General features: G+C 39.7%; 3 protein-coding genes across 5 annotated transcripts; 1 reads left to right on the top strand and 2 right to left on the bottom strand.

The window, feature by feature from the left end:
• Positions 1–12,152: 12,152 nt before the first annotated feature.
• On the bottom strand, positions 12,153–38,655 carry LOC308661015 (acyl-CoA (8-3)-desaturase-like). Its single transcript, XM_081315699.1, has 12 exons — positions 38,408–38,655; positions 34,075–34,185; positions 32,279–32,476; positions 31,452–31,553; positions 26,517–26,645; positions 22,545–22,605; positions 17,647–17,720; positions 16,445–16,542; positions 14,831–14,927; positions 13,943–14,022; positions 13,693–13,818; positions 12,153–12,562 (listed from the first exon to the last, which is right to left on the bottom strand). The coding sequence occupies exons 1-12, from the start codon at positions 38,648–38,650 to the stop codon at positions 12,451–12,453; spliced, it is 1,431 nt and encodes a 476-aa protein (XP_081171825.1). The 5' UTR covers positions 38,651–38,655; the 3' UTR covers positions 12,153–12,450.
• A 20,733-nt stretch (positions 38,656–59,388) lies between these two features.
• Positions 59,389–83,511, bottom strand: LOC308661027 (acyl-CoA (8-3)-desaturase-like). 3 transcript variants are annotated; one of them, XM_081315726.1, is made up of 12 exons: positions 83,111–83,511; positions 75,565–75,675; positions 74,141–74,338; positions 73,500–73,601; positions 73,228–73,356; positions 69,778–69,838; positions 68,568–68,644; positions 68,307–68,404; positions 67,621–67,717; positions 66,572–66,651; positions 64,534–64,659; positions 59,394–60,439 (listed from the first exon to the last, which is right to left on the bottom strand). In XM_081315726.1, the coding sequence occupies exons 1-12, from the start codon at positions 83,300–83,302 to the stop codon at positions 60,388–60,390; spliced, it is 1,323 nt and encodes a 440-aa protein (XP_081171852.1). In that variant the 5' UTR covers positions 83,303–83,511; the 3' UTR covers positions 59,394–60,387. The 3 variants fall into 3 exon arrangements, with proteins under 3 accessions (XP_081171854.1, XP_081171853.1, XP_081171852.1); XM_081315727.1 differs by lacking the exon at positions 74,141–74,338 and having other exon boundaries at positions 59,390–60,439; XM_081315728.1 differs by lacking the exons at positions 73,228–73,356; positions 73,500–73,601; positions 74,141–74,338 and having other exon boundaries at positions 59,389–60,439.
• A 7,389-nt stretch (positions 83,512–90,900) lies between these two features.
• Positions 90,901–124,416, top strand: LOC308665217 (acyl-CoA 6-desaturase-like). Its single transcript, XM_081322964.1, has 12 exons — positions 90,901–91,292; positions 100,645–100,755; positions 104,862–105,059; positions 106,644–106,745; positions 114,015–114,140; positions 118,892–118,952; positions 120,045–120,121; positions 120,316–120,413; positions 122,299–122,395; positions 123,002–123,081; positions 123,902–124,027; positions 124,330–124,416. The coding sequence occupies exons 1-12, from the start codon at positions 91,071–91,073 to the stop codon at positions 124,379–124,381; spliced, it is 1,350 nt and encodes a 449-aa protein (XP_081179090.1). The 5' UTR covers positions 90,901–91,070; the 3' UTR covers positions 124,382–124,416.
• Positions 124,417–144,179: the final 19,763 nt, after the last annotated feature.

Here is a 144,179-nt window from a genome sequence, read left to right as displayed (position 1 = left end):
AGATAGCTGATCTGTTTACCAAGCCTGTTCCCATTGACCGGCACAACCTTCTGTGTAAGCGTTTGTGTTTGGCCTTCTGAATGTTTTTATGCATGTCTATGACACCTGCTCACCCCTCACATACATTCACTGGTCCCTGTCATTGGCTGGCAAGAAGGGGAATTGTTAGATGATTAGTGCCAGCCATGGCAGTTCCCCAAAAAGGTCATCAGATGGGAGCAAAGAGGCTTCTTTGCTTCCACTGATGAGCCAAGGGTCTCGGACCCGACAGCCCCATTGGCGAGAGAGTTTTATGGTCAGGGAGGGACCAAGACCCCCCATAAATACCTCTGCACGAGGGGCTGCTCTTTGTTCTCCATTTCTAGTCTCCAGTTCTCATTCTAGTTCTACTTCTACTCCTAGCCTCTAGTTCTTCTGTTTTAGTCATGTAATGCTAGCTTGTTTTCTTTTATTTTATTTCTCTCTCACATGCAGGCATGAATGCTTTCATGCCAAGTATTTCTTTCTCTTTGATCTATCATTGAATAAAGCTAATATGATTGCATCTCTGCGTGATGCCTTTACTTGGAAGCACCTTTAACGATTCATCGTGAGATCACCTTACAGGATGTCAATCTATTAAGATGTAGTCTTGAAGAACATGATTAACTAAACAGTTCTATTTCTGTACAGATTTAGGATCAGTGGTAGGATTCAGCCGGTTTGCACCACTTTGGCAGAACCGGTAGCTAATTTTTTGTTGCCCGGGCCCAGAATGGACTTCTGAAAGCAGCATCTACACAGAGAACCAATTGTGCACATACTGTGCTTGAATCCCACCGCTGTTTAGGATGATATATTCAGAACAGACAAATATGAGCAAACAATATGATGGAAAACTAAAAAGAAAAATTTTGGCCTGCACTAAACTGAAGTATTGTGTTATATCATAAAGTAATGATTTCAAAGTACCATATTTCAGTTATAGGCCTCTTCCCTTGGTGAATGTAATTGCTAAGATTTTAACTGTGATTTGAGCCCATGGTTTACAGCTTGTTTTTTCAAAATTGTGCATCCAACTCAGGCTGGATTCATATAGTGCCATCAAAATGGCACAAGAGGATTCTCAATTAAGCATTCATTATAATTCAAAATAAACAGAATCCAGCTGTCATTATTTATTTCAACGCTGAGAAAAGTTTTAATATGGTTATGTATAGATATCTGAAGTAGACTGTGATTCTTTTGAATTTCCCAAAAGGTTGTACATTCCTATTTCCAGGTCATGAATGTTTATGCATGTGAACTGTCTCTTTGTCATGGGAAATGCAAAACCATAAGATTCTTCTTTCCATTCATAAGTCCTTTTATTCATATGTTCAATTCATGTTTACAAATGTGTAATAATTACTAATCATAAATGAATCACTATGTGACATTTGAAAAAACACGGACACCTGCTTATTTTCCATTGTACACATCTATCTGGAACATATATTAGAACAGGATTACTAGATAAGGTGTAACATACTTTTTTATTGAAAAGTTTTACAGTACATTTTAAACATATACTCCTTCCCTCCCCCTCCCCCCCACACCCCCTCCCTCCCCCCCTCCCCCCCCCCTGACTTCCCAGAGCTGAATACAGGGTATTGCCTCTAACAAACGTAAGCTAAAATATGCTAACCAACTATAAATACGCTTTAAATCCTATCGCACTTTAACTTCCCTTAAATATAAGTAAATAATAATACATCTTATAATTCTAATATTCATTCATATGCTAGGTGAAATTTTTTAGTCCCATATTTATTCTGAATATAATCAATCCATCTTCTCCATTCCGAGATATATCTCTGTTGTGATTGTTCTTTCAAATATGCCGAAATTTTTACCATTTCTGCCAAGTTTGAAACTTTTAGAGTCCACTCTTCTATAGTAGGCAGTTCCTCCTTCTTCCAATATTGCGAAACCAAAGGTCTTGCTGCCATTATTAAATTCAACATCAATTTAGTTTCTATAACAGTACAATCAATAATAATACCCAGTAGAAATAGCTGTAGAGTAAACCTTATCTTTTTCTTAAATATCTTCTGCATATTCCACCAAATTTTAATCCAGAAAGCTTTAACTTTTTTACAAGTCCACCACATATGGTAATACGTTGTGTCCTCACAACCACACCTCCAACATTTAGGCTGATAATTTGGATACATACATGCTATTTTTTTAGGATCTAAGTGCCATCTATAAAACATTTTATAAAAATTCTTTCTTAAGTTTTGTGCCTGGGTAAATTTTACGTTTATGACCCAATTTTTTTCCCAAACATCCATTGTTATTGGCTCTTGAATATTCTGGGCCCATTTTATCATACAATCTTTAACAAGTTCCGTTTCTGAATCTATTTCTATCAATGCATTATATATCCTTCTTATATGTGCTTGACTTTGATCTCTAATTTGTTTTACCAGATTTTCATCTGTTGTTGAAATGCCAATTTTCTGATCTTCTTTCCATCTAGCTTTTTTTTTATTGAAAAGTTTTACAGTACATTTTATTTTTAACAAAACAAAACAAAACCCCTCCCACCCCCCTCCCCTCTTCCATCTAGCTTGTATCTGGCCATACTGAAACCAAGTTTGTACTATTTTCCCTTCTTTTAAAGTATTAAATGGGTTTAATTGCCATACATTCCTTTCCAGTCTGAGAATATCTTTATATGTAGTCACATCATGTTAAAATTCCAGACTTATATTTTCTATCGCATGTTTAGGTATTGCCCAAATTGGTATTTTATAAATTAACTTGTATCGGTATTTTTTCCAAACTCGCAACAGAGCATACCTTAATATATGTGTCTTAAAGATATTATCCACCTTTTTATCATACAATAAATATGCATGCCAACCATATAATAAATCACATCCCTCAATATTCAATAATCTTCCTTCTGTTAAATTAAACCATACTAATTGACGATAAAGCCGCAGCCTCATAATATAATTTAAAATTGGGCATTTTAAAACCACCTCTTTCACGTATATCTTGTATTATCTTAAGTTTTACTCTCGGTCTTTTCCCTGCCCAAATGAATTTATTAATACCTTTCTGCCATTCCTCCAAATTTGAATCTTTTTTAAGTATAGGTATCATTTGAAACAAAAAAAAATTTGGTAAAACATTCATTTTAACTGCTGCAATTCTTCCCAATAAAGACAGTTGTAATTTTTTCCAAGTATCTAATTCTTTTTGTATTTTTAACCATAACAATTCATAATTATTTTTGTATAATTTCACATTTGAAGCTGAAAGGTATACTCCCAAATATTTAATCTTTTTAACTATTTTAAATCCCGTTAATTTTTCTAGAGCTACCTTTTGTTTTGTAGTCATATTTTTAGACAAAATTTTAGTTTTTTGCCTATTAACCTTAAATCCAGAAACTTGTCCATATTGCAAAATTATTTCCATTAAATCTATAACCGACTGAGTCGGTTGACCCAATGTAATAACCAAGTCATCTGCAAACGCTCTCAATCTATAATCTTGATCTTTAATTTTAATTCCCTTTATTTTATTTGAGTCACGTATCTTAATCAATAATATTTCCAATGTTAAAACAAACAGCAATGGTGACAACGGACATCCCTGTCTTGTACCCTTTTCAATTTTGCAAGCTTCTGTTAAACTACCATTAATTATTATTTGGGCTGTTTGTTTCTGATATATTGCCCTAATAGGTTGTAAAAACCTATCACCAAACTCCATCTTCTCTAAAAGTTTAAATAAAAATTGCCAATTCAATTGATCAAACACCTTTTCAGCATCCAAAAAAATCAATGCTGCAGGGACTTGATTATTTCTTTCCAAATATTCTAATCAGTTTACAATATGTCTCACATTAATTTTCATTTGTCTACCACTTATAAATCCTGTTTGATCACTATAAATCATTTGCTGCATAACCTTCATTAATCTATTTGCTAAGATCTTTGCAAATATCTTATAATCCGTATTTAGAAGCGATATAGGTCTGTAATTTTTTGATTGGGTAAGATCTTGATCTTCCTTTGGAATCAACGTTATAAATGCTGTTCTCCATGATGGAGGCACTTCCCTCCAGACAGAATTGTCCTAAATAATTCTTTCAAAGGTTCCACCAACTCTAATTGTAAATTTTTATAATAAGTAGCTGTCAAACCATCTGTTCCAGGTGTCTTACCCACTTTTAGTTGTTTAATTGCTAAAATAATTTCTTCAGCAGTTATCGGTTGATTCATCCCTTCCTTCTGTTCTTGTGTAAGTGTAGGGATATTCACTTCTTGTAAATACCTATCTATAACCTTGAGTTATATCCCTTGCATATAATTTAGAATAAAATTCAACAAAAGCCTTTTTAATAAGATTTTGTTGATACACCTCTTTACCCTTATATTCTATCTTGTCTATATTACGTGACTTTTGTTTTTTCCTTAACAAATAAGCTAACCATCTACCTGGCTTATTAGCATTGTAAAAAGCATTATGTTTGACATATCGTAAGTTAGTTGCCACTTGATATGCCATCAACATATCAAACTGCCCTCTTAACAAATTAATTGCTTCTTTCAACCTCTTATTCGAGTTCAAGATAAAAGCCCTCTCTTTCATCTTTATTTCCTCCTCTAATTCTTTATGCTTATATTCCAATCTATGTCTATATTTATTATTCAAATACTGTATATTAAAACTCCTCTCATATAAGCTTTACTTGCATCCCAAACCATTTCAATTGGAGTACCTTATGCATGTTTATAGTAAAAAATTCTTTCATTTGTTTTTTACATTCTTCCACATTTTCTTCATATCTAAACAGATTTTCATTTAATCTCCAAGATCTCCTATCTCCCAAGGGCTCGCAACTTGGGAGTCCTCCTAGATTCACAGCTTACTCTGGAAGACCACATAACAACTGTGACTAGGGGGGCCTTCACCCAGGTTCGCCTGGTGCGCCAGTTGCGGCCCTATCTTGACCGGGATGCCCTGCGTACGGTCACTCATGCACTTGTGACCTCTCGTTTAGACTACTGCAACGCTCTCTACATGGGGCTGCCCTTGAGGACCACTCGGAGGCTCCAACTGGTACAGAATGCAGCCGCGAGAGTTGTGCTGGGAGTCTCCCGATACTCCCATGTTACACCTCTGCTCTGTGAGCTGCATTGGCTCCCAGTTGTCTTCCGAGTGAGATTCAAGGTTTTGGTAATGGTTTGCAAGGCCCTACATGGCATGGGTCCGGAGTACCTCAGGGATCACCTGCTGCCGGCATCAACTTCCCTCTGCCCTGTGCGTTCCCACAGAGAGGGCCTCCTCAGGGTGTCACCGGTCAGAGAATGCCGTCCGGTGGCCACCAGGGGGAGGTCCTTCTCTGTGGGTGCCCCGGATTTATGGAATCGGTTGCCGGTTGAGCTCTGGATGGCGCCCGACCTTCGCTCCTTCCGGCACGATCTGAAGACTCATTTGTTCGAACAAGCCGGCCTGGCCTGATGGGGGATGGGTTGGGATTTTATTGTTGTTGTAAATATTTTTACCTATTGTTTTAGCTTGGGCAGTTGTTTAATTCTCTTTTAACTTTTGTATCTTTGTATTTTTATATGTTTGCCCTGTTCACCGCCCTGAGTCCTTTGGGAGAAGGGCGGTATACAAATAAAATAATTATTATTATTATTATTATTATTATTATTATTATTATTATTATTATTATTATTATTATTATTATTATTATTATTATTATTATTATTATTATTATTCCCCTTGTCCAATTCCATCCATACTGGACTGTGGTCTGATAAGATTCTTGGACATATCTTGATCTTCTTAACCCTAGAAAAAAATCATTAGTAGTTAATACAAAGTCAATCCTGGAAAAAGATTGATGTCTGTCAGAAAAAAAAAGTAAAATCCCTTTCTTCCATGTTTCGTTCTCTCCAAACATCTCTCAGTTCCAGATCATCTTTCATGTCAAAAAAAGATTTAGGCAATCTAGCATGATTTGGAGTGCTTTTAAAAGGTCCTTTTTTATCTTTTTGTGTGTCCAATACTCCATTCCAGTCTCCCATTAAAATACACGATTTATAATCCCATTGAATTATTTTATTATGTAGAAGTTTATAAAATTCTCCTTGCTGTTGATTAGGTGCATATAATCCAATTAAAAGTATTTTCTTCCCTTCTATTAAAAGTTCAATTATGATATATCTTCCTTGTTTATCTGCTTCAATTAAGTCAGCTGTTAAATTCTTCTTCACATAAATGACTACACCATTTTTCTTTTCTGCAGCAGATGCAATAAACTGCATACCCAATCTAGAGTTTATCAAATATTTTTGATCAGATACACAGATATGTGTTTCCTGCAAGCATATGACATCATTTTTAAATTGTTTCAAGTACTGAAATATTTTCTTTCTCTTTTGCAGTGAATTTAAACCATTAACATTCCATGTTAGAAACTTTGTCACCATTTTTTGCAACTTGAAGCTTTCGGAGCGTATCTTGCAGATCCACAAGCATCTGCTTCTTTGGTCTCACTCCTCCCACTGCTTCAGTATAAGTAGATTCTTGAGTTGTAATTGTAGTATATTGTTTCTGTTGTTGTTGTTGTTGTTGTTGTTCCTTTCGTCTGGTTGCAGCCCGTGTCACTCTTTGAGCCCTTGATTCTTCTAATGGAGCCAAGGGCTGCGCAATTTCCAAAGTTTGCTGTGCTTCTTTTGAAATCAGCGAGATAATTTCTTCATCTCACTGTGTATCTTCCAATTGTGTCTGTCGCGCTTCTTTTTCCTTTCTTCTTTTAATTTCTGTGGATGTCGGTGAGTCTGCCTTCAGTATATTACAATAAAAATCTCGTGCCTTCAGAACTGTATTAAGACGATATCTTGTACCAACATAATTCACCACTATCCCAGTTGGTATCTCTCATCTAAACTGAATCTGTGGGGTTTTTTAATTCATGGTTTGGAAGCCATTTTAACACCCAATTAACTTTCGTTTCTCACTTTCACTTTTCCGCCCAAATTACAACTTTGTTGCTTCACTGTTAAATATCCAAGTCTTTTAAATCACTTTTGAGCCAACTTCAAATGTTTTTAACAGAGTCTTTTACAACTTTAAAAATCCACTTTATATCTTCCTCCTTCTTTTATTCTATTTTCCTTATTCTTTGTTCTTCCCACTTTCTCTAAAGATTTATTCCGGCGCCATCCTCCTCCCCTTCCTTTAAGTTAAACCGGAGTTAAAGATCATATACTTGCTGTTTCAATATTCTCCTGCTCAGCTCTGCCTGCATCCAAGTAATCCAAAATACAATATTGGGAGCAGGGATGGTTGCAGCGTCCTGTTCTGTTTCAAAGCCTTGAAACAGAGGAGTCCCCGAATCCGGAGCTAATTCAGGCTCCGAGGGAGCTCTCACCCTTCGACCCCCAGAGTGATAATTCTGGGGGTCTAGGTGAGCTCTACCTCTACCTGAATGCTCACCCCCCCTCTTCTCCCAAGGAGGGGATTCCCAAACCGTGAAACAGCTGATTGTCACTGTTTTTGCGATTTAAATGCAGCAACGGGGCTGACGGTCAAAAATGACTGCCTTCGACGGAGCCTTGTCACCCGGAAGTGTCGATAAGGTGTAACATACTTATGAATTCAGGCCTCTGTTCCCTCTAAGATGAAAGGCTGAGATACTAATCAATGATGTTGAAGGTACTATTTTGTGTTTTGTATTCTAATACAAAGGTATTATACTTATCTGTGTTCTCTGCATGTGTATTTGAATACTTCTCTGACATTTAATCAAATGGCCTTAGGAACAAAAGCCACATACAGATCTGCAATGAGAAAAACATTTCTTAATCAGCTTCATGCAGAGAAAGTTAAGGATGACAAAAGGGAGGATTGATTGCAGAATCAGAAAATGAGGCCACTGTTCAATCAGCAAGGTTACAATCTGGGTGGCTTTAAAAAGGCTGCAATGTGTTCATCTGTTCCTGTCAGAATCCATTTATATCACATTCATAAATGTATGTTTAAAACATTATCCCCTCCCTGGATTCTGCCATCTCCCGAGGAAGGAGGAGCGGATATGGATTCAGCCTGCCTTAGGTTATTTCAAAGACCAAGGGAAACCTTTTGAACTGGGGTAACAAAGGGGAGGGTTAGGGAAGAAGGCATCTGGCCTGTGTCTCCATTTGAATCTGTAAAGGAAGAAGGCAATAACCGTAAAAGATCCAAAGTTCCCTTTTTCCCACGAAAGGGATGACACGAAGTAATGATGGGGGGGCTGACCAAATGGGGTTGAGGGAAGGGGGGTTGAACCGGGAACTCTTTATAAAGTCTCAATCTGTAAAACGATACTAGGTCCAGAAATGCCACATGCTCCTGTTCACAGATAGGAGGAGACAAACACTCCTTGGTCGAGGATTCACATCGACTTTGCTGGGTCTTTCAGGGACAACAATTTTTGATAGTGGTCGACAGCCACTCTAAATGGCTGGAAGTTATTCCAATTGCAAGTATGACTACTGCTAGGACCATCCAGGTGCTTAGAAAGCTTTTTGCAACACACGGGCTGCCGGACGTCATAGTATCCGACAATGGGGCCCAGTTCACAGTGGCAGAGTTTCAAGCCTTCTTGAGGACTAACTTCATAAGGCATGCTACATCGGCTCCCTTTCACCCTTCAAGTAACAGGCAGGCCAAACGGATGGTGCACAGTACAAAGGAGTCACTCAAGCGCATAGTGACTGGGGATTGGCACCACAGGCTGGCTGATTTTTTGCTTTGCCAGCACACCACGCCTTGCACAGCAATAGGCAAGAGCCCAGCAGAGTTTTGCTGAGGAAGAAGGCTCATCACTAAACTGGACAGGCTATACCCAGACCAGGTGGCAGCAGACGCCTCTCGCCCAAAGCCTCTGAGGGGGTTGAAAGTGGGTGATGGGGTGTGGGCCCGGAACTATGGGCATGGGAACTTGTGAGTACCAGGTAAAATTGCTAAAGTCTTGGGCCCCCTCTCATATGAGGTGGCTCTGAATGGCGGGCAAGTCGTTCGCCACCATATTGATCAGCTGCGGAAGCGGTTCCCAGAACGGCCACAAAGCAAGGACCTCACGACAGGTCCGTTCCCAGAGCCAGAAACCAGCAGCCAAGCGGGGCAATTCACATGCCCTGAGGACTCTAGCAGTCAGAACAATGGGGAGGTGGCCGTAGATGGGCAAAACCCAGGAGTGCAACATGTGTCCCCCAACGGGGAAAGTCAAACCGACCAAGACAGCCACTGTGCTAACTCTGCTCCAACAATGGACTTTGGCTTGGGCCAAACAGGAATGGCCAGCCAGAGGGACTCGAGTCAGTCTGACTCTCGTGGACTCATGGGTCCCGGTCTACCCAGCCTGGCGGGCAAGCTGGTAGACTGGGAGTTGCCTGGATCCCCCAGGCAATCTACAAGGTCATGTAAGCCTCCAACTTATTTTCAGGATTTTGTCCTCAAGTAATTGTACTATCGTAAGTGCTTATGTAACTACTGTACTTGCCTCCTGTTCAGGAAAAGTATCTGTACTATTGAAAGCGTTTGTACACTGCTGTACTTATTTCCTACTATTGCTTTGTACTATTGCAAACATTGTAAACTGCTGTATTTTATTTTCTACTATTGTTTATTATAATGTGTGTACATTCTAGGGGGAGTAATGTATTGGGCCTAGTTTAACTTGAGCTGTACCACATGGGTTCTGAATGCTTAAGGAGGGAGTTGGTAACGGTCGCTGGCTCCTCAGACAGACAATCTCCAGGACCACCATTGGTTGGCTCTAGGGCGGCAATAGGTTCCTTTAAACCTGAACACTGGGCACTATCTAACAAAATGAAATTCAATTGTGAAAAAAGTAAGGTTCTACATTTAGGCAGGAAAAATCAAATGCACAGATATAGTATAGGTGGTACCTTGCTCAATAGTAGTAACTGTGAGAGATCTCAGAGTCCTAGTGGACAATCACTTAAATATGAGCCAGCAGTGTGCTGCAGCTGCCAAAATAGCCAACACAGTGCTAGGCTGCATTAACAGTTGCCCACCTGGCCAAGCAATGCTTGCAACTGCAGGGATGCTGCAACTTCCCCCACCCACCTATCTCCCCTGTTCTATGTGCTTTTGGCCACCCTGCCCAGTGACAGTCAGTGGTGGCAGCATTATGACAGTATAATGGGTTAAGATGTCAAACCCTTTGGAAATTACATCAGTAAAAAACCTGTCTTAATTTTCTTCCTTGTCCTAAATGTTTCTAAAATCTGATACTGTATGCATTAAACTTAATAGCAGTTCTCTATACTTTGCTGACTTCTTGTCTTCAATATAAGGATTTGTTGAGAACAAAGAGCTAAACTGCTACTACAATTCAAATACTAGATCTCATCTTTTAAAACTCTTAAAAAGTCACGTAGTTTTAAAAGTATAGATTGGATTTCAAAAATATAAATGTCAGATGGTTGCCAAGCACCTGAAATGAAACCGTGTGACCACAAGAGGGTAGTGTAACATTTTATGATGATTAGAGGTTCTGTACAGGTAGGAGCTTTAAACAGTCATTAAGCAATTAGTCAAAAGTCAAGGACTATCTGTATATAAAACACTCTCCAAACTCTTATTCAGAACTAAACCCCATCAAGTTCCACTGTTATTATTATTTATCATTTTCTGTAGTACTGTGTTCATCAGATGTTTGGGATTTTAACTCCCACAATCAGCACACAGGAGGATAAAAAAATGAGATTAGGGGAGCAGGAATTCAGTATTTCTGAAAACTGAGAAAGTTTATCCTAAGAAATATATTTAGAACTGCAAACCTCATTGAATGCAATGAAGTTGCATTCTACTTTTTGCATAAAAGTAGTTTTATGCAAAACTACTTTTCCATAAATGTATAGGAATGTACATTTAACTATTTCCAATTGTTCGTTTTAATAACTGTTATTTAATTTCATTTATGTTTTAATTTCATTTTTGTGTTCCAGATGGATTCACAAAATGCAAATTTTCTGTCTCTTTTTGGTCTCTTACTTTAGTGATTTACTCTTAATCCAAAGTGAATTATTCACCCTACCATTACTTTTCAGTTTCAGTTGATTTCATGTTTTTCTTGTTTTCTTTTCTTGCTTCTAATGTACCATTTTTTCTAGTTTTGGCTGGCCATGTAAAAACAACCATAATCCTGTGTTTGTTATAAACCTTTCTGCAAAGTCGCGTGGTCGCACAGAGAGACGGACATTTGAGCTGGATAGTACTTCTTTATTTGGATCAGGAATGAAGCTGGAGCAAAGGGGTTTACCTGGCGTCTCTTATACCTGCCCAGGTGAATGGTGACCAATAGATTTGAACCTGGGCTTCCCGCCAGTGCAGGTAGCCAATGGATTTAAACCCTGGCTTCCCGCCAGAGCTGACCATGCCCTGGGGCTGTCAATGACTCGCTCTATTCAGGCTTTCCCGCCAAAGCGGTTATAGCCTGGAGCTGTCCAGCCCCCTGCTGTGCTGACATTTTCGTGTGTGTGCTTAGCAGCATACACTACACTTTCAATACCAAGATTATATTTTGCATCTGCTGTTGGACATATCCCTGGCCACATCATGATACCAGCTGTGAAGCAATATTGACATGTCAGCATTTCAACATGTCAGCATGTTGCAAACACTGACACTGACAGTGCACTTCCTTTGCACTGTCCTAAAACCAGCTTCTTTTTCTGTTTCATTTCAGCATCGACATGGACACATACTTCTCCTATGTGCTGGGTTTCCATCAACAAAACTGCCTGCCATGCCCCCATTTCTCAGCTTGCATTTCTCAGCTTGGACCCTGCCAGTCCAAGAAGAAGCCCCCAAAATGAAGAAAAGCACAGAAATATAGACGTGCATGGTCATCTTGGTGATAGTATTTGTTTAGTAGTGCAAGATAGTTTCTCATTTCTCTTTTTATTAATGAATTTGGATGAATTACTAGATTTCTACCAGTATTGGAAGCTCTGGGTGAGAGAAACATCAGGTAAATAATATGGAATCAACAAATGCTAAAAAAAAAAGTAGAAGAAATAGGGATTGGTATCTTAGCTGCACTTTGTATCTGCTGATCCAGTTTAATCTCATATCATAATCCAGAATCCACTACAACAGCTGTTACATTTATTTTCATGACCGTAGCAAAACTGAGATCAAGTGTAAAAGTAGCAACAAAGCAATTCAATGAAAATTTTTGAGAAACTTTCCTACATCTTTATTTATGATGCATCCAAGATCCAGAAGCAGAAAAGGAAAAAAAAGTGTCACTTGGGGTGCTTATATTCATTAAGAAACATATTAAAGGTTAAGCTGAGGCCAAAAGTCTCTCCAAGCATTCTGTTTCCTCCACAAATTACTTTAGGTTTTCTGTGCCCAAACACTGTCAGGTCCATCTCACATCTATTGTGTCTCTTCACCCTTCTTCCCTTCTTGAAGGCAGACTTTAGGATTTTGTGTTTTCTGTTCAAGATGATACGTTTTGAACCAGATTTCACCTGCAGCCTTCAAGGAACTGTAAAAAACAGAAAGTAAGTCCTGCTTTATTGCTATGAGAATTAAGACCTATTCAGAAAAATCATGCTTCTGATTCAAGCAGAGGATTGAATTCAGAACGAGTACAATACATTGAGGACAGATTGAGAAGCACAAAAATCTCTCCGTGATTCCTACATCTTCTTTTAGGTATTTGATGTGACTTCACAGTTATGTCTAGTTTGCATTGATGCTTTATGCACTTATATATCATTATCATAAAGTAGTACTTTATCCAAGCACCCAAACTGAAAGGTCATGGTGATAGGGAGAAGGCAGACTCTGCCCATCTTCAAGAGACCAGCTGGGCATGTAATTTTCATGCTAGCCATATGGAAATAGTTTGCCATTGCCTGTTTCTAGAAGGTGGTTTTTGTTTTTTTTTTTGTTATTTTGCAACTTTACAGTCTAGCTCAGCTGCCCCTAACCTTTTGGGCACCAGGGATTGGTTCCATGGTGAAAAGTTTTTTCTGTGGATGGGTGTGGTTTCACATTCTACTGCATCTCGTGGATGGAGCTTTGCTTGTTTGTGCAGCCTGGTTGCTGGCATGCTCCAACCAAGTGCAGTCCATAGAAAGGGAGTTAGGGACCCCTGGTCTAGCTTACACCTTTTTCTTGATGGCTTCTATCAAAATACTACCAACTTAGATGCTGCTTATCTTTTTTCAAGATCACCCAAGTATTGTTGAGAGCTACCACATATGAAAGGCTCTTTGATGTTAACTGATAACTAATTTTTAATTATAACTAATTTTATGAAAGAAGCATTTGATAGAGCACATGCTTAATGATTAGCATTTCTCTCTTTCTGACATTAGACTTGTTTTTTCTTAAAGGATCTACATCTTTATTCTCATTAACAGTTTAATGCTTTGCACAGCAGATCACTTTTGAAGCCTCTACCCAATGGACTTAGTGTTCAGTTGACATCTTCACACTTATGTATATGCCTGTATCATTGCAAGTTCGCCTTTCTCATGTCCTTAAGAGCAAAACCATGCAGATTCTTCATTTAATTTGCTGTTTGGCTAACCTTTATATGTATACTGAATGTTTCCTAGATGCCCAAATATTCTTCTGAGCTGATAGTCTTTGCAGTCTGATACTTACTGCACAATGTCAGCAAAGCCACTGAAGAGGGATTTTGATTGATATTCAATACCATGTTTGGCACACATGGATTTCACCAAAGGAGTCACCTTCCAAAAGTTGTGCCGAGGCATCGTAGGGAAGAGACTATAGGCAGAAAGGAAGGCAGAGAATTATGATCCCTTTACTATCTTTTTGTTTTATATGAACTATGAAGCAGTTTCTCACGGATACCTTAAAATCTTTCTCATTGCCCTAAATCTGTACTCACTGGTGCTCAATTTGAAAATTCAGGTGCCCCGTAAACCAGTCATTGAAAAACGATTGATTCACATTGCATGTTGCCTGAAGCTGGGAGAAGAGAGAAAGAGAGGTTTTAGTCCAGACATACTGTGAATGAAGGAAGAACAATTTTCAGGCAAATGTCCATGATTCATATTCATGTATGTTTGTATGTATATATCGGTATATAATTTGTATTTCTAGATAAATATATTGAATTTTGGAAAGCTTAAATTATATTAGTTTAAATACTCATTTGATATCAAATCTGATAGGCCCCACTGTACAGTTTTGAAAACATGGAGAATTAAAGTGTAATTCTACTAATATGTTTATTTTTCATTTTGTGAAACATTTCTTTTCAACAGTTACTTTTAAATCTTCTCTTTACTTATTCCAGACTGAACCAGGTTGTCTGGTAAGATTCGAACTCAAAAGCCTCCTTTTTTAAAAAGAATGTCCTGATCTTGATGAAAACCTGATGCTGGGAATGGAAAAGAGTGAAATGATTTCTGCACTGGCCGGTTTCTCTTTGGTGCTATTATCTTAAAATGACCCCAAAAAAGTTATTTATTCTGCTCATCTCATTTCCATGTTTATAAAGTCCGAACAAAAGTGAGGGCAATCATAACCTGTAAGAAAAGACATGGTATTTTTAAACACACTTCAAATTTTTCTATGATAGGAAAATAAGTAAAAATAACTTCCAAAAAGGAATTCAGTTTTCACCTATGCAGATTATAGTTGATGCTGTGGTAATTGGATTATTATGGATCTGTGAATTATTGTCATATGATAAAATTACAGACAAGTGTAACTTTAAGATTAAAGTTTAATCATGTGCAGCCATCAATTTTATCTTTGAGATCTCTCTTACCTGTGTAGAGAACCAATCCATGTTTTTATCGTGATCAATGTGCATAGGAATATGACTCATCTGCGATATCCATGTAAATAGGATACTCTCAAGAACACTGAGAGACAGAGACAGGCAAAGTCAGGAAGTGAAACTATATCTACACAAATTAACCATTAAATAGAACAGTGGGACAATTTATTGGTTTGTTCGTTAGGTTTAGAATGCAAGTCATTTGCTAAACCTACTTATGCCTTTCTGTGGAAGTCAATACCTGTCCAACTGAAACACACACACACACATACTCCAACAACATATTCAAACCAAAGATCAGGAGCCTCAATCTTTCTGAGTCAGTGGACATATTTGGAAGGTTGATCAAATACCATGGAAACTGATCCAGAATGGTCACTATAGAATGGCTTGGATAGATCCCAGATAGATATATAATGGCAAATGGACAACATATGATCCTCTGAGAGGAAGGCAAATTGGTGAGGTTGTTGTTGCTATTCCCTCCAGCCCCTCACAATGTTCTTTGTCATTTCTAAATGACAATATAAACTCAAATAATAAAAGGGAATGGAGAGGAGTAAAAGTGAAAGGAAAAAAGAAAGAAAAGTAAGCATATAATCAAGAGAAAAGAAGCATATAAAAGCTTCCAAACTTCATCACAATAAGTATATAAAAAATAGTAACTCTTCACCCTCTGTAAAGTTCTAAACATTTATCTGTTCATCCCATATCTTATCTCTAAACAAATCCATAAAACATCCTTTTCCATCTTGTGTCAGCAGAGAATCCAAAAAAGATAGTAAGAAATAGTAACTTATCTTATCAAGAATGATCAAATGAGCCAACTTTATACTCCTTTCTTTTACTTAATCTTTAGCTCATTCATATATTGCCATAAGATTTTATCTCTCTTCATTTCTTTTTTGTATCAGTTCTTCAAGGCTTTAACAAGACTTTTATTAAATTCCAGTTGGTTTGTCATTTGCATTTCATTTTTAAATTGTAAAACCTCAACACGTTTCTTTTGAAGATCCAGAGAAACATCCTTTTCTAACTAATTCTTTTGGTCTACCACTTGTAAATCCAGTTTCAATACCATCTCCATCTTGTCAAAATTTGTTCTAAAAGTGACATTTCTTCAATAACATCCGTTGGACGTAGTTTATCCATTACAGCATCACCATTATGACACTATTGAAATTATGGCTACTATTTTCTAAATCACTTCTTCTCCTTCAGTGTTTTTATTTTCATAACATTTTGTACTATTTTGCAGGCCTGTATATCTTTCCTCTACTTAAAATCTTCAGTATGCTCTTGTGCCCAGTTTTTCAAATCATGAAATTATTTCCATGTGCACCAATCTTCAACAGGAAGAAAATGAGTTTGGGTGTCCTAAAAAAGAGGGGGACTTTTTGGAGTAAGTTCAGATTAGCCTTCCACAGCCTGGGTATCAACTCCCAGAATTGCCTGGCCAACAAAGCCATTATTGCCAATGGTAGAACTGAAACCCACACATATGGAAGTGGGCAAGGCTGGGGAAGGATAATCTAGTGAATAGTCAGGGTCTGTGAAGGAATGGTGAAACACAAAGAAAATAGTACATATGATGAACAGTACTTCAAAAGAAAGAGGTATCCCAAAGCACCCTTGAATCCCAATATGGGGTTGAAGGCAATAAAGAATCGGATAAAATAGGTCACAGTCCATGCCATTTCCTGCAGAAGAGAAGAAAAGGAACAGACATTAGAATAGCATCTTCCCTTGCTCCAAGTAGGCACCCTACATGGAATCGTAATGAGTTTCAGATGTTTATCTTCTGGGAACTCTGCTCTGTTTACTGCCTCTTAGACAGATCCATTTTCTACCCTGGCTGCTTTTTTAATGGATTGACAGATTTAATGGGTTGAAAAGACTCACAGAAAAATTCACTAGACAAGATTGAGTATGCTTGTTTTTAAAAAAAAGTACAATATTTTGAGCTCACATCATTCCAGAAAGTGATGGAGGAGAGAAGTTTCTTTGCATGTTGTTATAAGAGTTTTTTTAAATTAATCAGGGAAGACAAGCTTTCTATATAGTGATTATCAATACAAGAGACCATGTGTGATTGTAAACACCAATGTTGGTGTGTATGTGGATCTGTTTGAGCTCAGTTATTTTCAGTAACTGATCTGTTTATGTGATATCAGATGTGAATGTAGAGATTTTGTTAGCTTTGATTATCCCACAAAACTTCAGCCATTTTTATTTAGAGTGCTTGACAATAGTGCACGGCAGATCCCTATGTTAGATAAAGCTGCAAAAGTCTCTTCTGCCATCTTTTCAATTAGAAAAAGATAAGTCCAACCCCATTTCCAATCCCTTTAAATCTTTTTAAAGAGAAAGATGAACCATAACTTCATTTGTTTGTGTTCAACCTACTATAAACAATTCCTGAATCAAAGCCCTTAAAATCACTACTTGAGAAAACTGGATTGTAATTCTTGTACATTCTTAGTTCAACTGATGTCATTGTACAACTCTATGCCTCCAACTTTCCCCATTATACCTTCTACATGTTTGTTTCCTTAGAAAAAACTCTAATGCCTTCTTCATAAAAAGCCTTTTGAAAGCTAGCAATAGTTCATCTGGAAATGCTTTAGAATTGGGTGGCATTGACTTTCCTATTAACAATATTCCTATGCCAATTTTTATATGCTCTTAAAAATAGTCTTAATATCCTCTTAAGGAAATAAAATTCTAAACCTAGAAATGTACCATGACCTGGGGAGGGGTGTCTCAGTATTTTAATATTTAGTAGGGATTATTTGTGTACTCACCCTCCAGAGTTTGCGCTGGAGTATAAAGTACAATGAGTAAACTTGGAAAGTTGGCACAACAATCAGTGGCAGTGCTGTAGAAGGAAACAAAATGCATATAGCCATTTACATGTCTTTTCTAAACATAAAGGAAGCATCAACCACACTCCTCAAATGTTTTGTATTTAACATTTGGGAAATATTATAATTGTACTTGAGATTTTCATCATCAAAAATAAATCAAACCCCAAAAAGCATTTGACAACGTAAACTGGCAATTTATGTTTCAGCAGCTTACAGAAATAGACTTTGGAAAAAACTTTATAAATACAATCCAAACAATTTATTGCAAACAGACTGCCAAAATAATTGTAAATGGAGACTATACAGAAAACTTCAATATTAAAAAAGGCACAAGACAGGGATGTCCATTATCTCCATTACTATTTATATTAATGCTGGAAGTATTGAATGGAAACATTAGACAAGATACAGAAATTAAAGGACTGGAGATAAAAGATGAAAAATACAAATTACAAGCATTCGCAGATGACTTGGTTTTTATACTGGAAGTTCCATTGGAAACAAGCACTAAACGTCTAGACAAAATAGAATAATTTGGAGAAGTGGCAGGCCTGACAATAAATAGAGAAAAGACTAAAGTGCTGAGAAAAAAATTAACAGAAAAACAAAAAAAAACAACTAACAAAAGAACAAATCTTCAAATAGTTAAAAAAAGTTAAGTACTTGGGAATTTATCTAACAGCAAGATGTGTAACAGTAAAAGAAGATAACTACATAAGACTGCTAAAACAAAATTGGATTTGGAAAAGTGGAAAAACCTTCAACTGTCAATGTTGGGGAGAATAGCAACAGTGGAAATGAAGACCCTACCAAAAATACTTTTTTTATTTCAAACGATTCCTGTAAGGCTGGGAAAAGCCTTTTTTGATGAACTGAACATAATAATACTGAAATTTATCTGGCAAGGGGAAAAAGTGAGAATTAAAGTGAAAATGCTACAAGAAGTAAAAGACAGTGGAGAATTTGGACTCCCAGACTGGAGGTCATACTACCAAGCAACTATTTTAACATGGCTTAAAGAATGGATAATGCTTAGAAATAAAAAAACTATTGTGCCTAGAGGGGCATGACCTACAAATTGGTTGGCATGCCTTTCTGTGGTACGGAAAGAACAAAATACACATATACTTTCAAAACCATTTTATGAGGAATGCACTTCTTTTAGAATGGGAAAAAATAAAAGAAAAAAATTATATTAAGATACCTGAATGGCTTTCAACAATGGAAGCTTTTGCTTATCCAGACTTAATTAACTATGACAAAGTTGTGACATATAAAGACATTTTGGATAATGAAGGAAAATTGAAAGATAGACAAGACATAAGAACAAATTCAAAAGAGATATGAAAAAGATGTAAAAACAACAGGATTTTATAAAGAACAGACAGAATTTGAACAGATACAGTTAAAAACAGATGAAAAGTTGATCAAGAAACTATAGATTTCTGTTAAAGATGGAGGAAGAACAAGTAAAAGAAACGATGATAATATGGGGAAAGAATTTCGGATATAATATAGAATTAGAGGAGTGGCAAAAATTATGGGAAAGAAATATTAAATTAACTAAAGCAGTGCCATATAAAGAAAACTTATACAAAATGTTTTACAGATGGGATATGACACCAGTGAGATTAGCGAAAATGTTTTAAAATACTTCTAACAATTGTTGGAAATGCAAACAAAGGCCAGGTACTTATTACCACATCTGGTGGACATGCCTTAAAGCAAAAAGGGTTTGGGCTAAAATACATCTATTGTTGGAGAAGATGACTAAAAATCAAACAGACTTCAAACCAGAATTGCTTTTGTTAGGAATAATAGGAGCCAAGTACAAGAAAGATTGTAGATATTTAATACTGTATTAACAGCAGCAATATTGCCCAATATTGGAAAAATGAAAACTTACCAACTGAAGAAGTACTAATTAAGAAAATTCTATAGTGCACAGAAATGGATAGATTGACTTTAGAGATTAAAGAGAAAGAAGACTTAGTATACTTTAGAACATGGGATAATTTTTACCAATGGCTAGAAAAATGAGTCAGCGAGAAAGGAATGTGATATGCAATCCTGAATATATATTACTAAGAATTAGCCTACTGAGTGATTAATCAATATTGTTTATGATAGTTAACCATATCTATTACTGTTAGTTAAATACATGTACCCAGACAATATACTGTTTGCTAAATGTTGAAAATGTTCCTTGGGGAAACCCTAACCCAGTGGTGGCGAACCTGTGGCATGCATGCCAGAGATGGCACTCAGAGCCCTCTCTGTTGGCACACACGCCACTGCCAGCAGCAGCAGGTCCATCAGGCCGCCACCACTGCCCAGAACAGGAGCCCCGCCCAGCACAAAGGAGGCGAAGCAGCTGACTAGCAAGCTTCAGTAGAGGTGGTAGAGCAGAGGTAACCAACCACTGTCAATTGGTGGAGTGGAAGAAAAGGGAGGAGGAAGCATTTTGCATACGTGCGTGCACGAGGCCACGAGCATGCACTCACTGCAAATGGGGCTGGGCTAGTGCCTACATGATACTCACTAGCCCTGCCCTGTTCTTGCATGGTGCAGCGCTTTGTATCAGCGCCTTGCAGCACAGTGGCCCATTTTTGCACCCCTGATTTTTGCGTGCCAGAGACGGCACTCAGAGGGACCTCCCTGCCCCCCCCCGAGGGCACCCTAATGCTGATGCACCCCTGGCACTTTGCAATAAATAAGTGGGTTTTGGGTTGCAGTTTGGGCACTCGGGCTCTAAAAGGTTCACCATCACTTCCCTAACCCCAACCCCAACACTAATCCCAACCCTAACCCAAACCTCAATCCCAATCCTGACCCCATTTTATCCCTAACCCTATAAAAACCAATAAAATTTATAATAAATAAATAAATAAAACCCCAAAACTTGTACATGGCAGACACTGCCTGAATTTTGCCACTCAAACTATTTGTGTTGGCTCTATTAGAACCAATTGACTAAAATACACTTGAATGAACTAAATGAAGCTCTGTTATTCCTGGTGATAAGTGGACAATACTATCTTAATCTCTTCAGGTTTATTTAGAAGAAAGCCCTGGTAAATCCAGTGAGACCTGCTTTCAAGTGTTTATGTATTCAATTTATAACAGACATCTTGTAAAACTGCCCATCTTGTAAAACACAACTCTGGGTGACTTACAATATAAAACCTAAAACAAGCCACTAGTATATATAAAGAGAGCAAACCCCATTACCTTCTAGCACTGATGATGTTACCTAGCTGGGTAATGAAATGTCTGCAAGGAAACTACCGACCTTGGAGATCACCATAGTTCCACCCTGAGCTACAAATATTCTCTTCTATTGGAGCTAGCTGAATAAAAGTTCATTTTCCTTCAAAGGTGGGGAGGGGTTAATAGTCCAGAGGAAAAGAAGCATAGAGGCACAATAAGAAAAGTTGCAAGTGCTCTAGTTGCTGGCCAATAGCAGAGAAGAAAAAAAGGAGAAGAAATTCCAGAGAGAGGAATTAAGGGAGAACAATGTTTGTAAGAAGAAAACATTGTTATATAATATTACTATCGAGTCTAGTAATAGAGTATGATATTTGCAATCATTATAACTGTAATTAATGTAACAATATAGAAACAGCAATAGAATTAAATATAAAGTAGAGGCAATAGAAACACACAGATAAACTTGTAAGTTTCACATTTCACTTTTATATCTTGGGTTTATTTCAAAATAAAATATCTCCCTAACCCTTATAGGGATTTATTTATTTTTTTCAAAAAAAAAACCACTGTTCAGAGTCCAGGGCTTTTGTGGTTCTTGAGACTCAGACTGAAGAGTCAATTTAATTGGAGACAGGTAAAAAAAAATCGTATGACAGAGGTCTCCTCTGAACTTCTGTAAGCAGTTATTGGTGGTGGCCACTAGCTTGGTTGGCTTCAAAAAACGGGTTGGACCAATTCATGGAAGTCATGCGAATCAATGGCTATTAGCCTGGATGGCAGTCTGCCTGTCTGAAGGGAGACCAGTGGGTTTCCTTGGTAGGTCATTGTGAGAATGGCCTCCTGAACTTGTTGGGCCAGAGGTGGGATCCAGCAGGCACCATTGATGCTCTTATGAATAAAGTAGTTTCAAAAAGAAAAGCAACTGCTGGTTAAGCATTATTTGCATTATTTTCCAGTCTCTCTTCCATGGCAATTTTCTTCCACTCTAATTTGATTATGGATGGTCCTGTTAGAGCACCAAATAATTGAGCAGTTGCAAGAGAAAGTGCAGTAGCCTCTCCGGCTCTCTTTGCACTGTTTAGGCGTAGCCTGCTTTTGAAGACGTGGACTTGGAATCAGGACGCCTCCATCCACCTTAAATGTACAGGGGTGTCTGTTTGCTCTGAGAAAGAAAAGAATTCCTCCTCATCCTCTGCAATGTTCTGCAGTTGCTGCCACTGCTCTTGTTCTCCCCCTCCTCCTCCTCCTCCTTCTCCTTCTCTTTATCTTATTACTAATAAGACTGCAAAGGATATAAATTCTTCCATTCTCCACCATTCAGTCAGAATGGAAAAAGCTTCTTGGGTGAGAAGCGAAATGTCTTCAGGGAAAAACAAAGTCCAGTTGCCTCTTGTAAAAGCACCAAAAAGCTGAATGGCTGAGAATTGCCATAGACACTTATTACTAATACGTAATAAGAGTTGTTATTAATCTGCACTGGGCTGGGCATTATAATCTGTCCAGGAGCTCATGGTGGAAAAGATAGAGTCCAAAGATGATACACAGCTTTTTTGTGAAAGTTGTTTTTTTACACAAAAAACTTCATTTACACTTAGCTAGAGGTAGGGGGAAAATCAGATACTCACTGAAGAAAAAATATTTGTGCTGATAGTTATAAGGCATGTATTTCTTTTTCTGCAAACCCAACTGTAAAAGAAAGAAAGTCATGAAAAAACAAATATCCTTCACTAGATAATTACACTTTAAGGCTCCATTTTTATAACATCTTTTTCAGCTGCTCTGTAAAATAAATACTCAGGCAAGAAAAAGGGAAGAAAAGTGAGATGCACACAACTGTCACAATAATAGACTGTAATTGTGGTAGTTAGAGTAGATTGCAGTCTTAATGTCATGGTTCTGACAGATGAAACTCTTCAAAAGAACTTCAAGGCATTGTTTACCTTAAAGAATCTTTTATTCGAGAAACAAAGTATCAGCACTACATAGTTGAAACCAAAAACTAAATTCCCCTCCCCTTGATACAAAGTAACAAAGTACAATTCTTTCCTCCAATAAACAGTCATAACTCACATTCCCCAATTAGCTTGAAGTGCGGGCTTTCTCCCCAGCTCTCCAGCCCGCCAAAACACTATCAGCTCTGGGCCCAATGTCCTTGGGTTCCCATGGCTGTTATTATTGTTATGACTACTGGACTCTCATCCCTATTCCCCTTCCCAGCATTGACTAATTCTAAAAGCAATAGAGAAAATGGCTGCATTTCCATCTGTTGCCAAAGCAAGAACATCCGATGTTAGCAGCATTGACACTTTATTTTCAAAGTTTCCAGATGCAGAAACTCATGGCAGAGTGAGGTAGCTTTTGAACTAAGTCCTACAATATAAATACGGAAAACAGCATTCTTAACCTTAGATATTTTTTTTAGCCAGGAGAGGAAGAGATCCCTTTTGGTAGCAGAAACACTAGATAAATTTTACTAATCTTTCCATTAGTAAAAGGCCCCAAAGGAAAGCAATACTGATGACCCTGGATCTTCTGAGTTCAAAGTGCTCCATTGTCCCAATATCAGCTCTTCACCCACACCATCCTATCGCTGGCACAATGAATGTGCTGACCGGTGTCAGTAGAGGTGAATTATTTTTTTATTTAGAAAACATGTACTGTATTGTCGCCTACTCGCATATGGTGACTCAAAGCAGCTTACATAAATAGAAAAACACCCTATAAAAATAAAATAACAGGCGGAAAAATAATAAAATAATATAATAACCCCCCACCCCAGCGACAACATACATTAAACTACCGGTAGCCATTTGCTAGGCTCTATCCCGCTCTGGGTTCCCCAGGCCCACTGACAGAACCAGGTCTTCAGCACCTTCCAAAAAAGTGTTGGAGTGGGGGTGCATGGATGGTTAAGGATAAATCACACAGCTGATGTTGCTCGGATAAAAGCAAAGAAAATTGCAAGTGAGGATGTCAATCAAAAAACAATATGAAAATATCTTAAATAACATTTTTATTGTTTTTGTCAGGTATTATTTAATATTTTTCATTAATATTTTAAAATGCTTTCTTATAACATAATCTAGTTTTCTGTACCTCTTTTTTGTTCTTATTTAAGTATTAACTGCATGAAGTAATAAACTACCTTTCAGCACTGTATATCATTTTCTTATACTTAAAATGGTCATTAGGGGAGAGAACCGATTGTTAAATTATTTGAATCTCACCACTGAGGAGGGGTGTCATATGTGTACACCGAGGTCTGAACAAAACCATGTGGGCTGCTGCATTTTGTATCAATTGGAGTTTCCGGATGCTCTTCAGGGACAGCCCCACATAGAGCACGTTACAATAGCCAAGATGGGAGGTGACTAATGGATGAGTGATCATGAGTAGGGATTGTTGGTCCAGGAAAGGGCATAACTGGTGCACAATCCACAGTTGTGCAAAGGCCCTCCTGGCCATGGCTGCCACCTGCTCTTCAAGCAGGAGCCGCGAGTCCAGGAGTACTCTCAGATTATGCACAGGGTCTGTTTGGGGCAGTGCCACCCCATCCAAGATCAAAGATAGCAATTCTCCATGGGCCCCAAACCCAGAGCCACTCGATCTTGCCAGGGTTCAGTTTCAACCCGCTGCTCCCCATCCAGCCCCTAACAGCCTTCAGGCACTGCGAGACGGAGGTCATGGCATCACTTAACCCACCACAGGCTGAGACAGTAGCGTAGCGTGGGGGGTGCAGGGGGGGCCGGCCGCACCGGGCGCAACATCTGGGGGGGGCGCGCTCGCACTGAGCTGCTCAGGGAGCCCCAAGGGCTGCACAGAGTTGGCTTGGCTCCGCTCTCGAGCTGCTCTTTCTTGCAAAGCGAAATGAGTCCGGCAGGTGAGATGGGCGGCCACATAAACTGAATAAAATAAATAGAAGTGGCCAACTCTCCGCCCAGGCTCAGGCCAACCGCAAGCGCCCCGCAGGCGCCCTGGCAGGTTTGGCCGAGCGAAGACGGACCCGCTGGCCGGCCGGCCTAGCTTCGTGCGCATGCGTGGCTTTATTTAGCGGGGCTCACGTGCGAGCTTGAATGCAGCGGCTCTTGCAGGTCGGAGCCCCGCCCAGCCGCCCTCGAGAGGGACCCGGAAGCATCCCGCATGCGCGCGACTCTTCTTGGAAAGTCTACGCCGCTGCGGGGCGCGTCTTTTCAGCAGTGCCGTGATGTCACCGCCCGCCCGCCCCTCTATTTCCGCTTCCGGTTGCCTTGCCCCGCCCCGGGTGCTGACAACCCACGCTACGCCACTGGGCTGAGATATACAGCTGAGTATCATCAGCATACTGATGATATCTCAGTCCATGGTGATGGATGATCTCACCCAATGGCTTCATGTAAATGTTAAATAGGAGCAGAGAGAGTATTGAGCCCTGCAGAACCCCGCAAGGCCTGGATCTCTCACCTCCTATCAACACCAACTGAGAGCAGCCACGGAGGAAGAAAGTGAACCAGTACTGTATAGCACAAGCACCCCTCCCTCCCAACCCCTGAAGCAGCTCCAGAAGAATACCATGGTCAACGGTATCAAGAGGTCAAAAATTAACAACAAAAAGGGAACCCAGAATCTCATCTAAAGAGACAGCTTCTTCATTTTGAGATTTTTACTGACTGCCACATCCCCAACCTTCAGAGATAAAACTTTTTCTATTTCTGCTTGTGAGGCATAAGTAATTCTATATTTTCTGTTTTAAGAAAGAACCAAGGCAAAATACAGTATGCTTATCAAATCTGAAATAATCCATTGACATAATTCACACATAATTAGTCAGCCCAATTCATAACATTAACCAAAGAAGGAGGAAACATGAATAAACATAGATGTTTAGCCTCCATATCACCCACAATGTTCTATCTATCCTACCTGAGCTGCCAGGGGTTTGGGCAAGCAGACAATCTGCTACTTTGCTTCCCTAACACACCTTCTTAGGATTGCACTCATGGCTATAAAAGCTTGCTGCTTTCCTCAGAATACACACTTATAAAGTCAATCCAGAGAGACAATTCACCCAGTAGTCCAATTCATAAAATTTACCTATAGCTATGAATTACAACAAGAGAACCAGTTTGGTGTAGCAGTTAAGGCATCAGGCTAGAAATTGCAAGATTTTAAGTTCTGGTCTCTCCTTAGACCAGGGGTGTTAAACTGCCAGCCCGCGGGCTGATTTCATCATACTGAAGCCGCACCTACCCCATTTCTGGCAATGCAAAAAGAGTCGGGATATGTCACAACACATCACATGACATGGTGAGTTTGACACCCATGCCTTGGACAAAGCCAACTGGGTGACCTTGATCAGTCACTTTCTTTCAGCCTTAGAAAAGAGGGGGCCATATATGGAAATACACTTTTGTTGTGGCCACCTTGGGCAATCATTTTGTCCAGCCCTACTAATCTATTTTCTCTATGAGATCTGTTTTATCAGACAGTGCCAATAAATATAAATAATACATCCACAATACATATACTGTGTTCAACTCTAAACATTGACAATGGAGTAGCTAAACAGTTTCTGTTCTGATCTGAAAGGCCAGAGTTCAGTAAAATCTGTTGCTTCTTACCTCCAAAGAAAGAGGTTCCCCTAATGACAGAATAACAGGATGAAATGAAATGTCTGGGTCCTTCTGGAAACAGTTGGGTTTAGCATGATGCTGGGAATGGTGCAAAGACCACCAATTAGCTGAAAGTCCCTGTAGAGGAAGAGTGAAAGAAAGCATTCAGGCACTTTTAAAAGATTACTTGACTATTTACTACAGCAGTATTCTGCTTTGTATAGGCAATATATTATAGAGGAGAGTCCATTGAACCTTTGAATCAGATTTTCAAATAAATTTGAGAGGTTGAATCAGCTGACTCTGAGTTATCTTGGAGAGGTTCAAAACAGTTTGAAGATTAAATGCACTTTCCAGCTTTGAAGAATCTCAAGCATTCATTGCATGTATGGACAAACCCGGGGGAATTTGAGTACTGTACTGACCTCTCTGATATTAACTTTAAGTAGGTGGCAGAGGAGTTTTATCACCTTTTCAAACCCTGTCTATCAAAGCACTGGAAGATGTGCTGCTCTGCTGTTTGTGTATTTAGAGAGATTTGTCTGGGGGGGAAAACAGAATACAAAATTGAGGACTAACTTTATTCCGCTCTGTCTTGCTTTTAATGAATCTTGCTCTTCCTTGCCTCCATGCCATTTTATCATTCTTCTTTGACTCAACTGTAGATTTGTGTCCCTGTTAGATTTGTGTCCTGTATTTTTCTTCCTTATTTATCACTGGCATTTAATCAAGCTTATTGATCAGGGAATTTTATCACTGGGATTTAATCAGGCTTATCTTACAGTTGTAGCAAAAGCAGGTGAAGATAACACCTGGTATGCTAATTCTCATCTGATTTCATTGCTAATGTTGATACAAAGATTTTAATAGCAGTGTTGGCAAATAGATTACAAATTGTTATTAAAAATGATCAAGCAAGATTAATAAAAACTAGGCATGCAGCAGATAATATAGGATTAGTTATAGATATAATAGACTTAAAACAAAAATCAACTTGCAATCTCACTGTTAAATGCTCAAAAGCTTTTGATAAACTACACAAACAATACATATTTATTGTATTAAATAGATTTGAAAATCCCTTGGAATTCATAAAATGCATTAAGATATTATATCTACATCTAAAGTAAGATTTAATGACATATTTTCTCCCACTTCTCCATTATTTAGAGAAACTAAACACTTTCACCCTTGCTTTTTAATATCTACATTAATATTTCAATTAATATTTAATAATCAATTTATTAATATTTAATAACTTTTTGCATCTGCTATTAGACAACATAGAATTATCTATGGAGTACTATATTTATTTTATTTTTATTTTAATTCCATTTATATCCCGCCCTTCTCCGAAGACTCAGGGCGGCTTACAAGCTTAGCAGTAGCCTTCATTCTATGTATATGCCTGCTTATTAGGGCTTTCACACACACCCCAAGCGGCATTATTACAAAGTCAGCTTAATTGCCCCCAACAATCTGGGTCCTCATTTTACCTACCTCGGAAGGATGGAAGGCTGAGTCAACCTTGAGCCTGGTGGGATGCGAACCTGCACTAATTGCAGGCAGCTGGTGTTACTTAAGGAGGCATTAGCCCACTGCGCCACCAAGGCTCTTATATAACTCAGTTGAATACAAATGCCCACATTCTTTTGTTTATTTCCAAACCTCATACTGTTGTTTTAGTATTGAGGCAAAATAGCAGAATATTCTATTAACTTGTCCAAATCAGAACTGATTCCAATAGATGAAAATTGGGTTACCCATCAGCTAAATATCAATTCCATATTCCAAATCAATTAAATATATATACCAAGGGATACAAATATGGTTTGAAGCTTAACACCTCAAAAACCAAGATCATGGTCGTCAGCAAACAATCCAATAAATTTGGAAGGAATACAATTAGAAAAAGTTGAGAGGATCACGCACCTCGGTTCTAATTTACATGAAAGCTGGGACATGACCATTGAAGTAAAGACAAGGATAAAGAAAGCTCGAACAACATTCTTCAAAATGAAAAAGGTCTTCTGCAGTCATGACATAAGCCTAAGATTGAAAATCAGGCTTGTCCGATGTTATATTTTTTTTTATCCTGTTCTATGGAGTAGAGAGTTGGTCTCTGACAGAAGGCCACCTGAAGAGACTCAAAGCATTTGAAATGTGCGTTTACAGGCAACTGTTACATATAAGCTGAGTTGACAAGATCAGAAATGAGGAGGTGATAAGCTGCCTGGGAAAGCCAAGGGAAATCATCGAAACAATTAAAAAATGAAAGTTAGAATATTTCGGACATGTGATGTGACAGTCAGAAAAATAATTTAATCCTCCAGGGAAAGATTGAAGGCAAACAAGGTCCAGGCAGAAGAGGAACATCATGGCTTCAAAATCTAAGGGACTGGTTTGGACAAAACTCAGCAGCACTTTTTCGTGCAGCTGCTGATAACAGTAGGATTGCCAACATGATTGCCAAAATTTGATAACGGATATGGCACAAGAAGAAGAAAGGATACAACAAGTAATATAAATAATTGGAATTGGGTATGTCTAGTTTAATGAAGAGAAGGACGAGGGGTGACATGATAACAGTGTTCCAATATCTCAGGGGCTGCCACAAAGAGGAGGGACTCAAGCTATTCTCCAAAGCTCCTGAAGACAGGACAAGAAGCAACGGATGGAAACTAGTCAAGGAGAGAAGCAACCTAGAACTAAGGAGAAACTTCCTGACAGAACAACTAACCAGTGGAACAACCTGCCTCCAGAAGCTGTGAATGTTCCAACTCTGGAAGTTTTTAAGAAGAGACTGGCCAGCCTTTTGACTGAAATGGTATAGGGTTTCCTGCCTGAGCAGGGGGTTGGACTAGATGACCTTCAAGATCCCTTCCAACTAATTATTATTATTATTATTATTATTATTATTATTATTATTATTATTATTATTATTATTATTATTATTATTGGGAGAGGGATATTTCTTCAGATATCAATAGATGGGTGTCATTAAACCTTACCCTTTGGGAGAAAGGTGAATGCTCTCAAAATGTATGTTATTCCAAGATTAATTTGTATTCTAAGACAAGTTCCAGTTTAAAAATCTGGAAAATATTTTCAGAAAATACATTCCTTCTTTAGAAAATTTTGATGGAGTTCTTTGATTCTGAGAATCTCTTTACAGAAAGGCCAATTTCCAATTAATGAGAGAGGATTCAGTTTTTAGAATCTGGAACTATCATGCTTACATATTGTCAAGCATTAAATCCTGAAAGCTAACAATTGGGGTTAATTTTCCAATTTGGGCAACCTTGGAATATACACATAAAGCACCTTTGGTTGGATGGACATTATTAAGATCTAAATATACTCAAGCTCTGATACCTCTGAAAACAATTACATTATTTAGAAAGTTATGGAATGGAATGTCTACTTTAAAAAACTGTCTGTTTTTCCCATGCCAAATTGACCTTATGGGGAAAGCCATCTTTAAAAATGAGGAGAAAGATGATGATATGGAAAAATTGGATGGAAACTGTCACACGCAAAGAATCAGGACTACACATTAAATTCCAGTGAAGCTGCTTTACTGCTCATTCCCATACACAAACTATTCAACTAATGGTCCGGACTAAATTGTCACTGTGTAAGAGTTAGCGGACTTCAAGAAGGGCTGGAGTTGGGCTACTTGTGGGAACATAATGACTCCAGGATTATTCCTCTCTTGACTCTGCTCCCCCAACTCTGACTCTGCTTCTCATACATTCTACTGTCTTTAAAAAAAACATTGTCACCATAGCACATAACCTGCTTTTTCTAGTTTATTAAATTTGACTAGAGTGTTTTCTTTTTTTACTTCAGTATGGCTGCTCTATACACTTTTTGTTTTGGAGAACTAAGAGACTGTGCTGCTCTTTTTCACTCCTATTATTTCAGACTTAAAAGAGTAGAAGAGGAATGTTTCAAAATGCATGTCAAAATTCTATAGAACCCTTTCAATAAAAACATTTTTATTCGAACAAGCCGGCCTGGCCTGATGGGGGATTGGTGGGGTTTTTATTGCTGTACTTTTGGGGTTTTTATAAATGTATTGTATTAATTGTTTTTAATGGGCAACTATTTAATCTTTTTTAATATTTGTAACTTCGCATTTTATTCTTGCCCTGTTCACCGCCCTGAGTCCTTCGGGAGAAGGGCGGTATAGAAATATTAATAAACTAAACTAAACTAAACTACTTATCTCAAACTTTGCAGTGCCAATGTCCTCAAAGGTATCTACTATCTCTGTTATTTTCATTTTATTCTGCACCCCAAATGAAACAACTATAGGCATTTTGATGCTTTCCCATTCAAGTAAAAAAACAAACAACTTTCTTGAATTTATTTGACATGGATTTTGATCTCAGATCTCCTATACTAGAGTTTCCCAACCCATTGGCCAATACCCATGGGCCAATAGGGCCTGTTGGGAACTGGGCTGTGTAAGTGGTGGGCGAGCTCGCAAAGCTTCGTTTGTGCATGCAGGGATTAGTTTGCACATGTGAAACCATCCCCTCCCTCCCCCCCACCTTGGCTACCAATGCCACTCTGTGGAGCCAGGACAGTTGGGAACCACTGTCCTATATGTATCAAGTCTTGCCACCTTCAGATCTTAAATTTGGATTGGCTCTCGGTTAATTTGCACATTCATATTGTTTATTACAAGTGAAATTCCATTCCTTGTCTGCAGTTAGTAATGAGATAGATGAACAAATAGTTTGATTTAATGTTAGAGAGCTTTCTATGTTCTTTGAGTGGGAATGGGAAAATGGGAACCCCATTTGACACATCTGTTATAAATAACACAACACATTTGATACTTACTGATGAAACTTTTTCAGGTGTATTTGCAATATTCCCTATTCCTTCCCTTCAATTCTGTGGAACATTCTAAGAATAATATACCATACTTACCTTTAAATGGCACATCACAAATTCCTGAAAAAGGTGGTTCCATTTTGGATTGCTGAAGACTGAAAGATGTCCCAAATCATGTTGTAGCCAGCCTGCCTGAGACTAAAAGGAAAGCGTGATTCACAACAGGACCACCTTTTGTGTCACTCCTACAGCTTATATGCAATGATATTTGTAATAGCTATGCAAGAATGGCTGGGATAGATAAAATACAGATTCATTCATTCTTGGCTGTTGTTGTTTTTATTCAATCAGAGAAGAAGCCACCCAGAGAAACATTAAAAATAGGAAAGCAATTCTACAATATAGCAACAAATACCTTTGACAAACTTATGTGATTTTTGTGATAGACAGTGAGAAGACATAGCTGCTTTTTAATGCTCTATTCTTGTTTCATTACCTGCTGTCCTTCAGAATGGGAGATTTGAGATATAAGATAACATGGCATCATAGAACATAGAATACAGAGTTGGAAGGGACCTTGCAGGTCTTCTAATCCAAACCCCTGCTCTAGCAAGAGACCCTATGCCATTTCAGATAAATGGCTGTTCAGTCTCTTCTTAAAAGCCTCCAATACCCTTCTTTTCTACAGAGTCATCTGTTGGGCAAAACAAAAGTGGCTTTTTATCTAAATGAATTGCTTAGTCTTCTTCAACCCTTGTTCCTGCAAACAATTTAGTGCAATTTTCTGAAGGCCCATGACAACTGAATATGTGTTATTTTCCTTACAAAGAAATTATTTTAATTTGGCCGAAAGACATTCTGCTGTAGGAAGCCAATCTAATGGAAAATGCAATTTTGCCTAAAAATAAATCCAAGAAAATTACCTGAGAAAAGGTCAGCAACAATGTGGCCAAAAAAAAAGGTACTATAGATATCCCAAAATACCACAACACAAACCAGCCAGCAGCATCCAGCAGTAAAATATGCAGAAGGGTCAGGAAAAAGAAGAATTGGTTTGCCTTGAAGAGTCCCATGTTTTTAACAGTGGACAGCAGCTCCCGAAAATCCTCTACTAATAATTTCTATGGAAACAAAATTCAGCAAATTTGCAGGAGTTTTGACTTTATGGATACAGCATAATTAGCCAGTGGCATCAACAGTTAACATCAAGAATTCTTGGCGGAATTGCCCCCCAAACTATCCTTTTCCTTCCAAACTTTTTACAGGGGAATGAAGAGAAAACCATGCAACCCCAAAATTTGATAAATATTCTTTTAACAATATTAAATGTGGAAGAAAGCAAATGAAATTGTTGCATAAATAAATTATTTTTGTTCTTAGTGACTGCTAGACAACTTACAGCTCATGTTTGGGACACTTGAAATTACTCAACGTCTACCTGGATTTAATAATCTTGGCATAAAGCACATGGAAAAACTAACTCACACACACTTTGGTATAAATAGCTTTATTGAGTGTCCACAAGGTGGCACCAATTTATATATTCCTATAATGCTCACGCAGTCAGAGAGTTGCTAGTTTAAACAAAACCACTGAGTGTTGCATTATTCAATGCTGTTTTTATTTATATATTTATTGTAATATATTTGCACATTAAATTCATTTATATAGTACATTTGTACTGTATTCCAGTTAAACATAGTATTTATTACTGTTATAAAATATATAATTAATAGATCATGAATTAATATTATTATTTCTCATTAATAAATATTTATGGAACTGTTATTGGTATCTATTTACCTACTTTATTAATTTAATCAATTTATATTGCTGCCCATTCAATGACTTTCATCAGGTTACATCAGTAGACGCCCATTGGCCAGGAGTCTCACCACAGGACATCCACAGGCATGACCAGTGCTGTTTCATTGCTGTGCCCAGGCCTGAAACCTGACTGAAAAGGATCCAGGTAAACCATTTTCTCCGGTCTCTCTGAGGCTGCATTGCAACCACCTGCTTAATAATCTTGAGAAAACAGGCTGGGATTGATTAGGTGAAGGCTGAGGAAGGCAACCTGAAAGAACTGGGTTTACTTGCCCAATCTTATTGCCCAGCTGCATTTTAAAAGGTACCTTAGATCTTTTTTGGCAAAATCAGATGGAAGTTCATCTGATGGGACATGAAATGACTTTGCTCTGCATCTGGAACATGAACAGGATAAAACTGTGTACATTGGACACTACCTGGATATGACTTGTTGAGATGACAGAAGCCTTATCTTGTGGGGTTATTTGAGTTCAGGTGGAGCCTAAAGAAGCAAAGATGGTTCTCTCTGTGTTATTTACACCTGTGGAGTCCTACTTGCTTAGTGGAAGCAGACAGGGAGATGAGAGGAAGCTGAGCGTGAGTGGTAGTGAAGATATCCTTCAGATGTATTTGGGGAGGCTCAAGTGGCGCTTCAGGGCAATGTGGTGGAGAGTGGAAGGGAATGAAATGGCAGATACTAAGATCACTTCATAATTAAAAGTCTGCTGAAGGAAATGGACTTTTACTGTTTTTATAAAGGCCAAGAGATTCGGGTGAAGTACAAGGGCAATGCAGAATATCAGATCAGTTTTAACGACAAAAGTGATCTTTGAGACAAGCCTTATAATATTTAAGGCTTTGCATTTTAACACCATAAGCCACTACCTCAATTTTCTGTCTCCAAACTTACATTTTTACTAGGTTCAAAGCTGGGCTGATCAGGTGCCAATTCCCCAATCAAAAGTGATGCCATGTGCTTCCTTACTAGAGTCTTGTCAACATGAAAGGCTGTGAAAGGATCCTAAAGCCAAAGCATAAAGAAAAAAGAGAGAGAAAAGAAAAAAATATTATAATAAAGAACCAGTTTAAAGGCAACCTGGAAGAAACATGTTTAGGCTAAGTGATTATACTTGATTCTTACCTTTCTTCTTTCCAGTTCAAGGCATCACAGACAATAATCCGCAAGAGTTGTTTGACCCAAGATATTGAGACACTTGCACTATTGTTTAAGGAATTGGCTCTGAAGGGTTATGATTAATTCTAAACTATAATTATTCAGAAAATTATTTTGGCTTTAAGTAACATATGGAGTTACAGATGACAAAGAAACTGCAGTGATTGCAGAAAAGATCAAAGACAGCAAAATGTACAAATCACCTATTTTATTTGTTTAATTCTTTCTAGAAAGTAGTATTTATAGATAGTTTTATCAGCAATATACAGTAAACCAGTTTTACTGCTTTACTCTGCATATAGAATTCCTGCTTCTCTCTTTTTAATTTATAGGTGGAAAATGCACAATTTGCTTAGTTCTGCATTAATTTTTGTTATTTAATTTTAAAGTTGAGAAAACTCTGTGCTTCTTTTTGAAGACATTTATAGTAAGTATCTTTTACATTTCATTCATGCATAATTATACACCCACTTTCCATGAAGAAACTTCCTGATATAAAAAGTTAACCTAAAGAACATAAAACTTAAAAATATATAATATGTGGACCAAATAAACAAAAGACATGGAAGAAACTGCTTAAGGCTTTGAAAAATAAAGGGGAAATACAAAAAATAAATCAAAATCATGATCTGGAGTCCAGTGGATCTACAAAAGAGGTCTGCTAAGGACTTGAAGAAGCCTCTGTGATACAACAAGAAAGATAACATCTGAATGAATTAAAGATCAAAATTGTTAGAAGTAAAAGAAAGGAATATAAAGTTGTTCTGTTTGATTAAAATAAGACATGCTTTTTAAAAAAATCTCTGGTAATTCTTTATGGGCTTTTTACTGACACCAGGACTGAAAAGTTGATCATTGATCATTATACATATAGAAAGATAGATTTGGGAAAGGAGAGATATTTATTTATAACTTTATAGCAGGTAATGAGTTATCAATTTTTTTTAATTTGGCATACTGAAGATTGGAAGTCACTTCTTTTATATATTTCTTTTCTTTTTATTTATTCTACTTCTTTCCTTTTTGTTTCTCTATTTTTTCTTTCCATTTTTTAATGTATGTCAATGATGACTCAATCATCTAGGCCAGGGGTGTCAAACTCAATTTCATTGAGGGCCGCATCAGCATTGCAGTTGCCCTCAGGGGGCTGGGTGGGTGGGGCCAGGGTGGGCGGGGCCTACTGGGTGGGCATGGCCTACTGGGTGGGCGTGGCCAGAGTGCATATGGCCTACTGGGTGGGCGTGGCCAGCTCTACATCGTTTGCATCAAGGGTGCCTATGGGGGCCTGGGCAGGAGTGGGACAGATCTGAGGGTCTCTGGGCCAGGGCCAAGGCAGTGGGGGCCGTTCCCTCACTGTTTCCAGGATGGCTTTGCGGGCCACATGAAACCACTTCGCGGGCCGGATCCGGCCCCCGGGCCTTGTGTTTGACATGTCTGATCTAGGCCAAAGGTGTCTAAAGGTTGAATCATGGCAGCTGGACCAAACTTTGTTAATCTGAGACATCCAAGCAACTTCATCAGAGTAAAAATTAGGTAGGCAGACAGTACATTCCATTCATTGGAATGTACCAACTCTTGCCACATCAATTTCAGTTGAATCTTGACTCTCTCTCAGATTAATGTCTCAGATTAACAAAGTTTGGTCCATTTGCCATGATTTAACCTTTAGACACCTTTGGCCTGGATGAGTCTCCATTGACATACATATTGCAACTTATTTTGGGTTGAAACCCCTGAAATTGGTGTGGTAAGAGTTGGTACATTCCAATGACTCTCTGTCTCACTGCCAATCTATTTTTTACTCTGACTGAGGAAATTGATGTTGAAGTTCATGAAGTTGAGCAATGACCATCTGGTCAAAGTTTGGTCTAGTTGCTGTGATTCAACCTTTATACACTTCATTTTTTTCAATTCTTTCTCTTCTTTATTTTTCTGAGTTTAATTTGTATTTGATTTTACTCTTGTACTTGACAGGAGTAGATTATTAATCAGAAATTTCTAATGAATCGAAAGGTCTGTAGGAGAAGCCACCTGAAAGTCATAAACTCAGACAAGTTAACTATATACAAATAAGAAAAGGAAAAATTGCTGGCTAACTGAAAGCGCAAGCAGAGGAAATACAGAAATAACTATAGGAGCCAAGCTTTGTTAATAGAAAATTAGATGGCGATAGATAAGATGTGCACAAAGGGGCTTCCTGGAACATGGGAGGGGATAGTGGTTTTAGACAGTCCGGATTAGTTTATTGGATGATTAGGGAAGGGGCACTGAGTGCAATCGGGGAGGGGGGAATCTGCATCAGGAGTAGGATATAAAAATGTGTCAAACAGCTCTTTAAGGTGTGGCTGGACTCCTGTGTGTGTTTCAGCTCACCAAGCCTTTGCAAATGCTTCTTTTTAAATAAAACTTTGTTGCTGGAATTCCAATTTAGTTTGTTTGTTTTGGGATCTTGAGCCATGTTCCAAACATACTGAAAATCTTTATAAAAATTATTTTTTTAAAAAAAGTACGTAAAAGGTAACAGAAAAAAAATAGGCTAATCTGCTTTCAAAGTAGAAAAGGTTATAGCGACTGGATGCAAACTTATTTTTACAATGATAAAGTGATTTTTTTTCCTTCTTTTCAATCATGTCCAATTCTCAGGGACTGCTGGACAAGTCTCTGCACTTTTCTTTGCAAAGATTTTCAGAGAGAAAGTGACTAGCCTATGATCATGCACAAGGCAGGACTTGAACCCACAGTCTCCCAATTTCTAGCCTGATGCTAGAAATTGGAACCAAACTGGCTCCATATGAATATATAATTTATATCCCCGCAGCACCATTCTCCTCTATCTGTCCATCTTCAGTCTCTTGATATTCTCCTTCTTCAGATCCCTTTGCAGCTTCCAGAAGTGTTAATGGGGTTGCTTTTAAAACATTATTGTAAAAATCACGCGCTTGCATCACAGTAACCAAACGGTACTGTGAGCTCCTGCTTGCAGTCTGCATTAACAGAGGCCAGATACTGGTTTTCCCAACTGACCAAAAAGGTATAGAAATATGTGTATCTTCAAATAATCATGTGATATAGATCCAGTTTCTCTCTTTGCAGAAGGGAAGACAGACAGAATGGTATTGCATGACTGAACTACTGGCTCCTTGTTAAAGTTGTGTATGATTAATTAAAAACTTACAAATTGATTATTTAATTTCCACAATAACAGGTTATGATTTAACTACACTTAAATATAGTTGGAAGGATTTTTTTTTTGTTGTTCTGATCTTCACTTTTGGTTTTGGTGAAACTGTAAAAACAAGGAAATTGCAATGTTTTACCAACAATTCTAAGGAAAGCTAACCTACAGATCATAGATTTACATTGCTTTTTCTTATTTTTTATTTTTTATTTCTTAAAAGCATAGTCTATATCAGGAATAATATGTGTGTGAGAATGTAAAAGAGAAAGAGAGAGTGTGTGTGCTGATTTCACTGCACCATTCTGCAGATAGGATTCCTATTTTATTTCTCCCATTTCTATTTAAATTAACAATGGGATTTGCAAGATTTGTTCAGCTGTTTGGCTCCATCCTTCAGACTTGGGAAACAGAGCAGAATAAATGGAATGCTTTGTAAATAACTGAGAAAGCCAAAGACTAGCAAAAAGAAGTCAATATGTGCTTCATATATTATAAAAAGGCTTTTAAAAAGTGCTCAGAAAAATGGGAACTCCAGAATCTCGTTGTCCTCATGAGAAACTTACATACAAGTCAAGAAACCACAGTACAGTCAGAACATGATAAAACAGATTGGCTCCAGGTTAGCAAAGGGGTACAAAGCTGTGTATTTGACCCTTATATTCAACCTATATGCTGAATATATATTAAGGGGGGCTGGGTTAAAAAATGATGGGCATGGTTTTAACATTGGAGAAAGAAACATTAATAGCCTATATTATGCTGGTAGCCCTACCCTGAAACTGAATATACAGAAAATCTGCAAGTTTTAGTAATAAAAGTCAAGGAGCACAGTGGAAAATGGGATTACAAATAAAAAAGACCAAACTAATTACAACTTGCCACGCGCCTTACCGTGGCGTCCTGCCCTGCGAAGCTTGCGATGGTCCGAGAACCCCCTGGGTGCCTCCTGTAGAACCGGCTGACGTCATAGACTTTCCTGTCAATCACCAGCCAGCGCTCCTGTGGCGGGTCTCCCTGGCCAGTGCGCAGCCCGATCTCGTCCCAGGTAAACCACCGCGAAGGGCCGGAGAGATCGGCCGCGGGATCAGCCTCCCTCCTCTGCCTGACCCCGGTTTCTCCTTGCTGGGAAGCCATCACCCTCCCGACTGAGCCTTTGGGGAACTTGGCACTGTCCTTTTCAGCACCACCGGGAGGGCGGACTGGGCGAGTCGGAGTGGGGGGAGTTTCCCTCCTTCTCCGTCTCCGATTGGCCGACAGAGTTTCACTGGAGCTGCTGTTGTGGAGAAACACCGAAACAGCAACTCGGCCGGGCCTGGGATATTCGGCTTTTCGAGTACAAAGGAGAAGCAGGCTGCCGGTCGGGGTGAGTGATTGTATTTTGAAAGGTTGCCCTCCCCAGCGGGTAGTGATGAAATTGAAATCAGCTGTGCCAGTATTTGTTTATTTTGGAGAACAGACTGGTGTGGGATTCAGAGTCACTGTTGATTCATCTCTGCCTGCCTTCTCTCCATCCCACAGGCTGAGAATTTCCACTCGCTGCACAGAAAGGAGACTGACACAATCTAAAACAGCTTTCATTCGTTTTTAAGCATTATAGTGGCAAAACACAAATCTTACTGGTAGCTTTGGGGAGGGGGAGGCTGACAGGGACGAATCACTAATAAACTACATCCTTATCTTGCAGTTGCTCAAATACTTAAACACAGATCAAATTTGTTTTATCTTGGGAAATCTTTATTTCAGGGATTATGTATACTCTAGGGCCTTACAGTTCTTCTATCTATTTTGTATTTATTCTGATGGAATGATTGCATGGCAACAGGCTCCAAGAAATTACTTTGGAAGCCTAGAAACAAACTTTTCAGAACAACTGATAGAATGTTGTTGGCCACAGCTGGATCTCAGCTAATGATATTGGAAAGAGATGTTTTTCTAAGCTGTAACAGAAAATACTGAAAGACCCATGAAAATGTACTGTAGTCTAAATGCAACTAAATGGCATGGTGACAGAATTTTACATGTTTAAGAGTTTTTCATCAGGTCAACCTAAAATTGTATAAACAGTTTCAGCAATAAGGTAGAGGGAAAGATAAAACAATGAATGAAGTATCTGTTAAATCAGAAACCAATGGATCATCAAACCAACCAACCCTGAGTTCTCCCTAGAGACACAAATGGTCAGGCTAAAATTATTCTATTTTGGACACATTATAGCTCTCTGGAAAAGGCTGTAGTTCTGGGAAAGTTGGAAGGAAAGAGAAGAAAAGTTGGATGGACTCATTTTCATTGGGAATTAATGCACCACTGGAAGACCTGAAAATCTTTTTGAGGGATCATGGAGAAAATCTATCTATGTGTTTCCTAGAAATCAAAAGCAATTTGATGGCACATAATCGATAATCAATGTTTCTAAATCTTGATGCACAATGAACTTTCCCAAAGCTTCCCTCTCTAAAAAACTTTTTGGCACCAGAAGATGGGTGATTCATAGGCAATAAGCCAACAATTGGTTGTTACTGGTAAAGAGTTGAGAGGGTGCACTGCTCTGGCTTGAGAATGAAACTCTGACATCAGGACTTCCACGGTGCCACTATCCCTGAGAATATTGGTTCTCTGTGCTGTAGGAGACATTAAACATTTGATGTATACTGCATTGGCTTCTGGTTGCCCTCCGGGTGTGATTCAAGGTGCTGGTTATAACCTTTAAAGCCCTACATGGGTTAGGCCCGGGGTACCTCCCTGAATTAGAGACATTTACAGGCAATGGTTACTGAGTATCTTACTCCCATTTTCTTACCTGTCTTCCACTAGAAAGTAATGTGGGATGTTTGTAAAGGAAAAGAGAAAAGAAAAGAGGAAAGTCTGGAGACAAGTGAGGTTTGTCAAGAAAGCTTTTCTAATAGGTTAGAAATCAGCCCTTATAGAAAACCCTTAAGAAAATAACCAAGTTTGTCCCAGACAGCTTATTTAAAAACATCAAAAAATATGAGTTTTCCCACCAGGCTCAAGGTTGACTCAGCCTTCCATCCTTCCGAGGTAGGTAAAATGAGGACCCAGATTGTTGGGGGCAATTAAGCTGACTTTGTAATAATGCCGCTTGGGGGTGTGTGTGTGAAAGCCCTAATAAGCAGGCATATACATAGAATGAAGGCTACTGCTAAGCTTGTAAGCCGCCCTGAGTCTTCAAAGAAGGGCGGGATATAAATGGAATTAAAATAAAAATAAATAAATAAAAAAGTGTACTTTCTAATTATTATTGTTTTATTTCACATAACTACTTATTTCTGCATGGAAGCCATATGGTTTCTCTGGATGTCTCATGTGAACCATATCCCTGCTCAAGTGAGAATATTTCCACTTCTGCTTAGAGGCACCATCATTCTTTCACTCAATCCATTAATGTTTTGGAGCACCAAGTCTTTGAATACTGTCTTTGATTGCCACTAATTTGTCTGGTCACACCTTTGGGAAAGAGCAAAACCTTGATTCTTTGCAAGGATTAACTCATGGTCTTACCAGCTAGAAAAAAAAAGTTCATGGCTGAGGGAGGCTCCTTTTGGGCAATGGCTTATCCAGGAGAGGCTGCAGCCAGAAAGAGCACAGAAGAGATTGCATGGAGAAGATGTTCTCACTGCCACCAATCCCTTTCTCCTTTGTCTTTCTGCAGCAGCCTGGAGGAGTCTGGGCAGCACTGGCAGGGGAGAAGGAAAGGGTGAAAGTTTGGCAAATAAAATCAAGAGAATAACTAGGGGCAAAAGTATATAGTTGTAAATGGTTCTCTTATTTACAATTATTAGACAGATTTAAAATAGAAGAATTTATGGTTATGAACATTGTAAGGCTAAATTTAAAACAGAACTCTGTATAAATGATAAGCATGTTGTTGCTAAAATGTATAAAATCTCATTGAAATGTAAAACAGAAAAAGAACAAGTGAAAGAATGCATGCCACTATGGTCTAAAAATGGTTTTAATATACAATGGAAAATATGGGAAAATATGTATTGAAAGTATTGACATTTACACTATGTTATAATCTTAAAGAAATTTTTTACAAAATGATGTACTATTGGTACATTTCACAAGAGAAATTATCTAGAACATATAGAGGCACTTGGAATTTATACTGGAAATTTGAACAAGAAGGGATATTTTGTCATGTTTGGGACTTGTGAAAAAGCTAGAAAATTCTAGATTCAAATGCATGCACTGATTCAGAAGATTTTAAAGATTAATATACAATTGAAACCAGAGGTTTATCTTTTGGGATTGATGGGCAAACAATTGAAAAAAGTTATGGATCTTTATTTTCCTATATGATAATTGTAGTGAGATTATTGCATGCACAAAGATGGAAATATTCAATGCTATCCACAATGGAGAAATGGTTGATAAAGATGATGTGATTTATTTGATTAGAGAAAAGATGGGTTCAGGTCCACTTTGGCAATCATATGGAGGTTACTTGCTGTTGTCTGTTTGGGGTGTGTATGAAGGGACACAGAATTCCAAAGAATAGCTAGAAGAGATAAGAATGCCTTCTTAAATGAACAATGCAAAGAAATAGAAGAAAACAATAAAATAGGGAGGACCAGAGATCTTTTCAAGAAAATTGGAGAGATGAAAGGAACGTTTCATGCAAAAATGGGCATGATAAAGGACCAAAATGGCAGGGACCTAACAGAGGCAGAAGAGATTAAGAAGAGGTGGCAAAATTACACAGAAGAACTATACAAGAATGAGCTTAACGTCCCTGATAATCACAATGAGGTGGTCACTGACCTTGAGCCAGACATCCTAGAATGTGAAGTGAAGTGGGCCTTAGAAAAGCTGAGCAACAACAAAGCTAGTGGAGGTGACAGTATTCCAGCTGAGCTATTCAAAATCTTAAAAGACGATGCAGTAAAAGTGCTACACTCAATTTGCCAGCAAATTTGGAAAACTCAACAGTGGCCACAGGATTGGAAAAGATCAGTTTACATTCCAATTCCAAAGAAAGGCAGTGCCAAAGAATGTTCAAACTATCGCACCATTGCACTCATTTCTCATGCTAGTAAAGTTATGCTTAAAATTCTACAAGCTAGACTCCAGCAGTATGTGGATCGAGAACTACCAGAAGTACAGGCAGGATTTCGAAGAGGCAGAGGAACTAGAGATCAAATTGCTAACATACGCTGGATCATGGAGAAAGCTAGAGAGTTCCAGAAAAACATCTACTTCTGCTTCATTGACTATGCTAAAGCCTTTGATTGTGTGGATCATAACAAACTCTGGCAAGTCCTTAAAGAGATGGGCATACCAGACCATCTTATTTGTCTCTTGAGAAATCTATATGCGGGCCAAGAAGCAACAGTGAGAACTGGACACGGAACCACTGATTGGTTCAAAATTGGGAAAGGAGTCCGGCAAGGCTGTATACTGTCGCCTTGCCTATTTAACTTATATGCAGAGCACATCATGAGAAAGGCAGGGCTAGATGAATCAAAAGTTGGAATTAAGATTGCCGGAAGAAACATCAACAACCTAAGATATGCAGATGATACCACTCTAATGGCAGAAAGTGAAGAAGAACTAAAGAGCCTCTTGTTGCAGGTGAAGAAGGAGAGTGCAAAACTTGGGTTGAAACTAAACATTAAGAAAACCAAGATCATGGCATCTGGCCCTCTCGATTCCTGGCAAATAGATGGGGAAGAAATGGAGGTAGTGACAGATTTTATTTTCCTGGGCTCTAAGATCACTGCAGATGGGGACTGTAGCCAAGAAATTAAAAGACGCTTGCTCCTTGGGAGTAAAGCCATGGCAAATCTAGACAGCACACTAAAAAGCAGAGACATCACCCTGTCAACAAAAGTGCGTATAGTCAAGGCTATGGTCTTCCCAGTTGAAATGTATGGCAGTGAAAGCTGGACCATAAGAAAGGCTGAGCGCCAAAGAATTGAAGCCTTTGAACTCTGGTGCTGGAGAAGACTCCTGCGAGTCCCTTGGACTGCAAGGTGATCAAACCGGTCAGTCCTAGAGGAGATCAACCCTGACTGCTCTTTAGAAGGCCAGATCCTGAAGCTAAAACTCAAATACTTTGGCCACCTAATGAGAAGGAAGGACTCACTGGAGAAGAGCCTAATGCTGGGAAAGATTGAGGGCAATAGAAGAAGGGGACGACAGAGAATGAGGTGGCTGGATGGAGTCACTGAAGCAGTAGATGGACTCCAGAAGATGGTAGAGGACAGGAAGGCCTGGAGGAACATTGTCCATAGGGTCGCGATGGGTCAGACACGACTTCGCAACTAACAACAACAACAACAACAACAATGAAGGGACATCCCAGTCTATAACCCTGGGATTCCCAGGTAATTCCCCTCCAACCACTAATCAGTTCTGACCATGTTTGCCTTGTCAAATCAATCAAGGACAGCTAAATATTGCTACACTCTCTAATAATAAATCAGCACAGAAGAACCCTATTGTGTCTTACTTTTTTTTTCTTCCTATTATTGCCTCCCTCCATTATTGCCATAGTATAGAATTTAGTTTATAAATTCCTCAGGAAGCAACCTGATCTTTGTTTATGAAGATTCTCAGTCATCCATGGGCCATAATTGTCTTAAAGGCACTTTGAAAAGTCCAGTTGCCTCTTGAAAAAGCGCTTTGAGACAACTTGGTCTTTGCTTATACTTTGTGAGCATATGTTATTTCAGTGCCATTGTCTGTGTGCTTGTCTATGGAGATTCTCAATCATCCAGGCCACGGTTGTCTCAAAGGCACACTTTTCTAAAAGGCAACTGAACTTTCTTGGGGGTTTTTTCATTGAAAACATTTCATTTCCAGGGGGTGAAGCTAGCTCAGATGGACAATGGATGCTGAATTTCTGCCTCCTCTGGACCATCACAGAGAATTGATTAAAAATATAACACCCAATGAAGGACTATGAAAATTTAAGAGATTATGAAATGTGAGTTGCTTCCCTTGCTTTCCTCCTGAAGTTTGGATTGTATTTGATTTGGTTTTGGACATTCTCCCAGAGAAGCTTTAATTTGGATGTTTGGCTAAGAGACTTGAGAGGCTTTTGAAGGCTGATGGGGAGAGGAGGGGTCCTATGATTGAAGACTGATAGGAGAAAGAATTTGGAGAGAGTTTAAAGAAGTATAGCTGAAAAGATAATAGCTGGTATATAAGTGTGAAGGCCCGTTACTCCCTCCTATCAGTTGAAGTGTTGAGATCTGGAGAAAGTGAAAGTATTAAACAACTTTAAGACAGAGCCTTGATAAGGCATGTGTAATAAAGATAACTGCTCCCTTTGGATTTATTTGCTCTCATTGTGCTGCTTTCATGGAGATAAGTTGATAAGGACAAGATAAAGGGAAGAAGTGATGTGTATGGACTATAGACTATGTAAAAATTCTTACAAGGTTAAGAGCTCTTCTTGGTGGTTGGATGTCAAAACACAACCAAAGTGGAGAAAGTGTATGGCAAAGACCCAAAGCAGGCCTTAGACCTTCAGATTAACATCTGATTCGAGTGGAAAAAGCCTTAGAAATGGATGTGAGGGGGGAAAATCGCCTGAGAAGTCACTGACTCAACCAGATAAACTTGATATTCTCTTACAAGTTAAGAGAAATGAAGATAAATATAAAAGAAATGAAGACAAATATAAAAGAGGATTTGAAGCAAATAAAAGATAATATGTAATAAATATTACAGAAGTGAAGACTGAGATGGGAGAACTTGATAAGGTGTTAAAAAGCCAGACAACTATGACGCATCAGGTGAAAAAGGATTTGATTGAGATATGTGATCATCAGCGCCGATCAAGTTTATGTATACGTGCATATCCGGAGAAAAGTGAAGCAAAATTGAAGCAAAATGAAGCAAAATTGATTGAAGCAGTACTGGATTAGGCTACCTCGATCCTCCCAGATGTCCCTTTTACAAGATATGATATTGATGCAATACATAGAGTCGGCCCAAAAAGGTTGGCGTTATGTACATAGGGGATGTTACACAGACATAAGCCACTGACACCACCAGGTGGCAGGGTGCCCTGTCCGGATTGGCAGGGTAGTCTTTGGCAGGAAATCCAGATAATGGGATTGGTTCCAAGTATACCTGGCTAGGTATATAAGTGGGGCAGTTGCCCCTTTGTTCGCCCAGTCTGTGCTACATCAATAAAGAGTTGGAATGCTGAACCCTGGTGTCCTGAGTCGTCCATCTTGGCCATGCAGTCCGGAGCCCACTATTTAACACTGGCGACGAAGGTGGGATGCTGCTTCAAACAGAGCTGAAGTCACAAGGAAGGAGGAAAGGCAAATCTTTCCCAAGGAACCTTCCTAACGCTGAAGACACTCAGAAGCAGGAAAGGTAAATTTTCTGAAACCTTCCTAACGAAGCAGCATTCAAGGACCGGCGCAACATGGCTAAGTTCGGAGCGACCAGCGAATTCCATTTCAACATCAACGAACCAGAGTGTTTGGAAGCGCATCTGGGACGGATCGAAGGGTTCCTGATGATCAACAGGATCACAGAAGACAAAATGAAAGCAGCGGCACTTTTCTGCCTAAGCGGTCAGGATGTGTATGATGTGGCCGTGGGACTGTGCTCACTGACACCCATTACAAATGTCTCTTATGCTGACCTCAAAGCGAAGTTGGTTGAGCATTTCATGCTGGCAAGAGCCCCAATGTATTGGCGGTACCAATTCATTCAGCGCAGCCAGCTGCTGGGTGAGCCAACTTCGCAGTTCGTTGCGGCACTGAGACAGGCTGCCCGCCTGTGTAAATTCCCTGATCTTGAAGACAGAATCAGAGACCAGGTGGTGTTCAGACTGAGAGACCAGCAGTGCTGACAAAAGATCCTCGCCAAGCCGCCGATGAATCTGTGAGAGGTCTTAGACGAGGTGATGGCTTACGAAGCAGCCAACGACTCTGGCAAACCCACACACCACCCAAGCAGCAGCTCAGGAGCGACCATTCATCACAAATGTGCTTTGAGTGGTGGAAGCGTTGACACGGATGGAGAGGCAGAGATAGATGCAGTACAGCAAAGACCCGGGAAGCATCCATTGCAGCGGGAGAATGACGGAGGCCACCGGAGACACACATCGGCCAGCAAAAGCACAGCGTGCAGTTGCAACTGCAAGGAACAGAGGGGAGCCAACACATCCAACCAGAAATGTGCCAGCTGTGGGGGAAATCATCCGCGAGTGACCTGCAGGTTCCAATCCGCGAAGTGTCGCTCCTGCGGCAAGACGGGGCACATTGCAGCCGTCTGCCAGAAACGAAGCCAGGACAGCCTGAATGAAGTACAAGCTTTGGCATTGGCACTCGAAGGTACTGTTCTTCCTTGGCACAAACCCCAGCTCAAACCCTCCAACCCTGGAAAGAGCAGGCGGACTGTGTCTCACACGGAGATCCATCAGCTGCTCAAACCAAAAATAACAATACAGGTCCACCTGCAAGGGGTACCTTGCATGATGGAGCTGGACTCCGGTTCCGCAGTCTCAATAATTTCCCAAGAGACATTTAAAGGAATTTGTTATCGGAGCAGGCAGAGGGTCCCCTTAAAGCCCACCAAATTACAGTTGTCAGATTTCCAGCACCCCCCCCCCATTAAAATCAGGGGAAAGGCCACTGTGTTTGTGGGGTTTAAGGAGTTCCAGGATCCCTTGGACATCTTGGTGACCGATGGGCGGAGAACTAGTCTAGTGGGGCTGGATTGGTTTGATACCCTGGGCATTTGGTTGGGGGGAGTGAATAGCATCCAGCCCAAATGTCTTGAATCCATCTGCAATGAATTTGCAGACGTATTCGATGACAGGCTGGGAAAGTACACGGGGGGCCCCATCAAATTTAAACTACACCCGACTGTTCCACCGGTACGCATCAAGCCCCAGAGAGTTCCATTCGCTCTCAAGCATAAGATTGAAGCAAACTGGACAAGCTGGTAGAACAAGGGGTGTTAGAGCCCGTGGACGGGGGAGACTGGGAAACCCCTATTGTGACACTGCTAAAGGCCCATGGGGAAATTAGAATATGTGCAGATTACAAGGCCACGGTTATCCAAGCCTTAAATCCGCACTCTTACCCAGTCCCGATGGTCCGGCAGGTACTCTCCGCTGTCCAAGGTGGTGCTTTCTTTGCAAAGCTCACAGTTACTAAAGAAACAGCTGATGCTCAGACAATAGTGACACATACTGTAGAGGAGCTTTCAGAGTTAACCGGTTACAGTTTGGTAACTCCTGGAATTTTCCAAGAGGTAATGGAAAGGACTCTGAAAGGCATTCCAGGTGTATGTCCTTATTTTGACGATGTCCTTATTGCTGGGGAATCTGAGATCTTGGCTGACAGGCTGCAAGCTGTTTTAAGCAGATTTCGCTCTGCTGGGCTTAAACTAAAAAAAAAGTAAGTGCAGTATTGGTGTGGCATCCACTGAGTTCTTAGGGTTCAGGATTGATGCCAAAGGAATTCACCGCACTGACTCTAAGGCAAAAGCAATTAAGTTGGCTCCAACCCCAACAAATAAGGCTGAATTGCAAGCTTTTTTGAGGTTACTTAACTTCTATCACACGTTTTTACCTCACAAAGCAGCAACTGCAGAACCTTTACACAGACTGCTAGATAAGAAAACCCCATGGAAATAGACTAAGGTCCATGAACAGAGTTTTAGAAATCTCAAACAACTTTTATCCAGTGACTCATTCATCACCCATTTTATAGAAAACAAGCCCATTTGCATAGCGTGTGATGCATCCCCTTATGGGGTGGGCGCTGTATTAAATCACATAGAAGACAATGGGGAGCAAAGGCCCATTGCATACTACTCCCGGAAACTGTCAAAGGCAGAAAGGAATTATGCACAAATTTGACAAGGAAGCCCTGGCAATTGTGTCAGGAGTCAAAAAATTCCATGATTACCTGTATGGCAGGGAGTTCACCATTTTTACTGATCACAAACCCTTGTTGGGGTTATTCACAACTGATAAACAAACACCACAAATTCTATCCCCAAGAATGCTTAGGTGGTCCATTTTTCTATCCGCCTATGCTTGCAAACTGGTCCATAAACCGAGAAGGGACATGGGCCACGCAGATACATTAAGCAGATTGCCATTAATGAGCACTGATCCTGACCCAGCACCAGCAGAGCAGATCCTACTCATCCAAGATCTTCCAGACTGCACCCTCCAGGTGAAAGATATTGCTGCTGGCACCACAGCAGACAAGGTACTGAGCAGGGTCATCACATGGGTAGCGTCTGGGTGGCAGGAAAAGAGCCCGGGACTGGAATTCCAGGCATATTTCATTAGGACGCATGAGTTGTCTTCTCATAAAGGATGCCTGTTGTGGGGTAGTAGGGTTATTATTCCAGAGAAATTGAGGGAAAGGGTCTTGCAGTCACTACACGAGGGTCATCCAGGCATTGTCAGGAAGAAGGCATTGGCTAGGAGCTACTTATGGTGGCCTGGTCTTGACAAAGCCATAGAGGAGCAGGTAGAAGGGTGCTACACTTGTCAGAGATCAAGGCCTGAACAGCCACAGGCTCCCATTCACAAATGGGAAGCAACACACACCCCATGGTCTAGGTTGCATATTGACTACGCAGGCCCTTTTCGGGGACAATTGTTCCTGGTAGTAGTTGACAGTCACTCTAAATGGCTAGAAGTAGTCCCAGTTTCTAGCATGACCACTGCAAAGACAGTTCAAGTGCTCCGGGGACTATTTGCCACTCATGGGTTGCCTGATGTGTTGGTCTCCGATAATGGCCCACAATTCACATCTGCTGATTTCCAGGCATTCACCAGGGCCAACTCGATTAGGCACGTCACATCAGCGCCTTTCTACCCATCGTCTAACGGTATGACAGAACGAATGGTGAGGACAACCAAGGACGCATTGAGGCGCATCATCAGTGGAGACTGGCATCAAAGGTTGGCTCAGTTTCTGTTGGCACAACATACCACACCATGCACGGCGACAGGCAAGAGTCCTGCTGAGTTACGTTGGGGTTGGCGACTCATTACTAAGTTGGACAGACTTCACCCTGACAGAGTGGCAGCACAAGAGGATCACCCCCAAATGGACACCTCCAGAGAACTTCACATAGGTGAAATGGTTTGGGCCCAGAACTATGGTCATGGGCATACCTGGATTCAGGGGGTGGTAGTCGACAAAACAGAGCCTGTATCATACATTGTAGAGGTGGAGGAGGGTTGTGAGGTGAGAAGACACATTGACCAGTTGAGGAAGAGACACCCGGAAAAACCACAAACTGTGATTCCAGAGCAACATCTGGCTGGGAAGCACAATGACATTGGGGTGGATAGGGCTCGGAATCAGGACCCAGTGGGCGACCCAATTGATGACTCCTTTGCAGACCCAGTTGACCAGAACACGGGGCAAACAGTGAAATGGTCAGCAAGAATCCATAGGCCACCAGCGTACCTCAAGGACTATGTAAGGTCTTGAGGCTGGGGTTATCACGTGATAAGCAAGCTTCACACTGCAGGCGTTTTCTTTCATTAGTATGTTTATTCTTTTCCATTGTTGTTTTTCTATGGGGGAAGGGGTGTTATGTACATAGGGGTAGTTACACAGACATAAGCCACTGACACCACCAGGTGGCAGGGTGCCCTGTCTGGATTGGCAGGGTAGTCTTTGGCGGGTAATCCAGATAATGGGATTGGTTCCAAGTATACCTGGCTAGGTATATAAGTGGGGCAGTTGCCCCTTTGTTCGCCCAGTCTGTGCTACATCAATAAAGAGTTGGAATGCTGAACCCTGGTGTCCTGAGTCGTCCATCTTGGCCATGCGATCTGGAGCCCACTATTTAACAGTTGGGGGAAAAATTGCCAAGAAAAATTGTGGTGCGACTCTGGTCGTATGCAAAAGAAGAGCAACTGATGTGAAAATTGCAAAACGTGTCTATAATGTTTGGGGGGCATCAGATACATTTTTTTCCAGATTTATGCAATGAGACTTTACAATGGAGGAGAGAGATGCATCAAGTTTGTTAAATATTGAAAAAAAATGACATTAATTACATATGGGGATATCCAGTTCTTTTGAGATTTTCATATAGTGGAAGATTTTACAGAGTTGAAACAAAGGAGGAGGCAATAGAGAAATTAAGGGAAATGAATGAGATGTCAAAATGAGATGTCAAAAAGAAAGGAGATGGAGAAGAAGGAAGAAGATCTATAGGAGAAAGGGAAGCTGGATGAAGCAACAGGAGTTACAAGTTCGTTGTAGATATATAAGTATTTGTTATGTGTTATATGTTTGGGTGTAAAAATTAAGGGTAAAGATGGTCAAGGGAGGTGGAGTGGGCAACCAAAGTCTGTGCAGGGATAGCTCCTCTTCCTCCCCACAAGAGGCCTGATGCAGTGTAGAGGAGGAAGATCTCCTGAAGAAGGAAACGGGGAAAATATATATGTATATGGGTAGGTAAGAGGTTATTTATGTTTTGGGACAATATGCTTACTTTGTAGTTTTAGTTTTGTAAGATTTATGTTAGAGCACATATGGAGACCAGAGGGAATACTGTATGTAATATAAGGAATAGATGGAGAAATAGTTAAACGTAGCTTCATGGAATGTACATAGCTTGGGGGAATAATACAAATGAGCAAAAATTGGAAAATCAATTAAAGAGAAAATAGATGCTGTAATTTTACAAGAAACACATCAAAAGAAAGAAGCGGTAAATGAACTTATATTGGGCTAATATATATGAAAAGGCATTTGGTAAAGCAAAAGCAAGAGGGGGTAGCAATCATTGTAGCTAAAAGATGTAAATTTAAGATAAAAGCCATAAAAAGGGATTTTGGGGAAGATTTCTTACAACTCAAGGCTTGATTTATGGACAAGAGGTCACTTTAGCAAATTTGTATGCACCTAATACAAATCAAAGAGAGTTTTATAATAGTGTATATAAAGAAATAGAAGAAATAAAAAAGGTTATGTGATAATGGCAGGTGATTATAATATGGATATGGATACAGGAATTGATAAATCTAATCCATCAAAAGCGGAAATAAAGTATAATAATACAGATTTAAGAAAATTTATTAATAGAAATAGATTAAAAGATGTTTAGAGAGAATTACATGGCAATCAAAAGAGTTATACATATTTTTCTAGTAGACAAAAATTTTACAAGACTAGATTTTATATTTGTAACATCAAAAATATCTGAAATAATGAAAGAAGAGATAAAAATCATTAAAATATCAGATCATGCAATGGTAATTATGGAAATGGAAACAGATTCTGATTATAAACAGACAAGTAGATGGAGAATGGATTCAAGGATTTTTAAAAATAAAGAGATTTTAGAAAAAATGGAAAGAGAACTAAAAGAAATATGGACTATAAATGAAGAAGTAGGTAGAAATATAGATGTAATATAGATACAATGAAAGCAGTGGTAAGAGGTTTAGGGATAAAATATTCTTATAATATATAAATATATATAAAGGTTGGAGGAGGAAATTAGAGAACTAGAGAGTAAATACATAGAAAGTAGAGAGAATAGGATTATGTTAGAATTATCAGCTAAAAGAAAAGAGTTGCAAAGTATTGAATTAGAACAGGTTTAAAGAAATTAATTTATTTAAATAGGCAATTTTATGAAAATAGTAATAAAAATTTTAGAATGTTGGCTAGAGCCACACAAATTAAAAAGGCAAAAAGCCTGATTGGAATAATAAAGAATGATAAGGGAGAAAGATGAAACATGATGAGAGAAAAAATGTTGATATTTCAGAAGTTCTTTGAAAAGTTATATAAGGGAAAGGAAATAAATGTGAATGAAAGTCAGGCATATATAGAAAAAAATTTAAACTGTAAAATATGATAAAGAAATAACGGAATCACAAATAGAAGAGGAGGAGATACTGGAAGTTATTAATAAATTGAAAATAGGTAAAGCACCAGGGTTAGATGGACTAGGCGTAAAATATTATAAACAATTTAAAGGACTATTGGTGCCGAAGATGAGGTTAATGTTTAATAAAATAATAGAAGGGGAAATTATTCCAAGTTCCTGGAAGCAATCTCTGATAGTATTGATAGCGAAACCTAATAAAGATCTTACAAACCCAGGATCATATAGACCAATATTTCTTATTAATCAGGATGCTAAGATTTTTTCAGCAATATTGACTAAATAAATTTATAGAGAATTATATTAAAAAATGATTAGTGTGGATTTATAAGAGGTCACCAAATGTCAGATGTAGTAAGAAGGGTATTAAATATAGGTTATTATATAAAGAATCAAAAATTAAAGGCTGGTTTATTAGCATTAGATGTATTTAAGGCCTTTGATTATGTGGAATGGTCTACATTGAAGATATTAATAGAGAAGTTAGGGTTTGCGGAAAAAAATTAGAAAGGTGATAAATCAACTATACTCAAAGAATAAGGTGAGAATAGTTATAAATGATGGTGTTATGGAGACAATAACCTTAAGCTGGGGAATGAGACAGGGTTGCCCCTTATCCCCAGTTCTATTTGTATTATTGATGGAGGTTTTGACAAATGCAATCAGGAAAGATTCATTGATTGAAGGAATTGGTGTACATAAGAAAGCTAAAATAAATTTATTTGCAGATGATACATTACTAACATTTCAAAATCCCATAACTACTATAGAGAGGGTATATTCACATTTGAATGATTTTGGGAAATATAGTGGATTGCAAATAAACTGGGAAAAATCAGAAATGATGTTATATAATCATAGTAAAGAAGAAGTGGATGTATTGAAAGAAAAATATAAATTAAAAACAGTAGGAAGTATCAAATATTTAGGCATTGACATCCCAAAAAAATATTCAGGAATTAAAGAATTAATTAAATTATGAAAAGTTAAAGAAAGATATAAAAGATAAAATAGATAAATATGGAAAAGTAAAATTATCATGGTTTGGAAGAATTACAGCAATAAAAATGAAAGTTTTACCAAAAATTAATTTTTTGTTTTGGATGATCTCAATTAAGTTTCGGATCAAGAATTAAAGGAAATACAAAGGTTGCTGGAGGTGTATTGTAATGGAGGTAAGAGAGCAAGAATAAGTAAAGCATTATGGTATGAACCATTAAAAAAGGGTGGGCTTGGTCTTTCAAATGTTAGAAATTATTGGGCAGCTAATCAATTAAGGGTGGTCCCAGATATTATAGCAGTAAATAGAGATTTATTATGGAGTGATATAGAGTTGAAGGAATTAAGGGAAATAGGTGATCCTATAGAAACATATTGGTTTAAAAAGGATATTAAAAATTGTTAAGAGGATTCAAAATCCCTTTTTAAAAAATTTGATAGAACTATGGAATAAATGGAGATATCAGTTAATGCCAGGAATTTCTCCTTTAACACGGGTGATTGAATTGAAAGAATGGATTAGTAAATTTTAAAAAAACAGATATAAATGGGAAGACTGGAAGAACAAGATAAAGAATATAATACAATTAAAAATGTTTTGTCAGATATTAAATTAAATTGGTTGAATTTAATACAATTAGAGAAATGGAGAAAAATGGAAGAAAAATTCGAGGTAAAAGATAGTTAACAAAATTTGAAATGATTATAAAAGAAAGTGAGGAAAATGAAGAATATATAGGTAAAGGAAGAATTGGGAAAATATACAGAATATTAACTGAACTAGAAGATCAGGCAAAAGATTTAAAATTAATCTAGAAAACAAATTTAGGAGAAATAAATGATATAGATTGGAAAAATATTTGGAATAGAAGAGTATATAAGAATATGTCAGTTAGAGTTAAGGAAAATGGATATAAAGTGATGTGGAGGTGGTACCTGACACCACGTAAATTAAATCAAATAGATGTTAAATGTACAAATATTTGCTGGAGGTAAAAGAAAGAGATTGGAACATAGAAACATATGTGATGGGATTGAGATAGTACACAAAAGATATGGGACATGGTGTTTAGGGAAATTAGAGAACTTTTGAAGGTACGGTCAATTTAGATATGTCACCGAGGATTGTATTACGGTTGCTGGTAGAAAAACAAGACATAAATGAAGCAAAAAAGGAATTGATTGCAAATTTTATAACAGCAGCTAAATTAGTGATGATTAAATATTGGAGATGGAATGGGTTATTCAAAGAAATGAGTGGTATAATGAAATATGGAATATGGCAATAAATGATAAATTAACAACAGAAATTAAATTTAAAAAGGGATGATTAAAGTAAATAATTATAATGAAATATGGCAGGATTTTATAAAAACAGTCTTGGTGGAAGGCAAAGGGAATAAACCTACTCAAGAATATATGCTGTTTTGGAGGGGATAAGGGCACAATTGAAATATATTGTATATTGTTAGTTGTTATATGAGAAGAAATATAGGTAATAAAAATGGCCTCCAGTGGGGTGGGTGCATTGTAATATTTGTATTTTTATACTTTTTTTATTTAGACTTATATGTATTATGTTTGTATTATTTGTATTTGAATAAAATTTTGAAAAAAACCATTTCATTTCCCATCCAAGAAGCTTTTTCAGTTCTGACTGAATGGTGGAGAAGGGAAGGATTTATATTCTTTGCAGTCATCTGGTCATTAGCACTCTGAGAGGTGGAATTCAGGTGATTCCAAAGATGGATGAATATAAATCCTTCCATTTCCCACCATTCACTTAGAACTGAAGAAGCTTCTTGGATGAGAAATGAAAGGGTTTTTAAGGAAAGAACACAGAAAGTCCAATTGCCTTTTAGAGAAGCAGCTTTGGGACATTTCTGTGTGCATGTTAGTTCAGAAAAACCCTAATGTGCAACATTAAAAGAAAAATATACTGAGTTGCCTTTATTGAAGTGCTGATTTTGCTTAATAGAATATATGCCATATCTTTTTTTAAAAAAAAAGTTCAGAAATATTTAAGCTCTATTCTATGTATAGTTCCTGTTAAACAAGTCATACCTGTCAAGTGATAGAATACAATGCTGCATGTGTTCTCTGCTATAATACTGACATAGTGTTATGGCCCTAGTGGATCTGGAGACAAGGAGAGGGGGAGGGGGAGGGGGAGGGGGAGAGCCAGGGACTTTCAGGGATAACAGTCCTGGAGCAGGTGATTTTGGTTACACTGAAGGCAATAACTCCATTCTGGTTGAGGCAGAATCAGCAAGACAGCCAACCTGCATCCATTGACAGCCTCTCAAGGACTTCAGCCTCTGAAGTTCAGCCATCCCCATCCCAAGCAGTGGCATGTCTTAAAAGCATAACAGCACAGGCTAAACATACCTAGTTCCCTTAGCCGTTCATCATACAATTTAGCCTCCAGACCCCTTATATTTGTTGTTCTTCTCTGCACTCTTTCTAGAGCCTCAGCATCTTTTTTGTATTGTGCTGAACAATACTGAATGCTGAACAATACCAATGCTGAATCTGTCAAGATCTGTTGTGATTCAGGGTCAGCCTGTGGGTTCGGCAGTTGGGTCGGATGACTCAGACGAGGGGGAGGAGGGGGGTGTTGAAGAAGAACTTGCTGATGATGGCTTGGAGGCTCCGCAGAGCCCCCAGCCAGGCCCCTCTTACTTGGTGGAGACCCAGCTGTGTGAGCCCGACAGTGTGGATGAAGATGACCCACAGCTGGCCCTGTTCAAGGACGCCCGACGCAGGAGGCAGTCAAGTAGGAGCAAGCAGAGAAAGGCTGTGGGACTTCTCGGAAGGAGGCAAAGAGAGGCCACGCCCTGAACTCTTATAAAGGGAGTGTTTGGGGGAGGGCTGGTTTGCTGAAAGCAACCGCTCCGATAGAGGATCAAAGCTCCGGTATCTTGTTTCATGTTTTGTTTGTTTGTGTAATAAATTTGGCAGACGTATTCCAGCCTCTGCCGTTTGTACAGGGGTTGCCTTTCTGCAAGGCCGGTAGCAGGCTGGTACAGAACAAGATCCTTCTGAATCTTAACACTGTTAGTAATTCCTCCTAGCTTGATTTGATGAGGTACCTTCAATCCTCTCAGATTCATTTCTTTCATAAGCTATGGTGATGCAGTGGTTAGAATGCAGTATTGCAGGTTAACTCTGCCCACAGCCAGGAGTTAAATCCTGACTGGCTCAAGGTTGACTCAGTCTTCCATCCTTCTGAGGTCAGTAAAATGAGGAGTCAGATTGTTGGAGACAATATGCTAACATTTGTAAATTACTCAGAGAATGCTCTAAAGCACTGTGGAATGGAATATAAGGCTAAGTACTATTGCTATTCATTGATTCCAAGGCCACATCTGCAGCTCTTTCAGTACCCTGGGATGTAAACCATGTCTTCCCAGAAATCTCAATTTATTCAAAGTGGATTGGTGTTCTCTTACAAATTCCTTGCCTATCTTTGACCTGCCTTCCCATTCTATCTGGTGCTGGTTTTGATAGGTTGTACTATTTTTCCTTTTGCACAAAGGCAGATAGAGAGAAGGAATTCAGCAGTTCTGTTTTCTTCCTGCTACCTGTCACCTTCTTGCCATCTTCTCCGATTAATAGACTGATTATTTCCCTGACTTTCTTCTTGTTCCCTACATATTGAAAGAAACTTTTATTGTTATTTTTTTTAGCATTCATTGCAAGTCTCAGCTTATTCTAAGCCTTAGCCTTCCTGATTCCATCCTTGCAGATATGGGCTGTTTGCTGGTATTCTGTTCTAGTTAGGAGTCCCTCTTTCCATTTTTTTATACTTGTTCTTTTTATCCCTCAGTTTTTCAGAAAGCTTTTTGTATAACCATGCTGGTTTCATCTGAAATCTCTTGTTTTTCTATCTCTATGGTATTGTTTTTACTTGGGCCTTTATTATCCTATTTTTCAGAGTATTACAAGCATCCTGGACTGTTTTCCCTCTAGGATTTCTATCTGTGGATTCCTCCCTATTCTTTCTCTTAGTTTGTTGAAGTCAGCTCTGTTAAAATTTAAAACACATGTCTAACTTGGTTTGGTCACCTGTGCCTGCATTATGGTTAATTCCAGTATGAAATGATCACTCTTCCCCAAAGTTCTTACAACTTCCATTCCCTCAACCATTTCATCCCTATTAGTAAGAATCAAATCCAGCATAATTGGCCCTTTAGTTCCCTCCTCTATCTTTTGGATGGCAAAATTGTCAGCTAGGCATGTCAGCAGTCTGTTTGATCACTGCAGAGTTTGTTTCACAATTGATGTCAGGGTAGTTAAAGTCCCCCATTGTATAGTGGCATATTTCCTGCACCCTTCAACTAACTGATTAGCAAAAGGTTCATCTATTTCCTTTGCTTGCTTCAATGGACGGCCTCCTAGTACACATGTATAGCAATGTCTATTTTCCCCCTCTAATATTCACCCAAATACTATGCAAATCCTATTGGTAAAAAGGATACTTCACTTCTAAAACCTCTGTCTTGAGTTTGCATATCTCTGGACTGTAACAGGCATCCAATTAATTATCTTGCTTGCTGGCAACAGCAAGTGACAGATTACTCAAAACTAAGTAGCAATTAAATGGCATTTCCAAACAAGTTTGCAGAAGATGTGATAGAAATTTAAACAATTACTTTGGAAAACATTTCAAACTTGTTTTGAAATTCACAGAATAAATTAGTGGTGTGCCTTAGAGCATGAGCTGTAACACCACAAGATCAAAGCAATGCAAAGTCACAGGAATTCACAGACTTAGCTGTCAAATAAGCAAGAATTTTCATACCTCATGAGAATCTGGGGCCCTCCACCCAAACCTTTCTGCACGATCCAGTATATCTGCCAAAGTTTGAGTGAGGCTAATCAGGAAACAATGCAAAGAATGAAGTTATCCTTAATACAGAATCCACTTGAACATGTCTGAGCAACTCATCCATTTGAATACTTCTAGTGAAGAACTCACCACTTCATATAGCAAGCTTTCTATTGACTAAGTCTACACAGTTGGAAAATTTCTTCTTGATAGCTTGTCTGAACTTCCTTCCATGTAATTTTAACCTATCAGTTCTGGTTCTGGTCTCTGGGGCAATAGGGCATGTCCATTCTTCTTTCTATGTGACAGCCCTTCAAATACTTGAAGAGGGCTATCACGTCTTCTGTATGCTGTCTTTTCTCTAGGCTGAAGATACTCAGATATTCCGTTTACACATTCCCCATATTGCTGGGTTTCCTGATCCTTCCCCCAACCTGGTAGCCCTTCTCTGCACTTGCTTCAATTCTTATTGTCCTTTTAAAATTGAATTACCTAGAACTGGACACAATATTCCTAGCATGATTATGGGAAAATCATTCGGGAAGATACCTGGCTCTTGTTTAGCTTCAAGGCAGTGAAGTAATTGACAATTGTACTACATGGGTAATTTGGATAATCGGTATAATGCCCTTATAAAGTGTATGCAATAAAACATAGTACAATCCATCCAATTAACAACAGAGACAATATTTCCATCTGTGTTCATTTAGTAGTATGGATCATTTAGTAGTATGGATCAACTTATGCTACAATGTGCCCTATGTGTATCCTTGAAGAGAATCCAGAAGCTGCAGCTGGTGCAGAATGTGGGCAAGTGAGCTGTTCTGGGTTTCCCAAGGACTGTGTTATAACACCTCTGCTGTGTGAACTGCATTGGATGCCAGTTTCAAGGTGTGGTTTGTTATCTTTAAAGCCATTCATAGCATGTGACCGGTTATCTGAGTAGCCATTTTTGCCCCAGTTACCTCAGCCCATACCATCTAGTCATGCTGAGAAGGTATCTTATGGATCCCTTCAGTTAAAGAAATCTGACTGATGTGATCTAGGAGGACAGTCTTCTTCTCTGCCATTGCCCCACCCTATGGAATATTTTGCCCCATTTTTCTGGGGAAGAACATGAAAACCTGGCTTTGCTAACTTGCACGAGGATCAAAAAGCAGCACACAACTTCGGGGGTGGTTGGTAGCCATATTGGCTCAGGAATTCTGGGAGTTGAAGTCAACAGGTCATAAAGTTTAGAGGGTTAGCCCTTCTGGAAAACAAAATTTAATTCAGGCATAAAAAGTGGCCATAATAAATGAGCAATATCGAAAGTTTTGTTTTAATTCTCCTCTTGCACCTCCAAAATGTGACAGATTTTCCCAAAGAATAACACCATTTATTTGCACTAATAATTAATAATAAGTCCATCAACGTTCATTAGTCTCCTTTCACTAACTTGTCTTGTACACTTATAGAAGAGGCATGTGGATAATTATATTACATTCTTTATCCTTTTATGTAAAGTACATCCAGGAATGTCAGGGAGTTGTGGCACAAAAGACAATCCTCTTTTCCTCCCTATAGCTAACCTTGCCTGATTATTCTCTAATGATTGTGAATTACATCCAGGAACTGACTGATTTCTACTCAAATAAATCATTGATTTATTTCCTTCATATGCTGCTGTATTTCAATCAAGGCTCTTGGCCCCTGTAATCTCCTTCGTTTCTTCCTTCTCCAAACATCTCCAATGCTAAAGCTATGGCTTGAATCTCCCCTACCAGGAGTTTCTATTCCCAGCTCCTGAATTTCTTTTTCCAGGTTCTCTTCTTTCAACTGCTTCCACAAAATAGGTTCTTGTAAATAATAGACAATTAAGGCAATGTTGTTGTTGTTTTGGTAAACACCAAGTTTAGCGAAGTGGCAGTGAAGGACTTTCCTGGTACTGCTTTCTGGTCCTGAAGGCTGGACAATATGCATTTTTGAACAAACTTTTGGATGGTAGGAGATGGTAGATGCACAAGTTAAAAAGGAAAACAGGAGAACATTAGAAGCAGCAACACCAGGTTTCAGAATTCTGCCCACAAGGGTAATCTTCCCCAACTGAACCAGGCACTTGCTTTCTTCAGTTGTGGAGGTGACGAGGATGGGGAACTGTCCCCCATGGGATGGTGTTTGGCTCCTACTTGTGCAAGTAGGCATCCAACCACAGCTGCCCCGATTCCTTGAGAGAGCTAGAAGAAAGAGTAGAAAAGAGGCAAAGCCAACTCAGGCACTACAATATCACAAAGAAGCATTCATTATTCAGCAAGGAAATGTGGGGTATACACCAATGAACAAATGTGAATGGTAGTATAAGAAATGTAAGGATCATCCAAAATGGAATAACATGGACTGGGGAGAATTAAATTACAGGGAATAAGGCAGTATTATCTGCTGGAGAAAACCACAGGACTTATTCATGTACATAGACCTATCATGAAATGATATACAGGTAGTCCTCAAGTTACAACAGCAATTGAGATCAGACTTTCTGTCACTAAGCAATACATTATCTAATTGCATTGTTTAGCCATGACAATCCTGGCAGTCTCCATTGCCATCATTAAGTGAAGATTGCAGGTCATTCAGCAAGGATCTCATATGACTATAACTTGCGATTTCCTGCCAGCTTCCAAGAAGCAAAGTCTCAGGCGGCCTGCAAGCAGGCTGGCAGGCCGGCAAGTGCTATGGAGTGCAGCCAGGTCAGTAAGAGGACAGTGCTGTATTGTGCAAGCAAGTGTGGCTGGGTGGGGGAGGGGATGCTGTGGCACCATGCAAGCACAGCCAGGTGAAGGGGGTTGAAACACAATTTGTGCAGGGAACACTGTGGGCAGATGCATGCTATGAAGTACAAGATCCCTGAGATCTCATTCTCTGTAGCAGGTTCCTCAGGAGGGGAAAAAGGAGCAGAAAAAAAGGAGCAGAAATGACTTGCAACCTTCCCTCCTGGGAATGATAATGTGGTCATCAGATTCTGTTGTAAGTGTGAACTGGTCGCCAAATGCCCAAATCACAGTCACATGATCTGGCAGGGGGGAAGTTGCTGTGATGCTCAGAATTTCAAGGACTGGTTGTAAGTACTATTCGTTCAGCACAATCACAATTTTGAACATTTGCTAAGCGAGTGGTCATTAATCAACAACTATCTGTATGGTGAAATAGAGGCTTGCATGTTTGAATAAACCATTCAGTGAATAAGCCATGGCAGCGCCTTCATCACATTTTGAGGCTATAATTTTCAGTAGTAAAAGGGGAAAGATTTATATGATCTGAAGAAAAACCAGAGCATAAGGCTATAATTTTCAATAGATTCAGTTCACATTTTTGTTTGTGACTTGTGAGAACCAAATAATCATAGGAGATTTCTCATGTGCTTACATCAATTTGCATGCCATTCACCTGCCTTTCCTTTCTATATGCTACCCCTACTAGTGCAATCTCAGAACTCTAAGACTTCCTCAAAGACAATTGGAGAATCAAAGGTGGTGACAGACTAGCAGCTCCTGTAATAAATTCCTGATCTGTGACTATCCTTATCCCTTCTGACTCAGTCCTACGGCTTAAAAACGCCATCCAGAGGGAAGAAAAGAACCTGGACCAGCCCCAGTAATGATACTGGGGTCCAATACTTCCAGTAAGGAGAGAGATGAGGATTGACTATCTCCCCACCGCAGAGACAACGCAAAATATGAGTAACAGATGTACAGTTTCAGGATCTCCTTAATCCCCAAGGAGTAAGCCAGGCTCTTCCTTAGCTTTCCAAAGCTTCAGCCGAGTACCCTCCAGAGCAGGGAAGTAGGGAAGGTAACCTCCTGAAACAAGTCACATGCACTTCCCACAACCACATTACTCAACCTTTCCATGTGGTCTGCCTTTTGTCTGCAGAAATCTTTATAGCATAAAATTTAAATCCTACTGCAGTCAAGGCAGACAGCTTCCAACAAGCCCTTGAGTTGCAAATCCTCCGTGACAATCAGGGGTTTAAAATGGCAGCAGAAGCTAGCCCCATGGGCATTTTGGCAGTATGTTCTACAATATCAACAGGGCATCTGGAAGCAGTCATTGTACCCAACTACTGCTGTGTGGTGCAAAAAAGCAACTCTTCCTAGAAATCCATCTTTTGGCAGACTCATCACATCCAAAGTGCCAGAGTCTTTAAGAATAAGTTAGTCTGTGACCTCATTACTGGAAAGTAACAAATGGTTCCTGATCGTGTCATAAGAGCCATAAAAATCTAAGCAGCGGTAAATCTGTAGGCAGGTGCATGCCAGTAAATCTTCCAGCCATGTCAAGAGCGAAGAGCTGAAGCACACTTTAAAGGAGGAAGTTAAATCTATAAAAATACAAAACACATTTTGAGAAATCTAAGACAAAAGCTAGCAGACATCAAAACAATTCTGACACACACCCAGTGCTGGTAGAAATATGGATGTCTAGCACCAACACCTGTCCTACTAAGCTGCTAATCTAAACCATCACATGCTGCTTTCTCTCGCTTGACTCATGCAGGAAAAAGCTGTCGGCACACTTCCTCATCAATAACAGTGAAAATGACTCTGGCACTGATTTCTCTGAGAGTTCCATATCAGCAGTATTCAAAGAATCAAGTAGCTGATGCCAAAAGAATCTGTCTTGGAAGCAAAATAAACTCCAGACAAGCAGTATCTTCACAGAAAGGTATGCCCCCATCTGCTTCCCAATCTGAGGGGACTTTAAGAGAACCAGAAGCACAAAAGGAACAGCGCACCTCACCTTATCTTTCCTGAAACAAGCCAAAGGACACTTCTGCTAAAAAGTTATGATCCTTGATTGCCAGTGATCCACATTTTGCTACCCAGGATTCTTCTATATGTAGCAGACACGGAGCACTAATTGCATCTAGCTAGGACAACAGATACTCTGCCTCCCCTTGGCATGCTTAGCCAATGGGGGGACTGTCACACTACAGGTGGCTGATAGATTAATAACACATTCCACCACCACCACCCCACCACCCTGCTCATCCTGCTCCCTCCCTCCCATCTTTTAATTATAGCTGATAGTTTTTAATTTTTATAGTTTTATTTTTATAGACATGTTTCTGTATTGTTTTACTCTTTTTAACATTATAAGCCATCCAGAGTCAACTTATTTATTTAATAAAAGGTAAAGGTTCCCCCGCACATGCTTGCTAGTCGTTTCCGACTCTAGGGGCCGGTGCTCATCTCCGTTTCAAAGCCAAAGAGCCAGCGCTTGTCCGAGGACGTCTCCGTGGTCATGTGGCCGGCATGACTAGATGCCAAAGGCACACGGAACACTGTTACCTTCCCACCGTAGTGGTCCCTATTTTTCTACTTGCATTTTTATGTGCTTTCAAACTGCTAGGTTGGCAGAAGCTGGGACGAGTAACAGGCGCTCACTCTGCTACGCGGCACTCGGGATTCGACCCACCAAACTGCCGACCTTCTGATCGACAAGCTCAGCGTCCTAACCCACTGAGCCACCGCGTCCCTTATTTAATAAATAAATATTAATCAATCAATCAATAAACTACACTTATCGTATCTAAACACTGGAGGGCCTTTACTCTGGCATGATGTCATGCCCTCTCCCCTCAGCTCTCCTTGAAGGCTGATACAGGAAGATTCCTTACCCAGTAAGACCAGGCTCCTGTGACTCTGGAGACACTGAAACAATAGAACAGGTGCTTTTCCAGGGCCTGTATTGCAGACATCTGTAGCCTCATCTTACCATTATTGCATAAATGCCAGGCCACCAAGGACATTTCTAGATCTTTGACCGACCTCTTTTTATGACTGTTATGACTTACAATTGTGATGAGCAGGCTACATTATGGTCATTAGTCAATGTACTTCCTCCTGTTCCTCTTCTTTATAGTTCAGTTAATCAAGGCGACCTTTGCCTGAGCTGATTTTGAAGATTGTTTCATTTCTCTAGATGGAATTTCAACCTCCTTTCTCTAGATAACAGTTCTTACGTGTTTCTGTCAAATTATCTTCCTTACTCTTTCCATGAGTGAAATTGCTTTTCCAACAAAGGCTCAATATCCGTGGAGATTCTCTGTCACCCAGGTTATGGTTCTCCCAAAGGTGCTTTTCCAAAAGGCAACTGGATTTCCTTGGATTTTTTTTTCTTTGAAAACGTTTCACTTTCATCTAAGAAGCTGAAGAAGCTGGATGAGAAGCAAAATATTTTCAAAGAAAAAAACAAGTAACTCCAGTTGTCTTTTGGAAAAGCAGCTTTGGGGCAACAAAGGTTTGACCTTCTAACAAGAGCCAATGCTTACCATACGACATCTGCAAAGGCTGTGAGCAATGGCTTAGACTGATACTGGATGCCATGCTTTGCACAAATGGACTTCACCAAGGGGGTCACCTTCCAGTAGTTATGTCGAGGCATGGTGGGAAAAAGGCTACATGAAAGAAGAGAGAGAGAGAGAGAGAGAGATACCTGTAAGATGTTGTGCAGTCTAGTGCTCCCCTTCTTATAACTGTGAGATAGGCAGACATTCAAGCCCAACAACCTCTTCCCAAAGGAGCTGAACAGAAAGATTTGTCACCTAAGCATAGTTCTGGCATCTCTTGCCTAGCTTGATTGCGTTCTTAAGCAAAAGAAGCAGAAACATATCTAAGACTGCTTGCATAGTGGGGGTTTTTCTGCTACGGGTATGTCTTGCCAACTTTTTCCCTTGACCATCTTCACAGATTATTGTAATGGGTCTTCTCAGGGTTCAGTGGCTGAATGGGAGGCCTAGAATGAGGAGAATAGAACAAGAATCTATCATTGACACTAGGAGACTTAGAGGAAATCCAAGTCTCCTCGGCAAAAAGGGTGGATGGCAAGAGAGTGTGAAATATTCAAACTCTGAGTGGTTATAAATTAAGATGGCTGATCTGCATGAACAACTTGCTATAATGCATAAAAGTCCTGAAATGCTTCCTCTCAATGAAAAATAATTAAATTTCTGTTATAAACTTCCATTTCCTGCAATAGAAAAAATGTGATTTCTAGCCATGTTCATCCTTACCTCTAGGAGCCTGGCAAGTCTGGATGTCAACTGACTGAGTCACATACAGCCTTTATAGGCCAGCCACTCACACTATTTCAAAACACGGAGGAGAAGAGCAGGAGAGGGTGCTGTATGTGAGGAAAGACCGTGGGTCCAGTCCCAACCTTTTATACCCTTTCTTGTTATAAGGCTGTAGTCAGATGATTTGCTGACTTTTGCTGACTTTTTACTGACCTCCTGCTGAGCTTCTGATGAACATAACTTTCTACATATACCCGTGTACATTGGAACCCGCATCCAACAACTACAGTACTTTCAGTTCCCTATTTCTTACTGTTCCAGTCTTTATGTTCTAGTCTCTACATGGGGCTGCCCTTGAGGACCACTCGGAGGCTCCAACTGGTACAGAATGCAGCCGCGAGAGTTGTGTTGGGAGTCTCCCGATACTCCCATGTTACACCCCTGCTCCGCGAGCTGCACTGGCTCCCAGTTGTCTTCCGGGTGAGATTCAAGATGCTGGTAATGACCTACAAAGCCCTTCATGGCATGGGTCCGGAATACCTCAGGGAGCACCTGCGGCCGGCATCAACTTCCCTCCGCCCAGTGCGCTCCCACAGAGAGGGCCTCCTCAGGGTGCCACCGGTCAAAGAATGTCGACTGGTGGCCCCCAGGGGGAGGGTGTTCTCTGTGGGCGCGCCGGATTTATGGAACCATCTTCCGGTTGAGCTCCGGGTGGCGCCCGACCTTCGCTCCTTCCGGCACGATCTAAAGACTTACCTGTTCGAACAAGCCGGCCTGGCCTGATGGGTGATGGGTTTGGGTTTTATTGTTTTTTATGTATTTTAACTTAACTTATTGTTATAGTTTTTGGGCATCTTGTTTAATCTTTTTTAACTTTTGTATTCTTGTTTTTTAACATGTATTGCCCTGTTCACCGCCTTGAGTCCTTTGGGAGAAGGGCGGTATACAAATATAATTAATTAATTAATTAATTAATTAATTAATATATTTGAAACAAGCAAGCTTAGCAAAATCATATTAAGAAAAGTACAATTGCAAACAGCAAAATTAAGCATAGCACAGACTTTGGTTCAATACTTTGTCCATGAGGCCTGATTCAGTTTACCTGGGCCTAAACCTTGCATAAAAGAACAATAGCCAACATTTTCATTTTCCACAGTGAGAACAACAGTGGAAGATGGTAACCAACACAATTATCAAGCAATATCCCCTTTATTTTCTAGGCTCTGGGTTATTTGAAACTGTGATACCCCCCTCCCCAAATTTCCATTTTCCCTAAGGCAAATGTACTTACTGATGCTCAATTTGGAAGTTGAGGTGCCCTGTAAACCAGTCGTTGAATAAGGACTGGTTTACATTGCATGTTGCCTGGAGCTGAAAAGGGAAGAAAGAGAGGAATAAGCCAACTCTAAGAATGAGTTAATTTTATTTCAGGCTGGACATTTCCATGCCCGCAGCTGTCTCAATCTGTACTCTAAACAAGAAGAGTTTTATACTTTGAATCAAAATAAAACAGTGTGAGAACTCCATGGTGAGTCTCTTATGAGCAGAAAGCTGTCTACGGTGATCACAACTTTAAGATTTGTCTCCACTTTCTAGAACCCTGATTTTATTTGTGCCCTGAATTAGAGCTAGGCTTAGGTTCTACTTTTCTGGATGGCATAAATTGATATCCTTAGAACTCACTGTCATGCAAACAAGGTGTAATAGCATGGTTCGCTTTATAAATATTCTGCTTATAATGGACTCAGGACTTTGTTCTGAACTGCACCCATGAATGCTATCAAGACTATTACAAAACAAATATGCTTTCTCATTTGCAATCTGAACTGCAGACAGCCAGCAACGAAGCAGTGGCATTAACAACATGACTTCTAGGTTATGGCTGCAATGACTCTGATCATTCTGCCCCTAGCAAAATAAACCCCACAAACCTATGGCTATTGCTTAAATGATAAATCATGTTTCCTAATACAACCTCTGTAATCTCAGAGAGTAGCAAGAAATCTCAACTAGATCTCAACCCCAAAATCCCTTCAAATATCTGCAGGTACCTGACTAGTCTAGTGGAGTGTTTTATTCCCAGGGCAGATCTTGTCCTGCATGTCCAAATATTTTGGGGGGAGGGGGATTTTTAAGGGCTACAATCTATTTCATCATACTTCATATCTAAAGACTAACAAAGCTTGAGATCAGACAATTCTTGCCTCATACCAGACTTCTTCCCCAGAAAGAGAATTTCATTTTTCCCTTTTGCCTTCTTCCACCCCATCTATTATATTGCATTTATATATGAATAGATATGTCACCTGAAGTAAGGGTTGGGGAGATTGTGCATCTCACCTGCATTGAAAGCCAGTCCATGTTCTTATCATAATCAATGGCCATTGGGATGTGGTTCATTTGTGTCACCCAGACAAACCAGTGACTTTCTATGACTCTACACAACAAAAATAAAGGCAGATTACAATTTTTACAGCCTACACAAAAGTACAAATATCCAATTATCTATGTATCCTATGTTGTATGAGATTGATGGAGTTTTTTGTAATGTTGGAGGTGAATAAAAGTTCAGCGGGCAGTTGCTCGGGAGGGTTTTTTTGGAGACGTGTCTGCCTCGCTGGTTCAGAGCATCTCTATCGACCTGGGTCTGAATTCTTTTCCCTTCAAGCACCTCTGAGAAGACACAATGCATCTATAGATGCAAAAAGGCATTGTACATGAACATGCTCCATCCCACAACATTTTCTCAGGGAAGGCTGAAGCATTCCATTCCTGGTCTGAACCAGAGCACTCAAGCAAGAGAAAAAGCAAAATTCTGGTTTTGGCTCTGAATATTGATGTATGTGTTTATTCAATTTGCCCTGACTGGTGACCTCCCAACCGTGTGAGAATCAACTCTTAGAACGTCTTGGGAATTGCAGAACGTGAAAGCCAATACACATGGCTGCATCAGGCAGAAAGCCTACAAGGATATGGCATGACAACCCAAAGAAATCAGGAAAAGTGTGGGATCAAATGGAACTCACCGGAGCAGGAGAAAGAGACCCAAGAGGCTCTTGAGATCTAGTAGAAATGAATATGTTATGAAGAATCGAAGGTAGAAGGTTATCATCCAAGCCAAATCCTGCCACAAAAAACAGAGGAATATTCTATCAAATAGTATGCTATAATCCCATACCAAGATACTTAATCCTAAAAACCCACCTACATTTTTGCTGTGGCCCCCTTTATCATGCCATAATGGAAATGCAACCTCCCTTTAGAACCATAGTGGAAATACTACTTACCGCCCATTGTTTGCGCTGAACAACGAAGTAGAAAACATACCACTGCAAATAGAAAGGCACCAGAGCTGGTGGACCAACTAAGGAAGAATGCAAAGATACATGTCTAAGTAAAATCAACTCAAAGCAAAGTAGACTATTTGTAGCTCAGGATTAAAAAAAGAGGTCCTTGGTGCTTGCTAAGCTTTGTTGTTTTCTTGCAGATGTTTCATCATTCAAACTATGTAACATCATCAGTGCTGAGCTACAAATATTCTCCCTTATGTATATTTATTGATCTCACTTTCTCTATTCCTTACTACTGAAGAGGAGGGGGGGGAACTTTGTCAAGATTCGGATATAGTGGGTCTCACTTTCTTGCAAGCCAGAGAAGAATTACGCACTCACTCACTGGCTCTAAGTGTCAGGAACACCTAAGAATTGTTTTCATGGATCAAACCTCAGAGCCTCACATGCCCGACAGATGTAAAATAATGCTAATATTTTCCCCACAATAAGTAGCAATATCAATAGAAACTTAAACTTGTTTTCCACTCCACAATGCATTATAACACTCTATGAGTGGTTTACAAATGTCATCATATTGCCCCCAACAATCTGGATTCTCATTTTACCAGCCTCAAAAGGATGGAAGGCTAAATCAACCTAGAGCAGGTTAGGATCGAACTCCTGGCTGTAGGCAGAGTTAGCCTGCAATACTGCATTCTAGCCACTGTGCCCCTACAGCTCCATGAAGACCCCATTTGGTTCATTGTGGCTCAGTTCCATCATCATATGCATCTAAATCTACCATATTTTCAATTATTAAAAGGGGATACAGATAGTGTTGAGCTAGGTGGACCAGGCTTGTATTAACCCTGGGATACAAAGCTTCATTTGCCAGGTGCGGTGCAGTTTGTCATGGAGTTTTAAATATAATTTAATGGGTAGACATTTGAGATTATAATAAAGTGACATGAAACAGCTATAGTAATATTGCACACAGAAAAATGTATCCTTCTAATGATATATGACAGGAATATAACTAGAATATAACTAGAAGGCATTTTTTACAGGAAAAGATTATCCCCACATTTCCCAGGTAAAAAGGGTTTCACTCTTCCTTCCAACCAATGGCAGCAAAACCACACCACACACAAAAAAATCTGTTTTTTTGCTATCCTATGTGCCCTTAATAAAAACACGAATATCTCAGAAAGAAAATGATACTCACGGAGAAAGAAGTATTTGTGCTGGTGATTGTATGGCATGAACTTCTTTTTCTTTATGCCAAGCTGTGAATGGGGAGAAAGGTTCATAGCAAGTCAACACTCAGCAAATCATACCACATAAATGCACAACTATGTCCTGGCAAACATAAGTCTATCAATGACTCTCTATCATTTGTGGCAAGGTTATTTGAGTCAAAGTTATCTTAGCGGCACCAGTGTTTCCGTAACCCTGCCCTATAAAAGATTGTATATATACATTAAAGGTAAAGGTAAAGGTTCCCCCGCACATGCGTGCTAGTCGTTTCCGACTCTAGGGGCCGGTGCTCATCTCCGTTTCAAAGCCGAAGAGCCAGCGCTTGTCCAAGGACGTCTCCGTGGTCATGTGGCCGGCATGACTGGACGCCAAAGGCGCACGGAACGCTGTTACCTTCCCACCGTAGTGGTCCCTATTTTTCTACTTGCATTTTTACGTGCTTTCGAACTGCTAGGTTGGCAGAAGCTGGGACGAGTAACAGGCGCTCACTCTGCTACGCGGCACTCGGGATTCGACCTGCCAAACTGCCGACCTTCTGATCGACAAGCTCAGCGTCCTAACCCACTGAGCCACCGCGTCCCTATATATACATTGGCACTACATAAATAAGATTAGAACCCAGTCTAAAAGCAATTGCGGTTTCTTCAGTAAAGCCATCAATTTTAAAAATCCACATGCTATATGTTTTAGGAGTTGCTAATATATAGTAAACCACTGACTGAAGATGCAGAGGTGGGTAGAGAATACTAGAAGATATAATCTCTTAGTCTACAAGAGAAGGCGATCCTTTGTATCTGCACCCAGCCTGTATAACAAAGCCACACTTCCAGGAAAAGGAAGGAGCAACCAGATTAGTAGAAGACAGCATACAAAACTCCAGAGAATTGCATTGGCAACTTCCCCTAACTTCTTGGGAGCAAAAGATCAGTAAACATATATGACACCCAGAAGATGGTATGTAGAAGATGAAAGAATGTACATGAAAGGAAAAAGAGGGGAGAGCAATTGTCAGTTTGGAAGGAAGTGAGAATAACATACAGTTGTAGGTGGAATCAGTTAAACCCACATGATGGGTGAAACATGAAACTAAGGAAGCAAATTGTTTTCTATCATGTTTAAGTCCCTGTTTCCCTTCTCTTGACCCTTGCCTTCATATTTCTGTAAAGAACGTTGCAAAGATGTCATTTGCCTCCAAATGTTTTTCACCCCAAAGAAACTAAAACCAGTAAACTGTCCTGGTGCTCCTCACCATTTGAAGAGAAGGGAAACACACAACACACTTCAACTTTGCTTTATTTCTAATAAGGCTTATCATGGGAAATAAGGTGACAGCTAAAAACCAATGAGGTTCTTCTATGAAATCTGGCTAGCAAAAAAATTTAATGGACGTAAGGAATGCCCCAGACAAAGAAAGAGTTCAAACTGCTCTTGCATACCTAAGTAATCAAATCAGTATGAGCCTAAAAGAAGGTACTGTATGCAACTTTGTATAAATCCTTTCATCCATAATCCAGCCACTACAAGAACTGGAATCCTTTAATAGGTTTTTGTTGCTGCTGCTGTCATCAAGGAAATTATGATGGCAACACATTAGAAACTATTCAAGGCAATAATTAGAATTAGAATTAGAAATTATTCAAGGCAACACATTAGAAACCACAGTAACAAATCTATTCATACTTGGGGGGGAAAACATACAGTAAGAGGTTAAGAATAGCTCTTAAGTGGTTCATCTTACTCCAGCAGTTTGTTTCTGGCCAAGCAGATATTTCTGAGTTGCCTCCAAGCAGCACATGGAAACCTGTTACTGCTGTTGTTCCACTGAGCCTGGTATGCCCCCCCACGCCCAACTGGGTAATAACATTGACTCTTCAATCCTAACAGACTAGTCTTCCATGAATGTAATCAGTTCCCTTTTAAATCAAGCTGCTAGCTGCCATTGTGCAGTTTTGTGGTAGGAATTCCACAAGTTAATTATGCATTGTTCAAGGCAGAGCTTCCTTTTGTCTATTTTAAACTTCCTTTCAAACAACTTTACAGAATGACTGCTGGTCTTATCATTTCAGAGAAGGAGAAAACTTCTCTCTGTTTACATTATCTACATTACACATGATTTTACATGTTTAGGCATGTTCCATGTTCAGTTGCCTTCTTTCTAAGATAAGGTGTCCCCAACACTTTTGGTTTTTACTATCATGAACAATTTAGAATAATGTGCAGTCACCGCTTGCCACAGGTCTTCATAGCTCTCTCCATTGAAAAACAAAATTGCCCATTCATTCCTACTTTTTGCTTTCTGGTTTTTAACCAACAAGCAATACAGCAAAGGGAAGGTCCTCTTATCTATAGCTGCTAGGTTTGCCTCAAGATTCTCTGATGAGAAACTTTCTTAAAGGCTTTTTGCAAATCCAGGTTAACAGCATGCTGACATTCTCAAAAAAACTTCTAGAAGGTTGGCAGGCAAGATTTACTCCCCCAGAGGATTATTCTCAATATGAGTAAATATAGATACATCTTTCTAAGAATGTCCCCTTTCTGGGAACATTCTTTGAAATGATACCCTCCTTCTCCAAACCCTTCTTTCTTTCTGCCTGAAAGGAAAGAAGCTTTCCTCCTGGGATTGAAGTGAGCCAAAAGGTCTTGGGTACGTACCTGTCTGGCTGACTAAGCATATCCAACTGTCCAACTTTCATTTCAAAATTGCTGTCTGAGCACCAAAAGCTCATGACACTGACAACAACCCCACAACTTAAGCTCAAAGTAAAAACAGTCATACGTCTGACTCTTTATAAAGTAAAGTAGAAAAAGTACCTTCACTTCTGGTGTTCTGTTTTTATACTGAACTTTCATCTGAAGTAAAACTTTGTCCCGTTTGCCGCTCAGATTTTCCAATATTTTCATTTATTTTAAGTTAGCTGTCCTTACTTCCATGAGGCTTAAAACCTAGCCATTTAAAAACTTTTAAAGTCAACACACTATACGCTGTTAGTCTTTTTGTTCTTTTAAAGCTGTAGTTTTGACCAATATCAATTATTATACTTAATCTTATTCACTATGTCTTTATGTCAAATATATAGAAAAAAATCTACATAACCATGGTTTTTTATTTAAAATTATACAAAAATTTCTGAATCAGTCCAAATGACAAAATAAGCCTCAACAACATTAAACTATTAACTCATGTAAAGAGGCCCAGGACAAAACAAAGTTGTTTTAAGATTTATTTTCCTTTCTAATTCATATCACCATCCCAATGATATAATTGATAATTTTTCCATTTTGTTAGATTCAAAAGTACACAGTGGTAGCAATTTTTGAAGATCTAAAAGTATGTTAGGGCTCCACTAAAGAGTTGATGCTTCAGGATGCATGGAAAATTTTCCTCCTCACAACATTCCCCAAATCCCACACGTCTCACCTCTACAGAGAGTATCTTTCCCAGCGCAAATAACAAAGGATGCATGTTGAGATCAGGATCCTTGCGAAAGCAGTTAGGCTTTGCATGATGCTGGAAGTGCCAATGATTCCACCAGCTGGCTGGTGCTCCCTGCAAAACAATGCAAATGCAAGAGGCCTCTTTAGATAATTTATTTTCTGACCAGGCAGGGCAAAATCTGAGTGCAAGGGGCCCAATTGTTCTTGAGCCCCAATGCCATGCCATGGCTAAGAGCCCATTTTCATGAAATTCACCTTCAAATGTCCAATCACAAATTTGTGAATCCAGTGGTTCCATTTAGACTTGCCAAAGACAGAAAGATGTCCAAAATCATGCTGCAGCCAACCGGCTTGGGCCTGGAAAACATTGCCACAGCTAGCATAACCATAACGCCATGAGTGCACACGATGCTTTACAATGTAACCTGTGAAGTCTTTGCTCTCAAAAGGTTATGCAGAGTGATGGTTGATGGGAGGGGGAGGAGAAGGGGGAGAGGGAAAGGAGAGAAGGAGAAGAGATCTGAGGACTGTACTACAATAAACAAGTTTAACAGGCAGATGGCCTTAGATCTGAGGAGACAAACCAACAGTTTCATGAAAAAGTGGACTCCAAAGAGAGACCTGAAGGGGAAAAAATATTCCTAACATACTTGGAAGGAGCTTTCTTTGCATAGATTAGTATAGGATAATGGGCACAGTTGTCCAAAACGGGAAACCAAAGGTGATCAGATGAAAAGAGCTATGATTACCATATTGGTTTATCGAGAGAGAAAAGCTGAATTAGAAAGTAAGGATAATGCAAACAGGTACCTCTCCTCACGGAGGTCTAAATTCTAAATATCTTTAGTTTGTTGAAACTTCAAGCCCTGCTCTGCTTAATCTGATCGACTGATTACCTGGACAGTCCCAAGTAGGAAAGCAGTGATAAGGAATGGCACCAAGGATGTTCCAAAGTACCATATATTGAGCCAGGCTGATACATCTAGCAGCAAGATGTGAAGAAGGGACAATAGGAAGAACAGATGGTTGGAATTCAGTAATCCCATCTTTTCAACAGTGGCGCGGAGCTCACGGAAGTCCTCCACAAGTTCTTTCTATGAAAAAACACAGTATTATACTTCCTTTGTTCTGAAGGTAACTTTTTATTCAGAAGTGGACAACCTGACATCTTGGGCCATGGGCACCTCTAAAGACCACAATAGTCTGAAGCCTTTAAAGTCTCCCAAAAAATATGACCAAAATATAACAATAAAAAAGTCATGCAAAGGGGAAAGTATTCAATATGCATTTGGCACAGAATAATATAGAATAATAGAATAATAACTTTATTGTCACTTTGAATGTACACTGATCGGCATACATTAAAATGAAATTTCGTCGCCTACAGCTCTCAAAGTGTCAGCACCTCCGATATACACTGCATAAATTTGACAAAAATAAATAAATAAATAAATACAGAATTATGCACATACCCACATATATTATATGACACAGAAAAATAACAGTCTAGTTCGGGTTATGTATACATGTATACATAACCCATGGCGAGAAAAAGAAATCTTGCGAGTTTGCCAGATGGATGGCATAAGGAACAAAGCTATTACAGAATCGGGTAGTCCTGCTAGAAATACTTTGAAACCTCCTCCCAGAGGGAGCAACAGAAGCTGACTGTAAAGTGGGTGTTTGGGTTCTCTAACAATGCTTTGAGCTCTAAGCACATAGCGCTTATAAGCAGCATCCTGAATACCAGGAAGCGAGCTTCTTATGAGGTACGTAATTGAATCAACTTTTATGTTAACAAAATTAAAGGCAAATGTGGCTTTTGTCCTGATGCTACTCAATATACCTTAGAGTGATACCATCTCTATTCTACTTTCATGACAAAAGACTTTGGAAAAAAATTCCCTGTAATGCAGAGTATGTGGCTATGTACTATGTTCAACTACGTATACTTTTTAGAAAGCCCATTCCCATTGAGATATCGTTCCAAGTGTTTTTTTTTGCTCTGAAAGTTGGCACATGAATATGAGACATTTTACATCACATTTCATATTTCTCCCTCCAAACATCTCCTAGTAGTCCCCAGTTTGAGACTCTGATTGATCATTTTTGTTATTGCTCTGGTATTAACCAGTCTTCTCTCACCTGTAAACTACCTCTTAACATTTCCCAGTTCTCCTTACAGTATGTTTCTGAATTTCCCATTTTGGGCAGGCCACCAAAGAAAGGTATCTTTGACGTTGTTCCCAAATTTTTACTGCAGATTCCTCATAACATCAGCAAAGATCTCTTTCTCAAGACAGTTCTCAGAAAAACTTACATTTTTGTTGGGTTCAAAACTGGGCTGATCTGCTGCAAGTTCCCCAATAAATAAAGCCTTCAAGTATGTTCTCACTAGATTCTTATCCAAATGGAATGCCATGAAAGGATCCTACAAAACCAAAACAGAACAAGGCAAAAATAATAGGGCTGTGCACACAAAATGATTAATAAAACAAGCTTCCATTTTTGTTTCAGAAGACCTTTGTTTTTTATTAAAGAAATCTAATTATAAGCCTGGAAAAAAATGGAATTGAAGGAATCCATTCAATTCTTAAAGCTGGAGCAGATTTTGTTGTCTATTGTTAATAATGTTGAGTCAGGGAACTGGTGAATAAAAATGGGTGTGGTGGTGAAAGATTTCCCTTTTATTAACTTCATTTTAGAAGCATGCTAACTTTTTGCTATATTAAATTGGCATTGTCTCCAAATAATTCACATGGCTGTCTAAATAGTTTTTCGCATAACCCTCACCTAAGTCCAAGTTTTAAAATTACCAAAAACACCACAAAGAGTCTGGTTTTCCCTTCCTGCTTTGCCCCACCTAGTTTAAATTCTGCCTTGGTCTGATCATTTTAGGCATCTAATGAAGTCAGCTGCAGCTTACACCTTTTAAGAAAATGTATTTAGTCAGTAAATCTCTCTCGTTTGTTATTTCAAACTTTTTTTTTCAAAATTCTTTTTTCACCAAGTGTCCTTACTGCACTCAGCACTGTGTGTAGTGGCAGAGAGGTTGTTAGTCCTTAGACAAGTCTCCAGCCAGCACATTGGTTCCAATGGCTTCTCCTTTTGATTTGAAAGCCTTTGCATTCATTTTGGCAATTCCTGAAAGGAATCCGAATGGAAGCCAAGACAAATTAAATGCCTAAGTTACACTTTTTGCTTCTGGCCACTAGATGCTGCTATAGAAACCTGTATTCCTGGAATACTATGTGTAAGTGTCTACTCTCAAATAAAAGAATTTCAGACTGATGAAACAGCTAAATCACGATTCATCAGGTGCGTTAGTTTTATCACAAGTGTCATGAATCAAAAACATTTCATTATTTTTATGTAAATGCAAATATAGACATAAATGCATACATGCATGCACACATAGGGGGTTGCTATTTTATGTCAAGGTTGTTAACCATCCAGTGCCTTTGGGAATGAGTAAAAAAATGAATGTATCTTCCTGTGACAATTACCTTACTGACTACAGGAAACTTTAGTTATCAAGAATATCTTCTGAATAGCAATTTCTTTTTGACTTCTGTGTTCATGGTGCCTCCACCACTATCAAACTCTCTATACTTGGAATAAATTATCTCCTCCATCATCATCTCCTGGGTAAATCTTTCTACAAGTGAATGATAGAAATGAAATGAAAGGAGAGCTATACAAAAAATATCCCATCCTTTATGAAGTGGTGTTGAGTCCATGAATACGTGGGCCAGATTAAATTTCTTTAAATGCTTTTTTCATTGTTGCACTTGTACGTAGCTCATTCTCTCTCTAAGTTGCCAACATCCTACTGTACCAAAAGAGCAGATTTCTCCAGCTATGTACCCAAACCCAGAAAGACCAGCTCAGGGCAAGCTGACCTACTGTTGCAGATAGTGGGCAATATTAGTCCTTTAACTGGTGTGGGCACCAAGAAAGGGCTTTAATTCTATTGTTGATACAGCAGCTCAGCTCCAGCTGAGCTCCAGGATCTCATCAGAGAAAGAAACATCAAACCTTCCTTGGTAAAAACCTATTTGAAGGGAGTGAGAGTGAGAGAGTGAGAAGACTGAGATTTCCTGGTCAGTTTTTTTAACTGCAAATGGGAAAGTGGGTGGGTCACAGCCAGAGCTGAAGACGGTGGTACCATAAGTTTCAACCAATCATCACAATGGTGGATGTAAAACCTGGCAATAATGCCTGAAAGGGAGAGGAAGGGGGCAATGATGAGCAGATCATTTGCACAGCATCTTTTTAGAATCACAGTGCTTTGTGTGTCAGCAAGACACAAATAAAGGTCTGATTCTATACATTTTTTTTCTTTTAGAAATAAGCTTGCTTGCTTTTCTTAGCATGCCGGTGCAAAAGGTCTTATTTTAGAAAACCTGGAATTATTCCAATATTTGCTTTCTTTACATGAGCAGCTTTGTTTCAGTTTATACAAAAAGCATCACGCTCCAGTTACATTGAGACTAAAGTGCCTGTTTCTCTCCAGTCTGTCTTAGATTATTAAGACAATTTGTGCACCTCTGAAAGACATGGTCCTGGAGGCTTGTATGGGCTTAGCTTTTACTATATTTGTGATGAACCAGGCCAACGAAGGTTTTCTTAGAAATACAGAGACATGTTTTGCCCTAATATTTCTCAGAAACTCTGAGTGGTTGAAAGATTGTTGCAATGCAACTTCACAAGGCCTGGGTTTTGACAATAGATTTGCTGTATGCCCCCAAATATCTGAGTACCTCCAAGAATCCAATGAAACATTAAATATTAAATGTAGAAATAATTCCCCTCAGTTAGTAGGATTAAATTAAATTTGGGCTAAAGATGCTAAGTGAAGAGAAGACTTAATTTAGATACAAACGGGAGCTCAGCAGTGACTATCCTTAGCAAAATAGTTGGATTTTAAATGCACATTAAAGCAAATAAAAATTTTAGCTTCCATTCTCAGAGGCAACAATGAGATAAAAATCAATCAATGCAGTATTCTAAAAATCAACTATTCAGGTTTTTTTGTCTGCTGCACTGTGAGCCAAATCCCCCTTATGCAGCTACAAAATCTCTCCCAACAGGTCACAACAAAAGTCTGTTTTTCACTGCCATGTTTAGTCATAAAAGGGTCAGGAAAGCTCAGAAGGTTGCCAAGAAAATACATCAGCATTCGCAAAATTGTTCTCAAGCAAAGCTTAAAGAAAAGTGAAAATTATATCCAGGTTACTAATATAAAACACTTCATCCAGAATTTCTACCAGGAACATCATGTTAATATATCCAGCCCATGAATTAAAGAACCACTTACAGTACATGCCTGAACATGTCAAACGTTCAAATGATATAACCTTCTGACCATTTTTGAGAAGGGCAAGGACCTTGATTTAAAGTGAATGAGGCTACACATATACATGGATGTGGTCAAGATTTGGGGAGCTTTTTCCTAAGTTTAGAGGGAAGTTTGATCTAATGGTTTGTCCCACCTGGGTGGCTTTGGGCAGGTCACCACCCTCTCTTAGCCCAACCCACCTCACAGGGTTGCTGTTGGCAGGGGAATAGGAAAAGGAAGATGTGTTGGATATGTTTGCCACCTTGAGTTATTTGTAAAAAAATAATAAAGGTGAGATACAAGTAAATAATAATTTTCCATTTGTTTGGGTTTTTTTAAGCATTTGGTGTATTGTAGGGCTTACACTAGTGGCTTTGGTGTTTTCCGACTCAAAATAATAAAAAGCCAAGCCATTCTTTTTCATGGTTGTGGTTCAATGGCCTCAGATCCCAGCAAAAAAGAAGCTTGGGGAATGTATCTAGCCTTAGAGCTTAGATTGACCACCTTTGCCATAGCATGATATGCACACCTTTCCACATCTTGTGTGCAAACTTACAATGTTTCACAAACCCTACTTTCCAGAATCCCGATTGGGTATTATACGGCAACCTGAAAGTGGGGAAGAAAAGCCAAAGAAGTTTTTACAGAGACCAGTTGGGGGAGGGGGGAGTAGAAGAGCATTGCTTAATGGTTAAAGCAGACATGTCAAACACAAGACCCGGGGGCCGAATCCGGCCCGCAAAGTGGTTTCATGTGGCCCGCGAATCTATCCTGGAAACAGTGAGGGAACGACCCCACTGCCTTGGCCCTGGCCCAGAGACCCTCCTTCTGCCAGAGACCCTCAGATCTGTCCCACTCCTGCCCAGGCCCCCACAGGCACCCTTGACACAAATGATGTAGAGCTGGTCATGCCCACCCAGTAGGCCATACGCACTCTAGCCACGCCCACCCAGTAGTCCACGCCCACCCTAGCCATACCCACCCGGCCCCCTGAGGGCAACCGCAATGCTGATGCGGCCCTCAATGAAATTGAGTTTGACACCCCTGGGTTAAAGCAACGTTCAGCATGGAGGGCACCCTAAATTCAGATCTTGGAATTGAACCAGTCAACTCTAGAAGATCCCCACTGGAGAGTTGCTCCTGCCATTCTGTTTGACAAGGCTGAGTTAGAAGGATCAATGCTCTGCCTAAGAAAAAGGAGAAGCTTGTTAGATACTATTGCACAAGATGAAAGATAACGAGGGCCAACAGCTACAGCATGAAAACTTATTCTCACTCTTGGTAGCTTTGCTCCTTAGTAAATCAAGGGAAAGGATTGCCTTTAGCTCAGGGCTGTCAAAGTGCCAGCCCAAGGGGCGGACGTGTCACAAGGAAACCGCGCCCACCCCATTACCAGCAATGGGGAAAATGTTCTGATACATCATGCAATGTCACGTGACGTCGTGAGTTTGACATGTCTGCTTTAGCTCTTCCCTGATACATTCAGGGTGGGTGGGGGTGGAGTTTATTATTATTGGCAAAAGGCCTTTTTTCAAGGGTAGACATACAAGGGTACAAGTTATTGCCTGTACACTGAAATAATACACCACAGGCTAAATCTTCTTCCTCATTATAATGTACAGTTTGGACCTTAGAAACAGAATGTTATCCACTTAAGGTAAAGGTAAAGGTTCCCCCGCACATGCGTGCTAGTCGTTTCCGACTCTAGGGGCCGGTGCTCATCTCCGTTTCATAGCCGAAGAGCCAGCGTTTGTCCGAGGACGTCTCCGTGGTCATGTGGCCGGCATGACTAGACGCCAAAGGCGCACGGAACGCTGTTACCTTCCCACCACAGTGGTCCCTATTTTTCTACTTGCATTTTTACGTGCTTTCGAACTGCTAGGTGGGCAGAAGCTGGGACGAGTAACAGGCGCTCACTCTGTTACGCGGCACTCGGGATTCGACCCGCCAAACTGCCGACCTTCTGATCGACAAACTCAGCGTCCTAACCCACTGAGCCACCGCGTCCCTTGTTATCCACTTAGAGCTACTTAAATTATTATTTTTTGGCTTATTACGTGGCCAGCATTAGCATGAGCATTACATACTAGCTTCCTATTACTTACTGTAAAATTACATGATAACTAAGCTTTTCCAAAATGTCAGATGAGAAAAAATGTCAGGGGCAATATTTATGGGAACATAACATCTATATATGCAGATGCCCAAGCATAGATTGGGTTGAATCTCCTTAAATATTCTTCACTGGGGAGGGGGGGGAAGAGGAGAAAGGGGCGATCCTTCTCTTGGTCTTGTGAAAGCTTGTCATTGGAAAAGAATATGTATGAACCAGATAAAATATTCTTTCTTTGCATGGCTAGGTTGAAAGTTTTCCAGCAGAGGATCCACCTTATAATTCTTATATGTAGAGGTGACTACAGCCTTCCTTGGACATATATTCTAAAGCCTGGGTTCAAATATTTTTATTAGTTTATCAAAATATAAAATACAGAAATACAAAGGAAAATGAAAATAATGGGAAAAGGAGGACAGGAGGAAGAGGGAAAAGGGAAGGGGGAAGGAAAAAGAAAAGTCTTTTTTTCTTTATTCAGAGTCAGTTTAGCCATCTCTGCTATCTCCATCAACTTTTGCAGCCATTCATCCATTGTGGGAATTAAAGTGCCCTTCTATTTTTATGCATAAAGCATTCTTGCTGCTGTCAGCCTGTATAACATCAAAGTCCCATCTTTTCCAAGTTCTTGGACACATATTCTAATGCCTATGGTACCTATGGATGTGAACATGTGTGCTAACCCCTCCCCGGCATTTACTAGCAACATGTGCCCCTGATTTTTTTCTCTCATTGTTTTCATTTTATAACAATCAGTTAGATTTTGTAAATTGTCAGGGTCAAGCATTATCTTTATTTCTAAGAATGACTCTGAGGCCACAAAAGCCCCAGGTGTTCCAAGAAAATAATAATGTGAGTGACCACAGCTATTTCATCCTGTGCTGAGAGAAGAAATAAAGGTAAGCTGTGGACAGCATCTCGGGTGGTCAGACAGCATCTTGGGTGGTGGCAGGTAAAACCTCACCATGTTATTTTCTGATGACTATGACCATGCCCTCCATAGTAGCCACTTTGTGGAAGGGCCCATACTACTTTCTCTGAATTCTCAGTATTTCCATTGGCTGAAAACTGAATGGCGGCTCCTGTCTAAAGACATGATATTTACCCACATGGGTGTTCTTAGAAGCAGCCAGAGATATCTTCATAGTTCAATTCCTCTACTATCTCTCAGTGAACAGAGCCCAAGTAACTCATGCTCCAGCTACTTTGAAGGCTTGTAGGTGGCAATAAGACTCCCTGAACATGCTCAGAGATCTACCACATTCTCTGAGCCACTGGAGATGCAACATATCCAGGACAAATTCCAGGAAAAAGGTAGCTTCCAAAACTGAACATCTTCCAGAAGTGATAGACTAAGCTGAAACCCAAAACTCTAGAATGATGTGGGGGGGTGGGGGTGGAGGGGGTACATACAAGTCCTTACAGGACCTTTACTGGGTTGGTCAGTGTCTACTCAGCCATTTGTGTGGTTGCAGAAAATTATTTACTGTACCTCTGATCCAGGGATTGAGTTTTTGCTTTTGGCATAAGGAAGCAAATTTCTACATTCCACTCATACACAGTCTTCTTTGTTCTTGCCCTTCTCATCTTGCTTTTGATCATAAATATTCTACAGTGGAGGGAACATTCTAGCAATGATTTTCTTGGATTAGAGCCTATGGAAGTGCAAATATAGTATTGTACAAGCTTTCCTCTAATCTAGGAAAACTCATGCCATGTTAAAAAGTTTCCCTTACATGAACTCTTAAGCAAGTTCTTTCACCCTGCTAGTCATTCTATCACGTTGCAATTCTAGAAGTCTCCAGTCTACTACCTTCCTTTGGATCACTGCTCACCTCAGAACTCCACCATTAAGCCATTATTGTTCTGAACGTATGCAGAATGCTCTTTCTTTCACCACACAAGAGCTGCTGTCAGCTGTTCTGCACCTTGTTGCCAGAGGAGAGGCTTACTGTGACCCACCTTCTCTAATTTTGATCCAAATAGCAAACAGAACATAAAACTCTGCTAAGAGAACCAGACAGCTCTGCATACAAAAGACACAAAAGCCTAGCTGGGTGGAACCTTCCAATGTTAATTCAAGGAAGGTGCAGTCCACATAGCTCATTCATTTAGCTTCCGATACTCTGCTCTGCAGGTCACAAAACATCTTGTCCCTTAAACATCTCTCCATCCATGCCTGCAACCGAGCTCTTTGCAAGCACTCTCCCGCCTCCGCCATCAAACCAGTGGATGCTCACAAAGGATCTCTGCTGCCCCGCCTCTCTCGTTCCCTCCCAGATCCCCGACAGCCGCTCAGAGGGATCTCCTCCAGACAATCGCCCGTCCTTCCTTCCCCCACCCCACCCCACCCCCCCCCCTCTCTCTCTCTCTCTCTCTCTCTCTCTCTCTCTCTCTCTCTTTTCTCCTTCTCACCGTGGCGTCTTGTCCAGCATAATGGCTGATCACGCGGGAGCCCCCCGGATGCCTTTTGTGGAACTGGCTGATGTCGTAGACCTTCCTGTCAATCACCAGCCACCGCTCCGGCGCCTGGCTCGAGTAAGTCTTGATCTCGTCCCAGCTGAAGAACCGCGGAGTGGAAGGAGAGCCCGGCTGCGGGGGATCCATCCCGGCAACACCCGCCTCAAGGGACCGAGAGCAGCTCTCTCTTGACTGAGCACCGTCCCCTACCGAACGATCAGCCTCGTTCGGCCTCCAAGCCCGCCCCTCGAGTCCCGATTGGATGGCCGCTTTCTCGGCCTTCGGTCGGAAAAGGTCGCCGGATTTTTTCCCCTGGAAGGGATCCCCCGTGGTAGCCGGGTGCCTGCGCTCTGGGGGCGGCTGGTTGGTTTGATGGAACTACGCGGCGCCTTTGGTTTTCCCTGCCGCAGCGCTTCATATCTCGTGAGAGTACCGTAATATCTTCGTGGTCCTTTAAAAAGAGTGCAGTTCTGGGCGCCTCCCCTCATTCTCTTTTTATTAGTGCCTTGCCGTCCATTTGACGCTTTTGTTTAGGAGGAAGAAGGTTGGCACGCTCTCCCGGATTTAAGGCATTTTCTCCCCCCTGGTGCCTTCCCATCTGATGGATGACCCGTCCCATAATTCCCCACCAGACGAAATTGTTGATTGATGATGCTTATTCCTGCCTTTCCCAAATCCTCACCTCTACACCCAAATGTCAATACTGTCAATACTGTATATAGAGCACCTGCAAGACAACTAATTAGCCCCCACCCCCACTATACCTAGGCAGGGAAGGCAAGGCACTTCCAAGAGAGAATTAATGTATATCGTTAATGCAGAGATTATATGAGTATGTGATCATACATGTAGGCTTCCATTTCATTTTAGAGTAGATGTGTATTGGCAGCAATAGGAATGTACAGCAATGGCAGTATGATACCCGAGGCGATCCTACTCTTAAAACCATACATGTTGAAGTGAATCACACTGAAATCTACCCAAATTTCCTCATAAATCCCTGGGCCTCTGTGGAAATGTTCCATTGGAACTATGCAGTGTGTGGAAAAAAAGAGATCCTGGTTTCTTGTTATTGTCTGGCAGTTGATCTTCATGGAATCTTTTGTGGTGATGTTCATACAGTAACAACACATGGCATTTGTTTTCCTCAGAGGGGTCTCTATTGGTGTCTTCACAGTTTTCCAGTAAAAAAAAAAGATCTTTGAAATAAATGCCACTAACCAATTCACAGGATGATGTCATACCTACAAAGATTTGAGGAAGAAAGTCCACTGCCAAATGGTATTCTTGCCTGCGCAGTGACAATGAAATTGGTTCAAAGTAGAGAGTGTGGTTTCCACGTATTAAAAAGGCTTGTTTTTTCCCCTTCAATTATGAACACCACAGACATACACACCCATCGCGTTGTTTATTTCTGGGTAAACAAAAGTACATAAAGCACAGAAAAGGGAACATAATAAGCAGGTGAGAAGAAATATTTCAACGGATGGCTGGAACAAGAAATTGCAAGTCTGCATTTAACTCCAAGGCAGTCAAAGACCACTTGATACTAATTAAGAAAGCCTGGATGCAGAAAACAAAATCAAAATTCAAACTTGCTTTGGGATTTGGGATAAAGGAGTGGCATGGCCTGGGAGTGGAGTCAAAAGAGGAATCACACTAGAGCAGGGGTCCTCAAACTTGGCCACTTTAAGACTTGTGGACTTCAACTCCCAGAATTCCCCAGCCAGTTGGCTGGGGAATTCTGGGAGTTGAAGTCCACAAGTCTTAAAGTGGCCAAGTTTGAGGACCCCTGAACTAGAGTTTCTTAAGTTCATGCATAGGCATGAGCAACAAATCAGTTTAATTGGAACTTAATGTATGACTCTATTCTTTTGCACCTGACATTACAATTTAAATTAGTAATCCAGACCCACTTTTAAAATATAGAAAAAAGTCTACAAAGACAATGGATAGCTCAAAGATCACATTAAAACCATCGGGAAGATAGCTTTGGAAAAAGAAGAGAAGTTAAAGAAGAACATAAAAATGATTTCAGTGAATGACACACAGTACATTTTGAATGGATGAATTTATGCAAAGGTTGTTTGGATTAACACCATGCCCAACAGTTGTTACAGTGCAACCATTATGAACTATTTTGACTATCTGACTCTCTGCCAAGATTTAAACACCCCAGAGAAAGGGCAAAACTCCCATATCTTTATAAGGAACAAGAATTTCCACATTAATATCTGGAAACTGAGGACATTTTGCCTATGCAAAATGTACATGAAGCACTGTCAAAATCAAAAAAGCCAGGGATTTATTTCTGCCCTGCCTGAGGATACAGCAAAAACCACAGTATGTAAGTTTTACACAGAGAGATTCAAACTCAAAAAAAAAAAGAATAAATTCCTAACTGGGAGAATTACAGGTAGTGTTTGACTTGCAACAGTTCATTTAGTGACCATTCAAAGTTACAATGGTACAAAAGGCGCTTGCGACCATTTTTTACTCTTACAACCGCTACAGCATTCCCAGGGTCACATGATCAAAATTTGGAGGCTTGGCAACTGCCTCATATTTATGACAGTTGCAGTGTCCCGAGGTCACGTGATCACCTTTTGCAAGCTTCCGACAAGCAAAGTCAATGGAAAAGCCAGATTCACTTAACAGTTGTGTTACTACTAACTTAACATCTGCAATGATTCACTTAACAACTGTGGCAAGAAAAGCCGTAAAATGGGTCAAAACTCACTTAAATGTCGCACTTAGCAACAGAAATTTTGGGCTCAGTCGTGGCCCTAAGTTGAGGACTACTGTATTAAGAACAGTCTGTCTCCTGGAGTTGTGGAGGCTGAATCATTGGAAGTTTTCAAGCAAAGGCTGGTCAGCTATTGGTCTAGGACAGGCATGTCAAAACTGCCAGCCCGCAGGCCAGATGCATCACGCCAAAACCACACTCACCCAATTGCCGGCAATGGGGGGGGGAAGAGTCGTGATACGTCGTGCGATGTCATGTGACATCATGAGTTTGACATGCCTGGTCTAGGACAATCCGAGAATTCCTTCCATGAGAAAGAGGTTGGACTAGAAGACCTGCAAGGTTCCTTCCAACCCAACGATTCTTTGTTTCTATATGATCCTATCTCTTTAAATAGAAGCCTGATTTCTATTTAAATTTCATTTTAGATTTCTGGAAAGATTATTGCACCAAGCAAGGCAGGACAGCCTTTCTCTCACATTTTTCATCCACCTTGTATCTAAACAGTTATAAGAACACCAGCCTCCACAGGAGAATTTCTAAAATAATCTGTTCTTTAAGCTAATTTCTAAAGGGACTCCTCTTGCGATAAATAGAAAACTGGCAGGTAGAAAATGCAGCAGAACCAGCACCAGGGGAAATGACTGTGCCGTATTGCCTTGTTTCTGTCTGAAAGGGACAAGAGCTGATGAGGAATAGAGGCATGAAATTACCCAAAGATCTGGCTGAATACTTGCCTCTTTGGTGGGATTATTCTTCAACCATATTTCACTGGTTATGCAATATATAAAATTGTTCGATGTCCTTAAACCTTTTCGGAGGGTCTAGACTAGAGTGACCTATGAGAGCCAGTTTGGCATAGTGGTTAAGGCACCAAGCTAAAAACCTAGAAGACCATGAATTCTAGTCCTGCCTTAGGCAGAAGCCCAGCTAAATAACCTTGTGCCAGTCATTTACTCAGCCCTAGGAAGAAGACAAGGGCAAACCACATCCAAATACTGCAGGGACCAGTCCAGGCAGCCACCAGGAATCAATAGTTACTCAAAGAAGGAAGAGGAGAAGAGCCATGTGCTCCTTTTAATTTTGGAATTCTTAAAGAGAAGTCAATGAGTTACTCTGTATTTTTTTTAAAGACTTTTTCCATTCTTTGCAAAGACGCCCTAAGTTTTTAACGAAATTAGCACCATTTTTGACTATCTTAAGTCTTCCAGATCAAGGAAATGATATCTTAAATTATATAGGGAACTCTGAATTTCTACAGGAGGCTTGAGCTGCAGAGGATTCTTTATATTTTAAATACAGCAAACCTCACAGCATCTATTTTTTCCTCATTCCTTTATCTTTTTGTTTCTTTTCAGTTTCTGACCTACACTTTTTCCTCCCTTTTGCTATTTGTAATTCTCATCTTATTTCTCCCACCCACCAGCCTCTCACTTTCAATCTCTGTCCTTCTCTCCAGGACACAGAGCCCTTGTTTAATCAGAGCAACTCTAGTCTGCACTGATTTCCCAAGCTGTTGCTACAATGTGTAACCTTTTGCCTAATTGGCCATTGGCACCATGCTTGAAAGAAAATAGGGTGAATTAATTGGTATTCCCTTCTGTGGCCAAAGTAGAATACCTCACAAAAAGATGTTATTTGGGATGCAACCAAAGCTGAAACTCAACTAAATGAGATGAACGGGTCTTCTGCATAGCAACGTCCATATAGCCTAAGGATACCACCTTTAAACAATGGGAGGCCCGAGAGGTACAAAGAGTGCTGGAATATCTGCACTTGGTAAAGCACATTGTGTGCTTTTTGGCTAAATTCAGCATTATCCTGCATCCAAACTAGATGTTATTTTCAAGCTGGGTATCATCCTCCTAAATCAGAGTAAGGGTAAAAGGGTAAAAGACTTGCCTTTCCATCATGAATTATTGCTTGAATCCCTGACTCCCAAACTCCGATTAGTTTTTCCCAAACCCCAAAAGAGTTTAAACTATAACTGCCAGCTATTCCCAGCTAGGATGGCCAACTCAGAGAGCTGTGGTCCTTAATGGAAAGGCAATAGGGTGGAGAAAGCTTTTCAGATGTTTACTTTGAATTGGAAGACTAGCTGAGTTCAGCCAGGCAAGTGTGGGTGGGGTATCATTTGTTATATGTGACCTAGCTCTTTAAGAGAGAAGTTTAAGAGAGAAATGATGCAATGGTTTTTTTTTTCCTTCCTGGGGGAATGTCCCTTTTTCCACATTTCTATTAGTCCCCACTAAGAGGGACGCGGTGGCTCAGTGGGTTAGGACGCTGAGCTTTGTCGATCAGAAGGTTGGCAGTTTGGCGGGTCGAATCCCGAGTGCTGCGTAACAGAGTGAGCGCCTGCTGCGTAACAGAGTGAGCGCCTGTTACTCCTCCCAGCTTCTGCCAACCTAGCAGTTCGAAAGCACGTAAAAATGCAAGTAGAAAAATAGGGACCACTACGGTGGGAAGGTAACAGCATTCCGTGCGCTTTTGGCGTCTAGTCATGCTGGCCACATGACCATGGAGACGTCCTCGGACAAGCGCTGGCACTTCGGCTTTGAAACAGAGATGAGCACCGGCCCCTAGAGTTGGAAACGACTAGCACACATGTGCGGGGGAAACTTTACCTTTACCTAAGTATTTGAAAGCATGGTGTACCTCAAGCAAGCAAAGAGGAACCTGTGTTTATAATTTACAAAAGAGAAACAAAACACAGAGATACAGGAAATAGCTGAGCATGACCTTCAAGAACAATGATATGTGTATGGTATCTTACTAAAGCCGGGGATCTCTCTCTCTCTTTCTGACACCTGTGCATAGAATTAAAGCTGATTATGGACAAGTATATTTCCTACAGGTACTTATATATTTGAATGGGAAACAATTATTATATTATATTGGGAAAAATAAATGGAATATTTATGAGCAGGAAAGGGTGAATCAGTTTCTTTGGCATGCTTTTTTCTGCAGTCATAAAAGATACATTTCAGAAGAAACAAAGAATAAATTGTTAAAGCATTGAGCTGATGAAGTAATCCTACGGTAGGTTGAAGTCCACCCTCCACTTTGGAAAATCACTGAACGGCTTTGGGCTAGTCACTTTCTTTCAGCTCAGTCTGCTTTACAATACGATAATTGTGGGGAGAAAATGGAGATTGTCTCATTTGAGCCACTTTGAGTTGCTGGAGGAAGCTTTCTATCATCCGGCCATCTATTCAGTCTGTGGGCTCTCTAGACGGTGCTGAATTGCAATTTCCAGACCTGCATCCACCATGAGTGAAAGCAAGAGATTCTGGGACTTAAGAGTTCATCAAAAGCTGAAGGGCTGCTGATTTCACACACACACACACCAGTCTTGCACACAAGCTGAAGCTCAGTCTAGGAAAAGACTCACTCATGATTATACAAACTTTTGTTCTGATAGCCATTGTGACTACAGATGTTCAAGGATGAGTCTCAGTTGCCCACTGCCCTGTTCTACTTGCCAAATACCAGAAGAAGCCAAAAGTACAGAGATTGCAGCAGCTGTTTGCCTCCACCTAACTTTGTAACCTAACTCAAGGGTCATGGAATGTCTGCACAAGAATAAAAATCCTGGCCAAGGAATACCCAATATTTTTTTCCCCCGCACATCTCTATTTGCTGTTCTGGGACCTGTCTGTCTATCATCTCAAATTATATATCAAAAAGCTAATTATATAAACAAGCTAATTACCGTAAAGTTTGAGTTAGTTAAGAGCTAAAAGGATAGTAGATGGGGTGGGCATGGAAAGCATATTAGCATATGTCTGCATCACAGCACCCCAAAGCAGCATACATGAATAGCTGATGACTTCACCATCTTCTGCCTTTGGGAAATGTTGGTTACCTCACATCCACCCCACCCCACAGTCCCATCTTCATTTCTTCCTTATGAAGAAATGGAGCCATCCTTTCCTCCTAAGGTTCAGGTGATGGAATCTTAGGTGAGAAACTGATGTCATTGGTCATGCCTTGTTTTTAGGTGAAGATATGTGATGGTCGTGGCTCTTTTGCATAAAAAAAAAAGAATCATCCTGTGACATTTGGGTAGCTGGCACATGTGCAAAATACAACGAGCTAAGAATTGTTACTGTTACTCCAGATTTGCATCGTTTGGATAACAGCAAAATGAAAATCTCTACCCTTAAAGCCTGCTGACAAATAATTTGCGCTCATATGCTCCGACAACATTTTGTGTTCAAATCATATTTATAGTCTCCTTCATAAACAAGGAAGGCGACCGGGTGGGACTTTTGAGTAAACTGGCATTTGGGGGAAGTATTCGGCCCATCAAAAATCCGATGGAGCTACCAAGCTCTCCTGGCCGCGAAAGCTGCCGTCACTGGCTCCTCTGGCATTCGCGTAAGCATCCCGAGGGGATCGCTAAGTAATCTTAGAAACGAAATGAAATTGCCATTTCCTTTTCATTGCATCGCATTTCACGGAAAACGAGAGGGCAGCAAAACTAGAGAATCAACTGGAGGGGGTGGGGGGGGAAGGAAGGCATCCTTTAAAAGCCAGCCGTCTTAAATTAAAGCGGTTTCCTTTCTAGAAAAATAACGGGAGAACCAAACGGCAGAACTTCAAAGACACGTCATATCTCTACTCCTGCCGAAAAGAGCCCGGCGGCAGCCTCCACGCAACATCTATTGAGTGGCAGCTCGGCCAATGCCGGGTCGCGTCGCCCCATCTCGCTTCGTCTTCGAATGTAAGCCGAAATCGGCCGGCCTTCACCTTCGAAAGATGGTCGCCAGCCAATGGCAGACCATCCTTTTGCCGGGGGAGAGCGGGGATTGGCGCACCAGCTCTGCTGATCCGCTCTGGAAAGCTCCTTGATGTTTCCTGGAGCGGGGATGGAGAGGCGGAGGTGGCCCCGGCTGGCGGGGGGATTATAGGCGAAGGAAAATCCTCCGCGGCAGCCTAGGGGATACTCCGAGCTGGCGGCGGAGCCGGGGAATCTCACACGCAAGGTGGAGGGAGGGGAGAGAGAGACAAAGAGGGAGGAGGGCCAAGCCAAGGCGCAGAATTACGTCGGGGGGGTGGGTGGGTGGGTGGGAGGGAGGCTAGAGCAGCCCTTTCTCCTTCGGCCAGGCGGCTTCCCGCAGGATCCAGAGAAAGACGGGCGAGACGGACAAAGAGACCGAATCGCCCATGGGGAAAGGCGGGGAGCAAGGCGAAGAAGGCGGCGAAGGCGGCGGCGGCGAACGGGAGGCGCCCATCCCCTCGTACAGCTGGGAAGAGATCCAGAAGCATAACCTGCGCACGGACAAGTGGCTGGTGATCGAGCGAAAGGTGTACAACATCACCCAATGGGTCAAAAGGCACCCGGGGGGGATCCGCGTGATCAGTCACTACGCCGGCGAAGATGCCACGGTAAGGGCTCCAGGCGGCGGCATCTTGCCGGGAGCAAATGGCTGCTGCTGCTGCTGCTGCTGCTGCTCCCGTCCCCCGCCGGGGCTCAACCTCTTTCTCTCACCTGCCGCTCTTAGGAACGCAGCCGCGGGGCTGGGAAATCGGTCGCTCCGGCTGGCGCGCGGGAGACACGACGGATGGTGTTCCCCCAGACTGCGGAGGAAGCTAAGCTGCCTTTAGGCCAGGGGTCTTCAAACTTGGCCCTTTTATGACTTGTGGACTTCAACTCCCAGAATTCCTCAGCCAGCTTTGCTGGCTGAGGAATTCTGAGAGTTGAAGTCCACAAGTCATAAAAGGGCCAAGTTTGAAGACCCCTGCTTTAGGCTTTGCTCTGCCGCGCGGGTTTGGAGTGCCCGCCGCTTTTCTCCCAGGCGTCCACTAGGGCTGAGGGACAAAAGCGAGCGCTTGTAAACGACGGCCGGGAGCAAACCGTGGCACGCCGGGCTCCTGCATCTCTCCTGCCCGCTCCCTTTTCTGCAGCCAAGTGGTACCGTAGTCCCGGGGTGACGCGAGGTCAGCACTAGAGTCGGCTGCCTAGTCTGAGGCGGGCAGTACCTCCGGACTGGCTTGTTGCCTTGGGTACCCTGGATCATCACCAACACCCCAGAAGCCCACCCCACCCCCACACCGCGCGGCTCCTTGCAATAATAGTCGCAGAGTTCTTTTCTTACGAAGCCCAGCCTAAAACCCAGGGCATCTCTGTGAACCCCACGGGCTTCTAAAGCCTAACTGGGACTTAAGAATCGCTCCAGGCTCAACTGGAACCTGTGCTTTGTAGACCAAAGGCTAGAGAACAACAGCAGAGGTGGCCCCCCCAACCCGCTAGAGTGATCCACCTAAACCCGATTTGCAGGGCTCCTATGACATTCCTAGAGGGGCCACCATTAATAGCAATAGCACTTAGACTTATATACCGCTTCATAGTGCTTTACCGCCCCTCTCTAAGTGGCTTACAGAGTCAGCATTTTTGCCCCCAACCTCATTTGACCCACTTCAGAAGGATGGAAGGCTGAGTCAACCTTTGAACCAGTCAGGATCGAACCCCTGGCTTGTGGGCAGAGTTAGCCTGCAGTACTGCATTCTAACCACTGCACCAACCACCGATCTTAAGCAGGAGGAAAGGTAGAAGGGTTCCTGGCTGACAGTAGTGGCCAAATGTGAGGTGGTGAGGACGTGAGGAAAAACTCTCACATATGCTCAGAAGCCATGTTTGAAATCATCTCCCATATCCTGCAGCTAAATCCTGAGGAGGTCTGGGAGAGGAACACCAATTGTTAGCATTCAGTAGTCCTGGACGTGAAAGGCATTGCTATTTCTCAGTTCCAAAATAAATATATTTGAGCTGACTTATTTACAGTAGTCCTCGGCTTACAGCAGTTCATTTAGTGACCATTGAAACTTACAACAGCACTGAAAAAAGTAACTCATGACCGTTTCCATCGCAGCATCCACAGGGTCATGGTGATCAGAATTTGGACACTTGGCAACTGATTCACATTTATGACTGTTGCAGTGTCCTGGGATGACGTGATCATCTTTTGCGACCTTCTTACAGGCAAAGTCAACAGGGAAGCCAGTTTCACTTAAGAAACATGATACAAAACTTAACAACTGCACTTAACGACTGTGGCAAGAAAGGTCGTTAAATGTGGCAATATTCACTTAACAAATGTTTCGCTTAGCAACAGAAATGCTGGGCTAATTATGTTTGTAGGTCGAGGACTTCCGGCATTTAAGAGGGGCACTCTAGATAATGATCCTGTTCATTTGTGTTGTCCTTACTTTTTACGGTTTAGTGCAAAGCCTGAGTAACCAGAATATGCATGTAGCTTGGTGGGTAGATTCATGCATTCATTTTACCTTCCCTCCTCCCTCTTCCCCTCCCCCTCCTACTCCATATAAAAGGAGACCATCTCATTCCCAATCAGGTCCTTTTTAATTTTTTCCTCTACTTTCTCAATAAGAGAACGCATGCCTGAACATACTAAAGAAATAAGAAAACGTCTATTTAGAACTGTGCTGTCAGTATTGGGATTTAGATTTGCCCACCATATTTTGTGGAATGTTGTGTTGTTCCAGAAATCCATATCTTTTCAAAACAGCTGAACCTTCAAAGGCTAAAATGTTGGTGAGGAGGAGGGACGATTTCAGAAGATAGAATCTAGTTCTTGTCGATTATTTTTTTCCTCCAGAGTCTGCAATGGTGGCATATTAAATTGATTGGTTCAGATGATCCACCAATCTGCATCTGTAGTTGTCAAGTTGTTTATAAAATTTATACTACGGTTTATCGTCGTTCCACTTGTCTGTGGTGTTGCTCCTATGAAACACACAGAGATTTGTTCTATTGTCTGTTGTTTCAAGCCACAGTGAAGACTCTCTAAACCAGGGCTTTTCAACCTTTTCACCTATTGTACCACTTTTAGGATATGACAACATGCGAGTACCACCAGTCGCCTAGCAAGGTGTCAAAAACTTGATGACCAAAAAAAAAGGAAAAAAGTGATGAAGTACAGGTAGTCCTTGACTTACAACAGTATGCTTAGTGACTGAAGTTACAATGGCACTGAAAAAAGTGCCCCCTAAGCCACAGCCAAGCAAGACACCTGCCTGCCCGGCCGGCAGCACTCTTCCTCCTGTCCAAGGTTTTCATTGTTGTGAGCATTTCTGTTGAGGATTGGCAATGGGGGTGGGGTGGGGTGGGGTGTTTGGTTTTTATTCCCCCCCCCCTGTCTGCTGGGTGGTTGCAGCAAGTTTTGGTCACTTCACATGACCCTGGAACACTGTGACCATAATAAATATGAATCAGTTGCCAAGCAACTGAATGTAAATCACAAGTCCCTGGAGATGCTGCAACATTCCAGCTGATCAGCGCTTCTTCTGGGCTCAGCAGAAGCGCCAGGATCAGCGCCAAGCTCCAGCTGGAGCCTAGCGCTAATCCTGGCGCTTCCACTGAGCCCTGACAGCCATGCAGCTCCAGCGGTCTCTCGCTCAGGCTTGTGCAGTGCTGCCATTGGTTCAGCTCATTCCCCTCCCCCTTATCACTTTTCTAGGATGGTCGCGTACCACCTGCCAGGTGCCAATGTACCACAGGTGGTACCTGTACCACTGGTTGAAAAGCCCTGCTCTAAGCAACACTTTTAAAAATTTGAAACACTGTGAACTAAAAGGTCTGAGCTATGGAATTCTGTAGAACAAAAAGGGTTTTAAAAAACATAATGTCATTACTTTCTATGGGATTCTAATTTGAGATGGAAAAGGAAGCAATTTTTAATCACAGTGTAATTCTATCAAACCACCAGTGAGGTTCAGAGTCCTGAAATTAAAACAGCACTTTCCTGATATCAGAATTATTTCCTTTTTTCCTCCTAGATATTGGGAGGGGGTGTCTGCTAGTCACAAAAAACAAATAGTCAAAAAGAGAAATGTGAGAGTTGATTCCTGGATAATCTAGGTAATAGCAGTGGATCTTACAATAAGACATACAATAAGCTTAGAGCCCATGATCAAGAATGATTGGTGGCAGCAGAAATGCAAGCTGAAGTGCATAGGGACCGTGTGACTCATAATATATAATGGGAGGAGTCTCTTAGTCAGGTGAAGGAGCAACAGATTTCTGCTGATATTCAGCATTTAATAGAATCTGACAGGTGCTAGTCATCTTTGAGTTCTAGGAGTACTAAGTATACCCTGCAGGCACCTGCATCAGCCTTTGTGATTGCAATATGATTTGCCATAAACATGAAGTGTATGTAGCAACATCAGCTGCATGTTCTTAAATGGATTATGAAATACTAATAGATTTTGCTTGCTTGTCACTTAAACTATGTGTGTAATCCAGGGATCCAAAACTCCTTAAAATAGATCCTTTGTATTCCATTTCAGTGTTTTGCAGTAGAAGTGGATTGTGGAAAGGACTGTTTCCCTTTTTGATGGGCAAGTTAAGTGGCAATATATAACCTTGTACACATTTGTTGAGAAATATGTTCATTTAACTACTACTACTACTACAGTCATGTCAGAGCATCACTTTACAATGCCTTGGTAAGGCCACACTTGGAATACTGCATCCAGTTTTGGTCACCACAATGTAAAAAAGATGTTGAGACTCTAGAAAGAGTACAGAGAAGAACAACAAAGATGATCAGGGGCCTGGAGGCTAAAACATATAAGAAACAGTTGCTGGAATTGGGTATGTGTAGTTTAATGAAGAGAAGGATGAGGGAGGACATCATAGCAGTGTTCCAATATCTCAGGGGCTGCCACAAAGAAGAGGGAGTCAAGCTATTCTCCAAAGCACCTGAAGGCAGAACAAGAAGCAACAGATGGAAACTAATCAAGGAGAGAAGCAATCTAGAACTAAGGAGAAACTTCCTGACAGTTAGAACAATTAACCAGTGGAAAAACCTGCCTCCAGAAGTGGTGAATGCTCCAACACTGGAAGTTTTTAAGAAGAGACTGGAGAGCCATTTGTCTGAAATGGTATAGGGTTTCCTGCCTGAGCAGGGGGTTGGACTAGATGACCTCCAAGGTCCCTTCCAATATTATTGTTATTGTTATCATTATTGTTATAATTATTAACAGTGACATCACTGCCTGGGGGATGCTCAGTTGGGGCTCCTTTCACGTCCCCATTAAGTTGCCCACCAAAGTGGTACCCATTTATCTATTTGCAGTCACCCGCTTTTGAACTGCTGTGTAGGCAGGAGCTGGAGCATGTGGCGGGAACTCACCCTCCTATGGCAGCAACTGGGCCTTGAACTCAAGCTTACCAATCATCAGCCCAGTGTCCTAACCTCCTAAGCCAACATACACTCCCTTGTTCATTCAACTTAATATGGTGGAATCATAATTCTAGTATTAGACTAATGTGCTAGCTTTTTATATATAAATATGCAATTGAAAGGACAGCAAAGTAAGTATACAATGCTCTCCTATAATGCAGGGTTTCTTCAACTTTTCAAAAGCATGGAACACCAGGTTTTTTTTTTGTTTTTTAAGAGAAATATCTTGACTGTTGCTTTCGAAATAAATAAAAGGATAAATTGGTAAATTCAGTACCTGGCTTGCCTTTGCACAGCAAATTTGCCTGGGTTGTGTATGTCTTGTGCATGGAGATCACAGATAACAGAGCACCAATGAGCTAATTGGGCACCCAGCCTGAAGGGCCACACTTCAAGCTGGCCACTGCAGGTCAGCTGGACTTCCATAGCATATCTATAAGTTGTTCACAGAGAACTGGTGTTCCTTAGAACCTAGTTTAAAAACACAGTGAAATCCAATCCATGCAGCTTGTTTCTTTCCTCTTCCATCCTTCAAGGAAGTAGAAATTTGGTCATTTCTTTCCTAGTGCCAGTCCCTGGTGCCTGTCCATAAAGACACATTTGTTCCCAGGGATATCAGGGCTTTTAAGGAGAACCATGTTCATCATTAATTGCATTTTCTTTGCTTAAAGAAAATAATCAAATGTGCAGGATTGTAACAATAAATCCTGTAAGCCTGTTAGAAGCAAATTATAGTATAAGGTAAAGGTAAAGGTTCCCCCGCACATGCGTGCTAGTCGTTTCCGACTCTAGGGGCCGGTGCTCATCTCCGTTTCAAAGCCGAAGAGCCAGCGCTTGTCCGAGGACGTCTCCGTGGTCATGTGGCCGGCATGACTGGACGCCAAAGGCGCACGGAACGCTGTTACCTTCCCACCGTAGTGGTCCCTATTTTTCTACTTGCATTTTTACATGCTTTCGAACTGCTAGGTTGGCAGAAGCTGGGACGAGTAGCAGGCGCTCACTCTGCTACACGGCACTCGGGATTCGACCCGCCAAACTGCTGACCTTCTGATCAACAAGCTCAGCATCTTAACCCACTGAGCCACCGCGTCCCTTAATTATAGTATATGCAAGTGCTAAAAAAAAGGGCAATGGAGCATACATTGGCTGAATTTCCTAGAATAAGTTCCTAACCATTTTCCTGCGTTCTTTTTAGTCCACGAGCAAAAGATCCAGATATTAGGCCCTAATGGTTACTTTTCAGGAACCTCCTATTTTCCCTGGCTCTAAATGATGCTGCCCTGTAATCTTTTGCAAAGGCCATTCTGATCTGCTAAAGACTTGTTTGTTTCTTTTGCTGCCTTGCCTGAGAATCTTTTCTGTTGAAGTTGCTGTGAGCAATTTTCTGACTCACCAGCAGGCCTCCAGTGCCAAACTTCCAGACAAGCTATCTTGACATCTGTTTGGCGTTGGCTGAAGAAGGGTCTTTTTCTGATTATACTAATCTCAGAAGAAAAAAATATTTATTTATTTTTTAAAGAAAAGCTACGAGTGAACAAAATGGAAGAGGGGAGATGTCTTGATGAGTATATCTGTATTACAGTTACACTTCCAACATAATCCTCTTGCAATTGAAATGCGAATTCAGCCATGCAAACGACAAATCCAACTTTGTCCCCCGAATAATGATTATCAGCCTTGTAGGAAAAATGGGAAGTGGGACATGCAATCCTTGAAAATGAATCAGTACATCAAACAGTATCATGACATAGATGGAGGAGGCAGGTCTTTTGTTGTATCAAATAAAGCAGTTCAGTGGGAAACTGCCAGGAGCATTTATGCTTGTGCACGGCATACAAATGATCCTACATCGAATGTCGGCATCTCTCGTGAAAATAATCCTGTAGCAGGGTTGTAGAATCCTCTATTTTGAAGTGCCGCAGCTAATCAAAATGGAAGAAACTCAGCTGCGTGGACAAAACACTGGAACAAGTATATTACAGGTAGTCTTTGGCTTACAACCATAACCGAGGCCAGAATTTCTGTTGCTAAGCAAGGCTGTTGTTAAGTGAGTTGCTTCCAGTTTTATGACCCTTTTTTGCGATGATTATTAAGGGGATAACTGCAGTTGTTTGGTCATTAGACTGTTTTCCTTCATTGACTTTGCTTGTTGGAAGCCAGTTGGGAAGGTTAGGAAATGGCGACCACCTGACCCTGGGATGCCACAAACATCCTAAGCACGTGCCAGTTTCCAAGTTCCTGAGTTTTGATCATGTGATCCTGGGAATGCTGCAACACTAAGTGCAAAGACCAGTTATAAGTCACTTTTTTCCAGTGCCGCTATAACTTTGAATGGTTGCGAAATGAAGAGTTGTAAGTCTAGGATTACCTGTATAGTTTTTTGCATTTCATTAGAAATGTTTGTGCCACAGTGTTCAGTTTTCTGCATTTCCCTTTGGTTGAGCAAGCCAGTTATTGTATAAGGTTTTAAAAGCCTGTTTGCAGGACACGAATGTAGTAATATTCTCCCATGGGTGTTTCCTTAACGACTATTTTGAAGAAGCATGAAAAGATAAAGACTCCCTTGAGCCTCCTCCTAATTACATGGACATATTACTATGGTTTTCTTGAGCAACAGCCTGTTTGCCATTGCCTTCTTTCATAGGGTTACCACACTGGTTTGCAAAATGCCAGATGATCTCAAGATGATTGCAGAAATGGAAAGAATTTTCTCATTACTGACCCCAAGCAGTCAACCTTTTATAGTAGCCGGGTGGGTTTTGCTTTATTTCTTTTTTTTCTTTTTAATTTTCCAATCCAGTCCATTGCCCTGATGGTTTCCTGTCCAAGTACTAACCAGGTCTGGCTGTGCATTTTTGAAACCAAACCAAGCTCAAACTAGTATTGTCACTGAGCTCTAAACAGAGAAGCACCCTGCCTTGAATAACAAAGGGGATATAATTTCACCATAATTAGCAGCTGATAGTCTTACTTTTCTTAGATTGTTTGATCTTCCTTTAAGTCCAAGTTGGAAGTTATTTGCATATGCTGAATTAACAAATTTGATTAAACATACTTGGGTCATGAGAATCCCAAGATGTTCCCAAGATCTAGTACTGTTAAAGAGTAAAACTCTTTGGTAAACATGCTCTCTATAAGATATGTGTTTGTGTGTGTATAAATGTATACACATGTAGCCCCCTTCCTGATTGTTTCTTCCAATGGTGCCCCCTTCCTGATTGTTCCATATTCAGAGGAAATAAAGGGGAATTTGAGCTTCAGCTGGATTTTTGTAAAAATACTAAAGTTGCTACCTTCAAGAAAAGTGGAGGGGGGAGGACTGTCATTTACCCTATAAAAGGGGGTCGGGAACCGTTCACATTCAACTCCTATGGAGGAAAAAAATCACCAGTGTGATGTTGATGTTTCTGGAAGGAAAGAAACAGTTCAGCCTTCTCCATAAAGACAATACAGAGTTACTCTTTCCATCAAGCTATTGATTTGGTAAAAAGGAATAACTTTCCTCCAGATCATTCCTTTCTTAAAAGCATTTCTTAAAACTAAATTACCAGCAGGCTAATTCTCATGTGAAAACCCATGTCTCTTCAGCTGTTTGATGAACCCTGCCATCCTAATCTTGTCCCTTTAGCTCTGCTTTAAAAAGAATAAAATAAAAGGAAGACTTTATTTTTTAAAAAAACTGATTTTTTTTAGTGTGGATTATACAAGGGCTAGATTAGTCGTGATGAATTTCTGTACATAAAGGAGGCTTCGATGCGAAATCCCATTTTAAAATAATGATGTCAAACGTCCATAAAAAGGAAAGGTAAAGGTTTCCTTTGTTTGGTCGTGTCCAACTCTAGGAGGTGGGGCTCATCCCTGCTTCTTAGCCAAGGAAGCCAGCTTTGACCAAAGACGTTTCCATAACCATGTGACCAGCATGACCATACACTGAGGCACTTGGAACACTATGACCTTCCCACCGAAGTGCTACCCAGGGCTTTTTTTCTCATAGAACGCTCAGAACGGAGTTCCGGCACCTTTTTTGGATGGAACCTTGTAGGATAGGCAAGGTGGGTTGTATGACATGTGTGAGTGTTTTTCTTTTACAAAAAAAGCACTGGTGCTACCTATACATCTACTCGCATTTGCATGTTTCAAACTGCTAGAGGAGGCAAGAATGGGAGCTTACCTTGCCATAGCGTACTTGGGCCACAAAATGCCAACTTTCCACTTGACAGCCCAGCATCTTAACCATTAGGCCACAACTGCATTTAAAAAAACTTTACTTTGGAGAAGAGGAATAACAAGAGAAGACAACTATCATACAACCTGGTTTACAAATGAGAATGAATAAGTTATTCTAGATGCTTTAACTCTAACAATGTCTCAGCCTGTACTTTCTCACTTTTTTATGGGGTGTGTGTATAAAAAAAACTTAGTGAATAGTTGCAGTCAGAAGGGGGAATCATAAATGAATGTCAAAGGTATAATGTAGATAAACTCTCTTAGGATATCAATGCTTATCTATCTTTTCTTTTTTATTCTAGGATGCATTTCGGGCCTTTCATCCAGATATCACCTTTGTAAAGAAGTTTCTTAAGCCATTATTGATTGGAGAACTTGCTCCAGGAGAACCCAACCAAGATAGAGGAAAGAATGTAAGTAAGAGATGGCTTCCCTTTCTTTTAAATGAGAGAATGAGACCAAAGAGAGCCTGAAGGAAGAGACATCACATGAAGCATCGGTAAAGAGAGTAATGGAGAGAAGGATTGAGGTTAAAAATAGGTAGCAGGAAAATAAACTGGGAAAGAAAGTAACAAAATGTAGTGAAACTGAAGAACAAGTTAATAGCAAGTACCTTAGTTAGGAATACACTGATGTGTCTCCTTACTTAACATTAGCTGAAATCTTCTCAGGCTGAAAGAAATCCACATATAAAGCCTTTACATTAAGGTATTTCACTCAATAGTTGTACAAATCTTTGAAAGGGTGTTTCATTTTAGTAAAGACTCAGAAGAAGCAACCTTTAGAAAAGCCAAATGTTGCTTCACTTTGTTTTTCCTCCTCCTCCTCCTCCTCCTCCTCCTCCTCCTCCTCCTCCTCCTCCTTCTCCTTCCCCCTCCATAAAAGACATGGCAAACTAAACTCAGGAAGGAAAAGAAAAATAAAAAATAGAAAGTGCAAGAGAAAATAAAATAAGCAAAAAAGAAAGAAAATGAGAAAAATAAGAGAAAGAAAAGAAATGTTTTAAAAAATGACTTCCATTTTTCATCACAAGCATGAACAAATTTAGTAATTCTTCAATCTCCATAAGATTGCATATAACACATCTCTTATCCATCCATAAATCACTAATATTCAGACCAAGGCTAGCAAAATGTCTATAAAGAATTCACAGAATTTTATAGAAACATATCTTATTTTAACATATCATATATTAACCTTAGTGAAACAAACCAAAGTACTTTGTATTTCTTCCTTTTGTCTCTAGCAATTTTGATCTTTAATTCATTCAGATCCCTTATTTGAGGCTTTAGTAAATCTCTTGTGAATCCAATAAAGCATCAGTCCAATAAAGCATCATTCTCTTGGTTTATCGTTTGTATTTCCACTTTGTCATCTCTGTCTTATAATCCACATTTTTTATACTTTTCCAGTATTTCAACAACTTCTTTATAATATTTCTGCATCAAATGATGTTTATTTCAGGTCTTTATCTTGCAGGTCTTTCAAGGTATTCTCTTTCATGTCTGTCATTTCTTTTTTACTGTCCTTTGGACACAGTCGATCTATAGAAGCAGACATCACTGCTGACATTGTAGTTGCTAGTTTCTGTCCCCATTCTTCAAATCTCTCCTGGAGTATTTCAAATGTCATACCATTTTCTGTCATTTTGTTACTGCTGACTAATAAAAGGTAACCCTGCCCCTCTCTTTTTTTCTTTTTGGTTTCTTTTTATGCATGAAATCTTTCATCCTCTCTAGTGTAGAATTTCTGAAATCATAAAGTCTTAAATTTCTATTAAAATGTAAGATAGATTAAAGAACTTGATTCCCAAGAAAGTGCTGTTTAGATATTTTCAAAATCTTATAGCAAAAGTCCTAATCCAAATTTGTGTGATCCCTTAATTCATTTATAACTTTCTTAAGTTAAAATTTCATTTAGCTTTTTGCTGTTTATTTCAAAAAAATTTAAACTCGTTATTTTTCTTTTATTCTGAAATGAAGGTAAACTAACCATAAGCTTTGCAAACTTATCATTTTGAAGATCTTTATTAGTGTTCAGATAGTTAAATAGGTAACTCATAAAAGTGATTAGAAAGTGAGGTTAGTCCTTTAAAAGCCTCCACAGCTGTTGGAAGTATAATGATTCCTCTCTATTTCCCAATATTAAGACATTCAGTAAAAAGCTTTCCAGTGGGGATTTTATTTATTTATTTTATTTGCCACCCATTTTGCCATGAGGAGATATGGGGTAGCAGGTAGACTCAGGATAGCAGGGAGAAGCCAACTGGAGCACAAGTGAGTGCTCCCCTGTCCTTATCTGGAGAGGTTCCATGGTACTCAACAAGTTTCAGCTGGGAGCAAGTTTCCTAGACTAAGTTAAATCCAAAAATGCTAGAAGCTTGGCATTCAGACCAACCACTATCACAATATCATAAATAGGTAGAGCTAAGTTATATTTCCACACCATTCAAAAGAGACAATAAAAATCTAAGATGGAAACAAAAAGGCCAGAATACGTCCTCTCCAACAACCAATAACCAGATAAGCATTAACATCAGACAAGCAATCTTGCAGGAAACAATACTCTAATCAAGGAACTACCAAGGATAAAACCGCACTCCCACTGGGGGTACAAGTTACTGTATAGAAACAAGGAACAAACCTCATACCCACTAGCACTGATGGTGTAACCCAGTTGGGTAAAGAAACATCTGAAAGCAAGCAAGCAAGCACAGAGAACACAAGGATTCCCCTCTGAGGTACATGTATTCTCTTCCATGGAACTGTTCTACTTCACAGTCCTTTGGTCATGACCTCTATTTGTTCAGAGATGGGCTAGCTTGCCATCCCTCATCAAAAAGCCTGTTTTCTGGATTTCTTCTGGTTTCAAAATTGGAAGTTCCAGTTGCAACATTAAAAACGCAAGGACATTTGTCTGTTCAAAACATATGCAAAAATTTATTCCCATACTTCAGCTGTTAATTGAGGCTTTAAGATGATTTGAAATACCTTGATGAAGACTGTTGCGTTGCCTTTGAAGTATGAACTTTGCTGAGGCAAAGCTCAGACTCCTCGCAGGAGGCTAAGCATGCAGCTGAGATTAGAAACAGTGGTACAAAGAAGGAAGAATATTGAATGTAAATTACTCAAGCAAATATTCAGGGAATTTTCATCACTTCTTATTCCACCTGCTAGGATTTTGCTCTCTACCTCCTCTTGGGAATTCCTTAATCCATGCATTTTCTCACGATTTAAAGCACCTTTTCATTTCTGAATCTAAAGTGCTCGCAGCCCTCTCCCTTTTCCCTCTTCCTCACATGAGATCAGGCCTGGTTTTTCTGTCTGAAAGCAGCCTGTGGCCTTTTAGTAACCTGATGCTTTTTTGAACTCTGACTTGGAAGGTAGCTCACAGATATGACTCTGCCTCTTCTTTCTCATCTATCCCTTGTCTTGCAGCCATTCAGAATTCCTCAGCTCCCAGCTGTTCAAATATCAATTATTCAGTCACTCTGCTTTGCTTGAGCAGTTGCAAGCAAAAGTCCTTCCATTCCCTCTTTTCTTTTTGGAGGGTTGTAATTAGGATAACAAGCCAATGTCTAAACATCACCCTGCAAATGCCCCATTAATGCTTTCAGTATTCCATATCACAGAAAGTGGGTAGTGATGCTTAAGTGCTTTTAATTGGTTCCTAACAGCCTGCAGCTAAGTGGAAATATTGAGAAGCATAAGGTATATCAAGTTATATTTCATTAAATTAGTCCTGACAGTGGCCACAGCAGCCACCACAATTTGCAATGGCAAAATACTTGGACACTTATGCTCCCAAAACTTCAGGGTCATGAACTGAGCTCATTACCTTTTTACCATGTATATAGAGAAGACCTTTTGTAAAACAGCTGGTACCATCTATATCTGAAGGATGATACAAAAGAGATGGCTGAGCAGAAAGGCCCCTACTGCTCTGAACCCAAATAAATCCCTGTCATGTTTAAAACACTACTTGAGTTTTTATTTAACAGCCAACACTAAAGTCAAGAAGAGTTCAGAAATAAAAAGTAGAACTCTGTGTTCTGTGCATCCTTGAAATCTAGAATGTAGCATTCGGAGAATCAGCGTGTATATAATGTTTTGTTGTGTTATGTTACAACATGTCATTATATTTTTATCTTGCCTGTATTATTTTTATAAATAACTCAAGGTGATAAACATACTCCTGGTTTCTAAATTGGTGCCTTAACCCCCTACAACAAACTGGCTCTGTATAAACTGATGTGGGATGGATGGGGTGGGGTGGGGTAGGGTGGTATGTATGCTGTGGTATGGTATATATTTAATGATTTTACAGGACAGTTGAAGTATATAAGGTTATGTGTTGAAGATTATATAGAATTCTTGCTACACAATCAAGTTCAGCATTGGCTTGACAGAGCAGGGTTAGCAGGGTGAAGATTGTGTAGTGCTTAAAAGTGAAGCTGCCCATTTGAGTATAAAACACCTGGATATTTTTTTTCAATATCTTGTTTTTTCCTTGTTTTCAGCCTCAGCTGGTAGAAGATTTCCGTGCTCTGAGAAAGACAGCAGAGGACATGAAGCTATTCAGAGGCGATCCTGTATTTTTCTCCCTTTATTTGGGTCACATCATTGTGATGGAAATTTTGGCTTGGTTAATGGTATCATATTGTGGGACGAGTTGGAGTATAACCTTTGTACTTTCCATCATCCTTACAGTCTCTCAGGTGAGATTTTGTTTGCTAAATACTGTAAGTTATCAATGTTCAGTCACAATGTTCATTTGTCATGGAACTCTTTAAATAAAAGCACAAGTTATTTAAACTTCCAGGTGACTGTGCTTTTTGTGGAGGAAAGTGAAATAAATTATAATTCAAGAAACTATAAGCAGGAAGTCATTATTAGAAAGGTGATATGTTGCCTTTTTTTTTTTGCTCTCACCCCAAATAGTTGCAAACCTGTCTGCTTTTGTCTTGCAAACGGATTAAATTTATCCCTCACACATATACACGCACCACTTTTTAACTGTTTTTTACCAAGTAAAAGAAAATCCTAGTAGGTTTCGGCACTGCCCAGGCCTAGAGTAATGACAACCCAATATCCTGTGTTCTACACAATTGAGTATTAATGACTGAAGATCAGCTTGCAAGTGTTGTATAGAAAGTAACTTGCACTATTTAACATCTTATTTTAAGAACTAGAGGCCAGGAAGCAAGAGAATCTGGGCAAAAGCAGAAAAACTGGAGGAGATGCAGATCTGCTCCAGGGCAAGAAAAGAGGCAGTGACAAGATGGTCAGGCATTGGATAGTCACTCTAAGTGCAGAGATTTCAGCAGCAGGATCAAATATTGTGGGAAAATATTTAAATGGAAAAATATCTACAGGTAGTTCTCGATTTACAGACTATCATTCAACAACTGTTCAAAATTACATTGGTATGTAATGGACTTATGACCATCTCAACAACTCCATAGTCACTTGATCAAAATTCAGGTGCTTGGCATCTAGCATCTATTTACTACGGTTGCAGCATCCCGGGGGCCATGTGGTCACCATGTTGTGATCTTCCCAACTGGCTTCCAACGAGCAAAGTCAATGGGAAAAATCAGATTTGCTTAATGACCTTGTGGTTCACTCAACAACTGCAGTGATTTGCTTAACAACTGTGACACAAAAGGTGGTAAAAATTAGGCTTACTGAACAACTGTCTTGCATAACAATGGAAATTCAGCTCCCAATTGTTATAGATCCAGGACTACCTGCATTCAGATTTTTTTTCCTTTGAACACAAATGCAATATTTGGAGAAGCAGTACTGAATATTGCTTATTGTTGACAATGGCTGCTGTAGGTCTACTAAAAGTAACTTGGAGACCCATTTCTTTGGGTTATGAGCAGACAATGTGACATTTGAATTCATTTTATTTCAACTGCCCTGATAGCAAAAGCATACAGAACTCTGAGAAGAAAACATATATAAATACATGTGTTTTTGTATAAACTAAGAGTGGACAACTTTAATTTAGTTAGTTGTCCCACTAATTAAAATGGAAGATAGGATGTAGATCAGTTATATATGATGTTACTATATGGATCAAGGGCAGAATTCTCATCTCCTGTTTTTAGGGAAGGAATGGACTTTATAGTTTTGTAGGTTTACTAAACTCTGATTTTTGTAGTTCAAATTTAGGTGAGCTCAGAGCTGCAAGAAAAGCATTAAAGACTAGATGTGTAGCTGATGGATGGTGAGATGCCCACCATGCCATCTTAAAGGCATCTTTGTATTCCTTAACCCTTTTCTTTTCTTCCCAGGCCCAGGCTGGGTGGTTGCAGCATGACTTTGGACATCTCTCTGTATTTCAGAAGCCTGTATGGAACCATATAGTTCATAAGTTTGTGATTGGTCACTTGAAGGTAAGGCCTAGGCCTGTCAAATTACAGTAGACTAACTGCAGCAAGATATAATGAGGCTATGTTGCCCACTCTTTTGAAACAACCTCTGGGCCTTAAACATCATCATGATAGGACATATTCAGAGTAAATGGGCTTCCCAATTCAGAAAAAATTAGGGGAACCAGTTGGTTATATTCTACTCTTAAATTCTAGCACCAAGCCTACCTGATTTGCTTCAGAGTAAGGAATAAGCAATCCGCTTTAGACAAGTTTGTGTAAAAAATTGTATGCTGGTAACCAGCATTCATAGATCCTAAACAGTATTAAAGAAGAAGAAGCATACCATTTTTTGCAATAATTACATCAGCATTTTAGCTAGATCCAACTTAATATCCAATTGCATTGGAAGAATTTGTAATCCAGAAACCAAAATTAAAAGATCTACTTGAGGGTAAGTTAATTATACTAATGGTCAATAAGCTCTTAAAAGTACAACAAAATAGGGAACATGACCAATAATGAGAGATGCTAGGAATTGTAGTTACAAGTAAGGAGTTTAAGGTTGATATCAGGATGACTTCCTCATTGTACTAAAGAACACATAGAACAGATTACTACAACATGTGGTTCTTCTTTACTAGAGGCCTTCCATCAGAATCTGCATATTCCTCTCTCAGAGATATTCTTACAGATCCTGCACTGAGCATGGGATAGATTAGCTGAATTTATGGCTACTTACAGCTCTATGATTCTATGTTAATACATGGAATGGAGATGATAAGATGAGATGAGATGAGATGAGATGAGATAAGATAAGGCAAGATAAGGCAAGATAAGGCAAGATAAGGCAAGATAAGGCAAGATAGGATAGGATAGGATAGGATAGGATAGGATAGGATAGGATAGGATAGGATAGGATAGGATAGGATAGGATAGGATAGGATAGGATAGGATAGGATAAGGCAAGGCAAGGCAAGGCAAGGCAAGGCAAGGCAAGGTGATGATGATAAGATAAGATAAGATAAGATAAGATAAGATAGATAAGATAAGATAAGATGATAAGATAAGATGAGGCAAGATAAGGCAAGATAAGGCAAAATAGGATAGGATAGGATAGGATAGGATAGGATAGGATAGGATAGGATAGGATAGGATAGGATAGGATAGGATAGGATAGGATAGGATAGGATAGGATAGGATAGAGTAAGGCAAGGCAAGGCAAGGCAAGATGATAAGATAAGGTGAGGTGAGGTGAGGTGAGGTAAAGTAAGATGATAAGATAAGATGATAAGATAAGATAAGATAAGATAAGATAAGATAAGATAAGATAAGATAAGATGATAAGATAAGATAAGATGATAAGATAAGATAAGATGAGGCAAGATAAGGCAAGATAAGGCAAGATAAGGCAAAATAGGATAGGATAGGATAGGATAGGATAGGATAGGATAGGATAGGATAGGATAGGATAGGATAGGATAGGATAGGATAGGATAGGATAGGATAGGATAGAGTAAGGCAAGGCAAGGCAAGGCAAGATGATAAGATAAGATGAGGTGAGGTGAGGTGAGGTAAAGTAAGATGATAAGATAAGATAAGATAAGATAAGATAAGATAAGATAAGATAAGATAAGATAAGATAAGATAAGATAGCCATTACTGTCATTTTTTTACTGTGGGCACAATGGCACACATCAAAAATGAAATTTAGTTTCCCACTCTCAAAGTGAACACATACATGACACACACCTAAACATATTATATACAACATACAGTATGTATAGACCCACACCTCTATATATACGTATACAAATATATTAAACACTGTCCATCTTGAATATATACATAACAGAATGAGGAAGCTTGAGAGTTCACAAGTTTAATGCTGTATGGAATGAAACTATGGCTGAATCTGGATGTTCTGCTTCGGATACCACGAAGCCTCCTCCCAGAAGGTAACAAGGAAAACAGATTGTGAAGAGGATATATAGTGTCCCAGACAATCTTACGGGCCCTGATCAAGCAACACTTCTGCGCTATGTCCTGGATGGGAGGGAACTGCCAATGATCTTTTCGACCATCCTCACCACTCTCTGCAATGCCTTCCTGTCTGAAGCAGTGATGCTTCCAAACCAGACTGTGATGCTGTATGACAAGATGCTCTAAATTGTCCCCCTGTAGAAAGTGGTAAGGATAGGGGAAGGAAGATGTGCTTTTCTCATGTGATGCAGAAAATCTGTCACTGTTGAGCGACCAAGCCAGCCTACTTGTTAGTTGCACACCCATGAATTTGATGCTGGTAACCATCTCCACAGGTGAATCATTAATGCACAGAGAAGTGTGGCTGTGCCTGCTTTTTCAGAAATCGACAATGATCTCTTTGGTTTTTCCAGTGTTTAAAACTAGGTTGAAATAAACAGAAGTCATCTAATTAAGCTGATTAGAAGAACACTTAGAATATCTTTGTTTAAAAAATCTTCATATAACACATACATGTAGTTGTGATTTAGCAATCACAATTGAGATTGGCAACTTGTTTAGTGTTCATTTGCATAAACAAGTCAGTCACTAAACAAGACTATATATCTTGTAGGATTTGCCATCACAAAATGTAAGGGCTACTACCTTGAATGGCTTTAAAGAAAATTGGCTCAATTCATAGAGAACAGCTCTGTCAAGACAACTGGTATTTTAACTATTGTCTATAGATATTCTTGGGTCAGGTTAAATAGTTATTCCAGCAGGTTAAATCTTCTGCAAGAAATATAGGATATGTATAACTAATTGGAAGGAACGCAATTTGCAGTTAAGTAGCAACAATGTGCTGAATTCAGACCCTCACTTTTAATGGAAGGAAGATGTTTATTTTGTATTTTAATTCCAATATAGTTAATACGTATCCCCCAAAATAATGCATGAAATCCAATATGTCCTGCTTTTCATAATTCTTTGAAAATAACAATACATATATGAGGAAAAGTTATACATACAAAAGAATATCATTTGATAAACAAGCATTACAAAATGAGAAATAAAACATCATAAACTATTGTAGGCAATCCATTTTTTTTTAAATAGCAGAAAAAGAATACACTTTTAAGCCATTGTATAACTGATGAAGAATGGGTGCCCTTCCGACCTTGGGGCATTATATTTTGCAATCATAAAAGCACGCATTATCTAGTTCCATTGTCCTTCTGTTTCCAAGCCACTGATATAGAATTGAAAAGAACATGGGGATCTACAAAAACAATGACCCTTTTGGAACAAAAGTAATACATGAAACAACTTCTATGTAAAAGGGAGCCACTGTAATAGAAGAGAACATCATATGATCCAATGTTGTATTTTCAGCACATCTCCAAAAATTAGGTCAATCTATTGAATTCCTCCTTGCAAAGACATAAAATAATAATTAACTGTAACATAGATAGAAATGTGACACACAAATGTGACACATTCTTCTGTTCATGTTCATAGGCTGGGTGTTACCTGATCCCATGCCCTCCCATATTTTTGTAGATGTAATACTGTTATTAGTTATTATTGTTGTATCTTTGCCATGAAAACCCTATGAACAGTACCAAAAGACAAAACGATATGATGCTGGAAGATGAGCCCCTCAGGTCGGAAGGCGTCCAATATGCTACTGGGGAAGAGCAGAGGGCTAGTACTAGTAGCGCCAGAAAGAATGAAGCGACTGGGCCAAAGCCGAAAGGACACTCAGCTGTGGATGTGTCTGGTGGTGAAAGGAAAGTCCGATGCTGTAAAGATTTTTTCTCTATAGGAACCTGGAATGTAAGATCCATGAATCAAGGAAAGCTGGACATGGTCAAACAAGAGATGACAAGACTGAACATCGACATCTTAGGTATCAGTGAACTAAAATGGACAGGAATGGGTGAATTTAATTCAGATGACGGGCAAGAATCCCTCAGAAGAAATGGAGTAGCCTTCATAGTCAATAAAAGAGTAGGAAAAGCAATACTGGGATACAATCCTCAAAATGATACAATGATCTCAGTTCAAATCCAAGGCAAACCATTCAATATCACAGTAGTCCAAGTCTATGCCCCAACCACCAGTGCTGAAGAGGATGAAATTGACCGATTCTATGAAGCCCTACAGCACGTTATAGAACTAACACCAAGAAATGATGTCCTTATCATCATGGGGAATTGGAATGCTAAAGTAGGAAGCCAAAAGATAACCAGAATAACAGGCAAGTTTGCCCTTGGAGTACAAAATAAAGCAGGGCACAGGCTGATAGAATTTTGCCAAGAGAATACGATGGTCATAGCAAACACTCTTTTCCAACAACCCAAGAGACGGCTGTACACATGGACATCACCAGACGGTCAACACAGAAATCAGATTGACTATATACTCTGCAGCCAAAGATGGAGAAGCTCTATACAGTCAGTAAAAACAAGACCAGGAGCTGACTGTGGCTCAGACCATGAGCTTCTCATTGCAAAGTTTAGGCTTAAACTGAAGAAAGTAGGGGAAAGCACTAGGCCACTCAGGTATGAATTAAATCATATCCCTGTTGAATATACAGTAGAGGTGACAAATAGATTTAAGGAGTTAGATCTGATAGACAGAGTGCCTGAAGAACTATGAACAGAGGTTTGCAACATTGTACAAGAAGTAGCAACTAAATCCATCCCAAAGAAAAAGAAATGGAAGAAAGCAAAATGGCTGTCTGAGGAAGCTTTGCAAATAGCTGAGGACAGGAGGGAAGCGAAAGGCAAGGGAGAAAAAGAAGGATATGCCCAATTGAATGCAGAATTCCAGAGAATAGCTAGAAGAGATAAAAATGCCTTCTTAAATGAACAGTGCAAAGAAATAGAAGAAAACAATAGAATAGGGAGGACCAGAGATCTTTTCAAGAAAATTGGCGAGATGAAGGGAACGTTTCATGCAAAAATGGGCATGATAAAGGACCAAAATGGCAGGGACCTAACAGAGGCAGAAGAGATTAAGAGGTGGCAAAATTACACAGAAGAACTATACAGGAATGAGCTTAACATCCCTGATAATCACAATGAGGTGGTCACTGACCTCGAGCCAGACATCCTAGAATGTGAAGTGAAGTGGGCCTTAGAAAATCTGAGCAACAACAAAGCTAGTGGAGGTGACAGTATTCCAGCTGAGCTATTCAAAATCTTAAAAGACGATGCAGTAAAAGTGCTACACTCAATTTGCCAGCAAATTTGGAAAACTCAACAGTGGCCACAGGATTGGAAAAGATCAGTTTACATTCCAATTCCAAAGAAAGGCAGTGCCAAAGAATGTTCAAACTATTGCACCATTGCACTCATTTCTCATGCTAGTAAAGTTATGCTTAAAATCCTACAAGCTAGACTCCAGCAGTATATGGATCGAGAACTACCAGAAGTACAGGCAAGATTTCGAAGAGGCAGAGGAACTAGAGATCAAATTGCCAACATACGCTGGATCATGGAGAAAGCTAGAGAGTTCCAGAAAAACATCTATTTCTGCTTCATTGACTATGCTAAAGCCTTTGATTGTGTGGATCATAACAAACTGTGGCAAGTTCTTAAAGAGATGGGTGTACCAGACCATCTTATTTGTCTCTTGAGAAATCTATATGTGGGCCAAGAAGCAACAGTGAGAACTGGACATGGAACCACTGATTGGTTCAAAATTGGGAAAGGAGTCCGGCAAGGCTGTATACTTTTGCCCTGCCTATCTAACTTATATGCAGAGCACATCATGTGAAAGGCAGGGCTAGATGAATCAAAAGTTGGAATTAAGATTGCCGGAAGAAATATCAACAACCTAAGATATGCAGATGATACCACTCTAATGGCAGAAAGTGAAGAAGAACTAAAGAGCCTCTTGTTCAGGGTGAAGAAGGAGAGTGCAAAACTTGGGTTAAAACTTAACATTAAGAAAACCAAGATCATGGCATCCGGCCCTCTCAATTCCTGGCAAATAGATGGGGAAGAAATGGAGGTAGTGACAGATTTTATTTTCCTAGGCTCCAAGATCACTGCAGATAGGGACTGTAGCCAAGAAATTAAAAGACGCTTGCTCCTTGGGAGGAAATCCATGACAAATCTAGACACCACACTAAAAAGCAGAGACATCACCCTGTCAACAAAAGTGCGTATAGTCAAGGCTATGGTCTTCCCAGTTGCAATGTATGGCAGTGAAAGTTGGACCATAAGAAAGGCTGAGCGCCAAAGAATTGAGGCCTTTGAACTATGGTGCTGGAGAAGACTCCTGCGAGTCCCTTGGACTGCAAGGCGATCAAACCGGTCAGTCCTAGAGGAGATCAACCCTGACTGCTCTTTAGAAGGCCAGATCCTGAAGCTAAAACTCAAATACTTTGGCCACCTAATGAGAAGGAAGGACTCACTGGAGAAGAGCCTAATGCTGGGAAAGATTGAGGGCAAGAGAAGGGGACGACAGAGAATGAGGTGGCTGGATGGAGTCACTGAAGCAGTAGGCATGAGCTTAAATGGACTCCAGAAGATGGTAGAGGACAGGAAGGCCTGGAGGAACGTTGCCCATAGGGTCGCGATGGGTCGGACACGACTTCGCAGCTAACAACAACAAAGAACATTCTGGAGGATTTCTGGCTAACAGCCCATTTCTAAAGGAAAAGCGATGACTTAAGCTAAATTTGCAATTTTAGCAAATAATATTTATGTTGCAATTCTTAAATAACAACCAGAAAATTGTCTTCTAATTCTATTAAGTGATCTACAGTACTGTATACATTCCATATTCTACCATTGTGCCATTGCATGCCATGCTTCTCTGGCAATTCATATCAAAGAAGGGAGAATTCCTTATTTGGCAGAACTCCAAACATTTTTATATTTACATTTGATGCCTTGCCAAGTATTAGTTGGTTGCAGAAGATACGTTGAGGAATGAGTTATAAAGGACTCTGTATGTCTTTCAGGTGATTTCACAAATATTTATCATCTTGAATATAAACTATTACCTGTTATGAAAGGGTTACCCAGCTAAAAGGCAGCACTGACTTACCTTAGGTAATCTCAAAAAGGCTAAGTGGGTTCAGATTTGTATTGGATGAGAGATGACCAGCAAACTGTATGGCTGTAGACTAAGAAATCAAAAGAATCTCAGAAGCAATGAAGAACTACTATGTCATTGCAAAGAAAATCATAGATAAATGATTGTCTATGAAGTTATCAAGGGGAGACCTTAAATTTTTAATCCCCCTCTTTGGGGGTGTTCAAATGATCACCTTGACAGCAATAAAAATGGATTATCCATATGTTTCCACAGGGTGCTTCAGCAAATTGGTGGAACCACCGGCATTTTCAGCATCATGCAAAGCCAAATATCTTTAAGAAAGACCCAGATGTGAACATGCTGCATCTCTTTGTCTTGGGAGATACTCAACCTGTGGAGGTAAGATGAACAGATGTCAGTTCAAGCACCTCAGATGCAAAGAAAATTCCAAAAGGTAATAGAGACCCAGGAAAATCTAGTTCTTGAGGCAAACACTTCTATTAGCCAATATCTAATATCAATATTGATATCAAGTCCTCTTAGTCCTTATCCCTTGCTCTATCTGCATCACTCTGATGGGAGAGGTGTTTGCTGGCAGATCACACAGCCATGATACAATGCATCATTCTTTTTCAGAATCATATTACTAGGACTACTAGCTAAATAGAGAACTGGTTTAGAGAACTGACTACCTCCATAGGCATAGTGAAGTGACTGATTCAAGTGATAGATTAGAAAAGCAGGTGGGTAGGCGAAAGGCCTGGAAAAAAACTGGAAAAAAATGGGGGGAAAACGGGGTTTTTTCCATTTTTTTTCCAAACAGCTTTTTTTTTAAAAAAAATCCCATTTATATCCCGCCCTTCTCCGAAGACTCAGGGCGGCTTACAATTTTAAGCACAATGTGCTTAGCAGTAGCCTTCATTCCATGTATATGCCTGCTTATTAGGGCTTTCACACACACCCCAAGCGGCATTATTACAAAGTCAGCTTAATTGCCCCCAACAATCTGGGTCCTCATTTTACCTACCTCGGAAGGATGGAAGGCTGAGTCAACCTTGAGCCTGGTGGGATGCGAACCTGCACTAATTGCAGGCAGCTGGTGTTACTTAAGGAGGCATTAGCCCACTGCTCCACCAAGGTTCTTCCACCAAGGCTCTTTCCCAGTCTTTCCAGTTTTTTTCCAGGCCTTCCCACCTTTAGTCCAATATTGTATTTCACCAAACTAGCTGCTTTTCACTTTGTGCTAAGGACAATCTGTGACAGAGATTGTAGCAAAACTAGCATGTACTCGTTTGTTTACTTGTTTTCTGTTACAGTTTATTTTACTTTTTAAAGTAAAATTGCTTCCCAAATTCTATAGAAAATAGTGTCATTTCTGCAGACACTGACAATCTTTACACTTTGATCAATATATTTTGAAAGAAGCATTGAAGTTTGTCACATGGATATATCTCACTTCATTTATAAAGATTAATATATAGTACTATGTTGCCTCATATCTATTACTAAACTATGTTTAAAATAAAAACTTGGCAGGATGATATCTCCATAACCACCTTTCCTGGATCAAAAGTGTACTTTGGGATGGTTTGATAACTAATGACATGGCATAGTAGAATTCAGAGATGCAAAATTTATTCTGCTGCTTCTTGGAAACCCAAATTCCATTATCATTGCCTGGTGCAAAATATGTAGCCTAGAATTAAAGAGTTCAGAGTCCAGAAATTCCAAATCCCAAACTAAAACCTGTTCATATTCTTTCCTCAATCTGGTTTCCCACTAAGAATCAAACTGAAAATCAAAGAACCTTGTCCATTTACTGCAAATTCTGCAGCAATATACCAGAAGACCTAGTTAGATCTACTTTCTGTTTACACTTTCTCTAAGAAAATTCCCTTTCCAGATTCATCTAGAGATGACTATAAAATCTAGATGAGTTTTGCCTTTTATAGATCAGCAAGGAAAAGTATCAATATCATGTGGTGTTACAGAATGGCATATTTCCTAGGGACAATGCTAGAAGAGCGTGCCCCTGTGATAGGCAGTGTCCTTGAGGGACACTTTGCTCTTCTCCAGAACAAAAATGAACTTTAGCTAGGAAAATCAGAGAGCTTCCTGTCATAACTGATTCCAGTTAGAAACCTGAGCCATGGTTGCTACAGCAACTTCAAAAGTGCAATGTATTCCAGTGCTTATTATGCAAATGTTGCAATACAATCTAAAATATTTTTACATTGTTAACTAGGTAAATACATTCCACAAAATGTGATATTGATGTAATGAATTGAACCCCAAAGGGCAAAAAGAACAGATTGGTGAACAAGTTAGCCAAACTTGCTTAATTGTTTCCTAGGCAATCTTTCTTCCTCTCATTCCCCAATATCACCCACCATCCCATTACACTTAGGATTCATTTGTTGTCTGGTTTTTTTTTGTAATGTTTTTTTAATTCCTTCTTCAAAATTATCTGTTTCCTTCTGTGGGATGCTTCAATAGGATTAGGATTAGGATTTATTAAATTTATATGCCGCCCTTCTCCCTAAGGACTCAGGGTGGCTCACAACAATAAAAATTAAGAGACATAAAATACAAAAATTAAAAAAGAATTAAACAATGAATATAAGAAATACGGGACAATTTACACAATAAAAACCAAATTAAAAACCATGGTCAGTCCAGGCCTGCTTGTTGGAACAACCATGTCTTCAGGTCACGGCGGAAGGATCGAAGGTCAGGGGCCGTCCGCAGCTCCAGAGGCAGTCCATTCCAGAGGGTCGGCTTGCCCACAGAGAAGGCTTTCCCCCTGGGGGTCGCCAGCCGGCATTGCCTGGCCGACGGAACCCTGAGGAGGCCGACTCTGTGGGAGCGAACCGGGCGATGGGAGTTTGACATTGGCAGCAGGTGGTCTCGCAAGTACCCCGGGCCTAAGCCATATAGGGCTTTAAAGGTAATTACCAGCATCTTGAATCGCACCCAGTGGGCAACCGGAAGCCAATGCAGCTCGCACAGGAGTGGTGTAACATGGGAGTATCGAGATACTCCCATAAGCACCCGCGCAGCCGCATTTTGCACCAGCTGAAGCCTCCGGGTGCACTTCAAGGGCAGCCCCATGTAGAGAGCATTGCAGTAATCCAGGCGAGAAGTGACAAGGGCGTGGGTGACCGTGCATAGGGCATCTTGGTCCAAAAAGGGGCACAACTGGCACACCAGGCAAACCTGTGCAAAGGCCCCCCTGGTCACGGCGGTTAGATGGTCTTCCAGGGTAAGCTTTGATCATATCATCCAATTAAAGCAGGTTCATAAAGTAGCTTGGCATTCTGACTTATTTGGAGTGGGGCAGCCATGCCTCCTCTTTGATAGCTTCACTTTGCCATTTCTGAGAAGTGAAGCAGCGAGCTGAGACAGATCACCCCTTCTCAAAGCTTCATGAGGTGGAGTTCATGACCTACGAGGTATGGCTTTGAGTGTCAAGACCAATGAGGTCAACTCCAGGTCAAAGAAAAGCACCAAGAAAGGTCATTCCTGCTTTGCTCATATCTGATAATAATGTCTCAGCCTTGTTTTCGTATAATGGAAAAGGCTAATTCCCCATATACGAGAATGCCCAATCTGTGATGAAGAAAAGCAGATGTAGTGATTTAGTTTCTCTGAATACGAATATTTCCTTCTCTCTGTGTGGTCAGCAAACCTACTATTCTTTCCTATTTGTCCCTTTGCTTTGCTATATGGAACAGTTTTACCAGACTTACAGTAGACATAAATAGCAAAATAAAAATATGGTCATATGCAGCTTTTCTGTTCTGTTCTCTAAGAATGCTGTTTATCATTCTTTCAAAAAAGTTAGCTCTCCATTTCAGGAAGGTGAAGAACATTTCACCAGCTTGCCTTCTGTCAAATGTTTTGTGACAGGCTACATCAGGGGTCTCCTAAGTTGGCAACTTGAAGACTTGTGGACTTCAACTCCCAGAATTCCAGGAGTTAGCTTCTCTTTGAAGCTATTTACTTATAAAGCTTACATGGCAAAGGGCCTGGTTGCTTGAGGGATCACCAGTCTTCCATAACATCTGCCCAGTCAGTTCAATATGGCAGGGTTGGCATGCTCCAGGTTTCTTCAATGAAGCAAATGCCATCTGTCAGGACTCCAGACGAGAACCTTCTCTGTAGCAGCACCTACCCTCTGGGCAAGGTTTCTCCCAAGATTCAAATCCCCCCCCAACTGGAATTTCTAAAGGCCCTAAAGATTCTTTGCCCAGGCCTTTGACAAAGACAACTGACCATCCTTTCTGTTTTCCTTTGGGGGTTTTCTTTGCTATTGTTGACCTTTTCGATTATGGTGTTTTTGTACTGTTCTTCGTTTTTAATTGTTTTTAACCATTGTAAACTACCTAGAGTTACTGGGAGTCAGGCAGCACATACATGATTATTACATGTAATCCTCACTTAACAATGGTAATTGGGACCAGAATTTCTGTTGCTAAGCAACGCAATTGTAAAAGACATCATGTGACTGTGCCACTTAGTGACAGCAGATCTGGCTGTCCCCAGTTACCATTATTAAGCAAGGACCGTAGTTAAACAAGTATTTCACATGATTGCGAGTTCCGATGTCATGTTGGCTTCCCCATTGATTTTACTTGTGGGAAGTTGGCATGGGTTGTTGCAACAGTTAAAAATTCAAGTCAGTTGCTAAGCAACCTGACTGCAGGTTGCTGTGAGAAACAGGACTTTGAGGACCAGTTATAAGTACCACTCATTCAATGCTGTTCCTGAGCCTGTGGCTGCTGAATCTGTGTTTGTAAAACTATCCTCTCTGTATTATGGTAGCCACTAAACTTCAGTTCTTTCAAGCAATACAATAAAAAATATTGAAATCTCTGAAAGTCATCTGAAATAGCACCAAGCTAAATTTCTAATATTTAGATTTAGAAATATGAATGCTTTAAGATTACAATTCCTACAATGTAAAATAAGTATTGTCAACAGGTACAGAGATTATGTCTGTATCAAAATTAATATATTTAATCTCCCCAATGTCACTGAACTCTTGTTTTTTTCCCGTTGTTCATCTAACAAGTTCAGTGGTACAGTACCAAATGGGGTTTTATTGTCTTGAATAGTCAGCACTGAAAAGCTTTTGTCTCCTCCTTCAGTATGGAAAGAAGAAGCTGAAATACTTCCCTTATAATCATCAACACGAATACTTCTTTTTGGGTAAGTATAGTTCTTTATAGAGAAAGCAGTCCTGATGTTTATTCCCTGCTTATTTTTCCATAAGCTGTCCCAAACACAATTATTACAATCAATTCACTGATGTTTTCCCTATATGTTAAAACTGGTTTGTAAGTTAGAAGCCCTATCTCTTTCTAAACTTTCTGGGAAGTGAACATATTTGAAAGTGCAAGAGTATCCCCAGTCCTGGGAATTGGCTAACTTCAAGATTACAAAATGGCCATCATGACAAGCACAAATTGCTGCTGGGCATGGGCAATGCATCTTGAATTTAAAATGTTTCACAATCACAATGGAAGAGTGTGTTGTTCTGACCGTAGTCAAATGTTGAAAGATGCCCAACTCTGGAGCATTTCCAGAATAATTGGAACAGCACTGAAACATTTCCTGTAAAGTCAGGAAACTGTTTCTGATTTGGATGGAGCATGTGGAATCAGAAACAGTATTTTAAGTTGTAAACATTTTAAAATTGAAGCCTTTTGCAAAGTACAGTGAAGCACCTAATGAGCACCCTCACAATTTCCTCAGCCACCCCACATTTTCCTTATTAACTTTATCGTATCCCAGTGTCTTTTTAAATACACATTTGGTGGACACAGGTGAACACATTTCCAGCCCATTGCAGGACTGCACCACCTATTATGTTTATTATTTAAGAAGGGCTAGAGTACCTGTTCCAAGCTCTCTTGTAAATGGTTGATGCTAGAGATTCATGTTGCTTTCAGCATTTTCATTTCCTTTTTATCAATTAAATATTTTAAAAATTAAAGAAATGGGCCAGGAGCCATGTGGGCAACAGGGGAGATGTCTGTGGGCACATTGGTTCCCAGAGGGTATCATGTTGGAAACACAAGTCCTGATTATTTTAATAGCTTAAAATATTGGGCTGATCACAAACCCAAAACAGCATTTCTCATCATTTACTATCACACACACACACACACACACACACACACACACACACACAGAGAGAGAGAGAGAGAGAGAGAGAGAGAGAGAGAGAGAGAGATTCACTTTCATCATTCTATGCTTTGTGTCACCAACTTCCCGTAATGCATTTTGTTTTGTTCACAGTTTTCCCACCTCTCCTTATTCCAGTCTATTTCCAAATGCAAATCTTCACAACAATGTTCAAACACAAGTTCTGGGTGGTAAGTGAAAAATTGCACATGTCCTTTATTGCTTTCATTTCACTGCATGAAATGAAATTTCATCTGAAGAAGATCTCAGCTGAGGGGGGTGAAGCAAAGTTTCTATGCATATTCTTTGGAAAAGAAATAATTGCTGGCCTAGAGATAAAAGACATATAGCATTTGCCACGTATAACATTTCCCTTGTCTCCTAGGACCTGGCATGGGCCTTCAGCTACTATGTACGCTACTTTATCACCTACATCCCATTTTATGGATTTCTTGGGTCCTTGCTTCTCCTCACCTTTGTCAGGTAGGGTTAGCCACTAAAACATTTAAAAGATACTTCTGGTGATTTATAACAATCTGAGAAGTTCGAGATCAAATTAGTTGTAGACCCATCGATTTCCATACAAATCTGCCCAATGTTTCTGCGCAAGAAAATGACATTGTGACTGACTGATACAGTTAGTCCTTGCTTAATGTTGCTAATTTGGACAGGGAATTCTGTTGCTAAGCAATGGGGTTGTAAAGTTTGACTTCAAGTTCTGACTTATGATGGCAGTTGGCAGTTATAGTAGTCCCAGTTGACATTGTTAGGTGAATCTTGTGTGGCTGCAGCATCTCATGAATACATGGTTGCCATTTGCAAATCTCCTGCCAGCTTCCTCTTTGACTTTGCTTGTTGGAAGCTGGCAATAAAGATTGTAAATGGCAAGGATGCTGCAATGTTGTAATTATGAGCCAATTGCCAAGCACCTGAATTGTGATGTTGTGACTATGGAGATGTTGCAATGGCAGCAACTATAAGGACTTGTTTTCAGTTCCCTTGTTCAGTGTTGTCATAACTTTGGTTCTTGAATGAGTGGTAGTTCAATGAGGACTACCTATACTTATTTCTGCTATAGATAGGCATTATCTGCACTAGTAGCACCTGGAGTATTTTGTTGAAATTTTCCCTCCTAGGACTTTTCTTTATTTTATCAATTGTTCTAATATTTACTTATTTATCATTGATCAATTGATTTGATTTGTGTAGCTGCTCATCTTATAGCAACTCTAGACAGCCAACAATGTGTTAAAACTCAATCCACAATAACATCAAAACAGTATTAATATTGAGAGTCGCTTTGCATAGTGAGATGAGTGAGATATAAATTTAATAAATAAATAATCTAGAAAGACAGCTGAGGTAAAACCCAATCTACAATGAACTCGGGAACCACAACTCCGCTGGCTTTGACTTACCTCCTGGCCTCCAAAAAACATTCATGACTTCAACATTTCCCAGAAGCCTGGCAGAGTTGAGTTCAACCATATCTTGACAGGTAAGGTCAAAAGCTAGGTTATAGAGCAGAGAAATCCTGTAAGATGACATTAACTGCTGCTGCTGAACAGATGGGTGGAAATAGTTTCCCACAAATAACCCTTTCCCACTCTTAATTGGACTCTAAAAACCTGTTTTTCCTTCCAGGACTTGAGTTATATGTTTCAGGGGAGGGGCTGAGGGTTAATTGGGGGATGATGTAAATATATATTGTAATGTATTGTTCCCTCAGATGATTGCTGTGCTAATATATAATGTGTGTGTGTGTGTGTGTGTGTGTGTGTGTGTGTGTGTGTGTGTAGCTATATCTGCTTGTCTTTTTTCTTTTCTTTTCTTTTGGTCTTGTGAAGCCACCAAGAGTAATTTTGGAGGTGGGAGACTTAGAATAAATAAAATAAAGGCAAATAACACATTAGAAAACAACTGTATGCCTACAAAATGTGGCAAGTTCAAGACTGTTCATGTTATATACTGGGCTTGTGGTGATATACCATGTGCGTTGCTGGAGCAGCTAACGGCTCTCCATTAACCCAGACTAGCTGTCTCCTGTCCTGCAATTGGCTAGCCCCAGGCGGCAAGAGTGGGTTCAAACCTATTGGCTGCCGCCTAGGGGCTAGACTATATATTGTGGCTGGTTGCAGCCAAGTTTCAGTACAGTTCTAGCAAGAATAAAGTATGTGTTATCCTGTACTCAGCCTCATGTCTTCCTTCCTGCACCAAAGAGCCCACTACTTAACAGTTCAGACAAGAATTTTGACCTGTTATTACTGGACATAAACCTAATCTTTGACCCTTTTGTTGTCCATAGGTTCTCTAGATTATAGCTGTCAGGCTCTTGAGCTCAATCTTCTCTCTCTTTCTTGCTATTTAGGTTTATGGAAAGCCATTGGTTTGTTTGGGTTACTCAGATGAATCATATTCCAATGGAAATTGACAATGAGAAGCACAGAGACTGGCTCAGCTCCCAGGTAAACTTTGTTTACTGAAATCTCATCCCTATCTAGGAATAAGTGTCACCGAGTCCAAGGGAGTTTTTGAGCAACCATGCTTGGGATACTCTGGTAGAGTATGGAAATGTGTCATACTGACTTTATCTCAGTTTGATGAAACTAAGAAAATGTTCCTCCATGCTCCACACTTCTTGTAAAACAAACCATACTGGGTTAAGGATTTAATTTAGCAAGGTTTTAATTTAGCTAAATCCTTAGTTACCATTTGATATAGAAAATATAAATTTAGTCTGGCATCTTGAGACAAAGGAACAATGGTTGACCTATTTTTCTAAAAACATGAAGCTGACTATAATTCAGATTTACACCAAAGCACTTGCCACTGCTCTGTTCCAAAGCTTCTTTGAAACATATTATTTCTTAATTTCCTGCCTCTTGCATTACCTCACTATTTTGAAGAATTCAAAAGATTACCGTTTTAGTCTGCAGTCAGAGTAATCAATTGCAGCATGCGCACAGTGCTGGAATGGCAGACTTTACCCAAAAGAATAAGGTAACGAATTTGAACTTAATCTCTTTTCAAATTCAGGTTTATTGGGATTCACGATTGCTTTTCTTTCACAGTTGGTAGCTACCTGCAATATTGAGCAGTCTTTTTTCAATGACTGGTTCAGTGGACATTTGAACTTTCAAATAGAGCACCAGTAAGTATACAATGTTTGGATCTGAAGGAACGTTGGCAGTGAAAATACATATGCAAGATGTAATTGTCACCTTGGAGAAATTGGAAGAAAAAAAATATTGGCTACTAGCAACCACCATAGAATTTCAATACAGTACACACATATTTATTATTATTTAATATTTATTAAATTTATATGGAACGAGCATATGTAATAATTATATATTAATGTAATAATATATATTAATGTAATTAATAATTATTATTAAATGTATATGCCACCCAGAGTCATTTTGCAGAGATGGATAGCTTAATAAATAAAAAATGCAATGTACATAAAGCTATTGTACACCATTCCAGTGGTCTGCCATATAAAACATCCGAATATTCTATCTGTTTAGAAATGGAAAGGCTAACCACCCCTCAAACAACATGGAGTTTTAAAACCCATCTTTTCAAAGCTTTAAACTATTGCTATCTTCTGGGGGGAAAATAAAAATAACTAGATTATGAAATCTTTCCTCACAGTTTTAGTTTAAAGTACATATAAATAAAACAAGTATATAAGATGGTCTGGATATATGGAGACAAAGAGAGAGAGAGAATACAAAAGATGTTATACTCCACCCAAGCTCACCGTAGTGCCTCAAAGTGATGTACTCATATCTTAGATGCTGATGTAATACAGTCCATCATATCACTTCTGGATTCAGCTATCTCATCTGACTGTTGAACTGACTATGCTCTATATATTTCCATAAGTGAAAGCTAGTGCATGGCATGTCCTGCAGAACTGCTGCTCCTGAGCTTTCTTCATGCCTTCTTCTTCTGTTTTATTTGAGCTTGTTTCCTACAATGCCACGCCACAACTACCACAAGATAGCACCATTGGTAAAGTCCCTGTGTGCCAAGTATGAAGTTCCTTATGAAGAAAAACCTCTTCTGAGAGCATTTGCAGACATTGTTGGGTAAGAGACTAAATAGGGATGGTCAGTCTGTTTATCTTTTGGTGAGTATAGAGATGCCAGCACAACTTCATAAAGCCAGACAGCCATCTTTATATGCTTTATATGCTACCTTTATATGGGTTTCACTTACAGAAATGCAGATTAGAGTAATGCTTAATCTGTATGTGGGTAGATCTGGGGATGCTCTGTATTTCTTACAAATGTTTGCTATAAATTCAAGTGGAAGAAAGATCAGGGTCGGCTTACACAATCAGACTTTTGTTATACTATTGGAATCTCACCCCTCTCTTCTTACTTTTTAGATCCCTAAAGAAATCTGGAGCACTGTGGTTGGATGCTTACCTCCATAAATGAAGCTGGATATCAGTGAAGAGAATGACTTAGCGAAGGGGAGGGCTGGGGAAAGGGGTAATATGTATTCTTCTTGTCTGATTTCAGTCTGTATGTGTACACACATTTGGAAAGAAGTTTCCTGTACTGTATTGTCAAACTGAAGTTGAGGCAAATTGAGAGAACCTATTTTAAATCAGAAGGAATTTCAGATGTGTCAGATACTGAAAAAAAGAAAAGAAAAGAAAAGATTCAACACAGGGTAACTCAGAAGGTTGAGACCTTTCAAAGAGAACAGATAAAGGTGTGAAAGAAGGAGCAAGTTGATCTTTGTATCTTCTCCTAAGTCTTGCTGTTATAGTTCCAGCTCTGTCTCTTACCCCAGGAGTTTTCAAACTTCTTCAGGACTTGGAACCTTCAGTTGGGAAAAAAAATCAGAACCCAATTAAAATTAAGCAAAGCAATGACTCATCATAAATACAAATATCCCTCTCCAACGGGGTTGGAGTTTTTGAATGTCAGCCAAACAACCCCATCCTTTTCCACTGTACCATGGAAAATTGCTGCAGACAACCCTGGCTGTGTCTAAGTGGACCTTTTTCTTGCTCTTAGCCTCTCATGAAACCCCAGGGTTCTATAAACACAGTTTGAAAAAAACCTGACAGAGATGGTTGGGTCACATGCAGTCCAACTATCTATTTGATCCACATTAAATACAGGAGCCTTAGCTAGTTCTTTCAAAGAATAAACTGTAAACAAATCTGGGGACTTATTCTCCTTACTAATGGTCACACAAGAGAGGAAAGGGTGAGGTATGTTTAATGTAGAGAATAATATCTAAATTGTCAGGTGAAAATGTTTACATTCTAATGCTTTTAAGAAATCAAATAAGAAAGTATTGTTTCTTACTAAATGGAGCTTTTTTTCTCCATTTCCAAAACATACACACACACACACACAGAGAGAGAGAGAGAGTGGTGGGATTCAGCCAGTTCACACAACTTCGGCAGAACTGGTAGCTAATTTTTTGTTGCCCAGGCCCAGAATGGACTTCCGGAAATGGCATCCACACAGACAACCGGTTGTTCACATATTTGAATCCCACCACTGTGCTCTCTCTCTCTCTCGCGCACACACACACACAAACGGAGGCATAGCTGCAAAAAGTTTTCTCAGAATGTTGATAAAAACTTGCTGGGGATTTGCATATAACTATATGCATATGTTTCTTGAATTTTCCCTACCTCTTCTTTCATACTGTTTGAAGAAAATTTAATGTGCTTCACTTACACTGAGCTTCCTGGAGGTTAGTTCCACTTCTCTCTTCAGTGAGCATTACAAATGCCTGTTTACACTGGATCAACCAGCCTAAACCAACTTTGGGCCATGTGTGTATCCCTAACTAGATTCCTAATTAGATAAGAGATACTGTATGCATATGAATGTGTACGCATGGTTCACCAGCCATTGCTGTAGACCAGGGGTCTTCAAATGTGGCCCCTTTATGTCTTGTGGACTTCAACTCCCAGGATTCCTCAGGCAGGCACACTGGCTGAGGAATTCTGGGAGTTGAAGTCCGCAAGTCATAAAAGGGCCAAGTTTGAAGACCCCTGCTGTAGGAGCAAACAGGAAAGCCTATTTATCATTCTCCATGCCAAAACAGCTGATTAGTAATAATGATGGACTGTACATTTACATTTTTACACTGAACCAGCAAGTTTGTGTTCTGCATCATTGCTCAGTTTAGTCACAATTTCTACAAGAGCTGACATAAAACAGAATCATGCTTGCTTTAAACAGAAACTTTGTGAAGATTTGCTTCAGGTTCCATGCATGGTAATTCTTAATTGCTACTGTATATAAAATTGCAATCAAAATCACTCTCATTTTTTCCTCCTGTTAATCAATCTCATCTGTCTTACAATATCTAATTAATTGGGGAATAGATTTTTTTAAAGAAACCTTTTACAGTCCATGACCAAAGTTAAAAGGACCAATCGTAGACAAACTTTGTGATAGATAGATATTGCCTTAAATCTGAGCCTCACCACTTGGCCTGTTTTCTAAAATCAAAATAATACAGGCTCTTCTAGTTTTATTCCTAATGTGGAATTCCAGAGGCCTTTTAAGAATAACTTTAATCACTTACAAGTCATGAAAACAAATTGTCTTCTTATATATTGAGAGGACACCTGCCTTTTTTTCTGTGATCATATAGATAATTTCCTCTATTTGTTTTGCTAATTAAAATTGTCCATATATGATTTTTTTTAAAAAAAATCCCAAAACAAGACAATCTTTCCATCAGATGTTCAATTTCTGGAAGCAATCCAGCTGCAACTGATGTGTTTGAGGCCACGTTCTGTCATTTATTTCTTATCCTTGCTGAGAATTGTGATTCTCTCAGTACAGGTAATCCCTACTTGCAGAGGATAAAAAAAGTAGTTTGGATGATTACAAATAGAGCTTGTGACAGTAAACTAAAAATAATAATAATAATCTTTTAAGTTTTCCAAAAGTGAAAACTAATAATTTAATTGCATAGGTCTTTACCATATGTAAAATTGTCCCAGATTTGCTGGCTTAGAGTCTTATATAGTTTAGGTAATTTGATCAGCTGTGAAGCTCATTGTGTGTCTATACTGGAAATAGTTGCTTTGGCTAATATATGATATAGGTTTCTTGTGAGTAAAACATTGAGCATAATTATCTAACTACATATACCATACTGAGCTTCTGGAAAGAAGTTATTTTAAGAAATTAATATGTCCATGTAAATGTATTCCCCAGAAATGCTAGAGACATTGTGATGGGCAAGGCTATATGTTTGGTGAGTCAGCTCTTGGACATTTCAAATATGCATCTTAGAAGCTTTCAGAAATCTCAGTTCAAGCATTTCAATATTATAAATCAAGTGCTCTAAATATATGTATGCTATTAGCAAAGAAATCCAACTGGATGATGAGCAAAAAGGCATCTAGTTTCTTACCGCTAATGAAATTTTGGACTAGCTCTCTTTTTCTCAATAATTTCATTGAAGGTTGTATTATACAGATAAAACTAATACAACTACATAGTGCAGAAAGACATTTTAAAAATTTAAAAATTGCCGAAAAGGAAATAAAAGGAAAAAAAATAATAAAAGGGAAAAAAACCTTTCCCTTTATCCTATAAACAAACACCTCTCGTTCCACACCTCACCCTATTCTCTATAAGACTGCTTCTGAAATGTCCATATTAATCAGCAAAACCCAATAAGCATTATCAGAAATAAGTCTTATAAACTTTATCTATTACACCCAGTTTGAACCTTTTTGTATTTATATTTAGTTATATTTAAAAGATCCCCCCATTTCCTCTGTTCAGAGTCTAGTCCCAGTCAAAAACAATTAAATGTTACCAGAAATAACCATCATCAACCAATCCCAATCAGAAAACCATTTAACCCCACCAGAAAGAGCAATTCATTATTTTAACCTTGATCTAATAAATTGATTTGTATTCGTTCTTCTTTCTCCCAAGGATCTTTGAATTCATCAAAGAAAGTTCTAACATCTGCTTTCTCATACTCTTTTTCTCTTTTCTCACAAAATTCTGGTCATTTTTGTCAGGCCACTTTTGCAATTCTAGTGTGACAACTCTAGTGTGGCAGAGGTGAGAGGGGAAGGGGATGGTTTTGTGTGTGTAACCTAATCTTGCACAGGCACAAATGAAGCTTTGTGTGCTTGCCCGCCGCTTGTGCTGCACGTTCCCAATAGACCCCAGACCAGTACCAGTCCATGGCCCAGGGGTTGGAGACCCCCATATTATAAATGTATATAACTAAAAAACTTCCTTCACCACTTCATCAAAAATTTATTTTAAGGTAGCCATTAGGCGCCCTCTAGTGTTGAACTTTCAAAGTCACCTTATCAGTTTCAAAGTATAAACAAGAGCATTTTCCCATGAGAAGGATCCTTCAATTAGATTCAGTCTTAAATCAAGTCAACTTCATCCCTTGATCCATTTAAAATTTTCTAAATCCAACAGTAATTATTATGTTGCTGTATATTAAATATATTACAAATCTTTAACTTGAGGTTAAATTAAAAAAAAAGAATCGAGGGAAACTCACCTGTAATTTCAATAAAAATGGCCAGACTGAAAGTTCTCAAACTTTTAAAACAAAATGGCCAAATGGGAGAAAAATTAAATACAAAGTGATTAAGAGATGAACCTCAGTCAAATATATGGTCCATATAGACAATATTAGTGGCTCTAAGCAGAAAGAAATCCCATGACTCACAACTCATAATGCGTTGATCACAAAAAAAATGCATTTCCTGCTGTCTGCTCACAAAAAACAGCTGTGTGGGGTACATGGCAGTAATATAGCAATCTCTTTTTACTTTGGAGAGATGTTGGCAGCACAAAAGCATTTGGGTGCCATTTTTAGCCACAACATGTTTCTCTAACATCAGTTTGCCATGATGGTTCACTGGAAGCTTGAACGTTTGGGTTAACTCTCAAAGAATACATCTCAAATTGCAGTCAAAATTGTTCCTAATGCCTCTTCATTGCTTCTTGATTATTGTTAAGTAATGGAATTCCTACTTGCCACCCTGCATATAACTACCACAAGGGTGGTTTTAAGCTTAATTACTCAAGAGACGTTTTATTATGAATCTGAGAATCTCTGGTTCCAGAATTAGCAGAAACAGTCCATATTTTTAGCCTCTTTAGAATATAATATAGGGAGTGAGTAAACATTAAATTATGGATAACACAATACTTTGCCTTAATCCAGACTTTTCCTATCTGATGTCCTCTAGAGGTTTGGAGCCAGAGCCTTTGGCTTTCCTAGATTGGGATATGGGAGTTGAAGTTTTGGATGGTAGCAGAGAAAGGCTGTCTTAATCTCTCAGGGCATGACCCAGCCAAAGTTAAATGTGAGCAATTTAAGCACATAATTTAGCATTGACTCATATAAATGTTGGCATTTGGCTTAGTCATGCCTGCCTAGTTCCATGAATGTACTTCATTTTCTTTGTTGCAACAGGAATGAGCACAAAAATAAAGGTCCTGTAGCATCTCTTATGCAGTCTTCCAATTGGAAAGCTCACTTAATCTGAAGGCTTCTGATTTCTTTGTTGTTCTCTCGACCTTTTGTTCAAGAACAATTCATTTCTATCAGAACTTGCAGGAATTTCCTACAGTTTTGTTCCACTCCAGCCACCTTGCATTGCCTGGCTATTTTCTATTTGTTTAACTCAAGAGGAGCCCCAGAATGTTGGGATTTCAGCTTTCTTGATTCAATAGCTTTATTCTTACCAGGTTATTAATTTTTTTTAAAAGAAATAAATCTGTAAAACACCCTGCACTGCCAGCAGTTTTGGGGAAAGGCAGCTGCATCTAATCATAGCACCTCTAAGTAAGAATCATTTTTAAAATAAACAGCAATGTTGCTGGGACAATCCACAAAAGAAGGGGCCAATACACAGTTGTACATAACAATTTTTGCAAATATAACAGCCCCACTAGAATAAGATAGGCAGAGGAAAGGAAATGGTGTGATAGTTACTTTTCCTTCCTTAACTAAAAAACTCAATGGTTGCTTAAATTTTCTTGTTTGTGAAAAAACATTGAAAATAAATGCTAGAAATAAATTGAAATAAAATGGTAGCTTTTGCATTTGGAAGAGAAGTCTGTTTCATTGTACACGTTCTTGGAGATTAAAATACTTGGTAATCAAATGCACACATTAATGGGTACATCTACATGTCAATCCATGTAGATTATTATTAGCTCTAAATATTGGGTCTTGTGTTCAGTTTTCAATGTTCTGACAAATTTTTTTCTCTCATACTAATCTGAATCAGTAGGTTCCAAAGGAGTGTGTGCTTTCTCTGGATTAGTGAAGCCTTATAAAATATCGCACTAAGCAAGTATAGGCCATGCAAAATATTTGTTCCACTCTACATTGCCCTGATCAGATTCTACTTGGAATACTTAGTTCTATTTTCCATAGTTCAGAAAGGACATTGACTAACTTCAGAGAAGGGTTACCAAAAGGGTGAGGGATCTGGAAACCAAGCCCTATGAAGATCAATGAAAGCTTCTACATTTGTTTAGCCTACAGATCAATCAACTGAGGGAAGATATTTGATTCTTCAAATACCTGAAGATTATCCACAGAATGAGTGGACCTATTTTTTATTGTCCCAGAAGATAGGGCCAAAATTAACAGGTTAAAATTATGAAGTAGGCAAGATTGATTGTATAAGCTTTCAACCAAAGGAATGCTGCCACATAATATAGTGAGATCTTCAATGGAAGTCTTCAAACTGAGGCTGGATTTTCATCCCTCAGAAATACTCTACCTGATCCTGCTTTGAACAGGGAATTGAACTAAGTCTCTTCCAATTCTATAATTCTAAACTGATTAAGTATATTTGCTTGTTTGACCAAATAGATGCTTGGATGTTGAAATGATATATAGAAATACATCCCCAAATTTCACATTAAATTTCTTCTCCAATTAAATTATTTTAGGAAGTTGTTTCAGTGTTGGACCATTGTATATGCAATGAAGGAAGACGAAACTGATACCTAGGTGGATTGATATATATAGACAATACTAAGTTTGTTCAGCTGAATTGGTTGCTTGTTTAGGCTTAGTCCTGGCTATTCAGTAAATCTGAGGTGTAATTATATGAAGAAGTATGGCTGAAGAATTAGATTTATTTATTTATTTGCTTATTTATCGTGTGTCACTCATCTCATTTAGAAGTGACTTAGAATTACACTTCAATGAACATATTTTATGCTGCTGTTCTACAGCCATTTTCATATTCTTGGTTCACCCAGAAGATCTGATATCAGAAACTGGAAAATATATTTACGGGTTTTTTTAAAGATATCAGTAATTTTACTGTTGCTTGAGGCAGGACTATACACTGAGTTTGAATAATTCCCTCAAGACAATAGAATAATGTAGCAGCATTGCAAATATTAATATTCAAATTAAAGCATACTTGACAGCTTCTGCTTGAACACATTTACAAACAGGAGACAACCTTCTCATTAGATAATCTGTTTTAACATCAGCCTGCTTTTGCAGTTAGTATTTTCCCCCAACATATTCAACCAGAGTCTATCTTCCTGTAACTTAAATGCCTTGTTTTGTTGCCTGCACTCTAGAACAGGGCTTTTCAACCTTTTCACCCATTGTACCACTTTTAAGATATGGCAACATCCGAGTACCACCAGTCGCCTAGCGAGGTGTCAAAACCTTGATGACCAAAAAAAAAGGAAAAAAGTAATGAAATACAGGTAGTCCTCAACTTACAACAGTTCGCTTAATGACTGTTCAAAGTTACAATGGCACTGAAAAAAGTGCCCACTAAGCCACAGCTGAACAAGACACCTGCCTCCCTGCCCGGCGGGGCTCTTCCTCCTGTCCGAGGTTTTCATTGTTGTGAGCATTTCTGTTGAGGATTGGCAGCAAGGGTGGGGTGGGGGGTGTTTTGTTTTTATTCCCCCCATCTGCTGGGTGGTTGCAGCAGGTTTTGGTCACTTCACATGACCCTGGGACAGTGTGACCATCATAAATATGAATCAGTTGCCAAGCATCTGAATGTAAATCACAAGACCCTGGAGATGCTGCAACATTCCAGCTGATTGGCACTTCTTCTGGGCTCAGCAGAAGTGCCAGGATCAGCGCCGAGCTCCAGCTGGAGCCTGGCGCTGATCCTGGTGCTTTTGCTCAGCCCTGACAGCCCTGCAGCTTCAGCCATCTCTCACTCAGGCTTGTGCGGTGCTGCCACCGGTTCAGCTCATTCCCCTCCCCAGCTACCACTTTTTTAGGATGGTTGTGTACCACCTGCCAGGTGCCAATGTACCACAGGTGGTACCCGTACCACTGGTTGAAAAGCCATGCTCTAGAATAATAAAAGAGCACATGCTCTTTTGGTACTTTGTACTGACATATCTCCTTTTAGCTTCCTCACAATGAAACCTATCTATTTCTCTCAGCCTTTCCTCCTAGAACCTAGTGTCCATCTTTGTTATCCTACCTGAACCCGTTTTTATTTATCTGCATCCTTAAAGTGTGGTGCACAGAACTGCACACAATACTCAAGATGGGGTTGAAAAATGCAGGAGAGAACAGATACTTCACATGACATGTGAACCAGCGTAGTACTATTATTGTTGTTGTTGTTGTTGTTGTTGTTATCATCATCATCATCATCCATATTCAAGTTTCAGAAGAAATAATAAGCCTGCCTGCACTTTGTATAGTTCATACAGAATGGATTTGCCTCTGAATAGAATTTATTTTAGATGCCATTATAGTTAAAGCATACAGTATTTGCCTCCAAACATAGTAACAGCTATATTGAATTTTGTTTTCTGCTTTTGTTAATATAAGAAGAGCTTCCTTAAGTTTCTTGGTTGATAAAAGAAGAAAAAGCAATTAGGAACAATGAGGGTTTTTTTTTCCTGATGAGGTGAAGTAGGGTAATTCCTAATTGACATTTCAACCAAGATGAACCTTTAAGCAGATTAAGTTAGAGAAATAATCTCATTGTGGCAAGGAATACTAAGGTAGAAAGGCTGTTGCTGAACTATATCATTACAGTCTTTACATGGATGAAATGCACATATTTTATTAAGATTGCAAATACAATAACAGATGAAAATTCTACAGATAATATTAACTCCATGGTTTAAGAATGGACAAGAAACAATTTAGAAATAATTTAGATGCTTTGCTTATTTCGTTCTTCATTTGTAAGAGCAACATCAGCTTTCCTGTGACAAAGGTCTAGTGCAGGGGTCAGCAACCTGAAACAGTGAAAGAGCCACTCGGAACCAGTTCCCTCACAAAAGGAGAAACTGGGAGCCGCAAAAAATGTGTGCACATGCGTGTACATGAGCGCATGGGCAGAACAGGGTTTGACTGAAGAGTGGAGCCAAGGCAAGATATGCACCTACCCTGCATATTTGAATTGATTGGATGAACTTTTTTAGTCCCACTTTTTTTTTTGGACTGCACATGGCAGAGGACTGGGAGCCGCAGGAGACGGCTGAAAGAGCCGCATGCAGCTCCGGAGCCACGGGTTGCAGACCTGTGGTCTAGTGTTTGGGATGGCACAATAGTGCCCAGGGAACATCTAATCTAGTAAGTGGCCTAATAAACTGACAGCTTAAATAAATGGAATTCAGTTTTCTGTTTTTCAGAAAAACCACTCAAGTAATTGTATTTATTCAATGACACACTTCTATATGACTCTCTGTGACTCTATCAAGAGTCACTAGGATGTTGGACCTAGCCAGTAGATAATTGCCCGTCTGCTGACTACATTCTGGTATCATAACCTTTTTCTTGTTTGAATAGAGATATTTGTCTCTCCAAGGAAGCTTTTACTTATCTTTTGTGTTTTATAAAACTGAAGAGAGTGATGAGGAAAGAGAGAAAAAGAAAGACCTGCCTGGCAACATTCAAGCAGAAGGTTGAAATTAACTTTTTTTCAACGATAGTCTCAGCAGTGATTCCTGAATATGTAGTGAAACAACTATCTTATTCATCTCTCTCAAGCCATCTCACAGGCTCGTTGTTATGGGAAAAATAGGAGGAGGAAAATATTAGGTGTGTTCGCCATCTTGAGTTACTTACAAACTAATAAAGGTAGGATAACATCTAATAATAAATAAATAATCCATTTAACTAGACTTTGTCGAACAAATCTAAAATGCACCAGGCTGAGGACTTGTACAACCTATATTTTTATTATATCTTTTTGTAACTACAGTTGTGAGAATTTTAAGTATGGCAGCATTTCTGGGACCAAAAGAGCCATGCTGGATCAGTCCTACAGCCTTAAAATAATATATAGAAAAAAACTGGAACTCTAACATACTTGCTATCAGAAGATGATTAGGTGATTTAATTGCATTTGAAAAGATTGTGCTAGATGTATGAAATAACTTGTTCTGGTATGTGCAGGTATAGTGCAGCTCTCTGTAAGCTTCATGGGTATGTTTTCAATGAAAGTTTTAAGTGACACATTGGAACTGAATAAGGTAATTCATCCTCAACATTAATCTTCCAGTCTGTACCTTAATGGCTCAAATCTTCCTCCCTCAATGCTGTTGAAGATATGAATAGATTCTAAAGTAGGCAAACTATGAAAAACAGGTCAGGCTATTCTTAGAGATTTACATTAGGTTATAAAAAAAGCACGGGAAAGCTAGAATAAATTTTAATATATCGTGAAACTGGGCTGGATCAAAAGGAGTATGACATAAGGGAATCAAGAAGAGAGAGAGCCTGAATTTCAGAGCCTGAATCAGATACTACCCTGGGCCTCAGAAAACGCACATAAGAAAGGGATGGGCTTTCAATGATGTGGTCATGGCTGTCATCTTTCTTGCCCTTCATTCTATGACAGCACTTCCTACTGTTCCTAGCCAACAGTGATGATGCCTGAGAATTGTTGAAGTTGTAGCCCAACATACCTGCAGGCCACCAATTTAATAAAGACTGTCATCAGGGGCATCCAGGGAGAATATTAAAAAGAAGTCAAGTGGGTGGGATGACTGCATGGTTGAAGCCCCACCCTTTCATCTGTCCATCGATGTGGCATGTGTATAAAGTGGGGGGCCAGGCTTCAATTATGTGGTCACACCTCCCCATATACATATACACAAACACAAACACATACATATACATATTACACAAGAGCATGAGACATTTCAGGGGGGGAAACCCAAATGAGTAAATCTCCCAGGATTGTCTAACAAAGTAAAAAATCATGAACAAGTTTTGCAAAAATCACAATCTTTCTTTTACGCTATGCCTTTTGGATTTGAGAATATATTAGGATTCTTGCTACAAAATGGTTGTTATGGTGAGTATGATCAATCTCAAAGTACCCATGTGCCTGAAAGTAAATAATTGAGATAGCTACCTATTCACTCATAACCTTCCAGAAAGCTTTATATCAGACAAATTTTGATTATTATTTTTTCCTTTGGCAGGAGGGCACATTCCCAAGCAAAGCATCTAGGCTATGTAGAATCCAAGAAATAGAATTATAAATTGACGTAGATTAACCTTGCAAGGGTTTTCCATTGCAGATATTTCCTTTTCTTAATTTACAGAATCTTTTAAAAATGAAATTGGACAAGGCCAAAAGCCTGGTGAACATTAATAGAAGTATCCAGTATCCTTTTACACTATGGTACATCTGGAAACTAAGATAAATTGATTCCTAAAGAGTCTGCTCTAAAAAGATGGCAAAAGCAAGGCTGCTAGGCCTGTACTCCTTGATTTTCCTTCCTCTATCTCTTATCATCATCCTAAACCTTTTTTGTTCATAATTGATGCCTAAAGATAGAAGAACCAGTGATTTAAAGGACTAAGCCTTGGATTCCAACAGAAGAGCTCTGACTGAACTCTTTGCTTAGCTGCAATGATCACTATTATAGTGGCACTTGCATCAGGCATTTAACCTATTCCACCCATTATTGTGAAGATAAAATAAGAATGGAAAGGACAACATACATCACCTTGAGTTCCTTGCAAGAAATGCACTATAACAATGTGTAAGATGGCCAGATTGTAAAACCCTGTTAACTGAACCAGGACATACCCTGTTGCAGTTTACAAAATGTATATTCCAATAAAAACAGAGAAAATAATTCCATTAAGAAGTGGTTAAAGAAATGGCATTTAACCATGCCCTTTTCAAGAGACATAGTACTACATAGCAGGCCCATAAAGTGATGTTCAGGTGATCTTTGACTTATGACCATAATCGAGACCAGAATTTCCATTGCTAAGCAAGGAAGTTGTTAAGTGAGTCATGCCCAATTTATGACATTATTTGGCACTGTTGTTAAGTAAATCGCTGCAGTTGTTATGTGAATTATGCAGTTGTTAAGTGAACCTGGCTTCCCTCATTGACTTTGCTTATCAGAAGCCAGCTGGGAAGGCTACAAATGGTGATCGCATGACTCCAGGACTGTGCAACTATCAGAAATACATGCCAGTTGCCAAGCTCTCGAATTTTGATCATGTGACCATGGGGGATGCTGCAAGTGACATAAGGGTGAGAACCAATTATCTTTTTTTGTACCACTGTAACTTTGAACAGTCACTAAACAAATGGTTGTAAATTGAGGAGTACCTTTATAAAAACATTGAGATTATTAACTGCAAATATTCATTATGGCAAGAAAAGATTACTCTCAATGATTAGTTGGCAAAGTGGGGAATGGAATGAAACACTAATTTCTGTCAATATTCTCAGTCATTGAGAAGGTTTATGTTTAAGACCAAACTAATCCCATTGGCAGTTGGCTTAAAATCTAGATCAAATCATAATCAAGGAGAAAGAGAATGGGATGAAACATATTTATTAGCAAGAGAGAACTCTTCCTACCTTTTGATCCTAGAGCTCAGCCAAAGAGAATCATATGGGGAGTGGGGAATAAAAATTAAAAAGATATTCTGTAGGAAGGCTAATCGTAGATTGTCATCAGATTCTTGCATCCTCCACACATCCTGTTCTATTTTAGAGTTGTTGTTTTTTTAAAAAAATAATTTGTGCATCAAGCTGATTCATGTGCCAGAGAAGATGTGCCAATTTTTTCTCTCAAAGGTATGCATTATCTGCATTTGGAAAAGCTCTTCTTTGGAGACTGTTGGTGTATCTTATTATAAAAATACATAATTGTCCCCAACAATAAAATCCACATTTGTCTGTCTTGTCAAGGGAGATTGACCATGGGCTTTGAACTCTTATCTAGTTCCAGTTCACATATTGGATGTTCCTTTACTAGCAGATTCTGCTTCTTTCAGACATGTCTCCCTTTCACGCCCTTTGCCTGCTCTTGTAAATATTAACCTTCCTTTAAGATTTTTCATGAAAGTGCAGCCTTTGAAACAGGGCAATAGGTGCTGTGAACTGAGAAGGCATTATTCTAGCATTTGAAGACACAATATGACATATATTCTCGATTTAGAAACTTAAAACTTTTATTTCAGTATCTGGTTCACCCACTTCAAGAACAAATGTAATCTCATACAGAAAGACAAACTGATGTATAACAAATAGTTTTATACAGTAGAAAGTATGTGTGAGGAGAAAAACAATAAAATTAGTATATGTTTTGCAAGAAAGTAATGAGGCTCATGCTTGAGTGAAAGAAAATAAAGACAAACTTTATTTAGGAACTAATTGGATGATAGGAAAGACTGAGTTAGTTATCTACAGCTAAGGAACTCTTTTCCACTGTAGACAGAGTTAGACAGATACGTAACTGAATTGCACAGGTGAGATTCAAAGAGGAAGGAGACTGAACTGAGAAGGAAGTAATGAAAGTGAATAGTTTGTACATCTATTGGCCCTAATTGGTTCAGTAGGCTAATTCAGGGGTCCCCCAAACCCCAATCCGTGGATTGGTACCGGGCCGTGGCATGCCAGCAACTAGACCGCACTAACAAGCAAAGCCCCATCTGTGGGATACAGACAGCACACAAAACCACCATCCCCTCCAGTCCGTGGAAAAACCTCTGTCCACGGAACCGGTCCCTGGTGCCTAAAAGGTTGGGGACTTCTGGGCTAGTTCATATAAGATTGAATTCTATCAAAAATGTCCCTCACTGATAAGGCATTGCCATAAGTAGTTTGTGAGATGTTCAGATTCTTAGTGTATTAAATTCCTTATCCAGTGGTTGTATCTTGAATTCTTCATCCTGAATTCTTCATCTTGAATTCTTTTATGCAGTCATTCCTGTGCTTGTTTGTAGTTTGCTTTCTTCTGGTTATGTATTTTCTCAAGTTTAATTTAGCTAATGAAATTCCTCTTGTTGCCTTCTGTTCTTACATTGCTTGCCTCCCCCGCTTTTGTCTACTTCTGATATATATATATATATATATATATATATATATATATATATATATATATATATATATATATATATATATATATATATATATATATATATATATATATATATATATATATATATATATATATATATAACAAAGCTATATATATATAGCTAACAAAGCTATATATATATAGAGCTAACAAAGCGAGAGAGAGCCTATGGCTTAGAGGTGAAAACAACTGCCTAATGTGCAATCAGCCCAGGTTCGAATCTCAGAAGGGTATGGCTGACTGATGAAAACTAATAAGTTTGAAATGCATATCAGTCTCCCTTAATTCTTTGTTAGCAATTTAAAATGTACACAAATATGAGCTGTCACCAGTGTCACTACTGCCTGTCGATGGCCTTCAGGTTAGGCTGACACAGGAAATAAAGATTTGTCCCATGTTTGGGGCCTAGCAAGGTAATCTAAAAATAGTTAACAAGCATTTGACACATATCTCCCCTTGCTTCTCAGCTAACAAAGCGAGAGAGAGCCTGTGGCTTAGAGGTGAAAACAACTGCCTAATGCGCAATCAGCCCAGGTTCGAATCTCAGAAGGGTATGGCTGACTGATGAAAACTAATAAGTTTGAAATGCAATGCATATCAGTCTCCCTTAATTCTTTGTTAGCAATTTAAAATTTACACACACACACACACATATACATATACATATACATATATATATATACATATACATATATATATATTTGTTGTTGTTAGTTGCGAAGTCGTGTCCGACGCATCGCGACCCTATGGACAATGTTCCTCCAGGCTTTCCTGTCCTCTACCAACAATGTTCCTCCAGGCTTTCCTGTCCTCTACCATCTTCTGGAGTCCATTTAGGCTCACACCTACTGCTTCAGTGACTCCATCCAGCCACCTCATTCTCTGTCGTCCCCTTCTTCTATTGCCCTCAATCTTTCCCAGCATTAGGCTCTTCTCCAGTGAGTCCTTCCTCCTCATTAGGTGGCCAAAGTATTTGAGTTTTAGCTTCAGGATCTGGCCTTCTAAAGAGCAGTCAGGGTTGATCTCCTCTAGGACTGACCGGTTTGATCGCCTTGCAGTCCAAGGGACTGGCAGGAGTCTTCTCCAGCACCAGAGTTCAAAGGCCTCAATTCTTTTGCGCTCAGCCTTTCTTATGGTCCAACTTTCACTGCCATACATTGCAACTGGGAAGACCATAGCCTTGACTATACGCACTTTTGTTGACAGGGTGATGTCTCTGCTTTTTAGTGTGCTGTCTAGATTTGCCATGGCTTTCCTCCCGAGGAGCAAGCGTCTTTTAATTTCTTGGCTACAGTCCCCATCTGCAGTGATCTTGGAGCCCAGGAAAATAAAATCTGTCACTACCTCCATTTCTTCCCCATCTATTTGCCAGGAATTGAGAGGGCCGGATGCCATGATCTTGGTTTTCTTAATGTTTAGTTTCAACCCAACTTTTGCACTCTCCTTCTTCACTCGCAACAAGAGACTCTTCAGTTCCTCTTCACTTTCTGCCATTAGAGTGGTATCATCTGCATATCTTAGGTTGTTGATATTTCTTCCAGCAATCTTAATTCCAACTTTTGACTCCTCTAGCCCTGCCTTTCTCATGATGTGCTCTGCATATAAGTTAAATAGGCAAGGCGACAGTATACAGCCTTGCCGGACACCTTTCCCAATTTGGAACCAATCAGTGGTTCCGTGTCCAGTTCTCACTGTTGCTTCTTGGCCCGCATATAGGTTTCTCAAGAGACAAATAAGATGTTCTGGTACTCCCATCTCTTTAAGAACTTGCCACAGTTTGTTATGATCCACACAATCAAAGGCTTTAGCATAGTCAATGAAGCAGAAGTAGATGTTTTTCTGGAACTCTCTAGCTTTCTCCATGATCCAGCGTATGTTGGCTATTTGATCTCTAGTTCCTCTGCCTCTTCGAAATCCTGCCTGTACTTCTGGTAGTTCTCGATCCACATACTGCTGGAGTCTAGCTTGTAGGATTTTAAGCATAACTTTACTAGCATGAGAAATGAGTGCAATGGTGCAATAGTTTGAACATTCTTTGGCACTGCCTTTCTTTGGAATTAGAATGTAAACTGATCTTTTCCAATCCTGTGGCCACTGTTGAGTTTTCCAAATTTGCTGGCAAATTGAGTGTAGCACTTTTACTGCATCGTCTTTTAAGATTTTGAATAGCTCAGCTGGAATACTGTCACCTCCACTAGCTTTGTTGTTGCTCAGCTTTTCTAAGGCCCACTTCACTTCACATTCTAGGATGTCTGGCTCGAGGTCAGTGACCACCTCATTGTGATTATCAGGGACGTTAAGCTCATTCCTGTATAGTTCTTCTGTGTAATTTTGCCATCTCTTCTTAATCTCTTCTGCCTCTGTTAGGTCCCTGCCATTTTGGTCCTTTATCATGCCCATTTTTGCATTGAACGTTCCCTTCATCTCTCCAATTTTCTTGAAAAGATCTCTGGTCCTCCCTACTCTATTGTTTTCTTCTATTTCTTTGCACTGTTCATTTAAGAAGGCATTCTTATCTCTTCTAGCTATTCTCTGGAATTCTGCATTCAATTGGGCGTATCTTTCTTTTTCTCCCTTGCCTTTTGCTTCCCTCCTTTCCTCAGCTATTTGCAAAGCTTCCTCAGACAGCCATTTTGCTTTCTTGCATTTCTTTTTCTTTGGGATGGTTTTGGTTGCTACCTCTTGTACAATGTTGCGAACCTCTGTCCATAGTTCTTCAGGCACCCTGTCTATCAGATCTAATTCCTTAAATCTATTTGTCACCTCTACTGTATATTCAACGGGGATATGATTTAATTCATACCTGACTGGCCTGGTGCTTTTCCCTACTTTCTTCAGTTTAAGCCTAAACTTTGCAACAAGAAGCTCATGGTCTGAGCCACAGTCAGCTCCTGGTCTTGTTTTTACTGACTGTATAGAGCTTCTCCATCTTTGGCTGCAGAGCATATAGTCAATCTGATTTCTGTGTTGACCGTCTGGTGATGTCCATGTGTAGAGCCGTCTCTTGGGTTGTTGGAAAAGAGTGTTTGCTATGACCATCGTATTCTCTTGACAAAATTCTATCAGCCTGTGCCCTGCTTCATTTTGTACTCCAAGGCCAAACTTGCCTGTTATTCCGGTTATCTTTTGGCTTCCTACTTTAGCATTCCAATCCCCCATGATGATAAGGACATCATTTTTTGGTGTTAGTTCTATAAGGTGCTGTAGGGCTTCATAGAACCGGTCAATTTCATCCTCTTCAGCACCGGTGGTTGGGGCATAGACTTGGACTACTGTGATATTGAATGGTTTGCCTTGGATTCGAACTGAGATCATTCTGTCATTTTGAGGATTGTATCCCAGTCTTGCTTTTCCTACTCTTTTATTGACTATGAAGGCTACTCCATTTCTTCTGAGGGATTCTTGCCCACAGTAGTATACCTGATGGTCATCTGAATTAAATTCACCCATTCCTGTCCATTTTAGTTCGCTGATACCTAAGATGTCGATGTTCAGTCTTGTCATCTCTTGTTTGACCACGTCCAGCTTGCCTTGATTCATGGATCTTACATTCCAGGTTCCTATGGAGAAAAAATCTTTACAGCATCGGACTTTCCTTTCACCACCAGACATATCCACAGCTGAGCGTCCTTTCGGCTTTGGCCCAGTCGCTTCATTCTTTCTGGCGCTACTAGTACTAGCCCTCTGCTCTTCCCCAGTAGCATATTGGACGCCTTCCGACCTGAGGGGCTCATCTTCCAGCGTCATATCGTTTTGCCTTTTGGTACTGTCCATAGGGTTTTCATGGCAAAGATACTGGAGTGGGTTGCCATTTCCTTCTCCAGTGGATCACGTTTTGTCAGAACTCTCTGCTATGACCTGTCCGTCTTGGGTGGCCCTGCACGGCATAGCTCATAGCTTCATTGAATTACGCAAGCCCCTTCGCCACGACAAGGCAGTAATCCATGAAGGGGATATATATATATATATATATATATATATATATATATATATATATATATATATATATATATATATATATATATATATATATATATATATATATATATATATATATATATATATATATATATATATATATATATATATATATATATATTCTGAGGTTTTCGCGGGTGTTTGTATGTCATTCGGGTTTTTTCCCATGTAGAATTGAAGGTGTAAGAGCAACGTTTCGACGAAATCTCATCCGTCATCCTCAGGCTGGTGGCTTCAGCTTCGTTCTTCTGGGAGAATATATATATAATTTTTGTTGTTGTTTCATGTCTTTTTTTGCCAGAACTATTTTGTGATGGTTTAATTGGATTGAAAGGGAATAAAACTCATTTTGGAGGGGGGGGGAGAGATTAAATATGGCACTGGGATTGAAGTCTCTTTAGAGAGTTTATTAATTACATCATTCTCCTTCCATAAAACCATAGAGCTAATAGTTGAGGATTACTTAGAAAATAAGGCAACAACTGCAAATAATGTAGAAAAGGCCCTTATCTGTGCAATGCCATGGAATGGGACTTGCAAGCAAAGACTGAGGACCCATAACTTTGAGAGCTCTCTTCTCTATGTGAAGAATTTGACTCCCAGGAGGGGTTTATTGCTATAACATATACGTATCCTGCAGCTGAGCTCTAAAGGACTATCACAACACAGTACTTAAAAGAAGGTCCATGATTGATTCCATCTGTAGACAGTGTTTACTGACAGCTCTAATTGTTATTTCTCGCTGTCGCTTTTGGGGTGTTTTTTTCTGTGTTGTTTTCAGTAATTTACAGGGCTTTTTTTCTCATAGAATGCTCAGAACGGAGTTCCGGCACCTTTTTTGGATGGAACCTTGTAGGGTAGGCAAGGCGGGTTGTATGACATGTGTGAGTTCCGGCACCTTTTTCTTTTACAAAAAAAGCACTGGTAATTTATATTTTAAGATCATTTCTCAGACCTAGCTTCCATCAAAGATTCAGGTACAATGACACTCTGGTAGATTCTACTGCTTTTTTTGGGGGGGGGGCAGTTTCAATGATTTATGAAGAATTTTAACAGGGCAAAGATGTTATAATCCTGTATGAGTTCTTGAAATAAATCCTACTGAATTCAGTCAAACCTTACCCAGAGCGATCAATCAAATTATGCATGAATTCAGCCCTTGATTTGATTTGTTCCCACTGTAATTCAATAATTATGTGGTAGCTTATTTTTCATTATTTTATTATTAATTTTTCATCAAGAAATAAAACGCAGATGCTTTATGATGGGCTGAGGAAAATCAGCCTGCGATATGGAAATCTATTGTAGGTTAAATTCTCCTTTTCCTTCCTTCAAGATTTCTCTTTGGATCAGGACTTCTCAAACTGCAATTTTTTCCCTATCCGTGTCTTTTCTACAAAGACTCAGCAACACAAAGTATGGCTGAGCCATGAATTTAACCTTCATATCCCCTGGATTTGGAACTTTGCATCCATTTTATTCAAGTATCCAGCATACATGAACACTTGTCTCAGTTATTTCCCAGCTGCTCCTGAGCAAGAAAATGAAACTGTTGATAATTGTTGTCCTTGAAATTAACATAACAAAGACTGACTCCTTTGAAATGTTGCTACCTGGATCTTCAGATTTCAAAGTTCCCAATCACTGTCACTTTATTGTTTTAATATCCTTTTCTAAGTAAAAAAAAAACCTTAATACCACTGAATGGACCTTTTGTTTTTATAGTTTATTTATTTCTCGTATTTATATGGCTGCCCATGTCTCAAAGGTTAACCACTATTGCTAACTAGATCAAGATTTACTTCCCAGAGTTAGCAGTTACCTATAAAAGAGTTGCAGATGCTACCACTACAATTACCGTATACCAGAATCAGGAAGTCAGTCTTCTTAACTCAATTTAGATGAGATGGGC

This window comes from Vipera berus (assembly GCF_964194415.1).
Source record: "Vipera berus genome assembly, chromosome: 1".
Taxonomy (NCBI): Eukaryota; Metazoa; Chordata; class Lepidosauria; order Squamata; family Viperidae; genus Vipera; species Vipera berus.
This window is presented reverse-complemented; position numbering and strand designations above follow the sequence as displayed.

Coding starts and splice junctions, on each gene's coding strand:
- LOC308661015 (XM_081315699.1), bottom strand. CDS start 38,650: ATGGCTTCCCAGCAAGGAGAAACCGGGGTCAGGCAGAGGAGGGAGGCT. Junction 34,186..38,407: donor TCGCAGGGCAGGACGCCACG/GTAAGGCGCGTG, acceptor CTTTGGCTTTAG/GATCCTTTCACAGCCTTTCA. Junction 16,543..17,646: donor TCCAGCGCAAACTCTGGAGG/GTGAGTACACAA, acceptor TCTCTTCTGCAG/GAAATGGCATGGACTGTGAC.
- LOC308661027 (XM_081315726.1), bottom strand. CDS start 83,302: ATGGATCCCCCGCAGCCGGGCTCTCCTTCCACTCCGCGGTTCTTCAGC. Junction 68,645..69,777: donor GCACAAATACTTCTTTCTCC/GTGAGTATCATT, acceptor ATTCTTCCTTAG/TTGGTCCACCAGCTCTGGTG. Junction 60,440..64,533: donor GCCTTTGCAGATGTCGTATG/GTAAGCATTGGC, acceptor TCTTTCTTCTAG/CTCTCTCAAGGAATCGGGGC.
- LOC308665217 (XM_081322964.1), top strand. CDS start 91,071: ATGGGGAAAGGCGGGGAGCAAGGCGAAGAAGGCGGCGAAGGCGGCGGC. Junction 118,953..120,044: donor ACACGAATACTTCTTTTTGG/GTAAGTATAGTT, acceptor TTTTGTTCACAG/TTTTCCCACCTCTCCTTATT. Junction 124,028..124,329: donor GCATTTGCAGACATTGTTGG/GTAAGAGACTAA, acceptor CTTACTTTTTAG/ATCCCTAAAGAAATCTGGAG.